This window comes from Sciurus vulgaris, assembly GCF_902686455.1.
Source record: "Sciurus vulgaris genome assembly, chromosome: 7".
Lineage (NCBI taxonomy): Eukaryota > Metazoa > Chordata > Mammalia > Rodentia > Sciuridae > Sciurus > Sciurus vulgaris.
This window is the reverse complement of record NC_136467.1, coordinates 83027886-83172064: the sequence shown is the minus strand read 5'-3', so window position 1 is coordinate 83172064 and position 144179 is coordinate 83027886. Positions and strand designations below refer to the sequence as shown.

At 38.5% G+C, this 144179-nt stretch overlaps 1 protein-coding gene and 1 long non-coding RNA gene across 2 annotated transcripts; both read left to right on the top strand.

Annotated features, from left to right (window-relative positions):
* The first annotated feature begins 38270 nt into the window (after window positions 1-38270).
* LOC306665846 lies at window positions 38271-38455 on the top strand. The gene is made up of 2 exons (XR_013765123.1): window positions 38271-38361; window positions 38393-38455. It is a non-coding gene; the product is annotated as an uncharacterized lncRNA (long non-coding RNA).
* Window positions 38456-44731: 6276 nt separating this feature from the next.
* On the top strand, window positions 44732-113456 carry SH3BGRL2 (SH3 domain binding glutamate rich protein like 2). Its single transcript, XM_079146340.1, has 4 exons — window positions 44732-45409; window positions 86896-87081; window positions 106829-106909; window positions 110398-113456. Exons 1-4 carry the CDS (start codon window positions 45365-45367, stop codon window positions 110407-110409), a joined length of 324 nt encoding a protein of 107 aa, XP_079002466.1. The 5' UTR covers window positions 44732-45364; the 3' UTR covers window positions 110410-113456.
* Window positions 113457-144179: the final 30723 nt, after the last annotated feature.

Here is a 144179-nt window from a genome sequence, read left to right as displayed (position 1 = left end):
GGCAGGAATTCCCAAGTACACTTGATAATGTGTGATAAATCAGAGTGGATCATTTTACAGTACTCAGTGTAGTCAAATCATTTAAAAGGAAAAATCATTAATGTTTCTAAAATTTCAAAAATGTATATTTATTATGATTGACAAGTACAGTGGGTTTTTCTTGTGTGTGTGTGTGTGTGTGTGTGTGTGTGTGTGTATGATACTAAGGATTGAATCAGGGGTGCTTTACAACTGAGCCACATTCCCCAGTTTTTATTTTGAGACAGGGAGGGTTTGTTTTAATATGTTTGCTAAATTAAGGGCATTGGGTCCTCAGAGAAAGAGAGCCTAAGGTCACAGAAACCCCAAAATGACCATGCTAGGTTCAATACTATTCAGTGCCTTTACTATGAAAAATATAATTACATGTATTAAAGAGTAAAAAAGGAAACCAAGACCATAGAGTACTTTAATTTGTACTTATATTTTTTGACAGTGCTAGGGATTAAAGCCAGGGCTTCACACATGTGAGGCAAGTTTTATACCACTGCCCTTTTTATTTTATTTTGAGACAGGGTCTCATCAAGTTGCCCAGACTAGCATTGAACTTGCGATTTCCCCTGTCACAACTTCCCAAGTAGCTGGGATTGCAGGTGTGCACCACTGTACCTGGCTAGAATAACATTTGTTCATAATACGAAAGTAACAGTTGTTCACCGTAGGCTGTTTTTATATAAACATTTATAACCCTTTGCAGAGATTTCTACTGCAGACATTAAGTGTATCTTTTTTTTTTTTTTAATTGTTTCCACAATCCTAAAGCATTTCAAAGTTTTAGCTATTTTTAAAAAGTTGTTGGCAATGGGGATTGAACCCAGAAGTGCTTTTACCATTGAACTACATCCTTGGCCCTTTTTAAAAACTTTATTTTTATTTTGAGACAGGGTCTCACTAAGTTGCCCAAGCTGGCCTTCAACTTGTGATCCTCCTGCCTCAGCCTCTCGAGGAGCTGGGTTTACAGGTATGTACCACTGTGCCCAGCTCTACTTCTTAATAACAACATTTGGATGCCAGTTTTTGCTTTGTGTTATCCTTACGGCCTAATTTTAATGAATAGTAAATGAGTCAATATTAAAGTTAGAATTGTATTTAGTATTTTGTACATCAAATTGTAAAGATAGCGTTAGATATTTAGTCTCATATGTGTTGCTGATTTCAACAGCTTGGATTTCTTATTTGTAGTCTAAAAAACTAAACTACACTGTAAGATAAGTACATTCAGGAGATTTTATAAGAGTCAAAATATCTTTTCACTTTTCAGTGTATTGGTAGTTATCAGTAATTTTTTGGTTTATATAATGTTAGGCTATTGCTAAATCTTTTTAAACGCCAAAACATCCTTTCCACATTTTCCCGTTCTCCTACTTTCTTTTCCTATTATTCAAATTGTATTCTGAATGAGATGGTTAAAGTTGGAAAATTCATTTATTTAATGTATGGTTCATTTTAGTAAAGAGCTATGCTCAGAATGCCAACTCAAAATCACCAGCAACCATAATAACAATACAACTAAACATCCTGCTTAAAAAAATACTGTTCTTAGAATGGAGAAAATCTTTGCTAGTTCCTGTCCTACACAGGATTAATACCTACAATACATAAAGAACTCAAAAAAACTTTACACCAAAAAATCAAATAACCCAATTAATAAATGGGAAAATAAATTAAACATATACTTCTTAAAAGAAGAAATACAAATGGCCAACAAATACATGAAAAAATGTTCAACATCATTGGCATTTAGGCAAATGCAAATCAAAACTACACTGAGATTTCATCTCATACCAGTCAGAATGGCGGTCATCAAGAATACAAATAATAATAAATGCTGGAGAGGATGTGGAGGAAAAGGAACACTTTTAAACTGTTGATGTAGGAAAGTACAACCACTATGGAAATCAATATGGAGGTTCCTCAAAAGACTAGGCATGGAGCTAGCATATGACCTAGCTATAGTATTCCTTGGTATTTATCCGAAAGAATTAAAGTCATCATACTACAGTGGTACTTGCATACTTATGTTTATAGCAGCACAATTCACAATAGCCAAACTATGGAACCAAGCCTAGGTGTCCATTAGTAAATAAATGAATAAAGAAAATGTGACATATATATATACACACACACACAATGGACTTTTATTCAGCCATAAAGAAAGATGAAATTTTGTCATTAGCAGGAAAACAAATAGATCTAGAGACCATTATGGTAAGTGAAATGTCAAACTCAGGTTTGTATGTTTTCTCTCATATGTGGAGGTTAGCGAGGAAAAAAGAAAAGAGAGGGATGTGTTGGTGGGGGGGTGGATCTCATGAAATCAAAAGACAATAAGTAGAGGAAACTGACTAGAGGGAGGGAGGTGGGGAGGGAGGAGGAAGTGCTGAATTAATTGTTATATTATGTGCATGTATGAATGTGTAATAACAAATCTATCATATAAAACTATAATGCACCAATAAAAATATGTGGAAAAAATACTGTTCTTAAACTGGTATTATTACATAATGATGATGTTGGCAGGATTTTAAAAATGGACTTTTAAGAGTCAAACTCATCACCTCATAGATCTTTTACATCCTTGTTTCCCGCTCAGCCTGAGAAAGTGCTGTCTCTCAGAGGTGAAGATGACATCATTGACTCAACTTTATTACTTTGGTTATTTCTTAGATGAATTATGAAAATATGAATGTTAAAAGTTAACACAACTCTATATGTATGTATAAGTACATGAAGGGTGTGAATCTACAGCAAGTACAACCATAGAAATGAAAAGTTGTCCCCTTTTTGTGTAATGAATCAAAATGCATTCTGTAAAAATAAAAATAAAGAAAAAAATAGTTAATACAATCTTGGCATACATACAGTCATAAATATGATCACCTCAAGAGGCCCTTTATGCCAAAAGGTCATATCTAATTATTGTGTTCTATTCTGATATTACACTCCAAAAGAAGTGTTGAAATGTAGCATGATATCATAACAGTTCCATTTATGTGAATTGATTACCCAAATATTTATTGAGGCCTCCTTTGTGTTAGTTACATAAGGATGAACAAGACAGAGAGAACTTCTGGTCTCAGAGTGTGGTCAGCATCATGAAGTTAGCACAGGAGCTCACAGGAAGGGGATTTATCCTAGGAGGTACCTGTAAGGAATTAAAGTTAAATTGAGGTTTAAAGTATGAATAGATATTGTCAAGGGTGGGAGGCAGTATTCTAAGTGTGTATAAATACAGTGAAGGAGTTAAAATTTAAGTGCCCATAATTAAAGCACAGAATCTGTAGTCTAGCAAATGAACTTAGGAAAAGAAACAAAGAGGCACAGGCCTGAGGCCTGAACATACCTAAACAAGCCTAAAATAAGACTGCCAAAACATCCAAATCTAACTGGCCATGGAGGATAAACAATCTCCACAAGGCCATGGACCATCTGGTGTCACCCACTTTCCCCCTTCTTCCCTTTTCTTTAAGGTTAACTTGACCCCTGCTAACCAAAATAAACTGCCCTACCACATTGCTGGAATGTCAATTTGCACGTACTACTTGCTGATGTAATCAATGGAGTCATGTGCCCGCTTATGTTTGAATCAGCCAATTATGTGTACCCACGCCAAACTCCCTAACTTTTCCTATATAAACCCCTGACTTCTGAGCCTCGTGGTCAACTCCTCTAACTCCTGCGTGAGATACGTGTTGGCCCGGAGCTCCGTTATTAAAGTGCCTCGTGCTTTTGCATCAAGCCGGTCTCTCGTGTTTCCTGGAGCGCGCCATCCTGAGACTCGTGTAAGGGTCTTCCTTTTGGGGGGGTCCTACAACAGAAGTCAAGATAAAAATGGGAATATGTCTCATCAGCTGGAGCACTGAATAAAAGGAAGAGGATGGAAATGAGGCTGAAGAATTGGCAGGATTGTGGAAACTGGAGTCTGAGGAAACTCAGAACAGCTGGCAGCATAGTAGATGAACAGCAGCTGCAGTAGCCATGGGGTCATTAGGAGGTCCCCCAGAGCCACTGGCCAAGGACCCTGAGGAAGGTGAGTCTGAGTGAATCGGAGGAGCTGCATTAACTCTGTCCAAAATAATTGGATAGTCATATGGAATAACATGACATAACTGAATGGCAAAACTTTCTAGGATAATATAGGATAATAAACTTACCTCTAGAAGACAAGGATTTCTTCCACAGGTACAAACCACAAGTAAAGATTTTTAAATTGTAAAAATTTTCACATTTAAATTGTAAAGCATTGGCTTTAAGAACCTACTGTTCATCAGAAGACCTCGTAGAGAAAGTAAAAAGACAAACTTCAAATCTGGAGAAAATATTTGCTACACATATAACTGATAAATATAGTTATGTAAGAAATTATTACAAATCAGTAAGAAAAGGACAATGAATCCATCCAGTATAAAAATGGGCAAATGATATAAATAATACTTTACAGAAGACAAAAGACCTGTGAATGTATTTTCAAATGCTCAAACTTAACATCTGAAAATGATTAGGTATAATACGCAATGTAATATTATAAAAAAGACAAAGATCATATGATCATCTCAATAGACACATTAAAATCATTAGACAAAAATGATGAAAAAATTTCAATAAATTAGAAATAGAAGGGAAATTACACAATTTGATTAGGGACATCTATGAAAAACCCATTGTCATCATACTTAATAGTGATACACACTGGATGCTTTCTTCTTACCAGGAATAAGAAAAGGATTTCTACTTTTGTCATTCTCTTCAACATTATACTGAATCATTTCACCAGGGCAACTAGGCAAGAAAAAAAACAAGACACCCAGATTCTAAAGAAGGAAGTAAAATGATCCCTATTTGTAGATTACACAATCTTGTATTTAGAAAACCCCAAGAATTCCCCTACAAACAAAACAAAACCCCTATTAAGACTAATAAGTGAGTTCAACTGGGTTGTAGGACACTGGATCAATATACAAAAATCAGTTGTATTTTTGCACAGTAACAATCAACAAGCAAAATACAATTAAGAAAACAATGTCATTTATAATAGCATCTTAAAAGAAAAAAATATTTATGAATAAATTTATAGAAGTCTGAAATTTATGCTCTGAAAATTACAAAACCTTTCTGCAGAAAATTAAAGGAAACCCAAATAAATGGAAAAATATTCTGTGTTCACAGGTTGGAAGACAGCATTGTAAGATGGCAGGTAGTACTCCCCAAACTTATCTACAGATTTAATGCAATTCCTATCAAAATCCCAGCTGCCTTTAGAGAAATTGACAAACTAAACCTAAACTTAAATTTACATGGAAATCCAAGGGACTGTGGATAGTCAAAACAATCCTGAAAAAAAAAAAAAAAAAAAAAAGAATTGGAGAACTCCCACTTTCAAATCACAACATACTACAATACTGCAGTAATCTTGAAACTGTGGTAGTGGCATAGTGAAACACATGTGCAGATCATTGGAACAGAACTGAGTCCAGTCCTTCAATTTAGGGTCAATTGACTTTTTTTTTTAATATATATGTTTTTATTTGTTGATGGACCTTCATTTTATTTATTTATATGTGGTGCTGAGAATTGAACCCAGTGCCTCATACATGCTAGGCAAGCGCTCTACCACCAAACCACAAACCCAGCCCCTTAACTGATTTTTGTTAAGGCTGCCAAGACAATTTAATGAGGAAAAAGTCTTTTCAAGAAAATGCTGCAACTGGGCATGGTGGTGCATACCTGTAAACCCAGCAGCTTGGGAGGCTGAGACACAGGATTGCAAGTTCAGAGCCAGCTTCAGAAACTTAGTGAGACCCTAAGCAACTCAGCAAGACAGCCTACCTCTAAATAAAATATAAAAACAGGCAAGGGATGTGGCCCAGTGGTCAGCACCCCTGGGCACATGCAAAACAGTGAAATCAGACCCCTGCCTTACACCACCATACAATTATTAACTCAAATGAATCAATCTAATGTGAAAACTGAACCCGTGGAGCCCTTAGAAGAAAACCGGCACGTCTTCACTTCCTTGAACTATGCAACGACTTCTCTGATGTGATACAAAAGCATATGCCACAGAATAAAAAACATTAACTCGACATCATCAAAATTTAGAACTTTTGTGTTTCAAAAGGGGTCATTAAAAAGGAAAAGACAACCAAATGGTAGAAAATTTTTACAAATTCTATATCTGATAAAAGATTTGGATGCAGAATACATAACAAACTCTTACAATTGAATAATAAAAAGACAAATAACCCAATTTAAAAATAGGCAAAATAACAGAAAGACAAGAGGATTTGTGTATGTCTCCAAAGACACATGAATGACCCATACACACATGAAAAGATGCCCAATATCACCAGTCACCAGGGAAATGCAAATAAAGACCACAGAAATACTATTTCACATCTACGGGGATGACTATCATCAAAAGACAGACAGTAAGTCAGTGAAAAGGTGGTGAAATGGAAGCCTTCAAACATTATGGAAACTTAGGAAAACAATGTAGCAGTTTCTTTAAAATGTTAAACATAGAGTTACCACAAGACTTAGCAATTCCACTCCTAGAGATGCCCAAGAAGTAAAATATATGTTCACAGAAAAAATGTGTACATGAATGTTCATAGCAGCTTTATGCATAAATCCAAGGATGGAAATAACCCAGATGACCATTAGCAGATGAATGGACAAATAAAATGTGGCATATCCATAAAATGGAAGATTGCATATTCAGCAATAAAAGGAATAAAGTATTTATACAAGCTACCTTAAGAGCATTATGCTAAATGGTAGAAGCCAGTCACATAGGACTACATATTATATGATTCCATTTATACAAAATATCCAGAGTACATAATCTATTAAGACATAAAGTCATCAGGGCTGAGGGGTGGGAGAAGCTGATTAAGAACTGATGCTAAGGGGTGTAAGGTTTCTTTGTGGAGGTGAAGAAAATATTTAAAAATTGATTATGGTGATGGTTGCACAACTGTGCATAAACTAAAAATGAATTGTACATTTTAAATGAGTGAAATGTAAGGTATGTGAATTAAATATGAAAGTTGTTATAAAAAATTTAAAAGCATTCAACCTCATTCAACATCAGATGGATCGCAAATTAAGTCACAAATGATATATTATTTTACTATAGACAGTTGGGAAAAATTTAAATTTTGGAAAATGCCAAGTATTAGTGTGACCACAGAACAATAAGAACAATAAGAACTCTCATCCACTGCTCAGGGAAGTGCAAATCGGAAGTGCTCCTTTGGAAAGCACTTCAGCAATAACTCATACATACTCACCCACAAACCCTCTCTCCTGCATTAAACAGCAGACACATGTAATAATGTTTATGACAGCTCTTTTCACAACAGCCAAAGACCTGGTGCAACCCAAATGTTCATCAATTGTGGAATGGATTTGGTTGACAGAGCAGACACCTAATCGTTCCATCGAAATTGCCCCTGGGCTGGGAAGATAGCTCAGTTGGGTTCGATCCCCAGTACTGCAAAATAAGCTGCCCCTCGTGGAGAAGAGGATGTCTATGAATGGGAATGAGGTATTATTAGGAAAGGAGAAGGGCCAAAAACCACCACCATCACTACAAAGCAAATACCCTCTATACACAGTTTTTGTTTGTTTTTACTCACTTGGTTTAGAACTCACAGGCAATATAATATGGGTGGGATTACCTAAGTCTCTTAAACTCCTAAAAAGCAATGCATCCTCTTATTAGCCTATCAAAAAAGCCCAGATTCATAGAAAGGATGTGACAATACAGAAAATGAGGGCTTGGTGAATGGACGTTTTCCAGGGTAGAGGATGGGACTTCGTGGGATGAAGAATTCTGCCCTTTGCTATGCACAGAGGAAAATTAACAGTAGGTTCAAGGCAGCTCACTCTCCATTTATCCCCTGGTCACAATCTCTTGTCCTAGAGACTCAAGAAAAGGACCAGAGGAAGTCGCTGGAGTCTCCATTCCCAAGTTGTTTCAGAACCTGTTAATGTGGATTAACCACTCCTCCATTCTCCATTCCCTCACTGAGAGACTGGGTTGAAAATCAAACTCTTCCTCCTTCCTCTAATTTTTTCTGTCCTTAGGCATAGAAAGTAGAACTTGTCTATTTTCCTTTCTGCAGGAAAAAGTACTTTTCTTTCATCTGAACTGGGTTTCCAGCTTCTCTTGCCACTAAATTATTCATTTTCTAAGTGTGACATTTTTCCAGTTATCCTTTTCTTTAATAAATCCTTACGTGCCTCACCATCTTCCTAGGTGACACTGATGTCATCGATTTGCTCCCTCACTATAACTTCCTCTTCTGGCCTTGATACTTTAAATCATCTCCGGAGTCCCTTCTAAAGTTCTCCCTCCTCCCCACAATCAACTGTAAACAAATCTCAGTGTCAGTTGAAGGATTTCAAGTCCTGCAAACCTGGCTCATCCAGCAACAGCATTTACTTAAAGGGGTAAAACCCAGGAATCATGGTTTTTATACAATGTTTTCCTTATAAAAAGGCAACAAGGAATTCTGTAGGCCACAGAGAGAAGGGGTTTTAAGTGAGCCTGCAAAAATATTAGGAAAAAAAATGTGGTAAAGAAATACTTAAGCAATTCAAGTGAATTTTACCTTTAAAATAAAGTTCAACCATTTTGCTGATAAATGTGACCAGTTTTATACATAAAGCTTACTTATTCTCACTCAATACCTTATCACATAGCTGAAGAGTAAAAAATGCCCTTTAAACTTTTGACTATCAATTTTTAACAGAGTTAACCTTTTACAGTACACAACATCTCTCTGAGGAATTCCTGAAATTTTATTTCACTGTGGAGGATCTTATATTTATTTTATTTATTATATTGTGTTGCTTGTTTTTGTTACTGAAAGCTTGGTCCTTGTCCCCGTTGCTAATTTAATAAGGAGGACACAGTTTTGAGAGAAAGGAAAAAGGTTCATTGTTTTACTAGCAAAGGAGAAGCACAGGGGACTCCTGTCCTAGAGGCTGCGATTCTATTAGGGAGAACAGAGGGCTTTTAAAAAAGTTCTTCAAAGGCAACATTCTAGGGGCGCCCTGATGGTGTGTTGAAATTCACTTGTTAATTTGGAAGATAGTCACTTCCTAGATCTTCCAGTGACTTCTCCTTCCTGTGGCAGGTGTGTGCTCAAGGACAGATAACTCAGCCTAGCATGGAAAAGGATAACCTTGTTCCCCACTCCCAGGTTAGGAAGGGGAAAAGGGGGAAGAGGGGGAAAAAAAAGTGCCTTTAAAACAGGCCTCAGAGCAGCAAGGGCTGTATTCAAAAAGTTTAGTGGACTACAGTCTTTGAGGTGGCTTAAAATAAAACGAATACAAGCTGGATGTGGTGGTGCATGCTTGTAAACCCAGAGGCTTGGGAGACTGAGGCAGGAGGATCGTGAGTTCAAAGCCAGCCTAGCAACTCAGTAAGACCCTGTCTCTAAATAAAATACAAATAGGGCTGGGGATGTGGCTCAGTGGTCGAGTGTCCCTGAGTTCAATTCCTGGTACCAAAAAAAGAAAATATTAAAATTTTAAAAATTAATAAAAAGAATACAGAAATAATGCAACTGTAACAGTGGTCTACTTTCTGCTTTGACTATAGGTAGCTCTTGCTGCTCTGTCACTGCAACTAATTTTTTAAATGGACTTGTTTCTTTCTCTTCCCGTCTCCCTGCTCCTCCCTAATCTCAGGGGAAACAGTGTAATATAATATAAAGCTGCTCCCCTGCCCTTTACGCTGCAGTCATTTCCCCACCTCCCAACTTCTTGTCAGTCTGTGAACATCCTAGCTAGCTATTGGTTCATCGGTCAGCTTGCAAGTATCCTTCTCCATTATTGGTCCCATTAACCGCGAAATCTGACTGCTTGAGGATAGCTCCCCACCATTTTCTCTCTCTCTTCTTACATTCATGCTTTCTCTCTCCTACTCACTTTCTTTCTCTCTCCTCCTCGCTTTTCACACTCTCTCTTGCACGTGCTCTCTCTCTTTTCCTCTCATTTTCTCTCTTACCCTGCAGGGAGACACTCTGTTTGCTTAATAAACCCTCTTATGTGAGTTCCCATGTCCGGAATGGTTTCTGGGTTCTTAAAACAGGATTACCCTTCTACCCCGTTTTAGGCAGATTTATTCATCCATGAGTGCATACCCACCATAGAAAAGAAATAATTTAGACTTTGGGATGGTACCAGAAGATCTCAGAAATGACCCTTTCCCAAATTAACAAGTGAATTACAACTCCAGACATGTGGAATGTAGCCTTTGAGTCACCTCTTTAAAAGTTCCCTGTTCCTGCTGATGGGCAGAATCACAACCCTTGGGACAGGAGTACCCTGTGTTTCTTCTTTGCTAGCAAAGCAATAGACCTTTTTTTTTTTTTTTTCCTTTTTCTCAAAACTGTGACCTTGTTATTGGATTGGCATTGGGGACAAGAACTGAGCTTTCACCAATACAACTATAATAATAAAAAGAAAAACACAAAACAAAACAAAAAATGCTAGTTTAGTAGGAACAACACTGACCATTAACTTGAGCTCTGAGCTTCATAATAGCCAAAGTGAAAGGGGAAACAAAACATACCAATAATTCTAATTAGAAAACCAAGTTTTGTCTGTTTTCTTTTGAAACCAAATTCTAAAAGTTTATCAAAAAGAAAATTTTCATTTTGTTTTATTGAATAAAAAGCATTTATTCAATACTTACAGTGAGTCAAATCATGCATAAGATACGAAGTTTACAATGTTAAACATTTGAAAATGGTCTTTGCCCTCATAGAGACTGGAGTCTGTTAGGACGGACAAGAATGAATGAATGGGGGCTGGGGTAGAGCACTCTCCAGGAACATGTGAGGTATTGGGTTCAATCTTCAGCACCACATAAAAAATAAAATATAATAAAGGTATTGTGTTCACCTACAGTTAAAAAAAATATATGTATATATTTAAAGAAAGAATGAATGAATACATACATAAACAAATAAATACAAATTATAATTGAAGAAGTACACAACAAACTAGGAGATTAACCAAGACACAGGAACTCCTCCCTAAAGAGATTACATTTAGAAAACAGGCATGAGATAAAACGTAGTCTCTGTACATATGATTCAGGGGAGATTAGGGCCTGGAAATGCTTCTACAGATTAGATTTTGAAGAGCAGAGATCAGAAATGCATCTTTCAGATATCTTTCTCAATTATGTAACAAAAGGGCAAATTGGAACATGGCATTCAAATTTGAAATGAATATGCCTAAGTATGAGTCCTGCGGACAGAGCTGAGGAGGGACTTTAATGTGAGAGTGACTGTAAGTTAGATTCTCCTGAAGCAGCAGAATCTGCTCTAAGAGTCCTTAAGGGTGTGTGTCGTCTACTTGAGCCCATTCCAAAGTCTCGCTTGAGTGAAACTTTGGTGTTATAATTGCCTCCATACCTCCTATTTGAGTGAAAGAGAGACAAGTAAGAGAGACAAGTTTTGTGATAGAAACTGTTCAAAATCATATTTAAGGTTTGCATAATTTAGAGATTGAAACCCCAGAAAAAAAAAAGTTATTGGAAATCTTTGTTTCTTTGTTCTTTAGTGTGCTGGGAGAGAGAGATCAGAAGGGAAAATCACAAAGGGAGAGATGGAAAAGGTTGGGGGGGGGGGGGGCAGTGTGAGCCTGCTTCTGCATTAAAAGGAATATGATGTTGAAAAAAATTGACAAGCAGAAACAAGCTTAAATGCTGTTGCTATGGAAACACTGTACCATCTGTGTTCTTACCTAACCTACATTAAAGGGTTATATAACCCAGTAACCAGCTAAATATTAAAGTGGACCTAACAGTGAAACCAGTTATTGTTATTACTTTTAAAAATGGTGACTCTAAGTAAAATTAAACACTGCACAACCACTCTTCATAACTACCTCCAAGACAGCACTCTGGGGAAGCAATGACATTTTCCCTTAAGGCATCAAGACATGCCCCCAAGTTCTGCAATGGCCCTGGTTTTCTATCCTTGAGAGTTTATTATTTTTATTTAATTTATAGCTAGGCAGTGTCATAATGCTTGAAATTTGTACATTGCTTCAATTGCAATTGACTTACAATTAAACCAAAGGTAGTCTAAAACACAAAAACTGTCCTTTACAAGAAAAAGTCACTCTCCATTGATCAAAGGTAAATCCAATTTTCCTCATATTTATGAATGTGCAAAGAATACACTGTTTCTAGCACAGAGACTATTCTAAATCCACATCCCTCACTAGAGATGGAGCTTTCTTGGGCAAGGAATTAGGCAAGAATTACGGCATCACAACTGGCATAAAAATCAGCCCTGAACCATCCCACCTACCCATGGCTTACAACAGGATGTATTAGAAACGCCAGGACACAGATAAGCAGCTTCCAACCATGATGAGCCACATTGGAGCAGGCTTTGGTTTTGCCAGTTTTCATCCCCAGATCACTTCTCAATCTCTCTAGAAGAACTATTTTTATGGTCCCCTGAGTGCCAGTCTTAGTTCTAAGTCTGTATTTCCAGTCCTCAGTTCTTTCCCACAGATACCCTTCAGTCACCTCCAAGTTCATCAAGTTTAAAGATGAATTTAACTTTTTCACAGCTTTTTACATGGTCTTGCTTTCTCTATACCAGTTGCTATTCAAGCTCAGAAGTTCAAAGCTAACCTCACTCTGCCCATGGACCCTAGGTGGGTTATCTCAACTAGAATGTCTTAGCCTAGGTTTTCCTCAGTGCCCAAACAGACACCTTTCTAAAGTTTGTGAAGGTTAAGTGAGAAAGTGCATGAAGCATGCTCAGAATAGTACCGGGCACTAGAAAATGCTCAGGAAATGGTGGCAGTTTCATGAGCATCCCTTTGCTAGAAGACTTTGTGTTTTGGTCGACTTTTTCACTGCTGTAATTAAAGGATCTAACCAGCACTATTGTAGAGGAGGAAAAGTTTATTTAAGGGCTCATGGTTTCAAAGGTCTCCATCTATAGACAGGTGGCTCCATTCCTTGGGACCCGAGGTGAGGCAGAACATCATGGCAGAAGAGTATGGCAGAATGAAGCAGCTCACATCTCACATGTTGATCAGGAAGCAGAGAGATGAAGAGAGAGAGGAGAGAGAGAGGAGAGAGAGGAGGAGAGGAGGAGAAGAGGAGAGAAAGAGAGAAAGAGAGAGAAAGAGAGAGAGAGACTCCATGCTCCAGATATAAAATATATACCCCACAGTCATGACCCAATGAGTCACTTCTTCCAGTCACATCTCACCTGTCTCCAGTTACCACCCAGTTAATCCCATCAGGGATCAATTCACTGATTAGGTTAAGGCTATGACCCAATCACTTCTCCTCTAAACCTTCTTGCATTGTCTCACACGTGAGCTTTTGGGGACACCTCACATCCAAACCATAACACTTTCCAAGTTCCTAACCCATATTCCTGAGAACAGTACTCTCCATCTTTCCCATGATTGTTCTCTGCTCCCTTCATGGCTCTGATTTTACAGAGTATATAATCATTTGTCCATAGAAGTTTTCCTGTCCTTGCCTTACCATTGTGTCCTGTGTGGGGGAAGCAAATAACTTGCCTTTTGAGGTCACAGGCTTCCACATAGAAAGAAGGCACACTCAATTAGTATACACAAGCAACACAGGGAACACTTCGTTTGCACCTGATTGAGATGGCTAGACCCCAGACTTGGACCAGATGCCCTAACAGGATGAGCCATGGAGGGAGGTGGTGATTAGTGTAGTTTCATGTGGGAGGAATGGGAATTATTTTAGCTAGGAGGCGGAGTGCAGTTGATGGTTTCCAAAAATGGCTGCATTGTTATTTCACATTCCATAAGCATTTACAATGTGACTCTGACACTTTTCTCCTTAAGAAATGGAGTCTATTTTCTGTCTCCTTGAATCTGGGCTGACTTTGTGAGTTGCTCAGATGAATAAAATGTGGCATAAGAAATATTTCTCTTACAGCCTCTATATAAAATATTTTTAAGCTCCAATTTTACACTCTGGGAATGCTTTTCCTAAGAACTCTGCCTTGAGACCACCAAACTAAGAAAGCCCAGGCTGGCTATTTGGGGTAGCCTAGCCACATGCTGTAAGATCAGTATGCCATGGCTGACAGCTCTAGCCAATCTGCTACATGGGTGCGACCACATGAGTGGTACGGAGAAAGATCAGGAATTGCCAGGCAACACATGCAATCGTGAGCAAAAAATAAACTGCAGAACTATTAATCATATAAATGAATACCTTCATAATCACGTTCCAATCTTTCATTGCAGCTCAACTTCCCACGCTCTGTCCTTGAAGTTACATCAGGAAATATTGAGACAAATGTTAAAAAGATCATAATTTTGTTCATAGAGTATTATCCAAGTCATCTTGAATTTACAAAGTCGCAATAAATCTGTAATATTTATAATAAATTTTAAAATGGGAGTAATTGATTTAATAAAACTAGATTCAAACCTAGATGCAAATTTTAAGTGCTAACAGGAAGTTTGTGGCTTGGAAATTCAAGCAGCTGAATGAGCATGTTTATGATCCAGCAACTGTTGGTGCAGTGTTCAGCACATGAGAGTCAAAGTGTGAGTTTTGCAAAGACTTTGAACGCATGTCTTTACTCTAGTCAGTTTGATTAAACAAATTCACAAGATAAATTATTCTCACTGAGTGAATCAGGACACAGAAACAAAAGACTGAATGCTTCATGGCCACATTAGTCACCAAGAAGCATTTGGAAATGGAATCTTGGTGAAATTTTTAAATTTGGTTATTTCTTTCTGGACATTTACTTATAAACTTAATATTTTAAACCCCCAGTAGAAAGAATCTAGAGGTTTCTAATTTAGAATAAACAACAACATAATGAAAATTTGCAGACTTCTAAAGATCAATGAAAGATTGGCAGACTTTGCAAGTTGGGAAACATGCTAAAGTGTAGAAGGGGTCTTTCCAGAATTGGAAGACAGTAGGATGGAACAGCTGGCTAAGGATGCACTAAAAACAACCTGTCCTATGTCCTCCTGATTTGGGGAATGGATGGAGGATTACAAAGCTAATTTTTTTTTTTTTTGAAGGAAAGGAAAAGTTGTCCCTGCTTACAATTCTGGTGATGCCTAAAGTCTCAGGAAAATCCTTACACAAGATCTTAATGTTTTGGGTGGTAAAAAATGTTTTTGAACTTCCTTATTCTTTTTAGTACTACATATACCTATATCTATCTTCTTTTGTATTATCAGGCCTCTGAAAATTTTATTTTCTTTGTACTGCAAATTTGGATTTTTCCGTTGTCACAATTATGCTTTGACTACATTTCTTCTATTATGATAAACACTGCTAGGTAGTGATACAGGGCCTGATACTGGTTCCTCACAGGAAAGTAGTCTGGCCCTTGGTGCCTGCCTGACTGGCTGGCAGACCCTTTAGAAACCATTCGCTCTTTGGTTAAAATGTTATGGGTTACTGTGTCAAGGAAATTTGATCTTTAGCTTTTTAGAAACCAGAAACCCACATTCTTCTTTTCTTTTTAACTCCATAACTTTTTTTTTTTTTTTTTTTTTTTTTTTTTTGTCATTTAAGCTCAGAATAATCTCCTTTTCCAGATGAGTTTGTATAAATTGATAACTTTTGTCATTTATTTACATGCTGAAATCTGGGTGAAAAGTTCTTCTAATATATACATTGCATGAGTAACATTGTTACTTACAAAGGTATACTTTTTGTTTTCTTTTAAACAAAACTATTAAAATTTTGGATGTGCCTTATTTTTTTTTTCTTATTTTCATAATTAAACATTATATTCCAGTTTTGAGATAGACGTAAACATTTATTCCTGGTTGATTAAAATGAAAACACATTTTGCTTCTATATTAGAATAGAAACAAATACCCCTCCCAGCATATTAAGAAATTCTTCAGACTTTTACAAGGGACACACAGCTGACTTAGCTACCAGAACCCTATCCATCTCCTACCCCATCCCCGACCCCCACCTATGCTGGTTTTGTAAGAATGTAAACAACTTGTTTCACACCATAGTCTTTTGCACATAGACCTGATTGCTCCTGGATGGTTGTGATCTCAGGGTGATGCAATTTGGTTCAGCTGGTCTTAAAATTTTCTGCAGTTTGGATTTTCCTATCCCTAGCTGATGCCTGTGACTTCCAAGTCTCAGGAGTGGAAGTCTAGCCTTGCTGTGAAACATGGATGCATAAGAAAATCAGCAGTCTGAATAACAGATCCACGGATGGAAGCAGAGTACTGGAATATTAGGCTCAAAATACATAGGTGGGCAAACCACATGTGCTGAGCTTCCAGCTTACCAGGCAGAATGCTCTTTTTACTTGAAATAAAAGTGGTTCCTTTCATTCTTCCTTCCATCTCCATTTTCACTCCCATCCTCTTTCTTAAAACTCACAGTTCTGTTGAGTATTTACCCCTCGGCTCTATGGCCTCCTTGGATGCTCCAACTTTTCTTCAGTTCCCCTCCCCACTGCATCAGCTTAACTCCATGGAGACAGCTGTACCCTGTACAGATCCACTGCACCTTTGCGTGTTTCTTCTTCAGTCACTGGGAAGAGTGGTAGCAAGAGAGGCCTCCATGGCCTCCTAGGAGGACAGTTACCAATAGCACCTGGACCAAAATGTACCAGGATCATTGCTTCAGTACCTGTAGCTCTTTTCGTTTCTAGATTATTAGCTGATCATTCATGTCTGAGAGTCTTATTTTCATAGTTTGAATTTACTGTTAGTTTCCTGTGGACAGAAAACATGTTTAACGCAACATATTGCCCAGAGGGCTTGGCACATAGGACTTAATTCTTAGAAGTTCTGATTTAATAGGATCCAGAACTTCCCCCAAAATGGTTGCAATTCAAAGTGAAGGCATTGACATGGGGCATTATAGCAACAGTCTTATAAAGATTCCTAGAATGCCTCAGTAATTACTATGCAGGGGGCGATTTCTGACATACAAAATTGTGTGTGTGTGTGTGTGTGTGTGTGTGTTTGTGTGTGTGTGTGTGTGTGTGTGTGTGTGTGTGTGTGTGTGTGTGAGAGAGAGAGAGAGAGAAAGAGAGAGAGAGAGAGAGAGAGGAAATCCAACCACCCAGGAAGCTGGGAGTGCTCACTGACACTGCAAATGTTTCACCTTGCCCATTCCCCTCATCACCAGTTTTGGCTCCTAAGATATAGGATACAGGTGGAAACTGCTTAAGTCACCCAGGTGATTGTCTCATGTCTGGCAAGGTCTAGCTAAACACACTGCCTCCAGAGAATGCTGAAACACAGAGCCCTGAGTTAAGAAAGTGACAAGACTAATTCTACCCTGAAAAATTGCTGGGGAGGCAGAAGGTGTAGAACTTCATGCTTAACACTTTGCTTCCTATCAGGGTTTGAAACAGGAGCGGGGGAGATTCAAGTTGATCATTTACACACACTAGAGGTGTCTCCTTGTTGGCAAGCAACAGAATTCCCCTTGCGAGATAAGCTCCTTTCTATTCAGGACATTGGAATATGTATTTGAGGCTGGAATGCGGATAGTGAAAGTAATTAGGTAGCATTGACTGCATGTTGGAAGTTGTATGAGAGGAAAATAAAAGGATATGTAAAGGGAAAGAAGTCTATAATATTTGGAAAGTTTCTGTCTGCCTACTAAGGACACTGCTAAGGCACATTCAGGAGAGTTTGAATAGAAGAAGAGGAATGTCCAGACCTAATACTGTGTTTGCTTCAAGAATGTGCCCTGCCTTTCCATAGCTGGGGTCCAGCCCTGCCCTCTCCCCCACTAGCAGGGCCTCTCCCAAGCAGCAGAGGGTTTTCTATTATTCCTCTGTTCCTCATATGTATGTCCAGCCTCATTGACTCCCAGTCCTACAGCATGGTTAAGTCAACAAAACTGAGTTGGCACAATCTTTTTTCTATGGCATTTATTAATGGTTCATTCATCACAGTGAATCTAATAGTCATATTGATCCAAGCAGTCACACAGCTATATTCCCATTAACTGTCAGAATTCTAAACACTAAATCAGTGGTATCTCATCCTGGCTGCCTTTATTACAAAGACAATCTTACTTTCTACTAATGCAGTAAATAAGTTTGTGGACACAGTTACAAGGGGCTGGCTAAAGCTTATCCATTTATTTGACTAAAGAAGGCAGGTCGCTCAGGTATCATTTCTCATATCCCAGCAAATAGAAATATTATTGCATTTCTGCAAATGGAAAAGCACATTTCTAATGTCAGATTAGTGAATTTTAGAAATACAATCATTGTTCAATCTATTCTAGAGATATGCTGCTGGAGATAATGACTGCTTTTCCACACACTAATTTTACATTGGCTTCTTCAAAGATTGCAAGACATTTTGCTGATATTCATATTCCAGAGTGAAGGAAGGCACAATATTACTAACCTTTTTGATAGTGGTGAAAGATTCCAAGGAGGCACGCTGTGACAATGAAATCGAAATTGGATGAAAGCTTCAAGTTCAAGATTGCTGGTAGTTAAATAACTTAGGATACTCACTTAACCCATTAAGCTCACTTTTCTCAGCCATGCATTTTTTTCATTCAACATACATTTCTTGAAATATGTGCAAATGTTTAGAGCCAGAAAAGTCTCAAAAATAAAGCACTAACCTTAACTGTGTTAAAATAAATCATTCTAGGGTTCGGGGAGGAACAAATCAAAAGACTTTGCCTTCATTTCATTCAAGACAAGTCAATTCCAAAGTAATTCAGAATATTTTTGACTTTCCAGATTAGGATCAAATTATACTTGCTGCTCCAGTTCTGGCCTCTCCCCTCTGGCTTCAGGACAGACTGAACATTTTCCTTATAACTGCAGTCAGTCCCATGACTTAGGTCTTGTGTCCTGATTGCATGCTCCCTACCCATTTCCTGCCATCTGCACAAGGTCAAAGAAAAAAATTGGGGATCTGGGAGAGACAATACCTGGCCATGCATGGTACATATTAGGTACCCAAGTCAAATTGATTAGTTGAACTGAGTCTGTACTCTAGTTTGGATTTACAACCAACTGGATAATATGTGATTTTAGAGGGCAAGGTCCTAAACCAAAATTTCCCCACATTTCAAAGTAGGAGATTTAGACGAGGTCATTTTGACTGCCCTTTCTACTCTAAAATTCTATGATTTTATTATTTTATATCATAGCTTTACTCTTGACTTGGACCTTCCAGTGTAGTGCCCAATACCCACTGAACTGCTCTGTAAAAGATGGTAGATAACCTCTGAGTCTGTGGTTCTTACCTAAGAAGGTGAAAACAGCTGTCTTGTATATGACGTAAAATAAGCACATGAGTTGCCTAGAAACATTCCTGACAAACAGAAGGCAACCAAAAACTGATAGTTGTTGTTATTTTTATATTAAATTATAGTTTTCACTCTATTCTTTAAGCTAATTGATTGGGCTTGTAGTAGCTATAACATATAAATTCTCTAGTTTGAAAATCTTCAATCATGGTAGTCAACAATTGAGCAAATTCAGAGTCCAATAATGCTGTCACTTACTGGTTGTATAAACTTGGATGGCTCACTCAGAACTTCAGCATCCTCATCTGTAAAATATGGATAATTATGCCTCTCTTACTGGTTTTCTGTGAAGATTAATTATATGTGAATAATCTGACATAGAAATCTTATTAAATATTAATATAATCATACATTTGTGGTGTTAGGCAAGGATGAACCCTGGGTTTTATAACTTCATCCATGGAGGAGACCAGGTACTCATAGTCTATTCAATTCTATTTTCCCAGCTGAAGTCTATAGTGATTATTGACACCTTTCACCAAAGGGTTTTTATTTCCCCACCTCATCTTTATCTGGAAACTCCCAGATTATTAGAGATTTGTTAAAAAATGGGTGGGAAACAGGTTCTAAGAATAAGAATCGTTAACTGCAACCCATTCCCAGTTCCAGTGCTGCCAAGAGCAGGTGGGGAACACCCATGCAAAGCAAGTCAGTGGTCATTCAAAAGTCATTTGGATTTGACTTTGAAATGAAGCTTGAGCTGTTTTGGCAACAAACTTCCTCTCTAATTAAGTTCTGTCTGGGATAAAAATCAACTCCTGTTTCCTGAGCTCACATCAACTGAGAGCAGAAAGAGGCAGCTCTGAAACCTACCTGGTTTCAAAGAAGCCCACTTTGCTACAGAAAACCCTTAGTGATCCCCCAATTGCACAGGACAAGAATTCATTTATTCATTAAATGGGAAATGTTGAGAGAATATTGATTCTATGAATTTGGCAGGCATTAGCCAGTCCCACTCACATGCAACTGTGTCCTTCCTGGCCACCTATGAGTCTGGTAGCAGCTGTTGGGGACATTCTATTGCTGACCTTGTTGTCACTGTTTCTTGTGCTCGGCAGCTTTCTATTACTATATCAAATACTTGAGATAATTAATGTATAAAGAGAAAAAGTTTGCCTGGGGATATAGCTCAGTGGTAGTGATTGCCTAGCATGCATAAAGGTCCTGGGCTCAAACCCCAGTACTGCAAAAAAAAAAACCATAATATGAGAGGGAGGGAGTGGGGGGAGAAAGAGAAAGAGACAGACAGGCAGACACGCAAACACACACACACACACGCAAACACACACACACACACATACACACACACATACACTGGCCGGGAATGGGGAGAGAAAGAGGGAGAGAGTTTTAGATGTTTCAGTTGATGATAGCTGTTGACCTTATTGCTTTTGGTGAGGTAGCTCATCCAGGCAGAGCTGAACTGCTTACATCATTATGGCCAGGAAGTGAAGACAAGAAAGAAGAAGAAGCCAGGGCCCCATTATACCCCTCAAGGATATACCCTCAATGACTTAAGATCTCCCACTGGGCCTCCCTCTTTAAGTTTCCACCACCTCCCAAAAGTGCCAAGCTGGGGACCAAGCCTTTCATACTTGGGCTTTGTGGGGATATTTAAGATATAAACTGTACAGTTGTTGAAGGAAGCCTGTCCAGGGGGCCCAGACCCCTTCCTGAAGAAGGCCAGTCTTGCTGGGACTTTTGTTACCTGAGAGTTGAGGATACCTTAGCCCCAGTGGAAAGCAGCACTGTTTAGACCATAGCTTAAAAAAAGACCCAACTTTTAGAGGCTGTCCCTTTTAGAACCAGAAAAGGGGAAAAAAGAAAGAAAGAAAGAAAAAAAGAAAAAAAAAAAAAGAAAGAAAGAAATCTGCAGCTCAAAAGGAAGAATGTTTTGAAAGGCATCTCACTTCATTCTTATTCCAACTTCAAAACCAACATCAAAACCCATCAGTTCAAATGCCTGAGATGTCTGAAATAGGTCAGTACTGACCCAGTGAAGCAAAGAACTGTCTTTACTTTTAGGTGGGTGAGATAGACTCATTTTTAAAAATATTTCATTATAGTTTATAATAAACACACACACACACACACACACACACACACACACACACACACACACACACGATAGTCCTTAATCCTGGGAACATTTCAGGGAAGTTATGTAAAAAATGAGTCAAACTACTCTTTCTCTACATCTGCCAGTACTTGTACTCCAGTGATAAGACTTTTAGGAACAATATTTGGTGACCTTTGGAACCACCACCTGCAGTTTTACCACTGAAAAGCAAAAGTTTTTTGATTTGACTTTCTTTGAAGGAAGGTAAGTATGGGGCATTAAGTGATGTGAAGCCTTTGTTCCAGAGTGGGCTGGGAAGAGGAACAGGGACACAACAGTGAGAGGGGAGAAGCCATGCCTACCCCAAGTGTTGAAAAGATACTGTGTGCATGTATGTTGTGGCCAGACGACAATGGAACCATTCACTTGTTCTTTCTCTCTGAACAGTCTCTGCTCCCCACCCGCTCACTTCTCACCATTCTTGTTTCATTACCTCAGGGAGGTATAAGGCGAGATGGGAAGCAAAAGAGCTGTAGGTCATTCTGCATTTGTTTTCCAGAATCCTAACCTGCTACAAGAAGACCAGGCAGAGCCCTGGGGGATGTGGGAGGGAGAGAAGTCCTCCCTCTGGATTAGGAAAAAAAAAAAAAAAAATTCCTCAGGTGTCTATTAAGGGGGCGGGGGGAGTGCACTGTAGGTCTCTGCTGACTTCTGTACAGGACTAGAGGGCCCAAGCCTCAGGCACATGACTTCAGAGGGTTCCTAATGAGGACACACCTAGGCCCAGAGTGCACAGCTTGGGTGATAGATGGCAGATCCAGGACCACCAACTCTCCTATTGAGGGGTTCCCATAGTATTAGGAACTAAATATTTATGTTCTCTCAAAATTCATATATTGAAGCCCTAATCCCAATGGATGGTATTAGGAAGATTGTCTCGTTTGTTTGTTATTTCCACAGTCCCTGAGTGCTGGGACTCGAGCCCAGGCCTCCAGCATGAGAGTCAGGAACTCTACAAGATGAATTAAATGGCCTGCACTCCAATGGAAATAATTATACTTAATTATTGGGAAATAATTATACTTAAAATAGATATGAGGGTTAAGATCCTCATGATGGGATAAGCACCCTTATAAGAGAGTAAACCACGAGTGTTGTCTGCGCGTACACACGCACTGAGTGAAGATCATCTGTGTTAGTCGGTTTTTCATTGTTGTGACCAAAAGACCTGACAAGAAAGAACAACTTAGAGGAGAAAAAGTTTATTTTGGGCTCACAGTTTCAGAGGTTCAGGCTATGGTGGCTGGCTCCATTGCTCTTGGTCCAAGGCAAGGTAGAGCATCATGCCTAAAGGGCAGGGCAGAAGAAAGTTACTCATCTAATGGTGGCTGGGTAAACAGAGAGAGAGAGAGAGAGAGAGAGAGAGAGAGAGAGAGAAGGGGAAGGGGTCACAGGGAAAATAGACACTTTCAGGGAATGCCCCCAAATCCCCTTCCTTCCAGTCTTGCCCCCACCTGCCTACATTTACCACCCAGTTAGTCCATTCACACTAGGATGGACTGGTTAGATTATTGCTCTCATATCCTAATAATTTCACCTCTGAGTATTCCTGCATTAACAGAGTAGATTTGGGAGAATATCTCATATACAAACCATAACATTCTGTTCCAGCACCCCCAAAATTCATGTCTATCTAACAAGGCAAAATACATTTAGACCATCTGCAAGTTCCCATAGATTTAACTTTTCAGCATTGCCCAAAAGTCTAAGTCCAAAGTCTCTTTGAAACTCAAGACAAACTCTTGGCTATAAGCCCCTGTAAAAATCAAAAGCAAGTTACACATATACAATATACAATGGCACAGAGTAAACATTTCCATTCCCAAAAGATCCAAAGTGCAAGTTTTTAGAATCTTTGGGCTCTATTATCAGTTCTCATTTCGCACAGTACTGGCTAAAAAGTGCTGGCAAAATCCATGCCACTGTTTGAATACTATGTTGCCTGGAAATTTTCTCAGATGGATTAATTAGTACATGTCCTTTAAATTTGTCTTCAAACAAAGTCTCAGGACATGGACAAAATGTAGACAAGTTCTTTGCCAAAATATGACATAAATGGTCTCTAGTCCAATCTCCAAAACAATTTTCATTCCCCTCTGAAACCTCATGAGCACAGTCTTTACTGTTCACATTCCTAAAAACATTCTGGTCTTTTGAGCTCCCACCAGAATTGCCCATTAAGCTCTGTTTACAGCATTCTAAAGCTTCTCCAGCCTGAATCTCCAAACTTTTCCTAGCACCTCCATGAACCAGTTCCAAAAACTTATGAACCACATGGTCTAGTCATAGCAACAACCCCACTTATTGGTACCAATTTCTGTGTTAGCTTTTTGTTGCTACGACCAAAATACTTGAAGAGAACAACACAGTAAAGTTAGAGCTCATGGTTTCAGAGGTTCAGTCCATAGTCATCCCACTAGGCCCAAAATGGGGCAGAACATCATGGCAACAGTAGAGGAAAGCTGCTTATCTCATGGTGACTGAGAGGGAGAGAAAGAGAGAGAAGAAGAAGGAAGAGGAGGAAGAGGAGGAGGAGGATCAGGAGGAGGGAGAGGAGAAAGGAGGGGTTTTCATCGAAGATGAACCACTTTAGGGCACATTCCCCTGATACATCTCCCCTAGCCACACCCTACCTCCCTATGATTATTATCCAGTTAGTCCATTTAAATTAGGATATACTGATTAGGTTATGGCTCTTATCTACTACTCATTAGCCTCTGAATAATCCTGAATCAACAAAGGAGCTTTTAGGGGACACCTCATATCCAAACCATAACACCATAGGAAAACATAGCAGAAGCCAAGGTTGGAAGGCAGCAATCCAGGAAGTGGGCTCACATCTGAAACAAATCTACTGGCACCTTGATCTTTGTATCAGAGAAGGAAAAGCAGACTTATGAGTGGCATTCAAAAACACACTGAAGGATGGGCAAGCTGTGATCACCAGAGCTGGAATTGAATTTGTGATTTCCATGAGTACCAAAATCAGGACCTTAACAAAATCCCAGGCTCTGACACCTCATTTTAGGGCACTTTTGTATGTTGCATTATTATTTTATAATTATCAAGATAGGTAGGTTAATCATTCACACACATCACTAGGTTGGTAATAGTGGAATTTTGTATATCAAGGAGGGAAAAGCTTCATGTCATAGTATGATTTGGGAGAAGGAAATATTAATTTCTCTTCCTCCTCCTCTTCATCCCTTTTTGCCTCCCCCTTCCTCCTTCTCTTCCTTTGGTAGATGTGCTATGTTCAATATGCAGCCAAACAGAAAAATTGACACTGAAGGGCCTAAAGGGATTCTTCCTATACCTCCAAGCATGAAATGTTGAGCTAGATACTGTGTCATCCTGGAAGTATGGCACCTGTCATTGCACTGTCATGAACAATTATTGAATTGAAGCCGCATAGGATAACTGCTTTATCAGCAGAATCTGAAGTTGCTGGTTGTTGGCACAAGTAGTTCTTCCTTAAAAATGCGTTTTTCTATTCATTTCTATCCTGAAAGCTGCAAGGAAAAGTTGGAAATATGCTATATATCTTGAATTTTAGAGCTGGAAGGAATCTAAAGAGTAGTGCTTTTTCATCTTTTTTGATGATAATTCACAGTAAGAAATAGATTTACATAGGAACCCCCATATACACATGTTCCAATATCTAATATCTGTCATATTATCACTTATTGTTTATTGTACTTCATATTTTCATGTTTGTTTTGACCCATTAAATTGTTTTGATCTACTAATGAGTTCTGACTTAAAGTTTAAAAAATACTGTTTGAATTACAGATCAAGGTGAAATGACTTACTGAGGGTCATATAAAAAATAGTTATGGAGAGTTAGTGACAGGGAACAAGAATGGAACTCAGGTTTTCATTTCATTGGCTCTTATGCTCTATTTGACTACTGAATTCATAGATAAACCATTATGTTTCGTTTTGCAATAAATAATTTTTGATGAAGCCAAACCAGCTACTCAGTAGGATTGTGACCATTGTTCTTAGTTAACCAAAGCATTACCAGTAGTGATTGTTCATTCTCCAGCTCATGCCATTGGAAGGTAGAAGAACCCACATGGCCTTCATCCTCCATATCTATTCATTCATCCACTTGACAAAACTAATGTTTCAGAGGAATGATGTTGGAGATACAAACATGATGGGTTCCAACTTCTGCCCTCAAGGAGGTCACAGTCCAATAATTTATAATGTAAGACACACTGCCACATAGTCAGCATTGGCTCTTGGGGCAGCATGAATCAAATTGCATGATCCCTGGGTGGGGTTCGTGGTTCAGTGGTAGTGCACTCACCTAGAACATATGAGGCCCTGGGTTGGATCCTCAGCACCACATAAAAATAAAATAAAGGTATTTGTGTCCACTTACAACTAAAAATTATATATAAATAAAAAAGTTTTTTTAAAAATTGCGTGATTCAGAAAGACTTCCTAGAGTGACAGTTCAGTTAAGTATTGAAGAGAGACTTGACTGGCTAGATGAAGATTGAATAAAGCCATAAAAATAGAGCAAACAGGAAATTTGAAGGCAAGGAGGAAACAGGATGCAGTGGAGAGAGGCGGAGACAGGGGAATGGAGGGTAGTGAGGTCAGTAGAGCCCAAACACAAACTTCTATGTGCCAACACACACATTTACACACACAAACACTTTGCAATCTTTGGGAGCCAAGGAAGAAGCTAACTGTCCAAGTGTATGTTCTTAACTCTCTGGTGACCAGAGCAGTGAGGCTGTAATAGAGGTGGAGATCAGGGGAGAGGCCATCTCTCCCTTTCTCAATGTCACACATTCCTCCTTGGTAACAACATCTTCCAGCCCTTGCATATAAACCCCATTAATGGAAAGATCTCATTCCTGGGACTTTCTATTTTCCTAAGACATCCCTGCACTTCCTGGTACAATCTTGTGGATTTAAACCCACTTGGATGATCCCACTAATATCAGGTTTTATAGGTCTATGACTTCCTAGATTCTGGTAACCTCCGTTCTACCTTCATTACCAGAAATAAGATCATATTTTAGGTCACACCAGCCCTGAAACTGTTCTCAGGTCTTATCCTGTGAAACGGCTCATATTCATTTTACTTTACCCCACTTCCCACCTCTGGTATTATTGATTGCTACCATGTGCTAGAAAATGCATTTGGAGAGGAGGATACCAAGTTTAAAATGCACAATTCTTGTGCTTTGGAAGATCCTAGTCATGGATTAGACAAGTAAAGAATTACAATCCACAGTGACATATGCTATGCTGCCACCGGAGGCACTAATGGTAGCAGTAAAAATTAGTATCTGATGCTTTCTATAACTAGGCACTCTTCCATATGTTTTATGCATATGAACTCAGTCCTCTTAGTAGGTAAATGTTATTTATCTGGAAGGTGGTGGGGCCAGAATTCACAGCCAGACAATCTGGCTCCAGAAGTCATGCCTGTAACGACCATCCCATACCATCAATTATAAGGGGAGACACATTTTGCTGTGGAAGTCCATTAGAGGACATCTCCTGGAGGAGATGACCCTTGCCATGAGTCTTGAAAGGTAATGTAGGTTTAATCAGCTGGACCTAGTAGGTTGAAGGTGGTCCATGTTGAAAGAATATAAAGTTGGAGGTAGAGAACATTATGGGTAAAGCAAATGATTTGCCCTGGCTGGAAGATAGAATGAATACATAGGAATAGCAAGAGAGCTGGGCACCAGAGAGGGCATTTATTTGGTATTATTCTTACAGCATTTGCATTGAGCTTCACACTGGAACATCTGTTAGTTTTATCCTTTGACAGATTTTAAGCATCTCTTCCAGAACCTATAGTAGAGATTTTCACATAGTAACCACTCATTGATTTAATTACCCAACTAGTTCTGGGAAGGTATTAGGGCAGATTACAAGTGTATACTTGGAAAATTATGCAGAAAAGTCTCATATTCAACCTCAAACAAATGCTGAGTCAAGTCTATGGACGGGAACAATGTATACATTTGTGAGTCATGGAGGCCACAGAGAGGAAGAGGGTAGTTATAGGCAGGACTGGAATTGCATCCCAGGACAGACAGCAAGAAACCAGGTACATGCTGAAGAGGAGGACTGAAAGTCACTTTCTGATTAGGGAGCAGAAATAGAAAGAACTGCAGAAGTGACCCCAAGTGACCTGAGAATTTATTCCCAGGCAAGGCATTCTGCTCCAGGTAAGCATTTCTGGGTCTGCCGAGATGGCTTGCACAGGATACTGACCCAGACAATAGGCAGAGGCAGCCAGAAAACTCATTGCAAACATTTGCAGTGAGCAATGCCCTGGATACCAGCACTCAAGCACTCTTGGATTGGTTGGGGACCACCCTCTGGCTCACAAGCCTCATGGTTGCTTTAGTTTTGTGAGACTACAGCAGGGATCACATCTTTTTAGAGTGACAGCAAGGAATTCAAATGGAGCTTGGTTTCAGCCAAGCAGCAAGTGGGGTTGGGTTAAGACACGAAATTACCTGGACTGTACTTCCAGGATGACGTTCTGAAAAAAAAAAAAAAAAAAAAAAAAAAAAAAATCAGCATCCAGCTGGACCGCTGGACCCTTTGCACAGCTGGCCCCTGTGAAGTTTCTTCTGGGCAGGATATCTCTACAGCCTGTGAATGTTACCAGCGGGATCCAGATACAATGTGGTTCTGCACTTTATTAGATCAATCACTTTCTAGACAAATCTCTCTGAACCTCAGTGTTCTCATCTGTAAAAGGGGAATATCTCCTCCAAAGAGCTGCTATCAGAATTAAATGTGATCACACTTATAAAATGTCTACAGTGGTACATGATACATACTAAACATTCCACAAATTATTATTTTTTACTTTAAAAGCCTTTGACTTTTCCTGTGTATGAGTTGTAGCACACAACAAACTAAATGTCAAGTAATTTCTGGATTTATGTTTTCCTAATATTTTGCATTTGTTTAAAATAATTTGTCTTTAAATCTTCACTGATTTCTTCAGTGTTTTTATTTTGTAACAATGTGGGTGAAACCACCTTCTTCTGTCATGTTTGGGAGGCAGCAAGGCCCAGAGCAGCTGTTGATGACGCTGTCTCAGCAGAACGGCACAGCATGGCTCACATCAGATGGCAGGGCAAGAACACCCACAAGGAGACACAGGGGCCTATTTGCATTATAATTCTGCACATGGCATTTCTCATGATACCCAAGTGAGATAAATGCAGAAAGGGTGACTGCAAGAAAAGCAGAAGGAGAAAAATAACAGGAGGGTGGTAAGGACCTGGAGGCTGGGAATAGAAGCCGGCATTGACTTGGATTCTTGGCTATGTGGAATTTCTGTTCTAAGCACTTCTTTCACTTTTTTCTCACTTTGCCCTTAGAATAACCATGTGAGACATGGCTTATTATTTTTGTTTACTGATGAGGAACGTGCATCTCAGTGACTTTAAGTGTCTGGCCCAAGACCACATAGGCAGATTTTGCATTCATATCTTTCTGATTCCAGAGCTTATTCTCTTACTGGGAAGAACAACAAAGTTGCAAGGAGACTGGGCCTGAATCTGCACCAGACAGTGTTCAGGAACCGGATCTCATCCTCCTAAGGCGACATTCAGAGGTTAGACAGGATGACCCTATGGTTCTTCCACCCCCATACGATGCAGCTCTTATCACTTTGGGAACCTCTACTCAATGATTCAGGGAAGCAACAAGAAAATGTATGGGGTTGTTAGTAGCTACTTACTAGACACCAGATATTATCTCTTACTATATATATGTAATTCACATATGAATTTTCACCAAATTTTCAATTATGAAAAATATCACTTTGATTCAATAATTATTAAGTTAGTTAGATTTGATTCTTCTGTGTCTATGTGTCTATCCATCTAACTGCATTTTTTTAAGGAGAGAAGACATCTTGAAACTTCACCCCTAAATATTTTACCTTGCATTTCCTAAAAGTAAGTCCATTCTCTTATATAATCCTTATACTATCGTTATACGCAAGAAAATTAACATAACTCCCTATTGATAACCAACTTTAATATCCCGTTGGGATTAAAATTTCCTTGTCTCCAAAAGGCCTTTCACAGCTTTTGTTTTTTGAGTGAAGACTCAAACAAGTTTCACGCATTGTATTTGGTTAAGCAAGTTAAACAAGAACAGTCCCTCAATCAAGTTAAACAAGAACAGTCTTTTGATCTTTGGCTTGTTTGTTTTGTTTCAACATTGACCTTTAGAAGAGTCCAGGCCATAGTTTGTGAATTAACCTACCTTCTTGATTTGTCTGATTGTTTCCTCAGGGTGTTAGTTCACTCTCCCCACCTTCCTGTGAATGGGAAATTGAATCCAAAAGCTGGATTGAAGTTATATTAAACATTGTGGCAGGGATATTTCTAAAAAGGTAGGGTCAATAATTTTCTTTCTCTATGTTAATTTGCAGAATTAGCAATTTCAAGGGTAAAACAGTTTTCTGTCTTTCTTTGAACAATCTTATGGACTATCAAATTTTACTTAATTTTTATAATAACTTGCAGTCATTTCTTTTGGTTTTCAGGTTACTCCACAATTGGCTAAATGGAGCTCCTTTTCAAAAACTGACTAGTTCCTGTGTCCTTTTGGGATGTTCCTATCATTCTGTTGGGCACTTCTTAGTTTGGGGTAGAAGAAAACACCTGGGTTCATTTTGGGCTTTTCCTGTATCAAACTCAGAACCAGACGTTTCTCCAAGGAACCCCAGGATCTTGTATTGGAGATTAGTATTTTAAAACTGAGATCAACGTACTCAGTGAGTTCTTTGCCACTAGCATGCCATTGCCTCTAAGTTCCTTCGGTGCCAGTGTTAGCCAATATAATTATTTAAATCCTGAGTTCAGGGACTGAGGAGTAGCTCTGTGGTAGAGTACTTGTCTAGCACACATGAGGCCTTGAGATCAATCCCCAGCACCGCAACAAACAAACAAAAATAAAACAAACCACAACAACATGAATTTGTACCGAAATTTCTAAATAAAATTTAATATTGTGGAATTTTTTTAACTTTAAAAATTTTGTATTTGTACCTCTTTCTTCTTAAATAGAAAATTTCAGGTCCTAATAACATTAACATATTTACTTTTGCCATGGTCTACAATACTTGTGAAGTAGATTTAAAATTGAAATAGCAGATTTAAAATTGAAATTTAAAAATAGATTTAAAATTGAAATCTTTGGCATTTTTTTTTGTTCTTAGAATATATTTCATTGAGGATGAATAGTTAAGAGTCTGTGTTTCAAAGTCATTTGACAGAATTATATTCTATATATATTATGTTGCTTGTGATACACAGGGCAATTTGATTCAGCTTGATTTCATATATAGTTTGCCTTTATTTCTAATTAAATTTTATATTTGAACAGGTAAGACATATTTGAGTCATTATTGACTCATATTCAAAATTATAAAAAATATAGTCAGAAAAACTGCCTATATTCACCCATGTTCCCTCTACCTTACCTCACCTCCTTTCCACCTCCTGATCCCTCTAAAAAAACAATTATTTTTATCTTTTACTGGATATTTTATTGTATCTCTGTACTCCCCCCTCTTACACAAAAGATAATAAACAATATTCATTTTTCAGTTCCTCACTTTTTTCCTCCTGAATGGTATATGCATGATCTACATAATAGTACATACGTATCATCCTTGTTCTTTTTCATTATTACCTACTTGAGTCTGCAATCCTATACTGTTGTTACTATTTAGTTTTAAAACAGGAAGTTTAGCTTCTATCATTTTACTCATGGCCCTTTTTGCATTTAAGGTTTTGACTCCTGCTGGGGCTTTTCGGATGTGCAGAGGGAGGAAATGTCAGGTACAACTGACTTCTAAAGGTTTCATCCAGTCATCTCCTCTTGCCTCTGGAGGACATAAGGGAAAATCTGAATATTCCTCTGCTGCTGTTCACCCTCAGCTTTTTCTCCTTCAGATGGAAAACAGGGCAGGAAGGCAGGAGGAAAGAGGTATGGTTTCAATGCAGCCTGGCCTTAACTTCTGTATCTATTCCCTTTCCTCTCTAGTAGGCACAAGTGGGAAACATTTCCCTCTGGGGATAATTTAAGAAAAAGTAAAAGGACTAAAGGATTTACTAAATTTCAGAAGTCACACCATTTGGTTTTAATAGAAAGCAAAGAAAGATTTTATTGCACAAGGAAGCTGAAACTTCCATTTTCAAAAAGAAATGTTTCAGTTTTCTCACAATAACTTAAATATATATAAATGAATTCTCTGTGCTTTTCCCCTGCTCATCTCCAAAGCTTGTAGCATATACACGCCCTAGTTTTCTTTCCTCCTTTCATTACTCATAGGAGTTTGGTGCTGCCTCCTTCTTTAGTGGGTAAATACAGCTTTTTTGTTTTATTACAGGTAAAGAGATTAATGTTTGATGAGAACAACTTTTCTAAGGTTAAGCTGCTTGTAACCAGAGTATTTGCAAATGATAACAAGCAAGGTAATGAAGACAGTCAGATTCCAGAGTCCATGCTGTTAAACACTATATACTATAGTAACCACACTACCTGTCTGTGCTGTAGTTTGGGTGTATCTGACTCTCAAGGACACAGGTGTCGGAGGCTTGATTTTCAGTGTGGTGGTGCTGAGGTGGTGGACTTCTAGGAGCTGGAGACTGGGCTGGTCGTTTAGTTCAGTGGTTGAGTATTGAGGCCATGGATTCAATCCCTAGCACCACCATGACCACACACACACACACACACACACACACACACACACACACGCACGCACGCACAAAGTGTTGGAGACTACGGGAGGCCCTCAGGTTATTAAGGGAGTGTCCTCAGAAAGGACTCTTGCTCCTGCCATGGCAGTGCCATCTGTCCTCACTAAGTTCTTCTACTGGTGCCATGTCCTGAAATCTCCAAATCTGTGAGTTAAATACACCTCTTTTCTTTATAAAGTTACACAGTCTTGGGTATTTCATTATAGTAACAGAATATGGACTAATACAATCTCAGTCCATAGAACTATTTATCTTAAACACTCACTGTTATGGGTGGTTATGATTTGGATCTAGAATGTTCCATGCAAAACTCATGTTTTGAAAGCATTGTGCCCAATGCAGCAAGATTAAAAAGGTGGGGTTTTAGACTATGATTAGATCTCTGACCCATTTGCTGGATTAATCCACTCATATTGAATGGTCTACTGGGTGGTAACTGTAGGTAAATTTGCATGACTAGAGGAGAAACATCCTTGGAGACATGCCTTGGGCTATATCTTTCCTTGACCCCTTAGGAGCTCTCTGTGCTTTCCCAGCTGCCATGTGCTGAGATTTTCTCTGCATGCCTTTCTACCATGATGTTTCTATTTGGAGTTGACTGACCATGGACTGACTCCTCTGAAACTATGAGCCAAAAAAACTCTTTTCTCCTGAGTTGTTCTTGTCAGATATTGTTATCATAGCAACATAAAGCTAACTACTGCAAGGGCTGAATTGTGTCCTTCCAAAATTTATATGTTGAAGCTCCCAGTATCTCAGAATGGGGTACCAACTGATATCCCTAGAAGATGAAGAAATTTGAACACACAGAAGAGACAGCAGCGAAGCATGACAGTGAAAAGACTAAGTGAGAACACAACAAGAACACTTCAATTGCAAACTAAGGAGAGAGGTATCAGAAGAAATAAAATCCTCTAACACCTAGACCATGGAATTTTAGCCTCCGAAACTATGAGAATATAAATTTCTGCTATGTAAGTCAGTCTATGACATTTTATTATTGCAGCTGTGGCAAATAATTCACTCACCATATGTATTGACACAGCAAAATACACACTGCACAGAGGTATGGACACAGGTAGTTGAGAACTTAGTCTTACACAGGTTGCTTTCCCTTTAAGTAAGCATTTTATCAAACTTATGAACCTGTTGTAGAGTAGCGTCAAGGAGAAACGGAACCAGATATTTGCCAAAAGTAGCAAGACAGATTTTATTTTGGCTTCGACAGTATAATATAAAAGAAAAAAGTGCTAAAAGAAAAGTGGTTCTTCCTTTTTTGAAATGATAAACAAATGTTCTTTCTTTTGCAAATCTATCTTTGAAGCTCATTTTGTAGGTTGTGTCTCCTATTTCTACCCCAATCTTTAAAAAATGATGAATAAAATAACTTGGTTAAATGTAAAGCTATTTTTGTTTGTTGTTTGTTTGCCTTTATCTAAGTTGATCTCCTTCTTTCTTCTTAGGAGGTTGTGCCACAAAGAAAGCATTCATGAGTGTGTACATCAGACAACCAATGAACACTGACTATTGCCTGGATTTTAAATTCCTTATGTTCTAATGCATGCAGAATAAATTAACCAAGCTGTCAATATGCCACCTATTAGTCCTTGGAGGATAACATTTCATAGAAATCAGAAGAGTTCTGTATGAGGGTCAAAATCTTTTTTTTAAATTAAAATCTTTTTTTATTTTTACAGACTGCATTTTGATTCATTGTACACAAATCAGTTACAACTTTTCATTTCTATGGTTGTACACAATGTAGATTCACAACATTCATGTAATCATACATATACATAGGGTAATACTGTCTGTTTCATTCTACTATCTTCCTGTCCCCCACCCACTCCCACCCCATTTTCCTCTACACCATCCAAAGTTCCTTCATTCTTCTCTTCTCCCCACCACTCCCCCTCATTATATATTGTCATGCACTTATCATGAGAAAACATTCAACCTTTGGTTTTTTGGGCTTGACCTATTTCACTTAGCATGATATTTTCCAACTTCATCCATTTACCAGCAAATGCCATCATTTTATTCTTCTTTATGGCTGAGTAATACTCCATTGTGTATATATACACAATGGATAATTTCTTTATCCATTTGTCAGTTGAAGGGTATCTAGATTGGTTCCACAATCTGGCTATTGTGAATTGGGCTGCTATGAACATTGATGTGGCTGCATCACTGTAGTATGCTGATTTTAAGTCCTTTGGGTATAAAACAAGGAGGGGGATAGCTAGGTCAAATGGTGGGTCCATTCCAAGTTTTCTGAGGGATCTCCATACTGCTTTCCAGAGTGGCTGCACCAATTTGCAACTCCACCAGCAATGTATGAATGTTCCTTTTTCCCCGCATCCACACCAACATTTATTATTGCTTGTGTTCTTGATAATAGTCAATCTAATTGGAGTTAGATGAAATCTTAGGGTGGTTTGATTTGCATTTCTCTAATTACTAGGGATGATGAACACGTTTTCATATATTGGGTCAAAACCTTTTTAAACCTTAAAGTCAGGAACACGGTGTAGTTATGATAATTTCCTGGCCTGAAAGAAAGGGGAAGGTGTCTTGAAAGAGAATGGTAAAAGAAAATGCAGAGGCAAATGAAAGGAAGCCAGAGGAGGGAAGTGAGGGACAGTGCAGGGAAGAGTAGAGAGGGTCTGATCTAGATCACAGACATAGGACTGGTAGGAAGAACTCACTGCTGAGAGTTGGAAGGCATGCTTTCCAGTTCTGCCTTCCGCACAGGTGCTATCCAGAGAATCTGGGGAATCTGGTTGTTAAGTCAAGCACTTTGGAAAATACAGTGCCTCTTTTTAATAGTAGGTATAGAGTAGTGGCATACCATGTGTCAGGCACTTATTCAAGCACTTGCATTAGTTATGTCATTTCATTCTCACACGAAGTCTAGAAATTAATTTTTATCATTATGTGCATCTTACTGATGTGGAAATGGAGGCACAGATGGACTGATGTCTGAGTGTCTCCCCCAAATGTATTTTAAAGTCCAGTGTGATGGCAATGAGTCTGGGCTTTTTAAGATATAGACTGTGCCATGAGGGAATGACCCTCATTGTTTTAGTCAGCTATTATTCCTCCTGTGACTAAAAGACCTGATAAAAACAATTTTAGAGAGGAAAAGTTTGTTTGATGCTCACGGTTTCAGAGGTCTCAGTCCATAGATGTGTCAGGTTTGGTGCAAGTTGCAGCTGCATATTTATCAACTGACATGGAGCAGATGTGGATTTTGGAAATAGGAAGCCTTTTTTTAGATTGATAGGTTGTTATCAGGTTCTATAGAATTCCATTCAGCACTTCCCACCTTCCAGCCTTGACTCCACATATATACTTGTTATTCTTAACAAAGAAACAAAGGCAAAATGTAGCAAATAGTAGGAAAATAGACTATGATGACTTTTTAATTATCTAAATCATTACTTTTCTGTTTTACTAAGAACAGAACAATAATAATGCATATTGCAAATAAACTTTTGAGCATACTACAAAGAATTCTTTGGAAAGACCCCTATTCCATGTCATTCTGCATGGTTTTTACACAATCACTCCCTCACTGATCTTTGTGCTTCTACCCAGGTCTTTAGTTTGTGATAAAACGTTTTCACTTCATCTATAACATGCACCCTCCATTTTATTAATCTTTGTATTTCTCACATCTTGGTACAGGATCTAGTGCATAGTAGGATCTTGATAAATGCTTCTGGTGAGGAATTAAATTTGCATAATATCCCCCCTATTGAAGTTACCAAAATTACAGTCTTCTTAGAAATTATAAGGACATATTAACACTTTTGCTCTTGAAAGATGACTTCTTGGGCCTGGGGTTGTAGCTCAGTGGTAGAGGGCTTGTCAAGCATGTGTGAGGCACTGGATTCAATCCTCAGCACTACATAATAATAAATAAATAACGGGGTACTGTATGCATCTACAACTCATATATATTTAAAAAAGAAAGATGACTTCTTAAGAGTTATTAAAATTTTAAAGAAATGCAAATTGATGAAGAAAGGTTGACTATGTTATTGATAGGGTGCAGGTACTCAACAAATGAGTTGAACTTTTAAAATGTTATATGTTCCAGGCAAATGTTAACTATGATTAAAGTGATAAGGCATTTTACTAAGTTGTTCTTGGGGTAAAAAGAATTTAATGAACTTTTAAAATATGTCTGATTTACAACCAGGGCGCAATTAACACAGGAAGGATTAAATTCCATTACCGAATGTTTTATTTTGTCATAAACTCAGAGATATCGGGGTCAGATCAGGGATCCTGAGCACAGCTAAGTTGCATTCACAGGAAAGTCTTGCTCTCTGACATCACTGTTAAATGGAATTCCACTTAATTCAGAAATGCTTCCCCCATGAAAGATGTTCCTGTGTGGTGTAGACAGTGCTGTGCAGTGTGGTGTGATATCTGCAATTTAAGTTGACTGCATGTAGCAGGGAGAGGTGGATGCAAAGGATAGAAGGAAAAAAGTGATAACCTAATGTTAAGGTGCTCTATTTTTTTTTTTTTTTTTCATCCTTTTGATTTTACTTTAGGAAAGAGTTGAGGAATTTAAAGGTAAAGACTCCTTGTTCTTTTAAAAAAACTTATAACTCACCATACTAAAAAGCATTAAAAACATCATTTCCATTCAGTAGGCCTTTGAAAATCAGAGAAAACAATGATAAATATATTGCTTCAACAATAGTAACACGATTTTTTTAACCCGACTTTTCCATTTTCTCTAATTGTGTCTGTCTATAAACATTTTCTTATACTTCTTATGCTTTAGTGCAATTATTCTAAATGGCCTTTATGTCTAGCATAATGAGAAATTATAATGAATTCTAAAAACTCATTAGCATTGTATTTATGAGGAATCAAAATAGTTTCTGAATTCAACACTAACCTAAATGCAAATTTTATGTCTACCATAACATGGGAGTTATTTACAAAGCAGTCAACTAGTACACAAAATGTAGAGTATTAGAAATTCCTAAAACCTATGTTGCCTAGATCTAGTCAAGCAAAATCAATTTTGAATCTTAATTTTGTTGTAATGATTAAAGAATATGTCCTAAAATGTTATGTATATATATTGACTAGGAGAGTCCTACATAATTAAAAAACAAAAGTAAAGCCCAGAAAAAATTATCTATTTTTTTCCTTTAAGCACTGAAAACATTTATAATAATATGTTCAATTTCCATCTTCCCCAAATAGGCCATAATCTCCATGAAGCTAGAGACAGTGTTTGATAGACTGTTGAATCCCCAGCAACTGGTATAGCATTTGATGCCAACTGAATGAATATAGCTACAAGAAATAAACTACACACAGGTGGTTGGTTCTTCCCATGGTCACCCAGCCAGCAGATCTAGGTCCTCCTGTTACAGTTCCAAAATGGTGCCTACCATTCTCATCCTGTCTCATGCCTTTTTACAGTTGCTGGGGTTTCCAGTGGGAATAAGTCATCAGGGAAATGAAAGATTTTTTTTTTTTTTTCCTTTCGGAGAGGAAAGAGAATGCTATTGGTTGGGAAGAATGTTAACTATTTCAAGACCATGCCCTGAAATGTTGGTTTCACACCTAATTTCTTACTTTATGATTTGCCTCCATTTTATTAGATTAACAATAGACAGAATCTGCCTGACAAAGCAACATAAAGCAGTGAATGAATTCTCTTCTTACGAAATTCAAGCTGCATTATTTAACTTTATTGCTGTTCCATTTGGCTAATACCCCTTTTATCTTAAGCATGGCCTCTAAACTTCATTAACATCAAAAAGATTTTGTTAAGTACTTTAAGGGAACATGGCACTGTACAAAGAGGCTTATACAAACCAAATCCCTGTAACTTTGAAAGTTAAAACTACAGACATGATACAAATATTTTTAGGATTTGTATGCTTTATGCCGATGCACGCTTTTTTCCTGTTTTTTTTTTTTTTTTTCAGATGATTAGTAACAGCTATTGAGCGGATGTTGTGGCACATACCTGTAGTCGCAGCTACCTGGGAAGCTGAGTCATTGAGTCCATGAGTTCAAGGTCAACCTGGGCAACATAGACTGTCTTAAAACAACAAAACAAGCAATAGCTAGTGCTTATTGAGTCCTAACTATGTGCCAAAAACCGAGTTAAAAAAAAAAAAAAAAAAAAAAACACTACATACATCATCTTTGTTGATCCCTTTAATAATGAGGAAAGTGTGGGCGGGGGAGGCGGAGTTACGCCGGGTGATTGACACTGAGGCCCAACCAGGGAGAGGCGGGGCCAAGGCCTGCCTAAACCTGGAGACTCGGTGGTTGAGGGGCTCCATCGCAAATGAACAGCGGAGAGTCGCTGGCAGCGCGGATCTCACCGCCGCTCAGGGTTTTTTAGAACTTCAGCTATCAAAATGGGCAGAATTTTCCTTCATCATATTGGTCGTTTTAGTCAGTTTTCTTGTGCAAACTGTGACACATCCTGACTAACCACTCACAACTCTTCTTCGCTGGGTTCACAGATCCTTTCTTTTTAACAAGGTGGTTAACCTGCAGTACAGGGAAGTTCATACTCACTGGCCGCCACATGGTTCTGGGTGTGAGCTTGCAAAAACTGCAATAGCAAATTGGATCTATGAGTTTGCCACTGACGACAGACAGCATTATAAGGCCATGTGTTCCTGGAACATGTTCTAGTTGGAGAGAGCGGGTACTATCTGATAACTCTTGAATAAAAAAGAGAGAAATCAACATTTTCCCAGGTCTCCTTCACTGAAAACAAAAATCTACTTACATACACTGTTATCTTAGTGTCAGAATCGGATTCATGAACTGTGGAACAAGAGATTGTGAGAATCTAGAATCTAAGATGGAACCTTCCTTCTTTTCTTCCTTTCTTTTCTTTTTCTTTTTTTTTTTTTTTCTTTTCTTTCTTTTCTTTCTTTCTATCTTTCTTTCTTTCTTTCTTTCTTTCTTTCTTTCTTTCTTTCTTTCTTTCTTTCTTTCTTTCTTTTTTTTGTGTAGAAAGAATATTATGTAGTTGCTTTTATTTTTTTCCCCCCCATATTTACATCTTGAGGCCGAAGTGTCTACAGCTATATGGTGGGCTATGTGAGGGAAAAAATCTGGGCTATTAGAGTAAAACAAAGTGTGTTTTATGTAAATTTTGAATGGAGAATATGTCAAGAGAATGGTTTTAAAATTTATTTGGGCTTCATTTTAGAACTTTTTTTTTTTTAAACCCAGTTATTTCACTTGATTTGCTAACTTCAGAGAAGAGATCCAAATCTGTGCCCAGCACTAAAGGCTCAGTGATAGCATGGCTTGTACTGGCCTATATGCCATATTCTCCTTGGAGATGAACTGTAGGGCCAGAGCCCAAAGATGTCACCATTACTTGTCACCACATAAATGGTGTTGATTGGAAACTTTTTCTGGAATGGGGCAAAACTGCTTCGTTGTCTTTTTCCACATAACTTAAGCATAGTAATATAAAGTAGTTAGAAAAAAAAAAGAGAGAGAGAAAGGTGAGATATTTGGCAAGTTGAGTAAATTGCCTGAGATCATACAGCTCTGACATTTCTCCAGGTTTGTCTCTGGACTATTCCTTAACCTTTCTGACCTACCCTTTTTCACCCACAAATCTATCAAAGCCACTGACTCTACTCAGAGGAGCAATCACTTGGAGAAAGGAGATTGTGACAGGCATGATGTGCCTGTGAGGCTCCTTAAAGAGTCAAATCCTTCAGAATCTAGACAGTATTGTTTTAAGTGCTGTTAAGAATAGGGCTTCCCTGATGAAACAGAGTATCAATCAGATTCAATTCCATTCTAAAAATAAAATCGGGACAGCCGAGACTCCAGACTATTTATAGAACTTTATTTCATCAGCAGATAGACCTAAATGAAGGACATTTAGCTTCCTAACTTCTGCCCTTGTTCTCATCTCATCTCATCATTGCTCAATTCCCAAATGAGAGACAAAGTTTGTCATTGCCTCTGCTCCCTCACTGGTTCTTGGTCCTCAAGCCGCTGCTGTTTGGCTTCTGCCTCCTCCCCTCTGCTGGAAGTGTTCTCATAAAGGTCAATGATGATAAGAAACCATCACTGTATCACTAGTGCTTCTTAATGGGTGACAAACCCTGAGCTCAGTACTTGACATTGGAGGGAGAAACCTGGAGAAACCATAGGGCCACACAGGACCTGCAGTTGGTTTTGGCTTAGTGGATTCAGTATTTGAAAATTGAGACTGAAAAGTCAAATATTTCAGACAAAAATGTGAATGAGATGTGCCATTCTGTTTGGTACAGTCCTCAAAGTGCCCCCACACCTCATATGATGTGGCCCTTCCTCACCTCCTTTGTTTATGTCACCTGCCTGACCCCTAAGGGAGCATAACTTACTATTTGTGCTTTCCATGGGTATTCTTTCAGGATTTTATAGCTTCTAGGAAAAGAGACCCACTTAAACTAGATTAAGATTAAAGGAGGAGAGGGGCTCTTACGGATAGCAACTCAAAGGCAGAACTATGGCAGATTTGGATCCATGGAAGCTGAGCCTAGAAGACGGCACTGGCCTGCTAGGCTCTGCTTCGTACTGCACAGTGGCTCCATTCTCCTTTTGTCACAGACCAGCTTCCTTTCACTTAGCTCCCTCCTTGCCCCAATTTGTTCAAAGCTCCTTATCCCCTCCTCACCCTGCCTCAGCATCTTCCTTTTTATTCCTACTACCAACTACCTTAGTCATCAATTTGCCAACTGTAAGCTCTTGAAAGAGGAACTCGATGGGCTAGCATGTATTTTCAAGCCTGGTCATATATATCACACATCACTTTCAAGCTGCACTAGGTCAGTCAGGGGCAAGTACACAGATGTCCAAACATCTGTGACCAGATGGACTGGGAATTTCCTTTAGTTATTAGCTATTCTCTACTTTGTTTCCTTTAGCTGTTAAGCTATTCCTTAGCTGTTGTCTACTTTCTAAAACTTGAAACTCTTGGGTTCTGTGCTACTGAATACTTTCGCATTTTGTACCATTCTGGTTGCTCTTCCTACCTTTTTAATTTTGGTTTTACTTTCAATTCTCTTGTTTTTTTTTTTTTTTTTCTATACATTCCTCTTATACAAAATCAGAGTTCTACAAATTTGATACAGACTCCATGATTTCTTAACCTGGGCTTCTTGGACCTCTTCCCAGCCAAGCCTAGAGACTTCTGGAAGGAATTAAAAGGGCTCATGAACTTGAAGGAGAAAAAAAAAATCACATCTTTATATTTTCACTAAATGCTAACCAAAATTTACCAATTCCTTCAATTATGAATGTAGGCAATAAACCACAACAAGAGCAACACTTCTGATTTTATTACCAATAGAAATCATAGGTACTTTTGTTTTCTAATTGTTGTAAATATCAAAAAATTTTGTTTTCCCATGCTACTTCAGAATCAGGGTAGCTAGTTCATCTACTACTAGACCTTTATGCATTAATATTCATATACTATATAAAATCTGTTTAATATTTTGATAACTCTTCTGCAATGTAATTAGTTTCCTTGGCAATCCTTTTATTTTCTATGCAGTATTGGAAACAAAAATACTTTTGAGAAAGGGTCCATGGACTTCATTAGCATGCTAAAGGTCCCTAGTGTTCTCCCCTCCCCTCTACACACGAAAGGTTAAGGATGCCTATTTTAAAGCAGTCTTGCCAGATAGTGATTTGTACGTGGGACAAGTCCTAGCAACTTTTCGAAAGCCTAATGATCTAATCAGTTTTCTGAGCCATGACTTCAAGTTTTAGCTGCCTACTCTATCTGAAGACTTTACTCATCTGATTGGTATCTAATCTGCTCCATGATATGATACCTTGGTTTTGGAATTGAACCTGTAGCTTATATCCCTGGTTACTTTCAATCCTCAATCACTCTTCACCTTTGTTTACTAACTCCAGGTCCCAACTCTATACTTACCTGGTTCCTGCACTTCATTGTGCATGTAAACTGTAGAGATTAACTGCTTCAAACAGAGTGGGAAAAAATAGTTATTACCAGAGTAATTTTCAAGTACAGATCATTGGAATGCTTATAAAAATTAATGCAAAATTCTCAGGGCACTTTGGTTTGTACTTTTGTTTGTGGTGGCTTTAACAAAACTAGGAACACAGGATATGGATACTGCCCTCAATGAAGGGTTATAAGAACAGGTTAAACCAGAAACTGGGATTGGTAAACTTTTTCTGAAGGGGTCAGATAGTAAAGGCATTAGGTTTTGTGGATTATATGGTCTCTATTGCTCTGCTATAGATAATATGAAAAGGAATGTGTTCCAACAGAACTTTATTTACAAAACAGTGCTGTCCAAATTCAACACACAGGTTGTAGTTTGAGGATGCTGTAGATTAAAGCACTGTCAGGACTCTGAAGTTTCTGTCACCCCTCACATGGCTGTTTTATTGTCCTCTTCTACTGACTAGCTTTTTTGGTTCTCATGTTGGAACATGGTTTCTATTAATGGTTTGAATATTAAATGTCCCCCCAAAACTCATGTTTTAAAGGCTTGGTCACTGGTCTGTGGCACTACGGGGACATGGTGAAACTTTTAGGAGGTGGGGTCTAAGGGAAAGAAGTTACATCCCTAAGGATGTGCCTTTGAAGGGGATATTGGACCTGGTCACCTCCTCTTTCTCTCTTTGCTTTCTGAATGTCATTTGGTGAATAGTCTCTTCTACTACATACTCCTATCATGATGATCTACCTCTCCACAGGTCCAAAAACAATGGAGCCAAGTAACCATGGTCTGAAGTCTCTGAAACCATGAGCCAGAATAAATATTTCTTCCTTTAAGTTGTTTATACCGGATATTTGTTTCAACAATGGAAAACTGAGTAACAGCTCCTGAAAACTTTGAGCTTCTAGGTCATAAATTCAAGCTTTCATAGTATCACAGTCCCAGTTCCAAAACCTTAGGACAGGGATGTGGTCTGGCCTTGCTTGATTCAGGCGCTTACCCTTGGATCAATCAGCTATGGCCATAGGACTGGTGCTTGTTGTATGAACAGGGCTTTGGTGGTGGTGGTAGTGGGGGGTTTTCCACATCTATCACTCTAGGATCAGAGCTGAGAAATGGATCCCAGAAAAGTGAAATGATATGGGCTGATAAGCCAGTTAAGAATCCTTTGTTGTATCCATTCATATCCTCTTTATGAATGTTTTCTCCCACTAGCCTCCTCCTGACCCTTCTGAAGGTATACCAGCTCTTTGCTGTTTTCCTCATACACTGAATACTACCCTGCATCTTTCCTATCTGCAAGCTGACATTGTATTCATCTTTAAAGTCCCGTCTACAAAAGGTCAGTGGCACAACATTCTATTAGTACAGTGTGCCTCTTCTGTTGCTATTTTTGTACCCATCTTTTTGTTTCACAGAAAATAGGTGCTCTGCTGAAGAAATGACTTGCTTAACTTTTTATACATTCTGGTACCTTTCACAGAGTAGGCTGAGTTAAAATTTGTTGAGTTTATATCTTCACAGCTAAACAATTTCAAAATGAAGAAAATGTTGACTTTTGTAAAGGCTTGCATTTACACAGGAAATGTATCTATTTTATGAGAATTATATTTTACAAACATTTATGTCCACATTTAAAGTAACAAATTAAAGTATATTTGCAGATTCATATTAGCTACAGCAAAACTTAAATTTTTCAACAGTAAGAAGAAATAAATTCCCACCAGGATTGTATATTCTTTTACTATACTAATAAAAAAGGAATACTACAGGAATGGCTTGCTTAAGATAAGCAATGGGAAAGGTTAGGAATTGAAAGGTTCAAAATTGCTCTAAAATACACACCTGAATGATTTAAGCAAGAAATTTACCAAAGTCAGAGAGCTCATCATCTAATTTCTTTTTTCTAGACCTATTAATTAACTTTGTTCCCAGAACTCTGCTAAACTCCCCTGCTGAAACAAAGAAAGTAAATACAGTATTGCGGGAAAACAGATCGATTTCCACCAAACTGTGAGAGGCTTGAGCTTTTGTCAAACAGAAAACACTTGCTAAAGAAGTATTCCTAAACTACTAGTAACTACATAAAAGCTTTCTATTTAACGGCATCCTCCAGGGAGACTGCGCAGGAATGTGCAGCAGTTTTGAAAAAGGCACAGATTTGGCTCAACTCTAAATATTAGGTGCACAGAGGCAGAGCCATTGTGTAGGGTAGGGGGTGGGGCGGGTGGGGTCCTGATTCCCAATGTTGATAGAAGGATTCTAATTTCGCTTGGTATTTACTTTTTTCTACTACAATTACAGTTTTGTTAAGAAAAATAAAATATCGGTTATACCCTCATCTAGGTTTCTAATTTTCAGCGTCTACAGGAAAAAATCAAACAAACAAACAAACAAACAAACAACAAAAAAAAAAAAACAAAAAAGAAAAACACCTCTTATTTACCTAAAAGAATTGCCTTTCTACAATCTCCAGAGATGCTGGAAAAACAGGCGAGCCCAGCCCCACAGACACTACGTCTTGAGAACCTGGCCCGCCCCATCCTGTCAGCCTCAGGTCGCTGGGGTCAGTCCTGTGGGTTTCCGTGGCACGATCACGTTCATAGGCGTTTCTGGGTGGGGATGCTCCAGAACCAGTAAACCACAATGCAGAACCTAAGCTCGGACTTTGAACCAAGCTCTTTTGCCTGGTTTGCTTTTTCTTTGTATCACTGGGTTCCTTACCACCACAACTCACTGTTTCTCCAGGGCCGCTGTGTGCCCTCCAGCCACCTGCGCGCCTAGGGCATCTGAGCGCAGGAGGAGAGGGCTGGAAACAGCGGTCCACCGGGCACACAGGGGAGAGACGGAAACTACAACTCCCATCACGCCCCGCAGCCGCTCCCGCCTCCCCTCCACCCCTCAGCCTGCGGCCGGGCGGCGTTGGGCTTTCATCTGCGGACCAGCGGGAGGGAGCCAGATCTCGGCGATCTTCCCCGACGGCGGAGACTTGGTTGACGGCGGCGGCAGCTTAAGCCTGCTTTAGCCTCCGCGTCTGTTCAGCCCCGAGCCCGCGGCGCACAGGGTCCGTCCCGCGCGCGCCTAGAGGATGGTCATCCGCGTGTTCATCGCCTCTTCCTCGGGCTTCGTGGCGGTGAGTGCGGCGGAGACGACGGCGGGCTGGGGTCGTGGGGCGCTGGGCGGGGATCCTGCGGTAGGCGTGCTGCGCTCGCCCCTGCGCGTCCCGGCGCGTCCTCCTGCAGAGCCGGCACCGGGCAGGTGATCCATCACACTTGGACAACAATGAAAAGGGCGGGGAAGAAAGGTGGGTGGGGGACCCCGGGCTCACCTTTTTGCCCACCCAGCGCTGCCTGCTAGAGAGGCGGCGCGGCGGGAAAATGGAGTCGGAGGGGAGCCCCCTGCTCCTCTAGTACGACTCGGGAATTTGGGGAAGGGGTGGTTCGAGAGCTTCGTGGGTCCCCCTTCCCTTAGTTTAGTTCTTCCGGATTTGGGACGTTCAGTCTGCTTTTATTTTATACTAGGGCTTTTTTGGGCTACTTTGGTTTGCTAACCTGACTCCTGAGTGAGGCAAGTTTAGATGGGAATTGCTCTCCACCCTTCTACCTGCGACCATGTACCTTTCTTTACTTTTATACCTGAGCAAAGAGAACAGTAAACCAGGTTTGTCCTGTTGTGCTAGGGTTGTTTGATCACTTTTTTGCCCAGGGTACTATAAATATTTTTACATTTTTATGTAAACGTGTGTATTCTTTCTCCTCATAATGCTGTGGTTTCATCTTGGGGATCTGTAAATTGTGGTCTGTAGTTACTTTTAGATGTTGTTTGGTGGATGATGAATTTCTTTAAGAAGATTGTTTATTTTTAATTTTAAGAAAAAGTTAAATAACCAAAGATGTCAGACTTTAAGGAAAAATTCAGTAGTATAGTTGACAGCCCTCTAAGACATATGGCAGGTGTGTTTTACATGTTTATTGAAACTTGGTTTCCCTAGCTAAGAATTAAGCTATAGATTCAAAAGACTCCCAAAATACATAATCAGATACATTTAAAAGTGCAATGTTGATTGTTTAAAGTTTGCCTGCCCAGTAGCTCAACCAGATTGTCCCAAAATTTGTTTAAGTGGGTGGAACAGAAGATGGAATAAGATATCTTTTGAATAGCCTTATAAATTACTGAAGCTTTTTATTTAAAAATAAATCTACATAGTACAAAGCTCTCCATTTGCACTAGAAACAATATATGGGAAACTCCGTCTTATCTTTATGTGCAGGCATGTTCTGGTTCTCAAACTCCTGACAGTTTCTGGTGCTTCTAATTATTTGTGGTTGCTTAGTCATACCTGCCTTTTATAGATTTTCCTCATTGAAACTGCACTTCATGTGTCTGGAAACCTGTACTTCTTGCTAAAGATGCTATAAAGCTTTTAGTTTCACCACAGAATTGCCTGCTTTGATAATTGTTCCAGTGGCATTTTATTGCTTGTGGATAGAATGCCTTATAGTATTGAGCCTAGGCTACTTCAGGCAAGCCCAGGTCAAATTCCAGGTACTTAATTGGCTTATTCTGTCAATAGTTCTAGAACCCTGCTTCCCTGTTTCACCAATCCCATGAACAAATGCTAATCCCTGCTTGCTGTATGCCTTTTAATTTTTAAATTTAATCATATGTGTTTGCATATGGAACAAGATTAAGAAACTTAAGTTTTAGTGTGTATGTTGGCTAATAGTGTAAGTTTGAATTAGGTACTCTTTCTCTGCCTGAGATTTTCTTCTATAAAATGAAGGATTTTGATGAATAACTCAGAATTGCACTCTTAACTTTCAAATGCTTTGACTTCATCAGTTGAGTAAATGTGACAGACGATTTATAAAAGCTTTTTTTACTTAGACAATATACCTGTTAGCTTTACAGTGAGTTTATTCTTTTCCTTGGATGTTTCACTGTGTTGTCTCAGGTCTCATCATTGTACTGTCTGGTAGCATGTGTTCTGGAATGGTTTCATTTGATCCGAAGGTTACCACATAACCCATAAACACTAATTATCCATTTTAATGATCTGGTGTGTGAAGACCCAGGATTTTCAGGTCTCAGACCAATCCCCATTCATTGAGTGTTCCCAATTATAATACTGTCTCCGATATCAGTATATAATTTTTCTGTAATACAGATACTTTTGGTAATATAAAGTTTATGCTCATTTGCAAGAATAATGATTTCTTGGAAATAATGAAGTTTTGAGGTCAGCTCCTGGGTTGGAGAGGCTAATGTTACTTACAGTATTAAACTCTGCTAAGCTTTCCTGGGAAAGCTGTTTTCATCCCAGCAGTGTTGGGCTTGCTGTTGTTGGGGTTTTATTCAATACTGCAGTATGACCAGAAAGTGCATGGGAGAACAAATAATTTGATTCCCAAGTCAGTTTGGTTTTAGTTGAAGTTTATTAAACTACAAGGAAGGAATGCGACTAGAATTAGACTTAGCTAAGTCCCAGAGATTTGCAAAAAGATAATTTGCTGCAGTTAGCAATATGCTTAAATCAACTATTTAGAGAAAATCTTATTCTGATTCCTCTGAGTTCAGAAGCTTCAACAGTTGGAATAACTAATGTAGTAGGGGGATTGCCCTGTCATCTTCCCCAGCTCAAGGTCGAATCTGCTTCTACTAGGAAAATGAAAGTGATGCCACATTATTATGTTGTGGATACCCCCAAATCAGATCTCTTATACAACTGATAATGTTGATGTCATTCATGTTATAGTGAAGGGATGTTTTATTTCCATTCTAAGAAAAGGCATAATCATAGAAATTTCATTTTAAAATTTAATTTATTCTAAATATATACCCAAAAGGGGAGGACTTAGTATCCTTGTCCAGGAAATAAGTTAATATGGCCTTTTAACTTAAAACCATTAAAATCAATTATTTCATGCATGTATTCATTCACTGTATTTTCTAAGCATTTGCAGCCTTCCTAGCTCTGTCCTTGGTCTTGTGGGGAACTAGAGAATAGAGGGTGTGGTCTCTGTTCTGAAGGAATTCACAGACCAGGTGAGGAGATAAGATAGGGAAGGTGAAACCAACATAATAAAATACAGCCCCCCCAAACAGGTTCCTCATTCAGGAACATTCTTATCAGAGATAGAAATCATATAGGATGCAGAGTGCTGCATTGCTGGCTGTCAGATAAGGAGGAAATATGCCCGAAATTGCAAAATATGCATGTGGGAGCCTTATGCAGATGGCAGGAAGAAGAACTGAGTTAGATTTGGAGCCTGGGAGACAGTTCATTTGTCCATCTTCCTCAGGCTGGAAAGGGAGGAGCTTAAGGGGGTGGGGTAGATGGGCAGGAGAAGTCCCTATAGTCCTCTTTTCAGGACAAGATGAACTCAACTTCCTGAGAGAAACCCATGATAACAAAATCCACAGTGCTCAGCATCTCAGAGATGTCTAAAGTATCTGTTCTTATCTGTTTCCTGGAGCCTTTTGTCCCTTATGGAATAAGGTGCTGTATGGCAGGGAGGAAACCGCCTCCCTCATGTGATTTCAGAAGACTCTACCTTCCCACTGCCTTGACTAAAATTTCTCAAAAAGCAAATAAAGAATTTTACACTTGATTAAAGTCTCTTGGCTGAGTTAGAATTAGAGGGAAACCTAAAGAGATTTTTTAGTGAAGTCCACCTACCTAATTTTATAGAAAAGGAAATTTGGGCATAGAGCTTAAGTGGCTTGTCCTAAGATCATTTTTACTGGTCATTATAGAGCTGGGATATAATTGGAGCCAGATTTCTGATTCTTGAATGCATTCATTTATGAGTTCACTCATCCATGCTTTGGTTCACATGTTAAACTTCACCTTGCTCCACCCCCATGCTGGAGGTTGAAATCAGGCCGTGTACATGCTAAGTAAGTCCACTACCACTGAGCTACATCCCCAGGCCTGTATTGATTAAATCGTATGTTTGTCAAGCAAACATTGAAAACTGAGTAGCAGGCTCTGTGCTAGGGAAACAAACATGGCACAAATCAGTGCCTGTCTCCGTGAGGCTCAGAGATTTAGCATGTAAACTACTTAATCAAGAGGGATGAAGGAGATTCTGGTTTGAGAGATGTTTTGATGGGGGAGGGTGAAATGAACTAAACAGCAGTATATCCCTGGGTGTTGTAGAGTCACTATCACTGAGAGCAAAAGAGACAAAGAAATTCGAAGCAAAGTTGGAAAATATGGAGCTTTGTCCAGGGCGAGGACACTGTTTTCAAGTGAGGGCGAGTTCAAAGGGAGAACACACAGAAACTGCTCAGAGTTGCCTTGTTCTTTGCAACTGTAAAATATATACCTACTATTTTGCATGATTGCTTATTATTTTAAACATATAATTATCATGTACCAGTCATGCTGTTGCATCCCTATAGAGAGTATTCAATGAAGCTGCATTGTGTAAGAATTTCTAAGCTGCCTTAGAAAAGAGTTCTGAAGCAGTTAAAGTTAGAATGTGACTATGTAGAATAGACAGTGTTATTTTCTAAGTTAGTCTAATGCTCCAGTGAACCAGTGAAAGTCTGGGTTTTTTAGATCTTTTAGCTCATTGGATTGTCACTGTCACATGACAAGGTAGTTATTTATTACAGTTTTACAGATGAAGAAGGTAGGGCCCCTGAGTCAAATCCTGGCAGGCAACTGACTCCAAAGCTTCTGGAGTAGTAGTGGTCTTCTGGTCTTTGTCCCACCCTGGGGGAATGAGAGTATCAGGAATGCATGACAGCCTGCATTGTGCAGGACAGTCCCACTCAGAGAGAATTGCCCCACCCAAAGTGCCAGTGGTACCTCCTGATCAGAAACAGCGCTGAAGGTCATGGCAGGGGGAAAGAGTGGAGCAAGATTAAAAATGAAATTATTCAAGAAGTGATCAGGAGAGGCAGAGACAAGTTAGGGGTCCAAGGACAAGGATGTAGTTATAATAGAAGGTCAGGCTGAGAAGGTTTTTACTGGTTTTCTAGGGCCACCATCAACAAAGCATCTAAAGCTGTGGTGCTTAAATAATAGAAATATGTCTCAACCATTTTCAAAGATAGAAGTCCAAGATCAAGGTGTTGGCAAAGTTGCTTCCTTCTGGGTACTAGGAGGGAGAATCCGTTCCATATTTATTTCCTAGTTTCTGGTGATTGGCTGGCAACCTTTAGCATCCTTGACATAGATGTATCACCCTGATATCGCTTTTATTTTATTTTATTTTTGTGTGCTGGGGATTGAACCCAGGGCCTTGTGCTTACAAGGCAAGCACTCTACCCACTGAGCTATATACCCAGCCCAATATTTGCCTTTATGTTTGTGGCCTTCTCCCTGTGTGCATGTCTGTCTATTCCTCCTGTATCCAGGTTAACCCTTTTATGAGGATGTAGTCATTGAAGTAGAGCCTACCCTAATGATCTCATCTTAATCTGCAACATTACAGATTCACAGGCCACATTCACAGGTTTTGGGAATTAGTACTTGAACATCTTTTGAGGGAACTTATTAAACCTGTTAATAGCATGTAATATGAAGGTTGAAGTAAAAAGACTGATGGAATTTCCACCTGGAAAAACTATAGGCAAATTTCTTTAATTTTTTTTTTTGGGGGGGTGGGGGAGCAGGGATTTAACCCAGGGCCTCACACATTCTAGACAAGTGTTCTACCACTGAGCCATGTCCCTAGCCGAAGTTCCTTAATCTTAAAGTCAGCAGCTGGATATCAAATTATATGGAATTATAGTCTGTATATAAGGTCTATTTATAGTAAGGGGGATTTAGAAAGGGAAGAACTGACCTCAGTTTTTCTAGTACATTTTAATATTTCCCAATTTGAATGTTTTTTCCATTTTACAATAATAAAAATTCTGTAATACTGATAGATATAATTTATAAGTTATTAAATTCTATAATAACAAATATAAGGGCATAGATTACGTTATGAAATTGGGGTCTTTTTATCCAATTGCATTTGGACATGTTAAATAAGCATTTCAATCCATTTGGGGGAACTAAATTTTGACAGGTATTTATAATGTGAAGTACAAGGTGGTTTTCACGTTGCAGGCACGAATATAATATGTGTTCTTTTCTGTTTTTCAATTTATTGTTATTTTTTAATGAAATAGAAAAGGAGAACAACTATTATAAAAGACTCAAGAGTTCAGCAGGAAGCACTGTGGGCTACTTACTAAAGAATATTTTTCTTTAGGTTTTCTCTGTGTATAATTTATTTAAAAATTCTGAAATGAATTGTGTTTTTCTTAGTCAAGTTAGAAATGAGTGACAGAAAGTCTAGATTTATAGTGAATGCTTCACTCTTTAAAATAAAAATTGGCACGATTTTCTGATCATTACATCTGTTAAAAATTAAAGTACTTGTTTTATTCAGCTTTTCTTTGCTGTTACCAAAATACCTGACAAGAACAACTTGAAGGAGGGAAAGTTTATTTTTGCTCACAGTTTCAGAGATTTAGTTCATAGTTGGTGGAGTCCATTGCTCTAGGCCCAAGGTGAGGCAGAACATCATGGCAGAAAGGTGTGGTGGAGGAGTGCTACTTCATTCATGGTGGCTTGCAAGTAGAGAGATGCAAAAGGACTGCAGGGAAGATGAATGTTTCCAGGGCATGGCCCCAGTGACCCACCTCCTCCACCCATCCCCACCTGCCTACAGAAACCACCCATTCAAACTGGGATGGACTGATCATGTTATAGCTCTGATAATCTTAATCATGTCACCTCTGAATATTCCTGTATTAACACAGAAGCTTTTGGGAGACACCTCATAACCAAATCATAATAATCTGCCCCTGCCCCCTCAAAGCTCAAGTCCTTCTTGTACAAAATGCATGAAATCCATATCCACGATTCCATAGTGTTAACAATTCCACCATTGTCCAAAGTCCAAGTCCAAAGTTTTCTCTGAGACTCAGGGCAAACTCCTGATTATGAGCCCCTGTGAAAATCAAAAGCAAGTTGCAGATGCACAATATATAGTTTCACAGAGTAAACATTTCCATTCCAAAAGGGAGGAACAGGGACATAAAAAGAAGGGATGGGACCAAAGCAAGGCTGAAACTCAGCTGGACAAACAGTTTTTGTAGATCCATCTGTGGCATCTGGGGCACATGGTAGTAAGATGTGACTTCCAAAGGGCTTGGGCACTCCTGCCCCATTTGTCTCACTCTTAGCCTGACTGTCTCTGTAGCCTGTAGCTTTTCTTGGTATAATCCATGTTACTGGCATCTCTTAATTTTTTCATTCAAGCTTTGGCTTCACCTGCACAGCTTCATGCATTACCCTCCCAAGGGCTGCCCACCCTCTCATGGGCTGCCTATAGGGATTTTCACCTTGCTACACTTTGCCTGGCCTCCTAGGCCTTCCTTTGAAATCTCAATGGAAACCTCCATGACCTCTTAACTCCAGCATCCTGCATTCCTGCAGAACCAGCACCCTTTGGATGATTCAAGGTTTGTCATCAGGTTACTGAAAAACTAGGCCCCCTGAAACCATGACTGCTGTGGTTTCTGAATGTCTAGGTGGCTGAGCACTGTGAAAAAACTTCCTAAGCCTCCCTGTTTGGGCAGGGTGACCCCATAATCTCTTCTGAAAGGAATTTTCTTTCCTAGACCCTTGAGCTTGCAATGAATATGGTCTTGCAAATTCCTGAGATGCCCTTAGCCATCTTTCCTTTAGTCTCTGCAAAGTACTTAGCATATATTTAGTGACTATAATCTCCTCAACAATCATACTTTCCTTGACCCCAGTTTTATATGCACTTTTCTGGCCAAACAGCAAAATTTGAAAATTATTCAACTTTTCTGTTGGTTCCCATTTCTCACAATACACCTGGCTAAAGCCAATAGCATTATTCATATCACTGCTGTGCTGCCTTGAAATTTCCTCCACCAGATTAATTAATCCATCACCTTTAAATTCTGCCTCACCGAAAGCTTTAGGATGTTGGGGTCTTAAGCCCCCGTGCTCTGCTCGACCAGCGGCAAGGGAAGGGGACACTCCCCAACAAGGTCAGACCGGGATAGGTAAGGCCGGCTGACCGCCCGCTTCCAGCCCTCTATGCAGAGGACAATCAGACGCGTCAGGGAGACCCGTCATAGCAGGAACTAGTTTATTGAGGAAATCACACAGCTTTTATGTAGGGTGGGGGCTAGGCGGGAACCAATCAGCTTAAAGGTCAGCAAGGCATGGGGTGTTCACGCAGGCAAGAGTCCCATAAGACTATATGGCAAGCACGAGCTGATCACGTTCGCGCAACTATTGTTAACCAATCCCTGACGATGGTCCAATTCATGGTCATTAACTATTGAAACCGCCTTTGAGGCCTTGATCTTGCTCACTCACCAGGAAGTAAGGAGTCAGCCTGAGTTAGTTAACGTGTCATTAGTCCCAACATTAGGACATGGGAAAAATGTAGGCAAATTCTTTGCCAGAATATAACATGATTGGCCTCTAAATCCAATTACCAATAGAATCATTTTTCTCCTCTGAAATCTCATAAGCACAGTCTTTACTGTTTGCATTCTGGTATGCTTACAGCCTTTTAAGGTTCTCTACTGCATCTCCAGACTTTTCTGAACTCTTCCTGCAAACCATTTTTCAAGGCTTCCGAGCATGGTTAGGTTAGTAACAGCAATGATCCCTCTTCTTGGTATCAGTCCCTGTTAGTCAGCTTTTCTTTGCTGAGACTGAAATACTTGACAAGAACAACTTAGAGGAGGGAATGTTTATTTCGGTGCATATTTCAGGTATTTAGTCCGTGGTCTGCTGAGTCCATTGCTCTAGTCCCAATGTTAGGCAGGAAATCAATGGCAGAAGGGCATGGAGGAGGAAAGCTTCTCCATTTATGTTGGCCAGGGCACAGAGAGAAGGGAAAAGGGGCTTCAGGAAAGATAAACCTCTTCAGGGCATACCTCCAGTGACACACCTCCTTCACTCATGCCCCACCTGCCTACACTTACTACTATCAGCCAATTCAAATTAGGATGGACTGATTAGCTTATAGCTCTTATAATTGAATCATTTCACCTCTGACTATTCCTGCATGATCACAGGAGCTTTTGGGGGACACCTCATATCCAAAACGTAATAGTACTTTATTTTGAAATGTAGATTTAAAAAAATGAGATCAAGAAATTATTCACCTGCTAAATATCAGTTATTTAAAAAGTCAGCCTGCAAGCTCTAAACTCAGGAGACCCTTTCAGACTTTAGCAGCCCTTCAGCAAGAACTGCTTTATTGGGTGTTACTGTAGCTGCAGGGTTAGAAACTTAAAGTATTCTGATTTCAGTCACATTGCATATTCATTATTTTCTGTGATTAATTTTAAGTTATGCTGTTTGTCCAGAGTATAAAACAGCTTTCCAAATTAGAAATTTAGTGAAGAATTTCTTTTTTCTGTTGTTGTGGTTTGGCTGTGGTTTGTTTCCCAAAGGTCATGTGTTACCATTGGAAAGTTAGTTCCCAGTATGGTGATGCTAAGAGGTGGTGGAAACTTTATGAGGTGGGGCTGTGGAGGGGTTAACTCACTGGGAATGCTGCCCTCAAAAGGAATTAAGGTAGTCCTCTGACCCATTAGCTCCTGAGAGAGGGGTCATTTATAAAAGACCCAACTAGGCTTGGTGGCACGTCCCTATAATCCCAGTCACTCTGGAGGCTAAGGCAGGAGCTGACAAGTTTAAGGCCAGCGTCAGTAACTTAAGCCATAAGCAACCTTGTCTGAAAATAAAAAAATAAAGAAGGCTACAGATATAGATCAGTGGTAAAGCACCCCTAGATTCAATCCTTAGCACCATAATAAATGAACAAATAAATAAATAAATAAAATCCCAAGCTTGACTCCTCCCTGCTGTCTGGCTTCCTGTTTTACCATGTGTTATCTCTCTCTCGTGTGTGCTTCTGCCATGAAACTATCAGTTATGATGTGACACAGCTGATGGAGCCTCACTGGAGGCTGAACTCAGGGGGCTGCCTGGGTTGGGCTTTCAATATCCAAACCTATGTGCTAAATAAATCGTTCTCCTTACATATTACCCAGCCTTGGATATTTTTTGTAGCATGGAAAATGGACTAACAGATATGTGAAATGGCAAATTAACATGTGATGGAAGTTTTCTACTTCAGATTGTGTACAACCTTCACTTTTGGGTCCCTCAGCTTTTCTGTTTAGGGTTGTTTTAGAGAGTGACTAACATGTACCATTGCCTGTTTTTTTGGGAAGGGGTCGGGGAGGAAGGAAGGAGTTGGAAGATGAAATTCCGAATCATCTAGAAACTGAGCAATCTAGTTTAAGGCAGTGCAACCTCCCTTCTGTCTCCCTCTTTTAATAGCCTTATCTGGTTTTATCTGCCAGCGCTGGCTAGTTACTCAGGAACTGGACTGTGATAATTTGCAGGATTAGTATTGTTATCTCTTACATATTTGGTTGGGTTTCCCCCCAAAATCTAAAAAAGAAATCAACCTAGGAAAAGCATTTAATTGATTCTGGATGCGTGACAGAAAACTGTTCCTATGTGCCAGTGTATAGGCCAATGGAGGCCCACCTACCTACAAACCTAGGTACTTTGAGGCTTGTGCAGCTTGTGGGAGACTCTGTTACAATTTAGTTGGTTCCTCTATTTCTCTTCATCACCATTGAGAGCTTATTCCTGAGGGGATCTGATTGGAGCTGGCTCAGTATCTGGCAGAACCGAATGGGGGTGCGTTTCCTGGAAGAGGATGAGGTGTACATCAGGATGTGTCTGCTTTGTTGTGGACCTTTGAGAATCCTCTTCCAGCAGAGCTTCAGAGCTTCTGAAGCAGAAGTGGAATGTTGGCTGTGACTGAAGACAGAGGGTTCTAATTACTTCAGGATGTGTTTTCCATTTCTCTGGGTAATAGCCCAAATCTGGATCTAGTGGCTTCTAGTAGGGCTGAGAGTAAGAGACCAATTAGATAACTTGCTTGACAGGTCAGTTCAGTGGTATTTGGTAAATGCAGTAATATAAGTCAGCAGCTATTGCTACATACCAATCTGATATTGAAAACAAAACAAAGCAAAACAAAAAGCCCAAAGCAACAATAACCAGCATAGCTTTTGACTTAGTTTGTTTTCCTTCTGTGGGTTGCACAAGGAGTGGGAGTGTGGTCTTCCTCATTCCTGACATTCCCACGTGGATTGGAGCTCATTGGTTCTCTGCTTTCCCTTGTATAGCTTCTTCAAGTGGAAATTGGCTACCTCCAATTGACCCAGACCCCCAGTGGACAGGAACTTTGAGTTACACTTCCCTTTTGTGATAAATAAACTACTTACTAGCCAGAACAGGTGTTTGGGTTGAGTATTTGCTGATTTATTTGATTCTGGAGGTTTCTGTTCAACCCAAGCCCCTACTTATGAGATCCCATCTATGAGATTGCTGTTATTGGAGGGCAGTGCACATCATGATTAAGGCAGGAGCTCAGTTGAAATCCTAACTCTGCCGCTGATGAAGGGCACGACCTTAGGCAAGTAACCAGCCACTTCATTTGTGAAAGTGGGATAGGAATGTACCTTAAGCATAGGGTTGCTGTGAGACTGGAGTGAATGAATGGTGCCATGTAGGCATTTAGAGTGCCAGGTACACAGGGAGTGCTCAGTGCAAGTCACCTGTTATTCCTGTTACATCATCATTGTCCTCAGCAGTGGTAGTAATAGCAGTAAATTGAAATCAAGACCTTGAACTGTGTAAGAGCTTTAAACATCCAAAACATGATGTATACTACATAGTACTTGCTAAGCTGCAGATGCATTCTGGTCTAATTTTAGGGGAGTTTTTAGTAAATTTTAAATGTAAATGGTTTTCTACTTAAACTTGAATTAATAAAAAATTACAACTTGAGCATGTCATTTCCCAAACATACCACTTAGAGATACCTGTCATTTTCGAGCATTCTGTGTGTACACAGCCTGCTGTGCGTGAGTCGTCAAGATTTACTGCCTGCAGTGTGCTTACTACTATGCTGATGGTCACTATCTTGCTGTGTGTTGTACCTGGTTTTAGAGTTTTGGCTTGATTTAAGGTTTTCCAAACGTGGTAAGTAGATTTCATCCCAAATGATAGCTTTGACTGATGGGCCGTAGCTGCCTGCAGAGCTGGGAGGGTGTGTTAGAACTTTGTCTGAGATCAGAAGGAAAATGCTGTGATTGATGGTTGGTGCCTGCTCTGGCACCAGAGGAAGCAGGATCAGGGCTATACCGCATACAAGCCATCCCTGTTGTAGACTGTGCATTTGGACTCTCTTTTAAATTTATGTAATGAATGTAGAATATTTTGAGTCCCTGAACAACAGGGAAGAGGAATATGAGATACTAAGTTGAATTGATGGATAATATCCTTTGCAAATATTCTTTCTTGTCTCACACTTCAAATTGGCGATGTGGGATAGCATAAAAGGACCAGGTTTTCTGTATTTAATGAAGATGAGTGGTACTTACCAGAATCCTCATGGTGAAGTTAAACACTGAGTTTTGAATGCTTGTGGAATGAAGGGTAGGCATGTTCACATCTGGCTATGAGCAGATGGCTGATGGTAAAAAAGGTAAGGGGCCTTGTGAGAAAATGTGGTGGAGACAGGAGAGGGAGAAAACACCTGGAGTCTGCCTGGAGTAGACTCACTGTGTTGAGCCTTGGAGCATTGAAAGGGCAGGTAAATAATTATTCTTTACTTATATTGAGCAGTGTGGTTAGATTTTTGCTGATGGTTATTTAACCCTTAAATTGCCCTGTAGTTATACCCATTTTACAGATGAGAATATTAAGGCACAGGGTGCTTACATATAATGCCAGGATCATTCTGCTCTGTGGACTAGCTTTAACACTTGCCTTCTAATTTTGTGTCCTGTACTTTTTCCATTACCCCACCTTGTTTAGCAGAAGAGCTCCTGACCAGAGATCCGAGAGAACTTGGGTTGTGCTGACCTGTGAGGATGGAATGATAGTGTATGAGCTCATGCTAAAAAATGGGGATGGGGCAGGATTTCTGAAGGAGCAGTTCCAGGAGTCCCCTTGGGCTTTTGAGCTGTAGGTAATGTCCTTCAGGCAGGTGAAAGCAATGGCTTTGCTCCTGCAGAAACTGAGAAAAGCCAAAAGGAATATGATTTGAAATGAAAAGCTAATATTTCACAATATAGGAAGTGCTAGGGGACTTTGTTATTTATATTCCTTAAAGTAACTAAATATAGTAGTCATTCATATTTCTTCTTTGTCACAGAGTAGGAAACCAAACCTTCAGATAACTTGCCTTGTCACAGGTCCCAGAAAGTCCAGTGCCACCCTCTTCTTATCAGCCCTGTCTCAGAGAAAGAAATCAGAGATTAGAAGGAAATGAGATTGGGCAGTGCTCTCAAGGGACTATTTAATATTTTGTTGGGTGACTTGAAACTAAATGTATGATGTGCTGAAATGTAATTCTCCTTTTATTTTTGATAAATTTGCATAGAACTGACTCAATGTGTTAAATTGGAATGAATGGAATGGGATGAGAGGGGAGTAGGGTAATTTGGGAGAGGAAAGGTTGGCCAGGTGGCTGAAACTCAGAGATGAGGTTGAGGCAGAAGAATGTAGTACGCTGGGACTTTTGGAATAACGTGAGATCTGCTGGGACAGTTGGAGACTTGTGTCGTCATCCTTTCCATGTTAGACTCGGGGTCCCTGAGACAAAGAGCTGGTCTTCACAGGCTGATCATTCCTTATTTTTTACTCTGTGTAACAAGTATTTTTGTGGGTGAACAGAGTTTATCAGTATGTTCCAGCCTACAGTGGAAGTTCAGTGTGAGAGGGAGAGAGTAGAAAGTGGGAGGCCAGAGTTCAGACCTTGGTGACTGGAGGGCCTAGCAGAGTGCAGACGGCCTCCAAGGGTAACACTCTCTCTCTCTCTCTCTCTCTCTCTCTCTCTCTCTCTCTCTCACACACACACACACACACACACACACACACACACACACACACACGAAGGCAGGAACTCTGCAGGAGTGGTGGTGAAGCTGCTGTCATAGACTTCATCTGTCTAGTTTAATTGTTCCAAGATTCTTGTGTTTTGTTTTTTGTCAACCATTTCTCTATGATCAGATTCTTTATGTGTAATTTACTCTCAGAGCCTCATAAACGTGGGAGACAAGGAGTTTGTGTTACAAGTACATGGAAAGAATGTGAACTTCAGTAGCAGAGAGAACTGGGTTTGAATTATGGCTCTGCTCCCCTAATGAGCAAGGAGGCTGAGCAAGTTCTTTCACTTCTCAGCATCTCATAATTACTATTTGTAGTAGCATTGTTAAAGCTTGATGAAATGACAACCATTGTTATTATGAGTGTTGTTTAAATTTAATACACCAGTCATTCTCTATTTTTTGTGAATTTTCAATTTTAAATGAGCTGTTAAGATTGAATTAAGAAGAAAATTGTTCTTATAATCAGATAATAGTTCCTGAGTTAGACAGAATATAGGCTTAGGAAGACCCTAAACTGACATTGTTTATTAAGGTGAGTGTAGAATTGAAGTTACAATCTGATTGTAGAGTCTAAAAACCTCTCGTGTGAATTAACACAGGATTTTGAAATTTTTGAGCAAATGTATTTTAAATGCTGGAGGGTATCTGTCTCTCACACAAACATGACCTGGATGTTCCACTGAGATTGTCTGGAGATCTCATGATTTGACCACAAGGGATTTGCCTATTCTGGATATTTCATATAAATGAAATCAGACAACTGAGATCCTTTATGTCTGGCTTTCTTTCACTTAGTATGTTTTTAAGGTTCATTCATGTTGTGGAATGTATCAACATTTCATTCTTGTTATGACTGATATTCTGTTGTATGAATATACCACAATTTATTTATTCATTCATTAATTGATGAATAATTTGGGTTGTTTCCACTTTTTGACTATTGTGAACAATGCTGCTGTGAACATTTGTACATAGTTTCTGTGTGAACATGTTTCTACTTTTCTTATTTAGGAGTAAAATTGATAGGTCATATGTTAAATCTATGTTTTATGGCTTTGAGGAACTGCCAAATGGTCTTCCAAAGTGGCTGTTCCATTTTACACTTGCATAGCAATGTACAAGGGTTCCAATTTCTCAACAGCACTTGTTCTTGTCTGTCTTTTTGTTAATGGACAAGTATTGGGATTTCAGTGTGATTCTGATTTTTATCTCTGTAATGACCAATAATATTGACATTGTTTTTTAAGGCTGGTTATGATTATTATTGCTTTTTAAACACATATCATGTAGCTCTGAATTTTAAGTTTTTTCTTCCATTCCACACACAAATACTAATAACACATAACTAAGTCTTTAGGGTTATATATTTTGAAAATTAATTGAGTTAATCAGTTGCTGTGTATTTATGAGTACCTTCTAATTCCCAGTGTTCAGCCATGTTCAGTATGCAGAACAAGTATTCGATATGACCTTTTCCCTATAACTCATAATTTGATGAGGAGAAAAGATAAACAGAAAATGGACAATGACTTAGGGCCATAGGGAATGTACTCCTGAAATTACCTATTCTATAGGTTTGTCACAAGGGCAGATTAATTTGTTTGAATGAGAGCAGAAAAAGTCATATACATAGCTTAGACAGAAAAATAGCATTTGCTGAGCTGGGAAAGTGGCCATTTTTAAGATTCTAGAAAATTTTACTTCAATATTTCCAGTGGGAAACAAAAAGACTTTCAAAATATTTAGTATGAGATTGTGAACTGCAACAGGTATTTTCCATGGTTTTTCGTTTTTTGTTTTTTTTTGGTCAGTGGAATGAATTTGGTTTGTTTATTCATGCTGCCCTTTGTTTTAAACTTGAGACTCCTTTTTTCATTTGTGTTTTTTTTAGTAGTTTAAGAGCAAGACAAATGGGTACTGCATGGTTAGTTTCACACTGATGTTTTAATAGTGAGCTTGGTTCTAAGAGATAATTAACAAGGATGAGATGATTAATAATTTATATTTTAGATTCCTTTTCCATAAAAATAAAATTTAAAAAAGACATCATCCTGTTAACAAGATTAAGTCTCTGTGTTAGGTTCAAATAAAGTTGGAAAAACCTCATTGAACCTACAGAGCTTATGGCTTCCAGGCCTCACTGTTTGACCTGGCACTGTGGACCCTCTGATCTGCTTCTGACTTTACCTTTGCAACATTTTCAGTCTCTTCCTTAGGCTGCTCTGTAAATGCACCTGTTTCCCCCACTTCTCTATGTTAGGAGCTGTTCCATTTACCTTGATATTCCCCCAAGTTTCCTATAAGAAAACTTGGCATGTAATGTTTTATTGAATAATTGCAAGAGAAATATTGTTTCTGTAGTTCCCATATCACAGGAGTGAGGGAGGGGTTGAGAGTAGAATGGAGAAACTTTAGATTATGTAGAGGGAAATAAGAGGGAGGGGAGTACAAAAAATGGTGAACTGAGACAGATATCGTTACCCTACGTACATGTATGATTACATGAATGGTATGAATCTACATTGGGCACAACCATAGAAACGAAATGATGTACCCCATTTGTGTACAATGAATCAAAATGGAATCTGTAAAAAATAAAAAATAAATTAAAAGTTTATGATCACACCACAAAGGAACAGGAATGGAGTTTATTGATAGAAGTCTGCTTTGAAAAACATCAAGACTGTGAGGGACATGATTTGTTTTACAGATTCTTAAAATAAGTGGCATGAAGTTATGAGAATAATTTTATTGTATTATTGCTTCTGTTTAGATATCAGACTTCTAGAACCCCCATGTGGAATGAAGCAGGAAGAGGCAATTGTATATTCAGAGGACATCCTGCAGGGCAGGGGCTCCCTTGAGGGGAGCCCTCACCAAGACTTTCCAGGAAGCAGGTGAAGTTGGCAGAGCCCCAGGGATGGAGTCAGGGGGGAAGAGCACAGAAGTGACAGCTGCCTTGTGATGGCAGACCTGAAGAACTCCAGGTTTGGGCTCTATTTGAATAGATGTTTACACTTAAATGGACTCTGAGAATGTCAGTGCACCACATCAGAGTGCAAACACGGAATGTCATGATGATTCTTGGTCCAGAAAAGATTAAATCAAGTTTGGCTTAAATGGGTTTGATGTACTCTGCTTAACAATGTAGAACAAATGGGGTACATTTTAGAAAGATTTCTCAACTAAAAATGGTTTAAAATAAAATGTAGCAATAAATTTGTGTCTTAAGGGGTGAGCTTCCACTGTACAAAAAGCCGTCACCTCTGGTTACAGGAGAAGGTAGTTCATTTGCTCTAATTTTGCCCCTGATGTTGCAACTCCTTTTCTGCCTTCCATTATTGCTCTTTCCACCTTCTGAATACCTTCCACGTTCTTCCTGTCATTCACTCTGTGCTGCTTCTCTTGACATTTCTGGTGCTGTGCTTTTGTTCTTTGCTCACACATCACTGCAGCTTTGCTGTCCCCCACGTGCCTTCCCTGCAGGGTACCTGCCTCTGACTGACCTGGTCCTACAGGCTGTCCTCTGTTAGAGCCAGTTTCATATTGAAGTCACTTATTGGCGGGCAGCGCATCAAATTAGAGGCCTTATTTGTCACCTGTGTTCCTTTATTTCCTGGGCAGCATTTAGTATGTCATAGGTCTTGTAAACAGCTGTTGAGAAAATGGTCTCTGTCTTTTGAAGAGATTTTATTTTTTCTTTCTGCTGGCCCTTTCTCTGTTAGTTTTAATTTCTCCACTTTTTGTTTTGAGTCAAGGTGAAGAGGAGAACTATATGGCTGATGATACAGAGAAATTTGAGGTAGAGACCAGAGTTTGGAAGCACTCTTCAGGTTGTAGGTTATCTTATCTGGAATGCAGGAGTTAGGGTCATCTGCAAGAAGGGCAAGTGTCCATAGGGATATGAGAAGGCTCCCAGCTGCATTTTATAAAGTTGGAAACAACACTGAGTATCCAACTGAAGTTAGCTAGTTGTAATTTTTGTGGACAGGACACACTAGCATTGCAGAGTAGCTCAAGGAGAAAGAAAGAACTGGTGATATGACCAACCCAAGACAGGAGGCAGGGCCATAGAATGCACGTAAGAGCCTTCAGACTTTGTCTAAAGTTTGTTGTCTTATGCCTACTTTGGAAATGTGAACCAGTTATATAATTACACATTATATAAAATGTAATTAAAAATGATCTGCTGTTCCCCAAATTGTTTTTCAGATGTAAGTAGAAGTAGTTGTTAAATCATCTCTGGAGTCACTTTTTGTACAGTTGAGGTCTGACTGATACAGAAAGGGGAACGACGTATTCCCAAACACAGTGTTGCAGAGCACTGCCTCTGGACATTGATAAAGGCACCGCCTTTGGCTGAAGTCCTGTAATTTGTGTCCATGGAAAATACTGTGCTCAGCAGGATTTCCTCCTTACTGCAGGGATTTTGACTATTATAGCAAATTTTGCTGGAACAGCTCTTCTACAAAGTATCCTCTAATTAACAGGAAGCACATGTATGAGGAGTTGTATATAATTTTGAGAGAGAATCTTGCCAAATAGTGGCATCGTAAATTCATATTTTATGCTTGACTGACTTTTTTCTTTAGGAAATAAATGTGTAATCTTCACAGAAAATGTAAAAACAATAAAAATCCAGCACCCATTATCTTTCATTTCATGTTTCTGCTAATGTTTTGTTATGGTTTCACATCACCAAGTAATGCAAGTTTTTAAAAAAGAGTAGACTAAAGTAGATTGTTCATATACCTGTTGATGGAGAAACTTGTTAGAGCCATTATATTACATCAGACAGGTGGGAAAGGAGATAATCATCTGCTGGTATGTGATGAGGAGCTCCTCCAAAGCCACACTACTATGGAGACCCATAGGGGTCCCCATGGGATGCTCATGTTATTTTATCCTCCAGAGGAATTTATGGCTAAGTTGGGGGATGAAGCACAGACCTATGTGACTATTATTTTGTTTTCTAAACTTTTTGATACGAGGGATTAAATGCAGCGGGACTCTACCACTGAGCTATATCCCTAGCTCTATTTATTTATTTATTTATTTTTATTTTGAGATGGTTTTGCTAAGTTACCCATACTGGTCTTGAATTTGTGAGCCTCCTGCCTCAGCCTCCTGAGTAGCTGGGATTATAGGTGTGTGCCACTGTGCCTAGCCACAGTTGTTATTAAACAGTGTGAGATTATCTATCATTAAATCCTAGGTTCCTGGTGACCATGGAGATCGATCTCTTTATCTATCTATCTATCTATACATACACACACACACACACACACACACACACACACACACACACACACAATAGGAGTTGGTGAAGGATGTGATCCTTGAGGGCAGTGGGTAGTAGTGTTGTGTATGTGTGTCGGAGTGGGCATACTGAACCTTGAACTCAGGGTATTCTACCACTTTTTAAAAAAATATTTTTATTAGTTATAGATGGACACAATACCTTTATTTATTTTTTTATGTGGTGCTGAGAATCGAACCTAGTGCCTAACATGTGCTAGGCAAGCACTCTACCACTGAGCCACAATCCCAGTCCCCACTTTTATTATTATTATTATTTTTTTCATATTGAGACAGGATCTTGCTAAGTTGCCCAGGCTCGCCTTAAACTTGTGATCCTCATGCCTCAGCTTCCCAAGTTGCTTGACAGGTGTGTATGACTCTGCCAGGCTAGCCTTGTCATTATTGACATTTTGAGCTAGGTAACTCCTGTGAAGGGTTACCTTGTATATCATATGATGTTTAGCAGCGTTGCTTCTGTCCACCAGGTACCTGTAGCAGTGTGGTAATAGTCAAAAATGTCTATATCTTTGCCAAGTATCTCCTGGGAGAGCAGAATCACCCCCAGTTGAGAACCACTGGGATTGCTTCCTGGAGCACAGTTGAGTGAGTCAACTGCCTTGGAGAATAAATAGAACTTGAATAGGAAGGTGAGCAATATGGAGGTTACGTTAGTTGAGAAGAACCATTCAAGTGAAGACCCAGAAGAATATCTAGAGGAGTGCCACTCAAAATGTGGCCTGTGGATGAAACTGTAAGTATGTCAATTGCGGATAATCACTTGGAAACTCTTATAGCATCTTTACAGAGTAATTTTATGTCTATCAACTACAAAAGACTTATATTTTGTATATCTGTATTATTTTGTATTTCTAGAGATTCTTTTTCTTGTTTTATAAAACTATCTTTGGAATATTTAAATAAGAACACACCAAACTAGTCCTTTATCACTGAGACCAGGTTGAATGTCAGGTGCACTAGGGAAATAAGATATGCTAGTTATTGTCCAGATGGAGCATGACGTCAGAGTGGTTTCTAAGATCTTCCAAGTGCCTGACACATCTTGGGCCTGGTATTCAATAAATATTTTTAGGACGAATAAATGTCTGAAAAACCTCCAAGCAGAGGAGAAAGGACCTAGGAGTAAGGAAATAGCAGGCAGTAGCTGTTGTGGAGATGGGAGTGACTTTTAGGAGTATGTTAATTACTGTCTCTGTGGTTTTAGTCTGCCAGTCGCCTGATTATTTCTATTTAGAAGCATTTTCTAGTTGCTTGCCCTTGGGCTATAATCCTGAATTGATAATGGCCCATTTGATGCTATAATTTATGCATTTAGGACCTCATGTGTCAAATTATATATGTCCTTGACTCTTGAGATTGTAAATACTTTTTAATGTCTTTGGCACAAAGCGTTTCTTGTGATTATTTGATGTTGCTTATAGCTGTCCCTTAAATAAATAAAGGAAAATGCATTTTGGTTCATTTGCCTTCTCTTAGAGTTGGAAAGGGTCTGTGCCCTTGGCATTGTTTGGTGTGGGTGGATCTATGCATCTCTACCTAGTTGACCAGTGAATGAGCAGTGGTGCGAGATTGGGAGGACTGACTGCTTAGCCTGTAGCCATGGCCCTGTGCCCACATCTGCTTTAGAATCTTTAGAGAGTTTGAGTTTGCTGAGACTCCATCTGTTACCTACGCACCTACCTCCTTTCCTTTTCCCCTTTCTTTTTCTTTCTCTCTCCTCCCTCCCCCCTGCCTCCTCTTGCCCCACCCCCCACACTAATTTAATTGTCTGATGGAACAAAATCCAATTCTCTGCAGAGAAAGATAGTCAAGTTTTGTACTGGAAGCCAATGGACAAATACCTCAATATATAGGATGAATACTTCAGAAACAAACTCAGATATACATATTACATTAAGTAATACCTAGATTCAGTGGCATTTAAAAGGGAAACATAGAACACCTTAAGATAATAGACTTAAAAGACTTTAAATAGACTTTAAATATACTTAAAGCTTTATGTATCATCTTCAGTGTTTAGTATACAATAAAACCTTTCTAGACATAAGAAGCAAGAACGTGTGACTCATAATCAAGAGAAAAATATTAATAGAAACAGCAACAGATCACCCAGATGATAAAGTTGACAGGGACTTTATTTATTATTGTTATTTTAAACTGTATTCATTTATTGACCCATAAAAATTATGCATATTTATGGAGTATCGTGATGTTTCAGTACATGTATACACTGTGAAATGTTCAGGGTAAATCTCTCTCCTTAAGTGTTTATCCATTTTATAAAATAATTTTTGTATCGTAAATGAACACAATACTTTTATTTTATTTTTTTATTTTTATGTGGTGCTAAGGATTAAACCTTGTGCCTCATATGTGCTAGGCAAGTGCTCTAACACTGAGCTACAACCCAAGCCCTTAAGTATTTATCCTTTATGTGTGGTGAAAAAATTCTGAATTGTTTAGCTTTTTTGAACATATAGTACATTATCATTGTCTATAATCACCACTGTGTGATATAACAACAGAACTTGTTCCTCCCAACCAACTGTAAACCCATTGATCAATCTTGCTCCATGCTTCCCTTCTCACTGATCTTCTTAGCCTCTGGTAACTACCTTCTACTCTCAACATCTGTGTGACCAACTCTTTTAGATTGCACATATAAGGGAGATTGTGTAGTATTTATCTTTCTGTGCTTGGATTATGACTTAACATAATGAGCTCTAGTTCCATCCATGTTGTAGCAAAAAACAGGATTTCATTCTTTTTTATGGCTGAATAGTGTTTCATTGTGTATATGTACATTTTCTTTATTCATTTATCAGTTGATGCACATTTCTTACTATTGTGAATAGTGCTGCAGTAAACATGGGCGTGCAGATGTCTCTCTGACATACTGATTTAATTTCCTTTGGATATGTACGCGGCAGTGGCACTGTTGGATCATATGGTCATTCTATTGTAATTTTGGGGGGAACCTCCATTTTGTTTTCCATAATGACTGTACTAATTTACATTCCCACCTCATTGTTTAAGAGTTATCGATTTTCCACATCTTTATCAGCACTCGTTATCTTTCATTTTGAAAATAACTATTCTAACAGGAGTGAGTGATATCTGTCTCATTGTGGTTTTGAGTTGGGTTTTTCCAATGATTGTTGAGCATTTTTTCATTTACCTGGTGGACATTTGTATATCTTTTTTTGAGAAATAATCTTTTAAGGTTTATTGCCTGTTTTAAATCAGATTATTTGCAGGTTTTTTTGCTTTAGAATTGTTTGAATTCCTCATATTCTCTAGATATTAACCCCCTGTCAGATTTTCTCCCATTCTGTGGGTCGTCTCTTCACTCTGTTGATTATTTCCTTTGCTGTGCACAAGTTTCTTAGTTTGATTTGTAGCAACTTTTTTTTTTTTTTTTTTTTTTTTTTTGCGTGAGCAGTACTGAGAATTGAACTCAGGGGCACTTGAGCACTGAGCCACATCCCCAACCCTATTTTATATTTCATTCAGAGACAGGGTCTCACTGAGTTGCTTAGCACCTCACTTTTGCTGAGGCTGGCTTTGAACTTACGACCCTCCTGCCTCAGCCTCCCAAGCTGCTGGAATTACTGGTGTGCACCACTGCACCCGGCTTGATTTGTAGAAACTTTTTAGTTTATAATCCCATTTGTCTATTTTTACTTTTGTTTTCTATGCTTTGGGGGACTTTCCTAAAATATCCTTTCCATTCCAATATCCTGAGGCATTTTCTCTACATTTTCTTCTAGTGATTGTATAGTTTTAGTACTTCAGGTCTTTAATCCATACGGAATTGATTTTTGTATACAGTGAGCCATATAGTTTAGTTTCATTCTTATGTGGGTGTTCAGTTTCTCCAGCACCAATTTTTGAAGAGACTGCCTTTCTCCAGTGCATGTTCTTAGCACCTGTTTTGACGATCAGTTGACTGTAGATAAAACACTTTATTCTGTTCCATTGGTCTATGTGTCTGTTTCCTTGTCCAAACCAGGCTGTTTTGATGACTATGTCTTTGTAGCATATTTTGAAGACAGATAGTATGATGCTTCCTGCTTTATTCTTTTTACCCAAGATGGCTTTGGCTATTGTTTTGTTTTTGTTTTTGTGGTTCCGTATAAATTCTAGGATTGTTTTTTTCTAGTTTCATGAAGAATGTCTTTGGTATTTTGATAATGATTGCATGGTAGCATTAAATCTGTTGGTTTCTTTAGGCAGTTTGGAAATTTAACAATGTAGATACTACAAGTCCATGAGTATGGGATAGATTTCATTGACCAAATCAAACATACAGGTTTTATATCCTATGTCTGATCATTTCAATCTGAAGTGCTTGTGAGATTTTTTTTGTCCCCTTCCTCCTGTTTTTTTTTTTTTTTTGCAACTCTGGCTCATGGGATGCAATGTGTTATTTCTTGGAGTGATTAATTTTTGAATATTCTTCCTACTTTCCCAAAATTAATTGCTTGAAATAATATGTGAAGCTTTAGGCTTTGTATTTTCATTTGTCATGAAATGTATGAAATTCATACCATTCATTAGAATGGGGAAGTAGATATTGGATTGCTTCTTAGAAGATCTGGGTTCCAGTTTTGACAGCTACCACTTACATACTGAATTGTTTGTGGTACATTACTAACCTCTCTGCATCTGTTGTATTATCTTGTCACATAATAGGTTGTTAGGTCATTAAATAGCTGTGGGATGAATGAATGATTTCAGAACCATGGTCTAGGCATTGGCAACTTCATATCCACTGTTTCTGCAACTTCATCATCTACAGAGGTACTGTGCAAATTACCTTAAAATTAAAGAGACATAGCACATATTACCTCCTGTCCAGAATTTAAAATTACTCATCTATATAAGACCCAGTAACTCTTAGACAGTAATAGAATGAATATAGGTAGCATGTTCTTTGGTAGTTGAGAGGAAGTGAAGAATATTCTGGACTGGGGTGGTATTATGTGAGAGGTAGGCTCTAAGTTGGGTGTTATAGGGTGAGTAGGACTTAAGAAGGCAAGAGGCATTTGAGGCAAGGTGAATGGAGAAAACCAATGAAGATTTCCAGGGCACAGTCACTGTAATGAGGAAGTAGGTATAGGGAAGGGAGAAGTGGGAGGACATTAGATGGATAAATCAGTTGGAACTGTGCTGTGATAAGCCTCAAGTGCCAGGCTCAGAGTGAGAACTTTATTCTATAGTCAGAATAAGGTTTTTAGGAGGGTTTTTAGGCCAATCAAATGATATGTAAATGAAATTTCAAGATATTCACCAATATAGAATAAACAGGAATGGTATATTATTTGGGTCCTATCAAGAAAGTGGTATCATAGAGATGGCATATGCAAAAGAGCAAATGAGTAGAACTTAAGAAAGAATAGACATGGAATCAACAAAGATTTGGAAAGCATGCCAGGGGTAGCAGCTGCAAGTTGAGGAGGGGGGTCTGACTGTTGGCCAGGATGACAGGGGTGACTGAGCCATGTATGCTTTATAGTCCAGTGGGCTAGTTCAGGCTTCTTCACTTGGTGGTAGTGTCACAGTCCTTATTGCAGCAATAGTGCAAGCCCTAAGTGGTTTACAGGACACTGCTTACATCAGACTTGGGAATACCCCATTGAGGAAAGAAAGTCACATGACATTTCAGACTCTAGGGGTGGAGAAATAGACTCTCTTAGTGGGAGGAGTGGCAGGATCTCGTTTAAACTTAAACACAGTGTATGAAAGAAGAAATAATGTTTTCACTGATCTTCAAAATTAAAAAAAAATTTCAATTGCTACTTATTTTTAACATGGTTGATATGAAGTTCTGTGGGTCAAAATTTGTGTTTTATTCACTTTGTGAAAAGTGAGTGTACTCAGTGGAAAACAACTTACCTTTTGAAATGGAAAAGTAAGAATACTTGGTGTGGTATGAGCACACAGTGATATATTTTTATTAAAAATCAAGTGAATTCCCCAGTTCTTTACAGTGAATAAGTGGATGGAATTTGTGTGGGGTTTTGTTTAACAGTATGTCTATTGTGGTTTAAGGGTCATGGTGTTAAAGTTCACCTTTACTTCCATTCATTTTTGGTGCTGGGATCTACTGAGATTCTGTCGTGGCTTGCCCTTGTGATTCATCTGAAAAGAGGGCAGACATTCCTTCTATCTAACCTAGTTCACATTGTAGTAGAAGAGATAAAATTTAATGAACCATATTACTTAATTCATTAAAAGTGTAATTAGTGGTACAAGAAAGAATTAAGAGCACAGTGAAAATGTGTACAAAGGAAGACCTTACCTAACCTGGGTGCTTTTGTCAGGAAAGATTTACTTGAGAAGGGCTGGTAAGACTGAGGCCATAAGAAAGCAGATTGAGTTAGCTAGGTGAGGGTGAATGGAGGGGGAAGAGATTTCATAGATTGTTGATCATTTTATGTCTGATGCAGAAAGAATGGAATAATTGAGGGGAGACCTGGGTAGTGTTTTAGAGCCGTAGCCCTTTAATCTATGAATTACCTGGGAACTTATAAGAAATGCAAATTATGGACTTTAAAAAACAGCCGTATTGAGATACAATGAACATACCATACACTTCACCCCTTTAAAGTATACAATTCATTGACTTTCAGGACATTTAGAGTTTAGAACATTACTCTGTAATGTTCAACTATTTTTTTAGAACTTTTTTGTTACCCTACAAAGAAATCTCAAAACCACCCTTAGCCATCATACCTGAGTCTTTCCACACTCCTCTCTCTAGCCCTAAGCAGGCACTAGTGTGCTCTAGATTTACTTGATCTGGACATATCGTCTCGATGGAATCATACACGATGTGGTCCATTGGGGCTGGCTTTTTTCACTTAGCATTATGTTTTCGGTTTATCCATGTTGCAGCATGTCTCAGTACTTCATTTATTTTCATGGCCAAATAATGTTCCATTATTTAAAAATGTAAAATGCAACTTCTTGAGTCCCACCTTAATCTTACTGAGTCAGAAATTCTAGGGGATACTGTCCTGTAATCTGTTTGAATAAGTCCTTCGGATGAACCCAGATTTACTTATTGGTCAAGAGATACCGTTTCCAGGTGGCTGGGAGAAGGGTGATGTGAAGCTGGAGAGCTGAGTGGTTTTATTACTGCTGGTCCTTGGTGTTTACTCTCATATTAAGAATGCTGGGAAGTTATTGAAAGGTTTTAAAGCAGAGCTGTGAAATCATCCGGTTGATGTTTTTAAAACAATTCATTTTAGCTTTTTTAGTAAAGATGGAGAAATATGGATGGGAAAGTTTTAAGTGCAGAAAAGCCATGACTTGTTGGGTTTTTTGTGTCATCAGGGAGAACCAAGGTGAAATCCAGGTTTCTAGGTTGGGCAGATCAATGGGTGGTGACATCATCACTAAGGTCTTCTGAATTTTCTGTCATGTACTTAAATCTTGGTCACTCATTCCTCCCTCTAGAATCTGTTCTTTTAGACAGCCCCAGAGAAAATATATCAGATGGCATTTCAACATGGACCATGTGGAAAATACTCTTGAGAAGACACACTACAGCACCTCTGGATTCATGTAATGTAAATATCAGTGTGTATGCACACACTCAGCCTGCAGTAACTGTACAAAATGAAGAATATAAATGTCTGAGAAGGTGGAAAATAAAGATGTCATCAAAGTGTTTAGATCTAGGTTTGTGTGTAGAAGTCTTTCCAAGCAAAGTGCATTTGCATGATTCAGAGGGAAAAGATGGGAGTGTTTTGATGAGAAAGAAGAAGAGATTTGCGTTTTCAGCCACTTCGAAAAGCAGCACCTGTCAAGATTTCAGGATTCTGAAGGTGAGATAGAGTCCAGGGTGTCTGGTGAGAGACCTGGAAATGTAGGACCAGAAGGCTGTGGAACTTTTTTTTTTTCTTTTTTTCTTAAAGCAAGAACCAGTAAGAAATTATAGAACTCTGAAAGGCAGCGACATGTGCTCAAGAAGAGCACTCTTGTGTACTTTTTGATGAAAGTGGGTAGGACAATAGATTTTTAGAGGTGTAGATAGCAGCCAGATAGGGACTGTAAACTCAGGAGTAGTGGAATTTCCAGGATTTGGCAGCTAAAGGAAAGAGCAAAGAAGGAAGGAAAGGAGATGATGAGAGGTCATTAGGAAACTGGAAGAGGATGTGACTGTTGTAGCTAGTGGTGGAGGAATTGTGGAGGAGAGAGCTGTGGAAGACCCTGGTTTTAGTCTTCATGATTAAGTACATGGAATTAAACATTTTAGTATAATTTCGAAAAAATTTCAAAAAAATATTAGTTTGAGGTAATAGATTATATAGATCTGTTGATCTTTTAAAATTTTAACTTAGTTTAGTATTGTTCTACTTAAATATTTTTAAATTACACAAAGAATTAGGAGAAATTATTGCTTTAGTAATGTATAATCTGGAATGTGAAAGGAACTGACTAAGGTATTTTGACAATACTATCCAATCAGAAAATACAGGTGATATTTTCATCGATGATAGATGTGATGGTCAGTTTTTTGTTGCTGTGACACAATACCTGAGGAAATCATCTTAAAGGAGAAAAGATTTATTTGGGCTCATGGTCTCAGAAATTTCAGTTCCTGATCTCCTACCCATTGCTCTGGGCCTGTGGTGCGGCAAAAAATGATAGCCAGGAACGTGTAGCAGAACAGAGTTGCTCCACATTGTGTCAGTTCAAAAGCAGAGAGAGGTAAGAGAGGCCAGGGACAAGATTTACCCTTTAAGGCACGCTCCCAGTGACCTACTTTCTCCAACTAGGCCCCATCTCTTGAAGTTTTTACTACCTCCCAATAGTGCTACCAGCTGGGAACCACACCTTCAACACATGAGTCTTTGGGGAACATTCCATATTCAAATCATGAGTGGATTAGGGGTCACAGGAGGAAGCATTCAGCCACTAACAGGGCAATGTTAACTCCTTGATCTATTCAAATATATTCCTTTCAACTCATAATAGCAGACCATATGCAAGTTTCAGTTAGGAAACTAATGAAGTGATTGGATTTAATTACATATTAACTTCTTTTTTGTTTCTTTTTAATTTTTTTTAGATTGTTTTAGATGTTGTTAGACCTTTATTTTATTCATTTATTTATATGTGGTTCTGAGAATCGAACCCAGTGCCTCACACATGCTAGGCAAGCACTCTACCACTGAGCCTCAGCCCCAGCCCCTAATTACATGTTAACTTCTTGAGTTTAATATGTAATTCTGAAAGAAAAACAGAATGGGGTATTGACTAAAAATAAAAGGTGTTTAAGTTCATGCAAAGTGTCAGTTTTTTTTTTTTTTTTTTTTTTGCGGTACTGGGGATAGAACTCAGGGCCTTGTGCTTGCAAGCTGAGCTATCTACCAGCTGAGCTATCTCCCCAGCCCCAAAGTTTCAGTTTTAAAACAGATCAGGAAAGATGTTTCAAGTCCCCAGGGGACCACAGTGGGAACATTTGTTAATTCCTCTTTACCTGGCCAAAGTCTCTTGTTCTCCCTCTTCTACTCTCATTTTAACTTGAATTTCCTTTTCTCAGTTGCTATGTGCATCAAAGATGAGAGAATTAAAAAGTTCAGTCTCTTGAACACACACGAATAAGTAGTGCCTTTTTGTTCCTAAGTTTGACTAGTGTGAACAGACTAGTTGAATTCTATTCTGCTAATGATGAGTCTTCCACAAGGTGGTTAGAGCTACACATGAGGAGCCCCTTTTTTCTGTTCTGATCACTTCCATTCTGCCTTAACCTGCTGCTGGGGTTGGATGGGTGTTTGACTGGTTAGCATAAGCCTGGGTGGAAGGTATAAATCTCAGAGAACATGTTCTGCTAGATAGCACTGTGCTCATATTTAAAAAGGAAACTGATTCTTACCAAAGCATATGCTCCCAGAGGGTGGATCCTCTGTTTAAATATGGTTTTATAGTTTAGGCACTATCAGTGTTTGAAAACTGATTCCCAGTTGTAACTCATAGCTCTCTGGGGGTGCACTGGGACAAAGCAGAGGCAGTTGTATGCCCACCCCATGCCTTGACCAGTGCCAGGCGCTTGCTAGAATATACTTGTAGAGTGAACAAATGAGTCAATCAATAGATGAATGGAGGAGAAGCCAATTGGCCATGGAATTGTACTGATGTCACCAGCGAGTAGCATGGATTCCACTTGCTGAAGAACAGAATTGTTCATGAGGTTTATGACCTTAGAATAAAAACTATAAACATAATAAGTAATGTCTGGTGAACTCTTGTTTGACATGCTGGGCACTCCACTGAGAACTCTACAAGCCTATTGCGATTTAGTTGTCATTGCCACTCTCTGAACTGAGTTGCTACCTATGTTTTACAGATGAGGAGACCAAGGCTTTGGTAGAATTAGTAACTTGCCCAAGGGGACAAAGGTGCATCCTTTCTGACTGTTTTGGACTAGCAAGGTTCATGACTAGAATGTAACTGCAAGCTAAAAGATGAGGATCTGGCCACATCATTTTCAGACCACAGGGCCACCTGTTCATAGATCGACCAGGTCCCTCACAGACCTCAGCATCTTGCCCGTCCCATTCACACTAACCTCCCTACCTTCTCTAGACCATTCCTGTGTTACTGCTGCCAAATTGACATGGTGTGTGTGTGTGTGTGTGTGTGTGTGTGTGTGTGTGTGTGAGAATTTTCATCTTGTGAGGGTTATTTTTGTAGCAGTGTTAAGTTTTGCACTTTTAGGCAGTTCTGTTGTCATGCTGAGTGGCCAACAAAGCGGTGGTGTTATTGATAATAGAAACAGAAGGGGGAGGAGGAAGAGGCAGATGGATGGGTTGATGTGTGACAACAAGGGTTTTTGGTGTTCTCTTTTACCAATGAAATTGAGGTGGTGATGGGACTTTTGAACATAAATTTTTCAGAAAGGCATTGGAGCTGTGGTGTTGGCCTTTGTGAAAGAGGTCAGTTTCAAGATGCAAATTTTAGATATATCTTTATAGAGGTGACAGCTGAAGTTGTGGGAGTATGTGATATCACCAAGCGTAAAAGTATCAGTGTGAAGGGAAAACAGATTCTGAAGGATTTTTTGAGGGTTTATGTCTTCATTTTGCCCGATTCAAGTGTGTCAGTATGCACTACATTCTTGTCCTTTCTGCTTGTGGGTTATTACCATGTCTCATATATATTAGCAGTCATAGTATCTATCTGTCTGTCTATAACGGTACTGGGGATTTAAAGTATACTTCTCTACATAGTATACTTAGTATACTTCTACATAGTATTCTTCTGTATTTATACTGAAATTCTAGTTAATTTTCTAGTACTTTTAGTTTGATATTTTTTTCTCATCATAGATGTGCTAGAATGTTTATAGGCAAAGAATATGGGGACACAAGCCATGCTTTTTGAAAATATAATGTGAGGTTTTTTTCTTCTGTTTTTAAAGTTTTACATAATAGTAATTTATAAACTGTACTTTTAAATAAATTTTGTGCATATATTACTATTCTAATGAACTATGTACATTATAAAATGTTCACAAAATAATAATTAAAATGATGAGATACAGTTAACATTATCTTTAATTTTATTTTTTTAATGATTAAGTATATTCCTTTTTTTCCCTCACCAGTTTTTACTAGTGAGAACAATGTGAGCTAATAATAAATATTATAATTTGAAGATTTGCTTTTAACAGTTGTCATTGCTCAAAAAGAAAATCCACAAAACATGTATATGTGAAGGAAGGATGAATGTCATTAGAATTAAAGAACAATGGTGATCATTTTCTGATTCCATTCTAGTCATGCAAAGGTTGTTAAAATTTTGATACTTAAAATGATACTGTATTCTCAAATATCCGTCTGTTATTCCAGAAAATCAACTTGAAAGACGGTACATTTTTACATTTAAAAAACTCATTAAAGCTTTCATTTGAAAGACTTTCAGGAAAGTAGAAAAATCTGTCTAGGTATTCTTAGTGACAGTTTTTATAGTTGATAGTGTTGTTTTCAGTAACAAAATAGCAGTATCAGACATTTCTTAAAGGGGCTGGAGATTGAACACAGGGGTGCTCTGCCACTGAACTACATCCCCCGCTCTTTTCACTTTTTGAGACAAGAGTCTTGCTGAGTTGCCTATGCTGTCCTTGAACTTGTTATCCTCCTCCCTTAGCCTCCTGCGTCACTGGGGTTATAGATGTGTGCCACCACACCTGGCTTCTGTGTGTGTCTTAATAACTGCTAGGTAGCCTACTCTGACAACCGTTTGTTATCATGAAAAGAACCAGCAAATTTGAAAAACTTGTTTTTTATATGACAGAAAAAATCTTTAAAACAATGAATTTCCAATGTTAGCATAATGTTTTAATATAGTAGTATTAAGTACTGAATAGAGTTTTTTTTTGCATAGATTATGATAACTATGAAGATTATAGAAACAGAAAAGTTTGTAATGCAACTGAAACATCTTTACCTCAAACACATGTATTATTACGGAAGCTCTGTAAGGTAAATGCTGAGTACCTGGAAGGGAGTATGGAAAATAAATACTTTAGGATGATGAGATTTTTTGACGTTAAAACTTCTCAAATGAAAACGATGATTTAGCATTATAAACATGGAGAAAAGAAATCAGTGCAAGTTGTTCAAGAAAATAGGACCAAAAATGTTGACTGGTTAAAAAGAAAAACACGTTAAGATTATTTATTCAATCAAGCTCATTAATATTTATTTGTTGAATAGAAATATGTCTACTAAGTATTAAGAACTGTTCTAATGACACATAGATGGAAAAAACATAGCCTTTGCATTATTAAAATTGTATTGTTTTAATTTGCAGCATACAATAATGGTTCTTTCAAAAATTGCCCTGTGTTTTACAACCCATCTTTCTGACATTCTGATTCTCTGAAATCCAAGCTTCGATTTCTTGCAAGACAGCCTCTTTGTCACCTTTGACTTAATAACCTGGCATTTTCTTTCTAGTAAGATAAACTGAAATAGAAACTAGAGGCACATGTAATCTCATTTTTAAGCATTGTTGGGATGTTGACAGCCGATGACTTGTTAGGGCTTGTTCTACGCTTATTCTGCTATCCTCCCCAACAGTGAAACATCGGTGAGTGGCTCAATTAGAAAGTGTTTACCTGCAGGTAATATAGAACCGGACCAACTTGAGCTTAAACAGAGGTATTATGGTGTCTCCTGGGAAGTCTGGAGGCTAAACTTTGTTCAGGGCCTGTATTACTGGGATTCTCTTGTCCTTTACCTGTTGCTTGTTCCCTCAAGGGGGAAAGGCTGACCTCCGCCATCTCTAGGCTCACACCTGGGTTCCAATGAAGAAGAACAGGAGGGACAGGGCCAAAGGCCCGGGCATCTTAATCTATCTGCTGCCCCAGGAGGGCTCACACCTCACTGGCCTGATCTGTGTCATGTGGTGGTGTCAAACAGAAGAACGACGGGGAAACTAGAACTTTGTTTTTTTTAGCTTTCACAGGAGAGGTATGGAATGGCTTTGGGGTAATATGTGCAGGGTCTACCATGGTACTTCCTGCCATTTGTATCCGCTTTATTTTTTTCCCACATTTTTTTAAAATTGGTGCATTATAATTGTACATATTGGTGGGATTTGTTGTTACATATTTGTACATGCACACAATTTAACAATATAATTTGGCCAGTATCACTCCCCAGTACTCCCCATCCCCCCACCCCTTGATCCCTTTCCTCTACTGACCTCCCTTTGTTTTTCATGAGATTACCCCCACCTGTTTTCCTTTTTCCTCTGTAGCTTCCACATATGAGAGAAAATACACCACCTTTAACCTGCATTTGAATTATTTTGCTTAACATGATGGTCTCTAGTTCCATCCACTTTCCTGCAAGTGCCATAATTTCATTTTTATTTATGGTTGAATAAACAGCCATTGTATATTTATACCACATTTTCTTTATCCATTCATTCATTGTTGGACACTTAGGCTGGTTCCATAGTTTGGCTATGCTCTTGTGAATTGTGCTACGGGTAAACATTGGTATGCTTGTATCACTGTAATAAGATGACTAATTCTTCAGTGTAGATACCAAGGAGTGGTGTAGCTAGGTCATACTGCATCCCTTTATGACAAGGTAATGCCCAGTGAGTCTAAGAGTCAAATGTTATTTAAAGAATTTTCCATGAAATCACATATCTATGAGTTATCTGCCCAATTGCTGAAAAGTTCCTGGGGTCTTTGACAGGGAAAAGAACTATCCCATCCTCCCTTTTTAGTTGAAAGGAGGAGTTGTCTTGGAGCCTTCTCCCTCCCCTAGCCAGTCCAGCCTCTCCTTTGCTAATTTTGTCAAGTTTTAAGAACATTCCTCTTTCTCATCTCTTTCCTCTTTCTGCCTTTTGACTTTTTTCCATTTGAAATACATAAAAAGCCCTAATCATGAGATACATAAAAAGCCTTATATCTACCTTATATCATAAAAAAGGAAGCTGTGTATTTGAAGTATGAAGGTAGGTGAAATAAAAACCTGTTGCCTTTGAAAGCACTTAGACATCGTTTTATACTTTTTACAGAAGGTCACATCGAGGGCAAAGAGAAAAAGGCTAATATGTTTAAATGAGCAGTTGAGCAAGTGTCTGTTACTGCTTAGCTCTTATTTAATTCTCCACTAGACATATTGAAAAAAGAAAGCTACTTGTTTCATTTCATGGATTTAGAAACTGAGGCTGGGAGAGAAGCTAAGTAATTTCTCTATTAGGACTACCCAAATGACAGAACACTGGTTATAACCAAAACAATCTTATCTCTGAAGTACATGGGTTCTCTCTCTTTTCTTTTCCTTCCTTCCTTCCTTATCCTCTTTGTCCTCTATCTATGTCTCATTTGTCTATAATTAAACTTGTTTTCCCACAGTATTCATATTCAATCTCAATTAAAAAAATAAACCCATCTTATCAAATTGATTTTGCCTCCTTATTTACTAGTGTATACGAAGGTCCTCAGCTGTGCACACTTGGAATTTAAACATGATGAGACATGTCTGGAAGTCTCTGGAAGGAATTTGCAAAGGCTGCCTAATTATATAAGTTAACTGGCAGCCTCCTGGGAAAGTACTAATCCTACAAAAGGGAGTAAAGGCATGCAAGTTTACTTAGAGGTCATTGCCACAGAGTAGGGGGTAAGTCTGAGACAATTGCAATGTAATTTATTTAGCCTGTCTTCTGATCTACTCCCTAGGGACTCTTGGGGCCAGGAGGTTGTCAGTGAAAGCTCCATCGTCTTCACAAAGATTTATTTCCACGGGTCGTTGAGTGTCCATGCCGTGTCAGCAAAATCTGCAGCACAGCCTGGATAGCTTCCCACGGCCTATGGCGGTGATTCACGAGGGCTTGGATGAGGCATTAGGGCCCTCAGTGGATCCTAGAGTTGAAAGGGTAAAGATTTATCTGTGACATGGCCAAGAAGACTGCTTGAAGCACATCTGAGGATCTTCTTCCAGAGCTCTTGGAAATATTTGGGGGAAATGGTTCAGGATGTTAAGAGTCCTATGATAGCAATTAGAGGCAGAATGAGGGAAATACCAGCATTTTTGCTTAATTCTCAATTACCATCAATTTGCAAATGTAATAACAATTTAAAATCATTTAAGTGAAGCACTATGTTATGTTCTTGCAATTTTAAAAATTAACTAATAGAATTTAAACTTAGTCTTATAACTTCAAACCTCGTCAAATTTAGAAGTAAACATTCAGGATCTAGAGATTCTTCTGAATTATTTTGGTTATTTACAGTTAGATATAAAATCCTAGATACTCATTTTTTAAATTCATGCAGCTTGAGAACTGAGAAATACTGATGTTTGATCCATGTTTCTGTTAGGCTAAACCTCAGTTACATTTGTTCCTGAGTTAAATTACCAAGTCAGTTTGAAAAGCTTTTCTTTAATTTCACCTAGAAATCTCTGATGTTCCTTGCTGAAGTGATAATCATCTATTCAGTTAATATTTATTGAAGACCACCCGAGTGTGCTGGTCCCTGTTCTTACAGAAGTGGCATTAAGGAGGAAGATGTGAGGGAAAGAAAAAAAGGGAGATGGATAAGTAAATAAAATATTAATAAATACAGGTAATAAAACATTAGCAGAGTGGTTAGAGAGAGGACTGTCTAAGACCCAAGGAAAAGAGCACTGACAGAGTGGCTTACTGCCCTTCAAGCGCTTGTGAACATTTTGTGTACTCATTAACAAGTGTGTATTGTCATGTGCCAGTTGCCATTGGTGATACAGCAGTAGACAAAACAGACAAAACCCTTGCCCTCAGGGAGTTTATATTCTAGTAGGGGGAGATGGTCAGACAAATGAGTATGTTCATGCTAAATGCTATGGTGAAAAAGCATTGGCAGGGTGGAGAGGGTTCTGCCATGGCTGGTTAAAATGTAAAATCTGGTGGGCAGTGGATGGCTCACTGAGAAAGTGAACTTTGAACCGTAAATTAAGAGTGAAGATCTAAAATCCAACCCAACAGGTAGATGAGCTTTTCCTGCACAGGATACTTAGTAATTAGTTTAGACTTTGGGGACCACAATTTGTCTGTTGCAACTCCTCAGCTCTGCCATTATAGAGCAAATGCAACCGCAGACAACGTGTAAATGAATGAGTGTTGCTTTATTTATGGCACTAATAAACACTTTATTTTTGGCACGAAAATTTGCATTTCATATAACTTTTATATGTCATGAAATATTATTTTGATTTTCTCCCAACCATCTAAACATATAAAGGTCATTTTTAGCCTCAGGCCATACAAAAATAGTCAGTGATATTTTGCCTACTTCCAATCCAACCTGAGAGATTGGGCAGTATCTCTTCCCTGTAATTGCTCTGTATGGTATGTTATGGCATATGTTTAAATGGTAAAGTGAATGCAGTTTTCATCCTTTTGTAAATGTCTTCTTGTTTTAGGTCCAACACCCTGGTTGTTGTTTTACGAAGAGAGTAGTAAAAATTCATCAGTTTGTCCAAATATTCACTTACTTATACTTGATTTATGTCTTGCAGCTTTTGTTCCTAGGTTCTACTGTTTGGTAATAGCTTTTATTGAGAAACCCTCCTGATAATATTTCTAAAGACATTTGAAGCAGCAGTTAAGAATTTTATCAGGTGGTATTGCACTTGGGTGCAAACTGTAAGAAATTGGATAAAGAGTGGCTTACTTGGTTCGGGTTTTGTTTGATACAGAAATGTTTAGAGTAGACCGTGCAAGAAGAGACTGGGCTGGCAACTGTAAAATGTCATCACAGACACAGGCTCTTGCTTTCTGCTTAACCTTGGTGTTCGTTTTCACCTTGTGAAATGGTTTCTGTACCTCCAGGTACCATGTCTTCCTTTCCTATTTCCCTAACCCTTTTTGTGAATTTCTTTCATGACCTTCAAGAATTTTAAAAAATATAAACATAAACAGTTGTAAATGTACTCCAGATTTTCTCCATTTATTTGAAAGAGAAAGGTAAAGGCAAAAGGGGACTTTGTCTTTTATTTATTTATATATATTTTAATGAACACAATATCTTTTTTTTAATGGTTTGGTTTTTTTAGTTGTAATTGGACACAATACCTTTATTTTATTTATTTATGTGGTGCAGAGGATCAAACCCAGTGCCTCACATGCACTCTGCTACTGAGCTGCAGTCCTAGCCCAGGACTTTGTCTTTTCATTCATGAAGTGGAGCCTTCCCAAGGACCATCTACCTCACGTCTCTTTGGCCAGAACTATCGTGTGATCACCTTGAGCTACCAAAGCATTCCAGTAAACAAGTTTTTGTAGCTGAGCTCATTGCTCTCCTAAACAAAAGAGACTTCTTTTATTAAGAAAAGGAAATTGGTTTCTGGGTAAATAGCAGTTGTCTGCTTTGGCTAATAAGTGTATTTAAATGAAAACAAACACGGGAGTTACAGGTACCTTCCACCCATGGATAAGTTGACACAGATGAATCAGAGACTGTTGTCCCACAATTTACTCCTCCTTCATTTGCTCAACAGATTTTTAAAATATTGATTGTAAGATGCATTACATTTCAAGAAAAGCTGAAATGTGGAGAGAATAGAACTCACTGTGTGAAGGAAGTGATTGTGCATGGTATTGTTGTTTGGACTCTGGGATCATGCCCAGCACATGAGGTGCCCCTGGTGGCTTCCTGTTGCTGTGTGGGAAACCTTTCTGTTACCTGGGGCCCACCCTGCAGGCCATGAGCTGTAAACTGTCTCTGCCTGGAAAGCCTGGGCCCCAATGTTCTAGGCCACAGTCACCTCCGCAGATCTTAAAAACAACTCGTGATGGTGTGACTCATATTCCTTCCTGATGCTAAGGTCACAAACATCCACTAGGAAACTTCCTTCTCTAGGTTAAATTTCTCCCAATTTGTGTAGTGGGTGATTTGCTATAGTATTAGCTACCTTCTATGGTGCTACTTTTTTTCTTTTTTCTTCCATTTCTTCGTTTTACTCAATTAGGTTTTTCATATAAGTATAAGGAATCATGGAGACCAGTGGCTAACAAAAGGCTTCAGGTTGTGCCTCATATTACAACCTGAGCACTTGGTTTATAGGAAACACAGCATCTCTGGGCCATGGACCACTCCCCTCCTGGCTGTTCTTCACATGGAGCTAGGATACTGGTGGCCCATATGTCTGTCTCTGCCTTTCAGGATACATTACTTCTATTAAATCTTTTGAATATTAGCACATTTTATAATGTCAAAAAATTTTAAATAAAACTCTTGCTCCCATTTTGTCTCCTCCTCTTGCCAGTTCCTATTTCTCTGTCCCTATTCATTAACAAGACTTTTTAAAAATGTAAATATAAGCAATTATAAATGTATTTCCAGTTTTTTCTGTACAGTGAGTCTAATCTACAGACAGCTCTCCCCATTTTCTTTTTTTACCTACTGATACATCTTGCAGATCTTTTCCTAACAGTGTTAACAAATACATACAGAGCTTCTCCCTTTTTCTTTTTAAGCAGCATTGTATTAAAATAATGTCTTTGAAATAAAAACCCAGGCATGTCTCTCCTGCTTCCCTCTTTTAAAATAGAGACATTATTACATACATTTTACTATTTGTAGCACTCTTGTCAGTCATCACTATTGTTAGTAGGGAAGTGTGCTTCTTTCTGAACATGTTAGTGTTAAGGGTGTATTTTAATTTTAATATTCTAGGATTAATTTTCACATACAGTTTTAAGATACTGACCACAAGAAGGGAGAGGTGTTGAGACATGGACACTTTTAGACATCACTAATGGAGGTGTAAATTGATGTGGCCTTGTTCAGAGACCTGCATGGGGTTGTTAGGAACCTGAAAAATGTCTGTTCTTGGACACCTGTGTTTCTTGCATAGGCTTTGACCTTAACTAGTGTTGAGAGAGTCAAATTTATAAAGATGTTGCTATGGTCTGTTTGTGTCCCCCCAGAATTCATATGTTGAAACCTAAGCTCCAATGTGATTACATTAGGAGGTGCACTGCTGGACAGGGATTAGACTTCAGAAAACCAACTTGTCCTTTTCACTATGTGAGGACATGGCAGGAAGGTTCCATCTGAGAATCAGGAAATGGGCCCTCACCAGACTCCAATTCTGGAGCACCTTGATCTTGGACCTCTAGGCCTTCAGAACTGTGAAGAATAAATTTGTGTACCATACAGTCTGGTATTTCCTTAAAACAACTCGAATAGACTAAGACGTCCACTATATAAGTTACAACTATACTAACTATCCAATAACAGAGTAGTAGTTAGCTGTATATGTACATGGTGGAATTTTCAGGCAGATACTGAAATTCATGCTTTTGAAAAATGTCAAAAGTCTGGAGACAGTATTTATGATGCATTGTTAAATGAAAGGGGCAAGACACAGTCCATTCTATCAAGTGTGATCCTACGAAAGGAAAGACCAGTTGTCATAGGGATTGCAGCAATCAGCGTGTGTGGTGTGTGCCAAATGTGTATCAGCGTATGTAGGATGGGGGTGGGAAAGCAAAGAAGCTGTGTTGTCTTTGCTGTGTGTCCTAGTAATGAGCAATATGAGTTTTAAAGTAGCCACAGTTTGGGGTAAAGGCAATGAGATAAATGTGTGTGTGTGTGTGTGTGTGTGTGTGTACTTGTATATATATATATACACATACATACATACATACATACATATAAATACTTTATTTGGAAAACCAAGGTTTTATTATGTATCTTAGAGTTCTCAGGGGCAGAAAGTTGAAGTTCATTCCTCTGAATTTTGACAATGGTTGCCTAGTAGTAGCATTATAGGTCACTGTTGTATGTTTTCCTGACTTTTACAAATGCAAATAAGTTGCTTTTATAATCAAACTATATCATGAAGGATATCAGATATCATAATATGCTAAGGAGGAATTGTTATGGTTTGGATCTGGAATGTCTCCTGAAAGCTGCGTGTTGAAGGCCTGGTCCCCAATGCAACTGCATTCGGGGGTGGGCTTTGGAGAAGTGATTGGATCATGAGGGCTCTGACCTCATCAGTGGATTAATCCCTTGATAACCGAATGGACTGTGATGAAACCTACAGGCAGGGGGGACATGGTTGGAAGAAGTAAGTCATGGTGGGGATGCACTTGGAACTGTATCTTGTCTCTGGTTCCTCCCTCTTTCTGTCTGCTTCCTGGCTCCATGATCTGAGTAGCTTTCCTTTGCCATGCCCTTCTGCCATGATATTCTGCCTCACCTCAGGCCCAAAGAAATGAAGCCAGTCAACTATGGAGTGAAATAACTGAAATTGTGAGCCAAAATAAGTCTTTTCTCTTCCAAGTTGTTTTTGTTGGGTGCTTTAGTCCCAGTGATGAAACACTGATGGGTTAACACAGAATTTATGTACCCAAAGATATTGGTATTTTAAGCAGGAAAATGACATGATTGTTTTCATGAGAACATATTCTACTGTTGATTAAAATAAATAACCACTTTCAACTTCAGTTTCCTCATCTATATAACAGGAACAATAAAATCTACCTACTAGACTTTTAAGGGGAAATTAGGTAGGAATGAATGATGCTTTTAGGTGTTGAAGTTTCAAAATAATATAACCACATTTCCAAAACTCTATCAGTGAGGGGGAAAGTTAGCTTTTTCAGAAATGAGAAAAGTCTATATTCAAGAAATTCAGATAATGCTTTTATCAATTTGTATTTATAAACATGACGTTATTCTCTCATCTTACAATATCACTGAACTTGAAGTTGATCTATTTTTCCAGCATTTTATTTGTGTCCATACTAACCACACAATCATGTTAGTCATTCATGAACTTCATCCCAGTGAACACATGTTCCTTGCTCATAGCATATAACATTTTTAGGGGCATTTGGGTGGAATGGAGATAATTGTTGGTAAGAGTTTATTTTCTAAGCTTTTTATTTCCTTGGATGAGAGGTCTTTCTGACTGCTTGATCTCTCAAAATGATTCTTTGCCTGGGTTATTGTAAAATTTCCTTCACCCTTAAGTTTGTTTTTCATGCAGATTCCCCATAATCACTTAGAAAAGGCAAGCTTGTCTTACATTTTACATGCTGGTTTAAGACATTGAATATTGTCATCCCATCTATATTAGTTAATATAGACCCTTAGATTTAGAAGGTGGATTAACATTTGGCATACCTGCAGATGTGTCCACAGCTCCTCAGGAGTGCACCTGACCCCTAGTGACTGAAGAAGGAAAGGAGAAGGATCAGAGGAATGAGAGGGTTAAGAACTGTTCACAGGAAGATGGTTCTCATGTTTACTCTCACCTTAGAAGTGGAGAACATTTTTCTCTCGTGAATTGATGAAAGAATTCTTTCATGTCAGTGGTTATAGCTGTGGAATATCTGAAAGAAGCTGCTGAGGGGAATAAAATGCTGCTGCTCTCATGAATTAATGAAATCTCAGCTTCTCAGGTACAATGCCCATGGTTTTCAAATGGTTGGGCAAAGGGAGCTTTTGTGACTATAAATGTCAACTTCTTGTGGGTTGGGGGTGGGATGGGGATGATTGTGGTCCATGGAGAACTGTGGCTCTTGCCCCTCGAGTCTGTTCCAGGCAATCTGAGTGGAGCCTCAGCGTTCTGGGAAGACCAGGTGGAGGAGTCTCTGTGTTAGGACTTGCTTAGTCCAGCACTGGATGTCCAAAGTGCCAACAGTGCAGGACACTTTTGTCAACTACTTCTCTTTTGCATCAGTTACCTCTGACAATGAGAAACTGAATCTAGTTCAGTTTGGAAACTTATTTATTGTTTCAGATGAGCATTTCTCCTTTTTTGTTTGTCTTCTCTCTAGATAAAGAAGAAGCAGCAGGATGTGGTCAGATTTCTGGAAGCCAACAAGATAGAGTTTGAGGAGGTGGATATCACGATGTCAGAAGAACAGAGGCAATGGATGTACAAAAACATCCCCCCAGAGAAGAAGCCTGCTCAGGGCAACCCACTGCCACCTCAAATATTTAATGGCGACCGATACTGTGGAGTAAGTGGCTGGATTGTTACTACACTATTTTCTTTTCTTACTCATAGCATGTCAGCTAGAGTGCAGTTGAGTTTTTTTACAGTGAAGACTGTGACCCCTTCACTCAGGGCCTGTCTCAAGGTCACAAGTCCAACAGAGGTAAAGTTGGAGGGCATTCGAATCCAGCGTCACAGTTAGTGTGTGCACGTGACTGGTTGTGTGGTATGTGAGTGTGAATCCATGTGTGTCTATTGGTTTTCCTGTTTCTCTCTGCTTTGAAAGAGGGGATAGGAGGGACACTATGTATTTGTTATGTTCTAAATGAAACTTATCTTTCAATTAATACAGTTGGTGGGGCAGAGTAGAAGAGGGAATTATTCTTGAATCTTTATCCCTGTGTGGCTTAAATAACTACTAAAAACTGATTATAAACCAGAGTTCCATATTTTATGATTATGAACCAAGAGGGATCACTATGAGCATCTAAATCTATTAGGTGTCTTTCTGCTTTATGTACTATTTAAGAAGGTGAAGATAATTTTTTTCTAATTATCTACCTACCTTCTTATTCCTTCAGTTAAGAAAAAAAAAAAGAGTTTTCTTTCTAATGAGTAGGTTAAGATTTGCCATTTGCTGTAACTCTAAGTACAGAGTCAGTATTTTGGGACCACAGTTCTTTCAACAATGGCCTGGAGAAGGAGCTACAGTGCTGAGGCACTTGAGGCAGTAAAGAGCTGGGTTGTCTTTAGGGTTGGGTAAGGGATAATAGTGTGTTTTTAGTGGCTTCAGAGGAAGCAGTTGCCTTTCCCCAGGGCATATAAGAGAATAAGAGTTGGAAAGTACAGCCATGAATAGGCTTCACAGCTTTCTTACCTGTAGACTTGTGAGGAGAATCCTAAACACAGACAAGGCATAACTGAGTCCTGGTACTGCCTTCGTTAGTCGAGATACCTCTGGAAATTTATGTATCTCTTTAAGCCTCAATTTCTCATCTTTAAACAAAGGATAATAGTATTTGTCTCATTTCCCAGGATATTTTGTCACTGTTTCTAAGGCACTTCTTAAATATATTACGATATAAAAATAAAGGTGATTATTTTGTGGGGTTTTTAATATCATGATCTCATACTTTACTGAGGGAAGTGTATTATAACCAAGGTGTGTACTATGCATAACTACAGAAGATAGAGTTACTACTGAGCATGTAGATCAAAATGAGATAATAGCCGAAAATGTTTGTAAGCTAAACAGTTGAAAATAAAGCTAAAAATTAAATAGTGCTAGAAAGCTTAAAGCAAAAATCCAGCAGTTTTCTTTCCCAAGCTAGGACTTTGCAGGTGTGAAAATGCCATTGTGGCTTTTGTAGTGTGGGGCTGCTTTCTGGGTATAGGATTCTAAGTTGAAAGAATTTGAATACCATTGCTTCATTATCATCTGATTTCCAGAACTGCAAGTGAAATGTCTAATGCTATTTTCCTTGATCTTTTCTGTGTTTGTGTCAGTTTCTTCCATGTAAAATTTTAAGGTCTCTTATTCACATTCGTATTCTAGATTTTTTGGTAAATTACTGTCATATAAACTATTTTGCATTCATTGTGGTGAGTGTGCCTTCATAATCTAAGAAATGGTATGATTATATTTGTTCTTATATTGTTTTCTCTGAAACAGTTCTCACTGCTTTTTCCCTGTTGCCTTTGTCTTGAGTGCTGTTTAATTTGGGCATTAGATTTTTCACATCAGTTTTCTAATTTCTAAATCTTTTTTTCCCCCCATTACTTCCCTCTTTGATTTTTTGTTCTTTCTGGGATATTTCTTTAACTCTTAATTCTTTCATTTAATTTTTATGTTATTTCTCCCCCTTTCTTGCTCTAGGATTTTTCCTTTTTAATAATGTTATGTTTTTATGATGTGAATGCAAGCTCTTAATTCAATGAAGATATTAACTATAATGTCTTCGGCATATTATTCTTTTACTAGTGTTGTCTCTGTTTCCACTGATTTCTTTTTTTGGGGTTTCAGTTTTTATTGGGGATGAGGGTATTGGTGATTGGGCCCAGGGCCTTGCATGCCATGCGTGTGTCAAGGGTGGTGAGCTTGTCTTAGATGTCTGGATGATGTGTATCCTGTTAGCATGCTCGTTGCAGGTACTGATAGTAGTATCTGTAGGACTTTTTTCAGATGATGGCCTGTTGCTTGCAGCGTGACAGGTTTCTGCAGATTAACCAACCAGATGAGACAGTGCATAAACCATCCCTGAGTAAAGCCAGGTATGCAGGAGCAGGTGGATGGATGAGGCCGAGAGTTAGTTGCCCTCTAATGCTTTTCTCAGTCTCTTGCTTTGGGAATAACATCCTGGCTATTGGAGTGGTGGACCTGTCAGGTGAGGAACTGGAGGGTGGCCCTCTGTCATATCTCTTCATATCCCTGTTTCCACCCACTCTCTTCAGTACCTGTGTTTTTAAGTGTTTGACTTCCCTGAAGGCATATCTGTTATTCTAGTCCCTTCTTGCTTCTTCTAAGAAATTAAGGAGTCCTTGGAGTCCAACTGCTGCCCGTATAGACTTTCAAATAGTCATTCTATTTTCTGCCTTTGCCCCTTTACTTTACCCTCCCAGTAGCTGGTGCCTCCAATTCCTGAGCTTGACTGGGACCCTGCAGCTCGCTTCTTGTTGGGTTGCCTCTGCAGACTCTGAGGTTTCACCATCTTCTGTTCTCTAACATCCCCTCACCCTCTGTCCACCCACTACCCACGTATGTCATGGATCAGGGCAGTAGATGTCTCCAGTTTTATCCAAAAAATGAAATTTCTATTTTTAAAATCCCTCGTTATGTTGATTGTTTGAAAGAAAGGCAGTTGAGACGTCCTTGCTGAAAGCGTAAAAGCCTTCAAAGCCCCTTGAACAGGGAAATGTATTGAATGAATGAAAGGGTGTAATGTTGTGAAGTAGTTAGCTTCATTCCCCCTATTTTTACTTGTTTACGACTTCTGAATCTCTTTGATCTTGCCCTGTGGAGTCCGTGGAGGTCATTTTAGGTAGACCGTCTGGGAGCAGGCAAAAGGCTATCTATTGATTAAACTGCTGGATAAATGGCATCTTCTGTGCTCCAGCAGTTTTGCTCCCAGGTAGTGAAGACAGCAGCTGCGAGTATATGTCCTGTCATTATAGTCTGTTCTGGCAGGTGTGTTGAAGACAATGTCTGCTTTTATCCGCATCAAGTAAATATGACCCTGACAAAAGCATTAGAGGGCAACCAACTCTAGACCTCATTCATCCACCTGCTCCTGGGTACCTTGCTTTACCCAAGGATGATTTTATGAGTGGTCTCATCTTTTTGGTTAACCTGTAGAAACTTATCACATTCCAAGTGACAGAGAGCCTGCCCATTCTTCTAAACCCTGAATTGGCTACAGATGTATTACCATATTTCCAACTGAATGAACTAAGCATGTGGGACATGGAGTAAGTGTAACCAATGTGATCAGTGGCCTTCTCTCTCAAATTTAGCATTAGAATATCCCGCCTGTTGGGAGGAATTTGAATTGTTTGGAATTCCCTGGCTTGACTATCAGTTCCTCTCACCCAGATTTTGAACAATCAGAGGATGATGAAGAAACAAGTTCAGTTGGAGTCTGTGGCAGTGAGTGTCCGGGGTGATGGGCCAGGCCGTAGCTGTGTCAGGTGTCTTTACACAGCAGAAACTGGGTGTGTTCTTGACTGCTCAGACAATGAAATTCTTCCTGTTTTCTAAACTGGTTCCCCAGCTTTAAGTGGATTCTGTCAGTTCCCCACTATACCTCCATAAATTCCTTTCCCCTAAAGTTGCCAGTGACCTTTCTAGTTTGCATTCAAGAACCAGAACTGGGGACTGGGGTATGGCTCAGTGGTGGAGCGCTTGTCTAGCACGCGGGAGGCCCTGGATTGGATCCTCAGCACCACATATAAATAAACAAATAAAATAAAGGTATTGTGTGTGGCACAGCCATGTTATTCTTGCTGATTCCCTGGAGTGTTCTGCTGTGAGCAGGATTCTTCTCTGCAAATCTGGCTGATGGGTTCTAAAAGGAAACATCCCAACAGCTAGACTTTTCTGATGAGTTTTAATGTCTGATTTGGATTTTAGAAAGCTGGGGTCCTCATGTTCAAGGTTTTAATTCTTTGTTCTTTCTGTAGAACTGGCATGTGTGGAGTGTACTAGAAATGAAATCATATATCCAAAGGGAAAATATTTACTCTCCTTTTATTCCTTTTCTTTCTGTTTAGCAAGCAGATGATTTGGATTTTTTTAAATTAATTTTTATTTTATTTTTTGGATTTTTAAATATGTTTTTCTTATTTTATTATTTGAAATCTTTATTGTGGTAAAAAATGTATCATAAAATTTACCATCTTAGCCATTTTAAGTGTATAGTTCAGTAGTATTAAATTGATTTACACTGGTATAAAACAAACCCCTAGAACTTTTTATCTTGCATAATTGAAACTCTATGTCCATTAAATAACTCCCCTCTGCTTCCTTCCCAGCCGCTGGCCATCATCATTCTTCCTATTTCTAAGAATTTGACTACTCTAGATACCTCATATAAGTTGAATTGCACACAGTGTTTGTCCCTTCCTGACTGGCTTCTTTTTACTTAGTATAATATTCTTAAGGTTCATCCATGTCATAACTTGTGACAAGACTTACTTCCTTTTAAGGCTGCATACTGTTTCATTTTGGGTACACACCATATTTTGTTTATCCATTTATCCATCAGCAGACATTTGGGTTGCTTCCATCTCCTGGCAGTTATGAATAGTGCTGCTATGAACATGGGTTTACAAATTTTAAATTCCTTTTGATCTATACCTAGGAGCAGGGTTGCTAGATCATATGGTAAGTTCTACTTTTAATTTCATTAAAAACAGCCAAACCATTTTCCATAGCTCTTGCGTCATTTTATAGTCCTATCAGCAGTGCACTGAAGTTCCAGCTTCTCCGTCCTCACTCACACCTATTATTTTCTGCTTTGTTTTGTTTAGTTCTAATGGTAGTCATTCTTGTGGGAGTAAAGTTTCATTGTGGTTTTGATTTGCATATCTCTGATGATTAGTGATATTGAATATCTTTTTAATATGTTTGTTAGTCATTTGTATTTTATCTTTGGGAAAATGTTCAAGTCCTGTTTCCTTATTTTAGTCAAGTTATTTGACTTTTTTGTTGCTGAGTTATAGAAATTCTTTTATATTCTTGTCAGATAGTAATCCCTTTTTAGTTATCTGACTTGCAAATACTTTCTTTTATTCCAGAACTTGTGTTTTTTACTTTGTGGACTATGTCCTTTGATGAACAAAAGTGTTTTCAAGTCTTATATTTTTCCATTTATCTATTTTTGTTTTTGTTGCCTGTACTTTTGGTATCATATGCCATATCCAATGTCATGAAGCTTTTCCCATGTGCGGTCTTCTAAAAGTTTTGAAGTTTCAGGTCATAGGTTTAGGTCTTTAACACATTTTAAATTTAGTGTAAAATTGAAGTCCAGCTTCATTCTTTTGTGTGTGAATATTCACTTTTCCATTATTATTTAAGATACTTTTACTTTTCCCATTGAGTGGTCTTGACATGCTTGTCTATCATTTGACCATATACACAAAGGTTTATTTTGGGCCCCACTATTCTATACTATTAGTTTATATCTTTGTCTTTTTGTCAGTGTCACACTACTTTGATTACTTATAGCATTGTAATGTATTTCAATATCCAGAAGTATGAGCTCTTCTACTTTGTACTTTTTCAAAATGTTTTGGCTATTTGGAGTTCCTTGACCTTCTATAAGAATTTCAGGACTTTGTTTGATTTCTGCAAATAAATGCCCTTGGGATTTTAATAGTGATTACATTGAATCAGGAGATTGCTATGGGTGATGTTGACATTTTAACAGTATTGAATGTTTCATTGGATGTGATGGGACATGGCTATGTTCATAGCTATTTCGGAGGCTGAGGTGAGAGGATCTCTTGAGCCCATGAGTTTGAAACCAACCTGGGCAACATAGTGAGATGCCATCTCAAATGCAAACAAACGAAAAACCCAAAAGCATTATTAAGTTTAGTTTATAAAAATGAGTATCCATTTATTATGTCTTCTTTAATTTCTTTTAGTGTGTTTTATAGTTTTTAGTGTATAAATCTTTCATCAATCTTTTTGTTATTATAAGTAACTTTTAAAATTTTCCTTTTCTAGTTGTTCATTATTAGTGTATAGAAACCCAACTGATTTTTCTTTTTTTTTAGTTTATTTTGTGTCCTGTAGCTTTTTTTCTCACAAGCCAAACTGCATCCAGTTTTATTAAAAACAGTTTTCATAAACAATCATGGTATTTCAGGCAGGACATGGGCTGACAATAGTACAATTTTCAAACTCCTTTCTTGGGTGGACTACCAAAATCAGAAAGCCACTATAAATCCAATGAAGTCTTCTTGTGATGCTTGAGTAGGGCAAGTTTAGAGAGTCAGTTGATATTTTACGTTTAGCATGTTGTTTAACAACTTTTCACGAGCCAACCCTGACTTTCGGGAAATGAAATAAAAATGGCAGAATTATCAGTCTGAAGATCCACAATCTAGAAAAGGATCTGCTCCTCTTTTGAGGGACACTGTCTCCAGATTGCCTGACACACTGTGAAACCAATTGTTGGGAGTCAGGTCCCAAGAGGTCTCTGGGTTTAGGGAAGTTAAGTATATGCCTATGGCAGAGAAGGAGAGGAATATGTAACGATGAATTTAGGTTTTCTACACCCATAGGGCTTTTGTGCCAAGGTGGCTGTGTGTGCCTGGGAACCAAGAAAAAAGAACAGTGTAAGGTGTTCCCCCCACAGCAATCCAGCTCTGGAGATATTCTAATACTGACATATGCTCCTTCCCTCCAAAACAACAATGAAGTATTCTCTAACAACATAGCTTTAAAAAAAAAAATTCTGCATTTTTATGAAACTTGATTAAAAGTAGTATTTCAAAGCATACAGTCACCAGAAATACACTGTTTTAGTCAGCTTTTTCACCACCGTGACCAAAAAGACCCGACAATTTCAGAGGAGGAAAAATTTATTTAGGGGCTTCCAGTTTCAGAGGTCTTAGTCCATAGAAGGCTAACTCCATTCCTCAAGACTCCAGATAAGGCAGACCATCATAACAGAACGGTATAGCGGTGAAAAGAAGCTTAGGATATCATAGGAGAAACAAAGAGAGAGAGAGAGAGAGAGAGAGAGAGAGAGAGAGAGAGAGAGACAGAGAGAGACAGAGAGAGACAGAGAGAGAAAGAGACAAAGACAAACTTCATTCCCCAGGATAAAATATAAATCCCAAAGGCATTTCCCGGAACCCACCTCTTCCAGCCATACCCAGCCTGCCTACAGTCACCAGCCAGTAATCCCATCAGGGGATTGGTTCACTGATTAGGTTAAGGTTCTCAGACATTTCACCTCTAAACCTTCTTGCACTGACTCACACATGAGTTTTGGGAGATACCCAATATTGAAACCATTACATACACAGTTGTAAAAAACACACACACACATCCCTTGGCATCTGTGGTACCTTCAGCTTTCTGTGCCTGGCCAGTTTGGCATCTCCATTTTCTCAGGGTTCTTCGCATCCCTGTCAGGGGCATATTTCCCCTTCTTCCCCTTAGATACTGTCTCTTCCTTCTTTGGTGGCAATGATGGCAATGGTGGCAGGACACAGGCACTGGACACAGGGCTGCAGTGGTGTGCAGGTTTGGTTGATTCGGGGGTTGTTTTTACCTCTCCTCCTTTGTGTCCTACAGCTTTGCTGAATTCAGTTTTTAGGTTTTTTTTTTTTTTTTTTTTTTTTTTTTTAACAAGGTACTTAAAAATGGAAACTCAGTGAAGTTTCATGGATTCACTGATTCATGGATTACCTATCAAGGGGGGAAAAGCAGTGGCTGTTCAGCTAGTCAAGTCGGTATAGGTTTGACTGAGGATGCCAGCACTCAGTCAGGCTTAGGGCAACACGGAGGAGACATGGAGCGGGATTAGATGTAGTTAGAGTTTGTTGTGAAAATACTGTCTTATAATGAGAAAGGACAGTTTATCTGAAAGACAAATGGACAATTTTATATAATGATAACCTTTTGACCATTTCCATTAGGCAACTTTTAAGAATGTTTTAAAATTATTGATTTTTTTTACACTTTCAAATGGTATTTAAGTGAATTCAGAATGTTAAATTTGTGTTTAATCATTGGATGTATTGCTAATGCAAATCAGAAGACATTGTTGGCTGGTTGTTTTTATGTGGTGATTTGGGGCTAACTATGCCTGCCTTACCACATACTAGCTGAATTGAGACCTGAAAGTAGACTAGAGATAGGTTAACCTAATTTTCAGCAGGAGCAGAAAGGGCGAATGACCAGCAGTAGGTTTTTATGTCACTCCTTCACCTCTCCCATGTAAGAAGACAAGGAAAAGTGCCTTGGCAGAGACTTAGGACCTCGCCCCAAGCACACCTAAGTATATGCAGCCACAGTTATCCCAGGTACAGTGCTTATGTGAGATTTTTGAGAAGATTGTCTTGGGATCATGTATTTTAAGTGTATTTGGGAACTTATTTTTGAATCCTGAACAACCTGCTCCTATAATTATGTTTTACAAATCTGTGATTTGGATGTAAGATTTCATTTTGAAAAGGTTTACTACTGTTCTGTGTGTGTGTGTGTGTGTGTGTGTGTGTGTGTTTAAATGCCCACATATGAACATAAGAAATGATCTTCAACCATGGTCTCACCAAGAAGGTGTTGGGAAGAGATACTTAAAATGTTTACATATTGAAGTAATTGGTTTTCTAGCATTATTGTTATTAGTGTTTCTGATTTTTCAACACTAAAATGAATATGCAAGTAGAGATAATTTGAAAAATGAGAATGGTAAAGTAGGGGCAGCAGTCAGTTTTACCTTTCTAATAATACTGCAAACCTCTGTTCTCTATACTTTCTCTTTTCTTAAAATAGTTTTAAACTTTTAAAATCACACTGTTGAACATACTGCATGTCTTCATTTTGTGCCCTGCTTTATTCTCTAACAAAAATAGTTCCTATGCCCTTGTAAATTTATTTTTTTTCTTTTTTTTTTAATTCATTTTTATTGTAAACAAATGGGATACATCTTGTTTCTCTGTACATGAAGTAGAGGCATACTGTTTTTGTAATCATACATTTACCTAGGGTAATAGTTTTTGATTCATTCTGTTATTTCCCCCCCCACCCCTCTTATTCCTCTATACAGTACCTCCTTCCTCCATTCTTGCCCCCCTCCCACACCCCAAACTTATTTTTTAGAAGTTGCATACTATTCCTGTGGGTGGATTATTATAATTAACTTAATCATTCCCCTACTGGGCTATTTAGTTTGTTTTCAGTCACTTGAAATGGCAGTTAATTACTGACAAGCTGTTCTGAAGGGCAGTAAATTTAAAGCTATTTTAGAAAATACATTCTCATTTTAGGCTTTTCCATTCTCAGTCCTTTTTCTTTTGAGACAGTGCCTTGTTAAGTTGCTGAAGCTGACCTTCTACTTGGATCCTCCTGTCTCAGTCTTCTGAGTCACTGGGAATACAGGCATGCACCAACATGCCCAGCTAGGCTATTCTATTCTTTCTGTCCTCAAAGTCTCTGTCAAGCAACAGCAATGTTTGTGATATATGGTTATCAATATGAGCCAAGTTATTATTAGTTCTAGAATCTGGTTTCAAGATCAAGAAAAAGTCATTTGATGAAATAAAGTAAGAAAATTTAAAACTAGATGATTATTGTATACATTGCTGGCATAACCAGAGGAGTTTCTTGTTGCCCACAGATGCCCAATATCATAGAATAAAGTCTATCTACTCAAAACATCCATTTGACTTGGCGATTGGGCACATTGCAAAACATACATTTTAAACAGCAAAATAAACACTGACAATTTATAGGGCAGGATGTCCCAATTTCATGAATTTTTAGGATTAAGCTAAGCTTCACAGGAATTTCGCATTGGCAGGGACTGCTTCAAAATTATCTTCCAGTTCTCTAGATCAGGGATCAGGTGATCAATAAATATTTATTTATAGGTTTCGAGAGCCACATAGTTTTCTGCTGCATATTTTGTTTTCTTTTGATTTTTGTCTGGTTTTATTTTGTTTCCCAACCGCTTACAAAATGTTAACACTGTTCAGTGCTCATGGCACCTTCTGTAGTTTACCCTTCTCAGGATGGGTCACTCACCCTTCTCTCAGGTTCCCAGAGTTCTTCCATGGTCACATTTGAGAAGCCCTTAATTGGCTGTTTCCCCAGTCCGTTCGTGGCATTTAAGTCTATCCTCTGACAGTGGAGCAGACTAGAACATAATGAGAGGAAGAAATTTGCACCTGTTTCATAGCCTGTCTCTAGTAACTATGTGCCAACAGAACTCTATTTTAAGAGTTAATAGGGGGAAAAATAAGGGAAACTAAAGTCCCAGATTTTCCTCCTCATCCCCAGGAGGCTGTGCTCTAAGGTGTAGATATTATTGAAGAGTTAATGGTGCATCATCTGTATGATACTTGGAGTAGAGCCCTGAAAATCCTCACACCCTTTTCTTCACTTCATACATCCAGCGTACCAAATCCCAATCATTCTGTCTTGTTTCACTTTCAAAACTCAATTCAGATGTGCCTATTATTATACTTCTAATTAACTGGGACTTTGGTTATTACTTCCCCTTATTCCCAGCAACTCTGGACTTTTTACTGCTATTGACTTTTTATTGCTATTGACTTTTATCTCAAAAATTTTCTTGATGTCTTTGCCTTCAATTGGTCCCTAAGTTCCTTGTGCCCATTCACCCTCATCATGTTATGTGGCCTGCTTATCTTATAATCTGTTACTCGTTAAAATGCTAGGAACGTGGGACATACTTTACAAACATCAGTCCTGTTGGGTCTCCTCATCAAGGACTGAGCCTTTGCGGTGTACGATTTGAAGTCTCTTAGGCCAGACTGTAGCATTCCCATTTTATTAATAAAGGTCAAAGCCAAATTTGTCAAAAACAAATCCAGTGAACCTTCTTGTAGACTTTTACAATGAAAATTGTTTGGGAAAGCACCTCTTTTAGAACCTCGTCTATTCCACACGTAGAATTTTCTTAGGAATCTTTTTTTCTGAAATTGAAAATCTGTATTCCAAGCCCTTCTGTCTAAAACATCAGTTATCTAATCAAGGAGAATCTTCTCCATCATGTGTTTTACTGTAAATATTCTTATGTGGTGTAATCCCAGATACTAGGAAGGGGAAACTCAAGTGGTGGGGAGCAGGTGATAGAAATTCTTCTTTGTCGCTGATTAGTGATCAGCCGTATGCCCAGAAGCAAAACAGTTGAGTTAGATAATCTTTGCAGTTCTCTTTCCTATAACTGTAATTTTTATTCTTCCATCTATAAATGTTTAATCTTCCATTTTCACCTTACCAAGATGTTTTTGTGCCTCGGATATTCTACAGTGATGAATTCCTGGGATGTGACTTTCATAAAAATGATGACTTGTGCTGTGAATATTGAAAGCTTTCATCCAGACAGTCTGAGGCCACCTCAGGTGCATGTTTAGCAGTATATGTGAACTAACATCCAAACTGTTAGATTTTTTTCTGTTTAACATTTTTCTTCCTTAGCTATATACAATTAAATTAAAGATAATGAAGAAAGGGCAAAATGGTTAAGACAGTAAGGGCATGTTGATATCAATGTCAGTTCAGCAAAGTTTGTTTTCCAAAAGGCAGGGATGAAAACGAAATGATGTGCCCCATTTGTGTGCAAAAGAATCAAAACACAGTCAGTAAAAAATAAAAAAAATTTAAAAATAATTTTTAAAAAGGCAGGAATGGAAAGCAGACTTCCTTTGCTTTCTTTGTAGGTGACCCCCTCCATTTTCCCAAAATGGACCCTCTTCATGTAAGTCCTGCCTTGTTTGCTAAGTTCTTTCCCCTCTCTGAATAATTTATTAATATCTGTATTCCTTGATTTAAATTTTGAAGTGTTAGCTTTGTTCTTTGATAGATGAAGGAAGGTAGCTTCTGTCAGGTCGCCCCCATTTTGATCAAATACACATATGTACATAATATTGACTGTGATAATCATTTATATAAATATATTGGTGTGATTCTGTAAATACTGCTCCCTACAAAACTGTTCAGTAGGGTGAGCAGCCACAGAGGGTATATAACCTTTTCAGTCCCTGGCTTAGAGGAGAATGACACAAACATCAGTATCCAAGGGACTCTCCTCACAAAGTTCAGCAGTTTCACTCACTCCAGCACATACTTGTCTGGGAATACGTGAAGAGACATACCTTTTCTCTTACATTGCTTTTTGTTTGCTTAGACTAACTTCTGAAAAAATACTTTGTTAACATGGTGTCTCTACCTGGTAAACTTTCTAATTTTTTTAAAAATTCTTCATTTGATTTTCATTTTTAGTAGATAATATTGTTGGGTCTAAAGTTCTAGAATTAAAGTCATATTCCCTTAGGAAGTATTACTTCATTTTCTGTATTTATGATATTTTCTGGAAGACTTCACATCTGCTAGATTAGATTCTTAGAAGTAGATTTTTTTTACTTTTCTTTCTGGAAGGTTTTAAGCTTGTGTGTGTGTGTGTGTGTGTGTGTTTCAGTTCTGGAGTGTGTGTGTGTGTGTGTGTGTGTGCGTGTGTGTTTTAAATTTACTATGCACAGCAATTGTTGGAAGTTTTAATCTGAAAACTTCTCTTTCACTTTGGAAAAGTCCTGTGGTTTGACTTTTCCCTCCCCTCCGTTGTCCTTCTTCTTCCCCTGCAGGATTTGTTGTTTTGGGGACCTTTTACCCTTCATACCATCAATACTCTTAACCTGATTAATAATTTCATCTCTTAGTCTTAATGCTGTACACTTTGAGAGACACTCTTACATTTTATTTTCTAGATCACTAGCTTGATTTTTAGTACTGTATCATTCTGTTATTTAATGTATTTATCAATTTTTTAATTTAGCAATCAAATTTAATTATCAGGAGCCCTTTTGTTGCTGTTTTCTTATTATTCCTTTAAAAATATTGGCTTGTTCTGGTTTGTTGATGTGGTATTTTCTTTAATTGCTCCAAAAACATTAGTTAGAAGCATTTTTTTTCTTGTGTTCTCTAAGCTGTCTCTATGTTCTCCAGGATTACTTCTGGTTTCTGACTTCTGTCTTTCTCTTTTAAGAGCTGGTATGACTTCTCCCCAAACTTGCACAGGCCTTTTCCCTTTGGTAGGAGGACTAAGACTGTACAAGGCTGGGTGGCAGCAGAGAAGCAGGCTGGACCCCTCACATGTTAGAGCAAGAGCGTTACAAAGGCAGTGGAGGACAGTGTCCTTCTAGGACACACCTCCTTTCCATTGCTTTCTGTCTGATTTGGAGCCCAGATTGACCACAGACACAGGAGTTTGCATCAGGTCGCAATCAGTGTTGTCCTGAGAGTACTTCTTGAGAGCTCTGGCTACACTGTGCCAAGGATTGCCTCTGCGATATCTCACACACACACACACACCCCTTTGTGCTTTGGTGTTTGCCCAGCACAGACTTCTCCAGATCATTGTAGTCATTGTCTCAGGCTTTTAGTTTCTGTGGGAGTTCCTTGGGAAGGATTACTCTTTGTTGTTTTGGGCCATGATTTCCTCTGCTGTTTTTTCTACCAGTCCAGTTGTATTTGCTTTATATATTCTAGGCATTTCTTTCCTTCCTTCCTTCCTTCCTTCCTTCGGGAGGGTACCAAGGATTGAACTCAGGGGCACTCGGCCACTGAGCCACATTCCCAGCCCTATTTTATTTAGAAGCAGGGTCTCACTGAGTTGCTGAGGCTAGCTTTGAACCCAAGATCCTCCTGCTTCAGCCTCCCAAGCTGCTGGGATTACCAGTGTGCCACTGCACCCAGCTATTCCAGGCATTTCTTAAAATTTTATCGCTGGATCCCTTTCCTAGGTTTAGCACGAAGATTTTTTCCCCTCCCACTTCAGTGGCACTTGGATAAGAGAAGAGATGGATGCATGTGCTTACACTGCCATCTTGAACCAGTATGGTCACAAATATTAAACACGAATTAAGAATTTGAAAGCCTCAGCTTTGGGCTTGTGCTTATTTCGGTGTTTGGCATAGAAATCGCTGAGTGAAGCCATGTTAGATAACTGCATCTCACCTATCCTACCTGAACTGGAACTGCCAACTGCTTTTTTCTTTGTACATCAAAATTTCATAACACAGAGTGTATCATCAAAGATCATTATCCACTAAATCAAGAAATTTGCTCAGAGGCTACCTTTTAGGCCTGAAAGAACTTAAGCAGAAGGAATCTTTCCCCATTTTAAACAGCAGCAGTAACAGCAGCAGCAGTTGTGGTAGCAACTCTGATAGTCTTAAAAAAAAATTCCCTATAAGTTTTTTTTGGGTAGACCAGATTTCCTCTTGACTCATGTAAACTGATTGCTGCCACCATTTCCTTGTTGGCCGTGTGTTGCTTTTGTTCCCTGCAGCCTCCTATTTGCTTGTGCCCCTGGCATGTAGAAATAATATGGTTCTGTCACTTAATTGTCATTGAGCCGTGGGAAGCAATACAGCTTTTCAGAGCCCGCTGCTGTGGGCTTTCCTAACTGTTCTCTTAGGGAACACTGAAAGGGCAAAGAACTTTAAGATCTTTGTCTCAAATGCTTGCTTAGTCTGTAATGGTCTAATTGGGGTGTACAGATAATGTCCTTATGTGAGCTCCTGGAAGAATGAGACTATTGTTAACTCTACCTGTTGTAGATTTTATCTTGAGCTTTGAAATGTCTCTCACATTGGTTTTCACTTGAACCCCAAACAGAAGTATAGGTGGGGGGAGATTTTTCTTTTCCTTTTCCTTTTTTTTTAAAACTCTTTAGCTTGCTTTTTTCCTTCTTAAAATTGTAGCTTTTAAATAAAAATTAACCCTAGTGAATAGGAATGCTGAGTTATGCTATTATCTATACAGTTCAAATTTTTTTCTTTTTCTAAGCAACAGCATTAGAAATAGTTTTTATCCTTTGTCTTCAATGTAATGAAAATGTAGTGGCTTCTGAAACTGGGTGCTCTAATCTTGCATGTGATTTGTGTGTTTGTATCCTCTGCAAAGTCAGTATTAACTGATATTTATATCGCAGAATGCTGATTGTCCTGAAATTTGCAATCTGCAGACACATATTTACAAACACTTCTGGGAAAGTGCCTTTAAAACTCTATGGAATTCAGTGAGTCCGTTTAGAAACCTTATGTGAATTTTAAACTCTATAATGCTTTTAACCTTTGTAGTAGTAACTAATATTTAAAAAAAAAATCATCTTGACAAGTGAAGCAAATTTGGTAACAAAGCAGAATTTTTTGTTTTATTACAGAGTATTATGGCCCAAGGCCATAATATAAAAAGTTATAATGTAATAGGAAGTGATATTTGAATTCCTAAAGCTATGTTCCTCCTAAAGGGTTTCACATCATAAAATTTAACTCTGAAAGGAGGCATTAACTATTAAGAGACTTTAGAAGTTAAATTATCATTCATCTACTCTTTGTCCAAACATGACTAAGAAAATAGTTTAACTTCTTGCACACTTTAGGATTTATCAAAACACTAAAAGACTTTTGAATGTCGGATAGTAAAATTTTTATACTGTTTTTAAAACTGGTAAATAATAGAGTAGGAATAGGATTTACTCAAACCATATTACTAGCAGGATGTTACCTAAGGCATGACACATTGGTCATTTATTTACAAACACAACTCATCTGTCCTTATGACACAGATTGTGTTAGTAACCTGATATATGTCATGTACTAGTCTGTTTGATTTTTAAAAATAATTTTCTGTGAATTATTTTGCTTTTAAAGTTAATTAGCAGACTTTGTACTTGTTACTTTCATACCTTAAATGAAATTTCCTAAACTCTTCAGTGAATCTAATTCAGTGTTTGGGCAAGAAGCCACTGAGCCTTAGTGATATGGTATTGAGTTAAAAGTTCATAAAATAAAAATAATATTTATGATTTTTATGACACAAATACTGTTTAAGAGAAAATTTTAATAAATTAGAAATGTCATTTTGAGATTTTTAAATATCTGACTTTTGCTAGTGATGAAAACTTATAAGAGCAGTTTAATGTGGAGAAGTGATTTGTTGATCATGTTACATGTTTTCTCTACCTGCATTTATATGTATGTTTTTAGATGTTGTTTTTATGTATATGAAACTTAGATGCAAGCTTACCTGATTTCCAGTTTGTGATTTGAGGAATTGTGATCATTTTGATATTTTAAATATAAACACTAAAACCTGAAGTATAATTATTATTTCATTGCAACTTGCTTTTTATTCATCTATATGCAGATATTTTAATGTTACTATTATAATCATTTGAAAGTAAAATTCACACATTTATAGAAATTGAGTCATCATTTCTCATTTTCAAATTTCTTACATTGTTAATTTCACACTACTGAATTTCACAATGACATCAGAGCTTTTTAGTCAAATAGAAGCCTTTTAAACTCAAGAGCAGGAACAGCATTTTGATGACTAAGTTACTGGCCCTCGGTCTTTTCTATTCAGTTAAATACAAGAGGAACAAGTTTTTAATTTGCTCTCTCCAGTAATAGGAATATATAGCTTGGATTTTGTGCTTAGATATAACTTACGGTCCACTGAAGAGCAGCTTTACTGGATGCTACATTATTTCTGAGAAGTCTGGAATTATCTATCAGGTTATCAATAAAATCTGGAGTCGGTGGGACTCATAGTATCTGACACACCTGGGCAGAAAGTCTGAGGAGGTGAAATGATCAGGTCCTATAACTCACATTGTACACTGGTGGGTGTTAAAACCACAGATCCACAGATGCTGATGCTTGAGCATATTCCCCATTCAGTGTCCCAGAAATGTAATTTGTGAAGCAGACCGTGGTTAGTGCATTCGTCTTCTCAAAACTGAGGAGTTAGGCAGAACCCGATTATATAGGGCCTTTTGTTGTTGTTGTTCTCTTTTACCATATCAAAGATTTTAGTCCATATCACATGAGCAGGGAGACCTCTTGAAGCAAAGGGATTAAGTGCAGGGTACTAGGGTGCCAGTTTCTCAGAGGTCCTTATTGTGGAGTGGAAGATCATGCATTGTGGTTTAGACTCTTTTGTTTAAGAGTCTATGAACAGTTTTTTGCTTATGTGGAACCTGAGCTTAAAGGAGAGTTCAGATCTAGAACATATGAACTTAATTAGAATGGATTTCCTAGGAAAAGAATTTAGATCCAAGAGAAGTAGAATATGCTATAAAGAGGAACAAGTAACTGAATTTATATAGTGCATATCTAAAAGGATGGAATAAATCTAGCCCGTAATTTAGCTCTCTTCCTTCTCTTACCATATTTTACTCTAAGCAAAAAAAAAATTGTTAAAGAGATATCTATGGAACAGGATTATTTCTTGAATCCAGATCAGTGAAATGTCACTGGACTTTTTGAAAATGACTTTGTGATAAAGAATGTAATATTTTTAGTTCAGGGAATGTTGCCTACATTATATATCAAACTTAGACTATTTGTGTTATCATTAGAATCATATTTGTCCTATAAAATTATAAATTTTCTTATAAATTCCATGAAATCTTTTGTATGCAAAGCAACCTTCTACTGCCTCAATATCTTCTTTGCTTGAGCATCTTATATAATTTCTGAAATTTAACATGTTCAACTCCAACTTTGGCTTAAACCTTTTCTCAAATCTTTTTCCATCAAGTCAGAAAGCTCAGAGCCCCTTTATTCTCACTTTTTCCTCATCTCCACATCTGATCCACAGCCAAGGATCAATTCTTCTAAAAGTTTCTCTGTTCTGTCTAGGTCACTATCTACACTGCCATCATTCTGCTGCAAGCTGTCACTGACATCTCTTACCTGAATTATCATGGTGTTTTCCTCACTTTTCTCTCTGGTTTCCTTCTTGCTGCCCCCTCTCTGAGCCATTATTCATATGGCTATTTAGGTATTTCCTGAAAGGAAAGTGAATCAGTTTGCTCCCTTGCTGAAAACCTTTACATGATTTCCTTTGGTATTTAAATTAAATTCATATTCTTTCCTGGTTTACAAAGTCAGCATATGCAGATCCCAGTCAACCCTGCCCTTTACTGTGCTGTTCCCTGCTCTGGATGACCCTGTCCCGACACTTCCTGTGCTAATTCTGCTTCTTCATATGCAAAGCCTGAGGCAAAAATGACCATGAATTAAAATTGCTTAACTTCAAAATCATGAGACTCGGCTTGATAAAGATTTTGGACAAGAGGATCTGTCCACAGAACCAAACAATTCAAAGATTTTTCATCAAATGAGACAGCTTTGCAAGAAGCAAACCTCTATACTACAAGTTGCCAACTCATTTAGATTTCTAGACCAATTTCAAAAGTACTTATAATGCCATTGGCTCTGCTCAGCAAGAGATTCCTTAGGGCTCAGTGACTGCAGCATACAGGGTACCCTGTGCCTGGTTCCTCTTGGGCAGAATGCATCATAGAATAACTGTTTCAACACCAGTTAAAGATGGCCCCATATCTCAGCTTTCCCACTTGGTGGTCAAACTTGGGCACCATATTGCTTCTCTTGGAGCCAGTCTCCAATTTGGTGAACTGTGGTGAAGATTAAATGATGTATGATTTTAAGGCACCTAGCACAAAACAAAGGCCTGCAAATGACTCTAATTATTATCTACTTACAGTATTTATCCTTAGGATAAAATTATTAAAGTAGCCAATTTTAAAACTGATTTACATCAGTTTGGAAACTTGGTAGTGTGATACATGCAAACTTTGGCAAGGAAAGAATTAATACACTGACTAGAATTTCTCCATTAGCCTCTCTTGTGAAAGTAGCAAGAGAAAAATGGTTCTGTGTCTAAAGCAAAGATGAATGTTATAGAGAATATAGTTTCTTTTGGTCTTTATTTGATCTTTTTATTCTCTCTGAAGACATAGTCTGAAAGAATGGAAACTTCAAAAGCAGAATAGAAGCACTATCATTGACACATGGAGACCTTTGTGGCTTTATGTTTACCCACTGATTTTTTTTTTTTAAGCCATAGATAGCAAAATATCAAGAGCGTAATTGGGAGGCATCCTTCCATGTTGAAGCCTCAAGTAAAACCTTAGGTCAATGTGACTCACACAGACAGGTGTTAGTTTGGCACATGAGGAAAAAGGCATGTATCCCTATTTCATTTCTGTTGTCAAACGTTGTACATTTTAATCCTGTCACAGATTCTGAATTAAAAACTTGTTATATTCATCATCATACTCAAGGAAATTTTTAGACCCTAATAGATTAAATCTAGTAGGTATGTGTCATTCCTCTCTGGCCTGGACAGAGCAATGATACACTGTCTACTTCCATAAAGAATTTATCAGCCAGGCATGGTAGCACATACCTGTAATCTCAGCAACTTGGGAGACTGAGGCAGGAATATCTCGAGTCCAAAGCCAGCCTCAGCAACTTAGCGAGGCCCTAAGCAACTCAGCAAGACACTGTCTCTAAATAAAATGTTAAAAAGGGTTGGGGATGTGGCCTAGTTGTTAAATGCCCCTGGGTTCAAGCCCAATACCAGAAAAAAAAAAAAAAAAAAAAAAGAAAGAAAGAAAAAGAATTTGTCAAAAGCACCAACCATACTGTTTGCTTTTGTTTATTAGTTTTACTTTCCTCTCCTTTTTTCCTAGGATTATGACAGTTTTTTTGAATCAAAGGAAAGCAACACTGTCTTTTCATTCTTAGGCCTGAAACCACGATTGGCATCAAAGGTAGGTTAATTTTTTCTTCTTTTTGCTTTAAAATTCATCCTTTTCGTTCTCAGGGATAGAGGTTGAAAGTGTTAAAGAGATGCACAGGTAGTCCCTATGCATAATTCTAGATTATCCAGTTCTAAGACACACAAAGAAGCCTAGTTTTTTTCTTTCCAATTTTCAGTCATTGCCATAAATTGGAATGCTGATTTATTTATAATTTAGACTCCTTTCTTCCAGGAAGAATTTAAGGTAGCACAAGGTAGTAGCTGCTTTCTATTTTAAATTGCAAATTTATATCGTAGTTCACCCTCTGCATTGGTGGGTTGAAATGTGGATCAAGAATATTTGAAAAGAAAATTGCCTTTGCATTGAACACGCACCGCTATTTCTTCTTGTCATTATTTCCTAAATAACATAGTATAATACCTGTTTATCTCATGTTGGATATTATAAGTGATCTAGAGCTGATCTGAAGTATATAGGTAGATTGGCCTACATTGTGTGCAAATATTTTCTCTAAGGAACTTGAGCATCTGCAGATCCAAAGGGGGTCCCAAAACCAAACACCCACAGATATTGAGGGACAACTCTACTTTAAATTTTTTGAGACAGCAAAATTAAAGCCATATTTGAAAAGTCTTTTGCACATTTAACTTATTTACAGTGAAGAAAGGGTGCTCTATAATAAGTGGTCAGCCTTGGGAAATATATTCTTAACCCAATCAAAATATTTTTAAAGACTCTTTAGTAAGTCATATGTCTTTTGGAAAACATAAAGGACCCCAATTGTCTTATGTTTAGACCTAAAAATGATACATGTTTTCACATTGGATTTGATAAATTACTTTCAAAATTAAAAAGGTATTTATTAAGTCAGATAATATTTTGATTGATTTTTATAAAAAATACTTTTTTCTGATTATAAAAATAGCCTAGACTCATTTAGAAAATTTGGAAACATGAAGAAAGTATAAAGTAAAACATAAAAATCACTACCCCAAGCCATCCACATTGATATTTTTGTGGGTTTCCTTGTAATCTTTATATACAGAAGTTGAGGTTTTGACTGTATTTACAAATAAAATTTGAAAATGTGTGTGTGTGTGTGTGTGTGTGTGTTTTAAAAAAAAATAATAATTGAAATGGAAGTACATTACTGGGAATTCTATTGTCTATAAGTAATAGGTCTTTTGAGACTACCCAGGATCTATCCCATCTCTGAAACACCTGTGGGAGGAAGGCAGCGGCCATCAGTAATGTAAATTATACACTAGCACCTGCAGTGCATAGCCAGTGTGAAATCTTGCTTTGTTTTTACATCAGCAAGTCAACAGATGGTTGTGGGTGGTTTCCATGCACATGTTTTAAGCAGAGGCAAAACCGACACATAAAGTATTTACAGGTTCTTAAAAAGTATTTTTATGAAGATATAACATTTGAATACTTGTTAGGAAAATTAGAGTATTTTTATAACATGTTTCATCCCAACATATTAAACAATATAGATTTATCTTCAAAAAACTAGAAAAACGAGAGTAGGGATAATCTAATGAATGTATAAACCCAGTGGACACCATTGTCTATGTAAAAGCCTTTTAAAAAATTCTGTGTGCTTGCCATCTTTGTTATCATTTTCCCCAAAGATGTAGATTCCTTAGGCACTCTGCAGACTGACTTTTTTACTCTTTAAGCCATTTAGGCCTGGGGGTATACAGCTCAGTGGTAGAGTACTTACGTAGCCTGCATGAAGCCTTGGGTTCCATGCCCATCCCCTTTGCCCCCCAAAAGAGTAGCAAAACAAAATTTATTCTCTCTAGAACGTCTCAAAAAAATCTATTATCTGTAAAATACACATTCTAACATGGCTTTTGGCCATGATGTTAAAGTTGGTGTTCATGCCATTGCAGTTGACTTGATTTCAGTACACCAGTCCAAAAATAGTAAGGGCTTTGGGCAACTCCACCCATTCAGCCAATCATTTGGAGCACTTGGGATCAGAGCAGATGTCCATAGTGCAGTGTCTGTGTTGCTTGCTGTCACAAACATTCTGGAGCTTAGCGTTAGTAGCAGCTCAGACTTGATCTTTATATGGCAGGAGTGAAATGATAGGAGCAAAATGTAGACTTTCCCCCCATTTTAGTCACTTGCTTTCCACTTTGGAAAACATTGATTATATGGTCTTCAGATTAAGGCTCTGACAGTGTGTTACAGAGTTGATATACTGAAGGATGAAGCCCCATTTTTCATCTCCTTTCTTACTTCTACTGCAGTACACACACGTGGAAAGACAGGAAAGCCAACAAGGAAACATAAGGAGGCTGTTAGCATCTGTAATTGCTCCACATGTGGGAAAAGAGCGTTCGTGGGCCCCACAGGCACAGGTGCAGTGTAGATTCCGAGTGAGCCGCTCTCAAAGGCAAGCAGAGCAGAGGAAAGTTGGAAATCATCAAATGGTGGCCCACAGGCCACGTGAGCTCTGGATATGTTATTTGTCCAGTGCAGAATTTTTGAAAGTAAAAAGTAAATGGGTTAATATTTATTTAATTTTTAAATTTTTTAAATTTGTTCTTATTAGTCATACATGATAGTAGAATGTATGTTGACATATTATACACATATGGAGTGCGACTTCTCATTCTTCTGGTTGTACATGATATAGAATTCATTGGTCATGTAATTGTGTAAGCTGCTAATATTTAAAATACAGATTTTTATCTTTCTTGAAGTTGAAAGATATAGAAATCAGGGTGAGGGAGCACTCTTCCCTGTGAGTGGCTGGAGCCAGCAGTGGCCGGCCCACCATGGTACCTGTGTGACCTCAGGAAACGGAGGCCTTCTGACTAATAACTTTCAGTTGAAACTCATCAAGTTTGTTATTTTAATAGACCCTAAGCAGAGCCTGTTATGGAAGTTTCCGCTTCCTGATCTCTGCCATTCAGGGGTGATATTTAGAATATGTAACAGCAGGGAAAAGCTGCCAGAGCTGGAGGCCATGGAGGTCTCCTGTGCCAGGCGACAGCTGTTTAGCAGTTGGATCATGGGAGAGAGGTGGAGTGGCACTTGGGTGATTGGAGCAGCAACTATTTACCAGCAGTTACGGCCATACTAGTGCTGCTCTTCACATAGGGTCATCATAAACCAGGGCCTCTGCATGCCCCCTGGGTGAGATAATGCCCACCCACCTGTGAACTAGAAGAAAGGTACCTTTAAGAGGAGACTCAGTGGGATGTTGCTTTCTATTTTTGGTATTTGACAGGTTGACTGAGTGTGATTTAAATCTGGGCTCTGATTCCAAAACCCAGGATTTGCTCTTATCAATCACTTGGGGGTAATGTATTGTGACTTCCAACATCTCTATTCCTGACATTAAAAAAAAAACAAAAACAAAAAACCAACCAAAAACAGATTTTCTTCTCAATATAATGCAGTACCGTAACTGGTTTTTTTTGTGTGTGTGTGTGTGTGTTTTTTTTTTTTTTTTTTTTTGGTTTGTTTTTTAACAGGCAGAACCTTAGAGAGGCAGAGTGGAAGATGACGGAGATGCATTTTGGAGCACCCCTTGGTACTCAGCGCACACCTGCTTACCTAATGCATCACTGTGACAAAAGCCACATGCATCAGTAACTTTGCTTGCCATGGAAAGGGTGTTTTTGGAAGATGTGGGTATAATGGGGATTGCATGATTGCTTTAAACCAAATCAGGATGGTGGTGGATTTTTTTCTTCCCAATTTGCCTGCAGTTGCCTCACTTACCTGAAAGTACTGTCTCCTGTTACGGGTGTGCTTCCTTAATAAACAGTTGACAAGTGGGTGGCACCATTAGAGAGAAATGTTGGGTCTGCCCTAGGATATAATAGATGCCAGTATTGCATAAACCTGCTTCTCTTTAAGCTGCCTGGATTGCATCCTTGAAATTAGCCTGCCAGGCTGTTAGAGTCTTTGAATCGGAAAGGAAAAAGCAATGCTGATTGACAAAAGGCATTGAAGGTTTTTGCTACAGAATCATAAACATCACTATTCCAGTTCTTTGTAATAACACCTGTTGAAAATGTTAGATGTTCTAGACTCCTTTTTATAATGGAAACTCTTAACCCTCACAAATCCTCTAAGCTCCTGCAGATATTTCCAGAAATTACTGGTGCAATGTTGCATGATCACAACCAAGTTACAGGGATGAAGATAATTACTATTTTGGAAAATATATGCTTCTTTATCTCTTGCAAGGGGAAAGTTTCACCTAAATGCACAAGACTGCTTGAAAGATATATTTTAAGAAGTGCACTAATTAGTCAGTCAATTTATAGGAAAATTGTCTGATTAGTATCTGAAGGCATTTTCAGCTCTAGCAATTTATATATACATAAGTGCACATATATTTTTAAATTCAGCTCCCCAACAGCTGCTTATTCTATTTTGTGAAAGGATTATATTTTTTTGAGAAGGAAGATCTCAATTAGATATATTTTGTGGACCCTTGATGAGGCATATTAAAAGATACCAATATTGCTGTAGAATTAATTTTTTTCCCATATTACTTTTCATCATTCTAGTTTTTTCATGTTTCTAGCCACTGCACAGCCTCAGACTTTTCAGAGTAAAACTAATACACATTCTTATTCCATATATGAGCACAAGTGAGTTTCAGAGCAACATATATGAGAAAGGGGCTGTCTAAAGAGAAATTCTGAGTTGTACTTGGCAAACAGATCTCCTACTGGAGTGGATGCTGATAAACACTGAACATGTTACTTCATTAAAACAGAGGTGACTTTTCTGTATCCTTATATATCTTAAAAGTTTTGAATTGCCAAACATGGGAACAGCCTTGAATGTGATAAACTCGGAGAGGGTTGACTAAAATACTCATCCTAAAGCTGGTCCTTTCATTATGATTCTGAGAAGGAAATTTATAAGAAATTGAAGCAGCAAATGAATTGAAGCTCCACACACCCTGTCCCCATATCTTGCTAAATGTGGACTATTTTAAAGCACTTTTTGAATGCTGAAGCTGAAATTCCAGCCTGAGATTTGCAGTCCAGGACTACAGTCGAAGGAAAGCATGACAGAGTTCTTGACTGGAAGATATATGATCTGCAACTTTCTCTCCAAGGAAAACTGTTGTCAAATCATGGGTATTACTGGTTAGTTGATATTAAACAAGATCCAGGTCATTTTCCACTTGATATATCCCAGGGACTATCTAGGAATGTTTATTCCTAACTGAATATTGTGTTTAAGTTTGTTAGTATGTGAGTTTTCTGCTAAGACTTAGTTTTTTATGTTGTTGTTTTGTTTTGTATGAACCCAGGGGCGCTTTACCACTCAGCTGCTTATCTCCCCATCCCCTCTGTCTTATATTATTTTGAGAAAATGTCTTGCTAAATTGCTCAGGCTGGCTTTGAACTTTCCATCCTCATGCCTCAGCCTCCTGAGACACTGGGATTACAGGCATGCACCACCATGCCCAGGTAGAATTTCTTTTTTAAGATAACAGCAAATTTTTAAGTTGTTATGTTGTGATTATCCAGCTTATATTTAGTCTATTCTTTCAAGTGAGTGCTGAGAACCAACTTAGTAAGGTTGAGGCTTTGCAAATTCTAGGGTTGTAGTATTAATACTATGCTTGCTAACCAGGGAAAGCCATCCAAATTTTTCTGATAACTTTCAAATTAACTCTGATATACTTAGTGTGATTATATTAAACATAGTGCTAAATTACTAACAGGTACAAATCATCTTTTTATGATGATTTGGGGCGGGGGTGTCAGTATAGAAGCACAATGCATGGCATCTACCCTAGTATCCAGGATCCACAGAGTACTGAAGTATTGTCCTCCAGCACCACTGTTTACAGAGAATATAGTGTTCTTAATTATACTCTTACCAGCTGAATTCCAAGCATAAAGAAATGATGTTCTTATTTCCTTTAATTAGCTGCCTTTAGATTTTGATAATCCTAGTCTTTAAAACCTAGGAAAGAAGTGGATTTGCAGGCATAGATTTAATATCAAGAAGGGTGTTTCAAGGCAGAAATTTAATTACCTGTAATAGGCTTCTTGTACTGCTAAAATCAATATGCCATTTTAAAATTACATAAACTATAGAGTGCCAACTTGCAAGGTGTATGCAGACCAGAAGAAAATTTAATTGGGGAAATACTTGTTTTTCCAAATTTTGGTGTTTTATTAAAATCAAAGAAGAGAAAAGGAAGGTATTTTGCCCTCAGACTCTAATATATTTGAAATTTTTTTCTGTTTTATAGATTAATTTGACACACATAGATGTTTTTGTAGTACATGAATTTAATAATGAACTGAACTTATTTTTATCTTTTATTATTGAAAGGTACCAAAGGTTCTTTCTGTTTTGTTTTATTATCTGATTTTATTGTGGGACTTTGCTTTTTCTAGACATACTTTTCATTTAACAGCTTTTCTTAAGTGTCAGGATCCACTTCAGTGTACTTAATTATTGTGTTTAGATTTCCGTTTGTATGTGTTTGTCTCTCAAGGCATTGATATTTATATTCAGCATTAAAGAAAAATAAATTCCAGAAAACAAGCATTTTGAAGATGGAGTCTTCTTGTTTCTTCCCATTTCTCATACTTTCTAATTTTAGTTCTGGGTTTAACTGAATCCTTTCTGTTTAGTTAGTAAGATTTGTTTCTACTCCCCTCCAAGAACCTGTGCATGAAAGCTGCAGATTGGGTTGTAAAAAAAGAAACAATGCAGATAGGTCATGTGATCATTTGAGGAGTCATGCAGATTGCCCTGCCTGAGTATGTTGGGAGGGGTACACAGGATCATCTCAGACAGTAATCAGGGCCAAGGACAGAGTTAATCACTTGGCCATGGCCTTGGTTAGTTCCATATGTGGTCTCAAATGAAGCCACAGCTAATGGACATGGCCCCTATTGGTTGCAGAATACAAGGACAGGGTAGCCACTACTTCTGCCAGGGTCCCTTTGAGGCAGCCAGCCAGAAAAAAGAAGAAGAAAAGCAGAAGAAAACACCGCGAATGCAGTAGCTGAGGTTGCTCTCATCACTAAACTATGTCAAACCTTAAACACCAGGAGAGAGGGAGGGAAGAGGGAGGGACCAAAGGGAACAAGCTGTAAGTTTGCAGAAATGTGCTAAATCATGAAACTAAAAAGCAAAGTGACCACTACCTGCTTGTGGTCCAGATCTGCAGTTTTCCTACTTCTAGAAATGCAATTGGCTGTCCTTTTGTCAGCATATATTGAGCCCTTAAAATGTGATGGGTTTCGTCTAAGCAGGACAGTAGTCTCCACCCTCAAAGATGAGGCAGAAATAAAAACAGCAGTTACATCTGGTGGTAAATGATAGAGTTGAGTAAGTTCTTAGCACTCTAGGCCATCTGTGGTTCATCTGAAAAATTACATGTAATCCTTTTCTTTGTTAAAACCATCCCAACTTTTAAAATTTCATACTTGCAGTGGAATGCACACAGACGCCTACATACACATATATTAAAGATAAAGCATAATAATAATAATAAATCCCTGTGTGCCTGCCACCTACCTTACTGTCTTCCTTTGAAGCACTGTGTGTTCTTCCCTCAACCTGTCCTCCTCCCTGTCTGATAAAAGGAGCCCTATTCTGCATTCATGCTGATTATAACCTTCCTATTCTTTATCATTTTGCTTTCATGTATGTATCCTTAAAGAATAATAAATGGAATTAAGCTGGACATATTCTTCTGTCATTTCCTTTTTACATTTATTGCAATTGGAGTTTTTACTGCTAAATACTGCATTGAATGAAAATATTCCAAATTTTCCCTTCTCTAGCTGCTGCTTAGTGAACTGCATCTTTGAAATAGAAAAGGAAATGTTGCTATGAACATTCTTTTATGTGTCTTGTGGTGCACATTCATGAGAGTGGACATATACCTTGAATAGAATTGCTGGATTGAACAATAAAAACACATCATCAACTTTAATTGATGGGTCAAATTGCTTTTTAAAATAATGGTACCAACTTAATGCTCCCACCAGAATATTAAATTTTCAGGACTGCAGATCCTGGCCTACCTTTGGAAGAATCAAATTTTTGCCAAGTTGGATATCTCATAAAGTGGTATCTATTGTGGTCTCACTTGGCATATTTTCTCTTATTACTAATTTGAATGTGTTTATTATAGAAATTTGTTTCTTCTTCTAGAAAATACCTCTTAATGTCTTTTGCCTTTTTTCCTATTCAGTTGTTTGTTTGCTATTAATTTAAAATTTTTCTTTATACTTTCCTTTTATTAGTCAATACTGATTTACCTTTTGGTTGTTTGTGATGCCAGGTCCTTGCACGTTCTAGGCAAATGCTCTACCATGATTTAACTATTAAAGGGAAGACAAACCAGATAAAGAGTAGAAAAATCTTCTAAAGCAATTTCCAGAAATATGAAACGCATGTGAATCTTTATTTGGAGAAAATAAAGTTCAGTGCATATATTACATGCTTCTGCATGTTGATTTTCAGCCTGTCAGCATATCAGCCAAGAGATACTTTGGGCACCTTTCTTTGCTGTAGGAGGGTTCCTTCTGTGAAGCTATTTTAAGGCTTATCAGTTCCAGTTATTTGACAGGAAATTAACATCATTAGTGTTATGGTTTAGTTTTCTGCTACAGGATTTCACCAAAAGGAAATCTTTCTATAGACTTGATGTTTGTATATACTTTTTTCTTCAGTATGTTAAAATGCAATGGGCCTGTAGCAATAAGTCACAATGATATTATACTTAAAAACATTAAAATTATTTCTCTAAGTCATAGGAGATTGTATTGAACCTCTACTTATCATTACTGAACCTGAATGAGATAGATCAGTGTCACACTGAATATAACCCCAAGTACTGTGCTGGCAGCATGTTTACATGTGCAGGGACTGATTGGCACACAGAGGAACAAAAGACTGGAGTGCAGTCTCATCTTCTGAGACTCCTGCTAACTTGGGGCATTTTTAATAGACTGAGGACACTGGAATTTGAAAATGTAGTAACTGAAAATTTAGTATTTTTGTAATGAATGGAACAATGATTTGAGCCTTTTTATGTGACAGGACTACCCTGTTGTAAGATACATCATTTTTGGCCCTGTAATAATAAAATGCACTATAACCAAAGCTTTCACTAAAAAGCTCTATGAAAAGTCTCTGTCTGCACCAATGTTGCAGAAACAAAGTTCCAGGGTACAGAACAGTGCTGCCCAAAATGGTACCAACAAACCACATAAGCTGTTGAGCTCTTAAAATGTGCCTAGTTGTATTTCACAGAAGAAGAAATACAATAGGTCAACAAACATATGAAAAAAATATTCAACATCTCTAGCAATTAGAGAAATGCAAATTAAAACCACACTGAGATTTCATCTCATTCCAGTCAGAATGACAATTATCAAGAATACAATAAATGTTGGCAAGAATGTGGGGGAAAAGAAAAACTGACATATTTCTGGTGGAACTCCAAATAGATTCCTCAGAAACCTTGGAATGGACCCTCCATTTGACACAGCTATCCCACTCCTCAGTTTATACCCAAAGGACTTAAAATCAGCATACTATAGTGATATGGCCACATCAATGTTTATAGCAGCTCAGTTCACAGTAGCTAAGCTATGGAACCAACCTAGGTATCCTTCAACAGATTAATGAATTAAGAAAAAGTATATATACACCATGAAATATTACTCAGCCATAAAGAATGAAAAATGGCATTTGCCAATAAATGGCTGGAACTGGAGAATGTCATGCTAAGTGAAATAAGCTGATCCCTCCAAACCAAATGCCGAATGTTGTCTCTGATATGTGGATGCTAACACATAATAAGGGTAAGGGGAAAGAAAAATAGAAGTTCAGTGGATTAGACGAAGGAGAATGAAGGGAAGGGAGGGAGGATGGGAGGAAAGACAGTAGAATGAATTAGACATTTTCTGGGTTCATATATGAATACACAACCAGTGTAACTCCACATCATGTACAACCAGAAGAATGGGAAGTTATACTCCCATGTATGTATGATACATCAAAATACATTCTACTGTCATGTATATCAAAAAAGAACAAATTTTTTAAAATGTGCCTAAGTTGAATTTGTGACACATTGAGTATAAATATATTTCAGATTTTGCAGACTTTGGTGTAAAGAGTAAAATATCACATTGATTTTACATTGATTTTATATTCAGATGATAATTTTTGGATATATTGAGTTAAATATTAAAATTACTTTTACCTTTTTACTTTTTAAAAAGGTAGTCACTAGAAAATTTTAAATTATATATATGACTTTCATTGTATTTCTCCAGGACTGCACTGTTCTATACCAACATTTTTACCCCAAATTACAATAGAGAAACAAATACTTCTAAAAATGTTTTTCAGTTTTGGCAAAATATCTCCTTCATTTGTAATAATGAAAGGATGTGTGAATGTCTTTGGGGACATAATTTTCTAATAATGCTGTCAAAAAAAGGCTTTTCTCATTTTGCTTTTTGTCCCTCTAACTTGAAGCATTTCCTGGCAAAAGAAAAGGTGATTTTTTTATTTGCATTGTGTTTTGTAAGGTTTTTTGTTTGTTTTTTTTGCCTGGAATAACAGTTAAAAGTAATGTTATGGATTATTATAACGTGACATCTCTCTCTGTCCAGTCTCTTGTTATTTTGCCATCTTATAAAGTCTATGCTTCCTGTTGAATTGGATTATGTTTGAACTAAGTCACAGTGTTATTTTTTGTATTTTTTTTCTTTTTTTGAAAAGGGGATTTAATGAACCACACAGATAACCATCTTTAATCTTCAGAACACTGATGAATATTAATAGGATTTAGTCCCAGATTTCTCTATATCTTTAAAACTTATTTGAGCTCATAAGAATATATGGATAATCTTCCTCGATCTCATTGCCAAAGATTAAAACAGAATGTTGTATTATGGGAAAATTATTTCTTTCTCTTTCCAAGTATTTTTGTTTTTGATTTCGATTTTTGGTACCAGGGATTGAATCCAGGGTGCTTAACCACTTAGCCACATCCCCATCCCTATTTTGTATTTTATTTAGAGACAGGGTCTCACTGAGTTGCTTAGCGCATCACCTTTGCTGAGGCTGGCTTTGAACTCATGATCCTCCTACCTCAGCCTTCCGAGCCTCTGGGGTTATAGGTGTGCACCATTGTGCTTGGCTCTGTCCAGATTTTTAACATTTTCTTTGGGCTATTCTATTAGAAAAAAAATATTTTTCAGGGAGGGGACCTGTATTTTTATTATTAAAATAACTGACAGTTTTCATTAAGGGGGGTAATTTCCTTTTTTCCTTTTTTATTTTTTTGGTATGATTTTGTTTGGAATTCTTCCCTGAAATAAGAGAGCGATTGAATTATAGCCCTTGCACATTTAAGATATGCCAAGTACTGTGTTTCATGTAGCTAGTAATGCTGTGCTTTAGGCTTCCTTATTGGTCATTCTAATGAACTGCCATACCTATGAAGGATCAAACTTTTGGAGATGGTATTGAACAACTTGTCCAAGGTAAATATAGACAAATATTCTTCGTGCTAATTTGATTTAGTTTTTTTGGTATTATCCCATTTAAGTTCTCTCATTTTTATCCCAACCAATCTAGTTCATATCACAAACTAATACATGACTAGGTATGAATACAGATTTAGGGTCTGGGAGGGCCCACAGTTTGACTCGAAGACTAAGACCAATTCAGGACTGACTGACCCTAGCCCAGTCCTAACTTTTCCTCCCTCTCTTGCTGTCTTTGTGGTAAACCACTTAAACAATATGCTCCAAGCCATGTCCCAACTAAATAGTAAGTGTAACAGAAATGATGACAACAGTATTTTTACATACCCCCCCGCCAAGACTGGGAATCAGAAGGATGACTGCCGCAGCTTCCCTTACTGCATGTCCCATTTCACATGCCTGATAAATGCTTATTATTATACTGGGATATTGCAATAAAAATAAACTGAATGCTGACAGATTTTTTAGCCATCATAAGGTGGCTCTGCAAACAGAATTTTAGCAGTTGGTATTTCACAGCTACAGTGACTACAGCATTCAGACTGGGGGACAGCTACATACAACACAAGAGACCCCTTCCCTGTCATGACTCGTTGAGGGTGCCTGACTGCCTCTCAGGGAAACTGCTCCAGAGTGAGCCAGTTCTCTGGGGGCAGCTTTACCAGAACCCTGAACACGTAAACACGGATTCCGTCGTTGAGGAGAGACAGATCTGCTCGAATCGAATGCAAGCAAAATGATCCATTGGCGGGAGAGGAACTGTCTCTCAGTGCAGCATTTTAGCCAAACATGGATTTTAGGTGTTGGTGGAGATCTGTTTTCTCCATTGTTCTCCCTTTAACTGAAAACTGTTTATTAGTCATGCTTATGCAAATGGCCCTTTATTGGGTAGAATTTTCAATATATTATAATTTATATTCTACTTTTTTGCTGATTGAATTTGCATCACGTGGTGATTTGTGCCTTGTGTCTTTTACTTGGTGAATATCTGAGGGAGTGGAAAATAAATCTTTTCCTATTTCATTAAGGGCATAATCACCAGTTTAAACCCAAATATATTGTTATAAAAAAACTGATTTGTCCTTTCTTGTCTCGTAGTAAGATCATCTTACGGAGTTTTTTGATACCAAGTGTTGTAGTTATGTTGCCTGATATTGCTGAAGTATGGTATTTGTAATTTAACAGTGTGAATATTTACTATTTATTATTTCAGAAGCTGCTTTTTTTTTTTTTTAAGGTGTATTTAATTTTATTTGGTTTGGACCAGCTTTGTCCTAAGAGAGCAGTTAATTGTATGTTCTCTTTTTACTGTTATACAATAAATTTGTCATAAAAGCTGATTCTACAGTCAAATGAAATACATGGTTTATTAGAATGTGTTCAACAGTCTATTTGATATTTAAACATGTGGCCATGTACTGAAAAGTTTAGTTTTTTCTTATTGTATCACTAGAACTTTGATTCCTTTTACCTTCTTTCCTGCTAACAATTACCAGTTAGTAAGTTTGAAATATGTTGTGTCATTCTAAGACCAGTCAGGAAATAAACACAGGGAGATTTAAACAGGGAAGTCAAACATAATAACCGATAAACTCTGATTAAAGAGTAGCTATCAGATATAAGGAAACTCTGCATTTTACCCTAGAGATTCTACCGTAGAGGTAAGGGAGGATGTCCAAGGAAGGACAAACTTGAAGGGAGGCTGGCCCCCAGACCTTGAAGTCATAGTTTTAACTCCTGGATGGCAGGGAAGTTCTCTGAGGAAGCAGGAAGCAGTCCTCTGAGCACAGACAGGGCCAGGTGAGCCACAGTCAGTGGCTGAGCACGTGTGCTCAGGGAGGAGTGGCAGTGCAGACTGGTCTAGAGCACACATGTCCATGTCGCAAGGACCTTGGGAAATTATTGTCAAGGCCAGGCCAAGGCGGCAAGGTCCTCAGGGACCACATTATCTGGAAACTTGAGTTGAGCTAATCACACCGCTGTCCCACTGTGCAGCAGCTGGACTCTACAGGAAAATCCCTTCCTCCTCTGGTATCCCTCCAACACACTACTCAGAAAGTAAATGTCATGCTCACTGTGGAAGAGCACTCTGCCCACTACCACAGAGCCTCACTTGAAGAGTGGATTTGGAAAGGAGATTCCATAAATGGATGACAAGCACATTTCATAAAAGGATTCTGTGAAAGGATTGTCTTAGGGGCTTCTCATCTGGAATTAGTCCCGTTCATCAAGAGCAAAAGGATTGTCAGCAATTTGTAAAGTATAGGTAATTTAAGTGAAAATCTCTATTACTAGCAATATTGATGCCTTGCTACCAAGTATTTGGAGGTTTACTATGGGAAGCAAGTGACTCAGTGACAAAGGTGATGAATGTCTTATCACAAATACAGATGTTATAGAAAGAAACAAAGTCAGATTACAAATCTTCTAGTCTTCCTTACTTTGTGATTCTAAACCCAATTTCATAAACACATTGAAATTTTAATTTCAAGGAAAAAGCATGGTGCTGAAGTCTGTTTTACAACTTATAAACATGACTCCTCATGTGATCAGTTATTCAGTGAAATGCACTAACCTACTTTTAGAACATTGTTCTACAGCCCTGTAATCCCTCTGTAATTCCAAAACAATAAATATGAAGAACCCAATAGTTGTATAAAGGACATAGCTATTGGCTCTCTTTTTGTTCTTAATTTTCTCCTGTGGCAAATGGGGACTGAAAAAAGTTTCTATGATATATGACCCATTCATTCACCCTGAAAGATCTTACCTGGTATAGAAAACAAAGCAGAGGACTATTTGGAAATGGTAGACACCAGATCCAACTAAATCCAACAATAGTGTGCATGCCCCAATTCTTAGTCCAGAGATACTAGCACTTAAGTGGCTGGGTAGACAGGGATCCTGCTATATGCCTTTTATTAACTCTGTGCAAAACTGAAGTCAAGGAAGAACTCATTTCACTGAGAAAATAACTGACTTTGAAAGATGGCTGGTTCAGGAAGGACATGCCGTTCCTTATCAGTGCAGCTCTCACCTTGGTGCTTGAACCCTGAAGCACCTGTTTTCTGTTTTGATTTTTCTCATCAGTACCTTGGGGGCTGGGTGCCATCCAGACATGCTGATGGAGTACCAGTACCATTCTGGACCTTGTTGGGAATATGAGACTAACTTCTAATGTGGCTTTATCATCTTAGGAGCTTGTCGTGCAGTCGCGACACCAGTATGGTGTGGTTAAGCCACCTGTAGAAAGGATGCTGTGTTTGTAAGGAGGCAGCCCTGGACACCTCTGGAGCCTTTTAATTCTGTGGAATGGATTTTTACAGATATCTCCAAGTCAGTGCCTAACATTGGTGTTAGTTCCAGGTGTTAATTCACTCACCCCATAAACCTAGAATTTGCCAGGCATTTATATGCGTACTAGGGACAAATAGGGAGATTTGGGACTATTTATAATTTTGGCAAAATATTAGTTAACAAATTTCTCCAAATGGAAGGGTTACTACTGGGTTACAATGAAAACAGACCAACCTGACCTTTTCACTTAGGTTGATATTGTTTTATTTGCATGCACATTTTTTTAAAACCCTGAACTAGCACAGTCAATTTACTCACTAACAACCTTTGGATTATTTCACTGATTGAGAAGAAATTCTGCCCTTCTTGGGCTTCTTATTAATTTTAGCTGTAATGTCAAAAATCAATACAAACTGCTTATAAAAGCCTGACAGAAGTCTGACAGTTTAGCAGTTACTAGATATAGTCCTTAATATGAGCTAACTGCTGTTCAGTGTTTTTCTTGAGTAGAGCAAGTGGGTGGATGATAAAAACAGCCATGTTCTCTTGTCTTACAATAACCTTGATTATAGGCGAAGTTCTTTGCCTAACAAAAACTGGTTATATTTAAAGCTGTTGGAGAATGACTGCATAAATATTAAAAGTAAGATTGAGAAATCTCTCATTTTTTATGTGTGTGCACATGTTGTATATATGCATACATACATATATATCTTAGTGGACATTTGTCTCAATATTTATTTCTACTAAATCTGAGAGAGAGAGAGAATTTTAAAACAGAATATTCTTTCCAGGTATTCGACTTTAAGTCTTAGCCTTAGCTATGAAATGTGACCTACAGCAACCATCAGGTGTAAAATGCAGCAATTACAAAATCAGTAACAGGAACAATCATTGGGAGAGAATCGGAGGCAGAATTGCAGAAGTGGTTAACAATACTTGGAAATAAGGACACAAGAACAAAAGAGGCAATTCTAGCATAAAAAGGAAAAGTGAACTGACAACTTTTGCAAAACAAAAACGAAAACAAAAAAACAATCGTCACGTTTTAAAATCAAGAGAGGCAAGTCTTCTGAATTTGCAACATGGAGAAATACTATTCATAAAATCAGAAAGGGTGGGATTGGGAAGTAGGTTTTTCACCTTTTCTATAAATCCTAAATTCTCCCACCTAGTATACTTAGTTTGAGCATGGGAAAGGAGCAAGTGTTAGTGACTGACAGTGAGCTTTCAGAGTTTACTTCCAGCACTTTAATTCATCTGTCCTTCACTGCTTGCTGCCTTCCATCTGTTTTGAAGACCAAATGTCTTAGAATTACTTCCAAAAATGCAAACAAATCTAATGGAAGGAAAAGTACAAAAACAGTGTTGTATAAAGAAAACAACTTTTGTGCATCCACAGAACTGGATTCACCTTTAATCAATACGCAATACGCAGATTAAAAAAAAAAATCTGGATGTTCTGTTGCTAAAATAGACAAAACAAAAGAATAAAACAAGTAACCAGGCACATCATATTCTCTTAGTTTGAATTTTACACAGAAAACTGGAGCTAGGATGGGACCGAAGAAAATGGCAATGTTCTATGATGAATATATATAGATATATTTGCTGGATAATACCATTTTGAAAAAAAAAAATTGAATATGTGGCATATGTACAGAGTCAGGTGCCCTTTCATGTCAGAACTTGGGTCATGGCGACACCTAGAGGCCTGATAGCTGAGTACAAGTTACAGGCTGAGCTTTGTGTTAAATTTTCACTATTTTTTTTTTTTTTTTTTTTTTAATTTTTTTTTTTTCTTTTATTGTAAACAAATGGGATACATGTTGTTTCTCTGTTTGTACATGGCGTAAAGGCATACCATTTGTGTAATCATAAATTTACATAGAGCAATGTTGTTTGATTCATTCTGTTATTTTTTTCCCTTCCCCCCACCCCTCCCACCCCTCTTTACCCTCTATACAGTAGTTCCTTCCTCTATACTTGTCCCCCTCCCTAACCCTAACTCTAACCCTTCCCTCCCCCCCATTATGTGTCAACCTCCACTTATTAGCGATATCATTCGTCCTTTGGCTTTTTGAGATTGGCTTATCTCACTTAGCATGATATTCTCCAATTTCATCCATTTGCCTGCAAATGTCATAATTTTATCATTCTTTATGGCTGAGTAATATTCCATAGTATATATATACCACAGTTTCTTTATCCACTCATCAATTGAAGGGCATCTAGGTTGGTTCCACAGTCTGGCTATTGTGAATTGAGCAGCTATGAACATTGATGTGGCTGTATTTCTGTAGTATGCAGATTTTAAGTCCTTTGGGTATAGGCCAAGGAGTGGGATAGCTGGGTCAAATGGTGGTTCCATTCCAAGTTTTCTAAGGAATCTCCACACTGCTTTCCATAGCGGCTGCACTAATTTGCAGCCCCACCAGCAGTGTATGAGTGTACCTTTCTCCCCACATCCTCGCCAACACCTGTTGTTGCTCGTATTCTTGATAATCGCCATTCTAATTGGGGTGAGATGGAACCTTAGGGTGGTTTTGATTTGCATTTCTCTTATTACTAGAGATGTTGAACATTTTTCCATATGTTTGTTGATTGCTTGTAGATCTTCTTCTGTGAAGTGTCTATTCATTTCCTTAGCCCATTTGTTGACTGGACTGTTTGAATTCTTGGAGTAGAGTTTTTTGAGTTCTTTATAGATTCTGGAGATTAGTGCTCTATCTGAAGTATGATTGGCAAAGATATTCTCCCACTCTGTAGGCTCTTTCTTCGCATTGCTGATAGTTTCCTTTGCTGAGAGAAAGCTTTTTAGTTTGAATCTATCCCAGTGGTTGATTCTAGCTTTTATTTCTTGTGCTATGGGAGTCCTGTTAAGGAAGTCTGGTCCTAGACCAACAAGATGAAGATTTGGACCTACTTTTTCTTCTATAATCTGCAGGGTCTCTGGTCTGATTCCGAGGTCCTTAATCCATTTTGAGTTTAGTTTCGTGCATGGTGAGAGATATGGGTTTAGTTTCATTCTGTTGCATATGGATTTCCAATTCTCCCAGCACCATTTGTTGAAGAGGCTATCTTTTCTCCATTGCATATTTTTGGCCCCTTTGTCTAGTATGAGAAAATTGTGTTTATTTGGGTTTGTGTCCGTGTCCTCTATTCTGTACCATTGATCTACCTTTCTATTTTGGTACCAATACCATGCCGTTTTTGTTACTATTGCTTTGTAGTAGAGTTGAAGATCTGGTATTGCAATACCCCCTGTTTCACTCTTCCTGCTAAGGATTGCTTTAGCTATTCTGGGTTTCTTATTCTTCCAGATGAATTTCATAATTGCCTGCTCTATTTCTGTAAGGTACGTCATTGGGATTTTAATTGGAATTGCATTGAATTTGTATAGCACTTTAGGTAGTATGGCCATTTTGACAATATTAATTCTTCCTATCCAAGAACATGGAAGATCTTTCCATCTTCTAAGGTGTTCTTTAATTTCTTTCTTTAGTGTTGTATAGTTCTCATTGTAGAGGTCTTTCACCTCTTTTGTGAGATTGATTCCCAAGTATTTTATTTTTTTCGAGGCTATTGTGAATGGGGTAGTTTTCCTAATTTCTCTTTCTGAAGATTCATCACTTATGTATAAAAATGCGTTGGATTTATGGGCATTGATCTTGTAACCTGCTACTTTACTGAAATCACTTATGAGTTCTAAGAGTTTTCTGGTGGAATTTCCAGGTTCCTCTAAATATATAATCATGTCATCAGCGAACAGGGATAGTTTGAGTTCTTCTTTTCCAATTCGTATCCCTTTAATTTCTTTGGTTTGTCTAATTGCTCTGGCCAGAGTCTCAAGAACGATGTTGAATAGAAGTGGTGAAAGAGGGCATCCCTGCCTTGTTCCAGTTTTTAGGGGGAATGCTTTCAGCTTTTCACCATTTAGAATGATATTAGCCATGGGCTTAGCATAAATGGCCTTTACAATATTAAGGAATGTTCCCACTATCCCTATTTGTTCTAGTGTTTTGAGCATGAAGGGGTGCTGTATTTTATCAAATGCTTTTTCTGCGTCTATTGAAATAATCATGTGATTCTTGACTTTAAGTCTATTAATATGGTGAATTACGTTTATTGATTTCCTGATGTTGAACCAACCTTGCATCCCTGGGATGAAACCCACTTGATCATGGTGCAGTATCTTTTTAATATGTTTTTGTATGCGATTTGCTAAAATTTTGTTGAGAATTTTTGCGTCGATGTTCATTAAGGATATTGGTCTGAAATTTTCTTTCCTTGATGAGTCTCTGTCTGGTTTAGGTATCAGTGTGATATTGGCTTCATAGAATGAGTTTGGGAGGGTTCCCTCCTCTTCTATTTTATGGAATACTTTGAGAAGTATTGGAATGAGCTCTTCCTTAAAGGTTTTGTAGAACTCGGCTGAGAACCCATCTGGTCCCGGACTTTTCTTTGTTGGTAGGCTTTTGATGACTTCTTCTATTTCAGTACTTGAAATTGGTCTATTTAAATTGTTTATGTCCTCCTCATTCAGTTTAGGCAATTCATATGTCTCTAGAAACCTGTTGATGTCTTCGAAATTTTCTATTTTGTTGGAGTATAGATTTTCAAAATAGCTTCTAATTATGTTTTGTATTTCCATCCTGTCTGTAGTGATATTTCCTTGTTCATTCCGAATTTTAGTGATTTGGGTTTTCTCTCGTCTTCTCTTTGTTAGTGTGGCTAAAGGTTTATCAATTTTGTTTATTTTTTCGAAGAACCAACTATTTATTTTGTCAATTTTTTGTATTGTTTCTTTTGTTTCAATTTCATTGATTTCAGCTCTGAGTTTAACAATTTCCTGTCTTCTACTACTTTTGGTGCTGTTCTGTTCTTCTTTTTCTAAGGCTTTGAGCTGTAGTGTTAGGTTGTTTATTTGTTGAGTTTTACTTCTTTTATTAAATGCGCTCCATGAAATAAATTTCCCTCTAAGTACTGCTTTCATAGTGTCCCAGAGGTTTTGATATGATGTTTCTTTGTTCTCATTTACCTCTAAGAATTTTTTAATTTCCTTCTTAATATCTTCTGTTATCCATTCATCATATAATAGCATATTGTTTAACCTCCAGATGTTGGAATAGTTTCTGTGTTTTACTCTTTCATTTATTTCTAACTTCAATCCATTATGATCTGATAGAATACATGCTAGTGTCTCTATCTTCTTGTATTTGCTGACATTAGCTTTGTGGCATAATATATGGTCTATTTTAGAGAAGGATCCATGTGCTGCTGAGAAGAAAGTGTATTCACTCTTGGTTGGATGGAATATTCTATAAATGTCCGTTAAGTCTAAATTATTGATTGTGTTGTTGAGATCTATGGTTTCTTTGCTCAATTTTTGTCTGGAAGATCTGTCCAGTGGTGAGAGCGGCGTGTTAAAATCACCTAGTATTATTGTGTTGTGGTCTATTTGGTTTCTGAAATTGAGAAGGATTTGTTTGACATACATAGATGAGCCACTGTTTGGGGCATAGATGTTTATGATTGTTATATCTTGCTGATTTATGCTTCCCTTAAGCAGTATGAAATAACCTTCTTTATCCCTTCTGACTAACTTTGGCTTGAAGTCCACATTATCGGAAATGAGGATGGATACTCCAGCTTTTTTGCTGAGTCCATGTGCATGGTATGTTTTTCCCCATCCTTTCACCTTTAATCTATGGGTATCTTTTTCTATGAGGTGAGTCTCTTGCAGGCAACATATTGTTGGATCTTTCTTTTTAATCCAGTCTGCCAGTCTATGTCTTTTGATTGATGAATTCAGGCCATTAACGTTCAGGTTTATTATAGAGAAATGATTTGGTTTCCCGGTCATTTGGTTCATTTTTAAAATTTTGTTTATTTATTTGTTTGACACAACTTGTTTCCTCCTTTATTTGACAATTCCTTTAGGATAATTCCTCCCTTTGCTGATTTGCTTCTTTGTTTTTCATCTCTTCCTCATGGAATATTTTGTTGAGAATGTTCTGTAATGCTGGCTTTCTTTTTGTAAATTCTTTTAGCTTTTGTTTATCATGGAAGGATTTTATTTCATCGTCAAATTTGAAGGTAAGTTTTGCTGGGTATAAGATTCTTGGTTGGCATCCATTTTCTTTCAGGGCTTGAAAAATGTTGTTCCAGGACCTTCTAGCTTTTAGGGTCTGGATTGAAAAATCTGCTGATATGCGTATTGGTTTCCCCCTGAATGTAATTTGGTTCTTTTCTCTCACAGCCTTTAAAATTCTGTCTTTATTTTGTATGTTAGGTATTTTCATTATAATGTGCCTTGGTGTGGGTCTGTTGTAATTTTGTGTATTTGGAGTCCTGTAAGCCTCTTGAACTTGATTTTCCATTTCATTCTTCAGATTTGGGAAATTTTCTGATATTATTTCATTGAATAGGTTGTTCATTCCTTTGGCTTGTTTCTCTAGGCCTTCCTCAATCCCAATAATTCTTAAATTTGGCCTTTTCATGATATCCCATAGTTCTTGTAGATTCTGTTCATGATTTCTTACCATCTTCTCTGTTTGTTCAGCTTTGTTTTCAAGGTTAAATATTTTGTCTTCAATGTCTGAGGTTCTGTCTTCCAAGTGTTCTATCCTATTGGATATGCTTTCTATGGAGTTCTTAATTTGGTTTATTGTTTCCTTCATGTCAAGGATTTCTGTTTGGTTTTTTTTCAATATCTCTAACTCTTTATTGAAATGATCTTTTGCTTCCTGTATTTGCTCTTTTAACTGTCGATTGGTGCGATCAATCAATGCTTGCATTTGCTCTTTCATCTCATCATTCAATGCTTGCATTTGCTCTTTCATCTCCTCGTTTGCTTCTCTGATCATTTTAATTATGTACATTCTGAACTCCTTTTCTGTCATTTCTTCTGCCATGCTGTCATTGGGTTTTATTGATGTAACATCTAGATTTGTTTGCAGCATTTTCTTTCCTTGTTTTCTCATGTTGTTCAGATATCAGTGGACCGCTGAGATATTGCAGATTTCCTCTGTTGATTTACAATGACCCTGAAGATTTCTATATATATCCCCTCTTAGCCTTCAGTAGGCTGAAGTCTTGGAGGAGGTTGATAATGCGGTGCTCCACAAGGAAGCTGCCTCTCTAGGAGTGGTGGCCTTCAGGTGGGGTATATTCCCTGCTAGTGGGCAGAGGTGCCTCCACTTGTTGACCAATGGTCATCCAAAGGGGACCTAGGCTGTGGGCTGAGGCAAGGCCTGTTTGGGCCTGAGCCTCTGGTTTTACCGTCCTTGTGGGAAACCTCACCCAGCAGGGAAGACTCACCCGGTGGGGAGGTCTCGCTGGTCAGTTTCCTCCTAGAGGTCCCCCTCAATTTACATCTACTGCCTGGGCTGGGCTGCCTTCCTCTGCAAAGTTTCCAGGGGCCCGGCCCTACCTCCTGGGCCTGGGAGCCTCACCCTTCGCAGATGAATCTCCTTAGGCTGCCCCTCCTCAGAGAATTTGCCCATAGGCCTGGAACCTTCGCTCCGCCCTAAGCCTGTCTCTGTGCGGCTCTTCCACCCAGAAGCCTCCTAGATCCTGGGACCCTGTTCTGCACCTAATCGCCTGGCTGCGTGGCCCCTCCTCTGAGCAGCCACCTGTGGCCCCGAACAATCGCTCTGAGTCCCAGAGACCCGCCACAGGCCTCTTCCTCCAGACAGCCGCCCAGTATTCCGGTGCGGTCACTAGGAGTCCAAGAAACTCACTTCGTGCCTCCTCCTCCCACCAACCACCCGTAGCCCGGGGCAATCAATCACTCCGAGTCGAAGTGACCCTGCCCGTTCCTCCTCCTTCTCCAGATAACCCCCCGGGTGTTCAGGAGCAGTCCCTCTGAGTGGCTCTGAATCCACGTGACCCGCTGCACGGGTCCTCTGGGTCACCGCCCGGAGCTCTGGTGTGGTCCCTCAAGACCAAGCGTCCCACCACGCTTCTCCTCCAGGCAGCCCCCCTGTATTCAGGAGCTGTCACTTTAAGACCAAATAACTCACCACTCGCCTTCTCCTCTGAGCAGCCGCCTGGAGCGCTAATGCAGTCACTGCGAGTCCAAAGGACCCGCCGCGCTCCTTCTCCTCCTTCTCCTACTCCTCCGGGCAGGCCCCGGGGTTCAGAAGTGGTCAGGGTCCAAACAACTCGCCACGCAGCCCCTTCTCTGGCAACCGCCTGTAGTTCCCGTATAGTCACCCGAATCCAAGCGGCTGCTCCTCTTCCTCCTCGTCCTCAGGGCAGGCCCCGGGGTTCAGAAGCGTCGTTCTGATTCCAAACAGCTCGCCGCGCGGCTTCTCCTCTGGCAACCGCCTGCAGCTCTGGCGCAGTCTCTCCGAATCCAAGTGGCCACGCTCCTCTCCTCCTCCTCAGGGCAGGCCCCGGTGTCCTGAGTCCACACAGTTCTCCCCGCCTCTCCTCCCCCGGGCAGCCGCCGGAGCCCCAGTGGCTGCTTCGAGTCCCAGCGCTGTGCCGACCGGCCTCCTCTATGGCGCTCCAGCGGGGGGAGGGGCGTCTCGCCGGCAGTTCTACTTCACAAAGTTTCCTGCGTTCCGGGACCCCCGTCCCATCCGGGATGCCCCCCCAGGGGGTGAGAGTCACCCGGCTACTTTGAGTTGGTCCCAAGCGTCTCAATATCTCCTCTCTTGAATCCTGAGTTCTGGAGCAACACGTAATGCAGCCACCCTCTAGGCCGCCATCTTGAAAACCTCTTAAATTTTCACTATTAACCAAGGCAAAAAAAAAAAAAAAAAGTGCAAACATAGCTAGGAAAACGAAACCTACCTTTCAAAAAGTCTTTAGTATATAATGTTTACTTAAGTTAAAAATGAAGGGTTAGGGAAGGGGAAGTTTTGCAGTGTTTCAGAAAGTTACCTGTTTCTGAAGGGAGGTGGATGTGCCTATTCTCTTGCAGGGGCCTCAGGGGTAGAGAGACCAGAGACCTGGGAGAGGGCAAGAGCCCAGGACCAGAAGCATTATGCTTTACTACAGTGCTTATTCTTAAGGAGTTCTAGAGACTTTAAAACTAAATCACATCATCACTCTATGTACATGTATGATTACATGAATGATATGAATCTACATGGTGCACAACCATAGAAACGAAATGATGTACCCCATCTGTGTAAAATGAATTAAAATGCAGTCTGTAAAAAATTTTAAAAAATTAAAAATAATTAAAAGAAAACTAAATCATAGACCAACTAAGATTTCCCACAGCACCAGTCATAGGATCTTGCATCAGTGGGCAATAGAAAATATTTCAATAAGCTTGACTTTGTGTTTGGTGAAGTGATACGGTGAGGCACTCTACAGAATGCTGGGGCAGAATACCCATGGGTGCAAAAGATACCTTGGTCAGGCCCCAGAGTTCTCACCTACAGCTTCCCTTGCTGCTCAGGGAGAGAGGAGATAGAATGAATAAAGGATGTAGCAGATGAGACTGGGGTAGCTTTCTATTCATACATTCTGTACAAGAACATTAATTCAGCAGCGTATTGGATTCCTGTTGCTGCTGCAAGAAACTAACCAAACTTAATGGCTTAAAACAACACAGAGACATCATAGAATTTGGAAGATCAGAAGTCCAAGGTGGATCTCACAGGATACAATCAAGATGCTGGTAGGATGCTCTCCTTTCCACTGGCTGCAGAAGAGAATCCACTTCCTTGCCTTTTCAAGCTTCTGGAAGCTGCCTGCATTCTGTGGCTCAAAGCCACATCACTTGCCCTGCTGCTTACATCTCACCTCCCCTCTCTCTGACTGAGGCACTCCTACCTCCCTCTTGAAAAGACTCTTGTGACTATTACATTGGACCCACTGATGTAATAATGTGGCATAAACACATCTTTAGAATCCGCCTGCAAAGTCACCTCTGTCATGGTGAGGCAAACACACTTGCAGGTGCCAAGGATTAGGACATGGACATCTTTGGTAGGGAAGGACATAATTTTGCCTACCAAAGCAACATATCAGCCAACCCTGTGAACCAGGCACTAGGATATATAAAGTCCCTACCTCTAATGGAGCGAGATTAGGATCATTCAGGTAAATCAGATTTTCCAACAGGGCCAGGTTGTAATTATAGGTAACTTAGTAACAGACTAGCTCAGATGAGGTAATCAGTTCAGATGTCTGGGCAGGTGACATTTGACCTAGCTCTGACCAATCAGGAAGAGATAGCCAGATGGGTAATATAGGTAATTTTAAGCAGAGTAAATAGTGTATGTAAAGGCCCAGAAATGTAGAAAATAGTTCATAGTCTCCATGATTAATAAGATGTTGGGTTGTGTTGCTGAAAGTGGTAGGAAATCAGGCTATCTCTAAATGACTTAGCTATGTTAAGAGGAACTGGCCTTTTTACAGTACAGCTGTTCTGGGTTTGAAAAAAAAAGAAAAAGAAAAGAAAAGAGGTGGATCTGTTATATAAACACTGCTTCCCAGTTGTGCATGGTATAGGAAATTGTGTCCAACTCCTGTCAAACAGTCAAATTCATTTTAATCTACCTTTTTATTAGCCACTTCTACTGATAAAAAAAAAAAAAAAAAAAAAACTACAATGCTGGAATGGAGATATGCATTTGATGATCCAATGAAATTATTAAAAGACAATTCTAGAGAAGGATGTATAATATATTTTTCATAAGACTCTTAATATAGTTTTGTTCTCTCACCACTAGCCTCATGAAAATTTTAGTGAGATTTTCATTAAGAAGAAAAAGATCTCCGTGGTAAAGACCCAAAGGTGAATTGTTAAGAAATGTGAAACAAATGTGATATTATTGAACCATTTTACACTAAAGAGCTTGTAAAACATCTATTTCCCTGCTATTATGGAAATTTTATTTGATTTTTTATCTTTTGAATATGAACTAATCCAATAGCTGGTGCCTATTTCACTGACTGACATCAGATAGGAGAAGTGTAGCTAAAGACCTTGAGGGCCACTGAATTGAGTCTCCAAACCTATGCAGATCCTTTGTCTGAAAAGCTTGTGGACTGGAAGGTTTTGATAAGAAGAGCATGAAGATTAACAAGAAGCTGCAAACACACTATGTGCTAGACCTGCAAGACAAAAGAGTTCCCTTCAGGGAAAAACAGCCCAGCTGCATAACAAAGGTGGACAGCCAAGGGTAAACAGATCAGTCATTTTATGCGTTAGATGATTTATTTGTAAGATAACCACAATGAAAGTGCTACCAAGACATGGTGGAAAGTCATGTAACTTAATTTGGTCTTGAAGAGTCTGCCAGAAAGGTCTCGTTAGGTCTCGTTTAAGCTGAAACCATAAATAAGTGAATAAATGAATGATCAATCAATAGAAAGGGATTTCCTGGGGAGGGAACCTGAAAGGAGAGAGCCTCAGTCAGAGATAATGGCATGTCTGAGGGTACTGAGATAGAATAAAGGTTTGGAATGATGGAGGTATATGGACTAGATTGTTAATAGGCCTGGTGTTCCATGCTATGAGATTCAAACATTATAAACTTTTACTACTCAAAGTGTGGTCCACGGACCAGCAGCATCATGTGGAGCTTATTAGATGCCACTCCAGTTAGAAATTGCATTTTAACAAGATCCTCGGGTGATTCAGTCACATCTGTATTTGTGAAACACTGCTATAGAGAGAAAAAAAAAATTGAAGGATTTAAAGTAAGTATATCTGTCTTAGTCAGCTTTGTGTCACTGTGATCAAAAGAGCTGACTGAGAACAATGCAAAAGAGGAAATGTTTATTTTGGCTCACAGTTTCAGAGGTTCAGTCCATGGTCCACTGACTCCATACCAATGGGCTGGAGATGAGGCCAAACTTCATGGCAGAAGAGGAAAGCAGCTGAGAACATGGAAACAAGGAAGCAGAGAGCACTGCTCATCAGGGACAATATATAAACCCTAAAATCATGCACCTAGTGATCTACTTCCTCCAGCCACACTCCTACCCGCCTATAGTTTCCACCCAGTTAATCTGTATAAGTGGATTGGTTACAACTCTCACATCTAATCATTTTACCTTGGAAACTTCTTGCATTGTCTCATACATGAACTTTTAGAGGACACTTCATAGCTAAACCTAAAGAACAGAAAACAAGGGTTGCCTCCAAAATTGAGAAAAACAATAGAAAGTATTTTATGAAAAGTCAAGGGAGAGAAGGATCTCAGAAAGGTCAGGTCAAACAAACACTAGGGCACATCCTTTGGATTTGGTTTTGGATCTGAGTTTTGGATAAAATCCTTAATTATTTATATGCCAAAAAATATAGAAACAGTTGCTGAAATGGAACAATAGTGAAAAGAAATGGAATAGAGCCAGTGATGCCTACAGAAAATTACTAAAGAAAAAACTTAAGTTGGGGCAAGAAAATTCTAGTAGCAGGTGTGCTGTTAAGGACTCTCCTGGAAGCAGGCAAGCATTAAAAAAGGAGGACGCTTCAGCAAAATCTTAGGAGAACCAACAAAACATTGGGAGCCCAGAAATGAGAAGGTGAAGACTGAGAAAATGGAGGTCAGAAATGCTAACGACTCTATGAGGATTTTTACGAAATAAATCAGAGAAGGAAGTTAAAAATATGTAATGTGAGGGCGGGGCAACTCACTATTTTAAAGTGTGGTCATTAAGAGTGTTTTAAGTTTTGCACTGTCTCATTAATAGCAGGAAGGGTAAGCCTTCCTATTGTCTAACCTAAATAATAGCTTCTCGGTTGGTTGGTCACGCTACATAATATGTTGGAGACTCTCTGTAATAGGGCTATTCCTCTTGGCATGTCACTCCTTTGTGTAATTCTTAGTGCATTAGAAACTGGGTGGGCTTCATCATGTTCTTAATTTAAGTACTGTCTTAATTCAACTTATTCTCTGCAATACAACAAGCTTTTTGTCATTTATTTTTAATATTTATCTTACTTATGGTTTTTTATTTATCTACTTATTATCATTTACTTTTGTAATTTATCTAGCATTTATAACTAATTTTTATTTATTTATTTATCTTCTTTAGTTTTTTTAGTGTCTTGAAAAAAGTGTGTGCTTCCAGGCATCAGTTCTACTCAGGAAGCAAAGCCTAGGCAGTCTACTATGTGGAAGAGTAGCAAAACCACGCAGACACTTCAGTACCTAGTTGTGTCTTATCTCTACCTTTGGCCATTCTAGAATAATGCACCAAACTTTGATATGAAGATGTCCTTTTTGTTCCCATTATTTTTGTCCCCTTTTTTAAAAAATAATACAATTAAAAATGAGAGACTAATTGCTATACTTGTTGGAATATTTATTTTTACTCAGTCAATATATATAATAATTTTCTCCTTTAAATAAATCATAATGAATCTGAAAGATTTTTAAATTGCCTATTAATTAGTTTAGTTCAGTCACCCGCCCTGCAGGGAGGCCTCCCGCAGATGATCTTCATTCCTTTAATGCTATGTGCTTACTGTCATCATTCCCAGTTACACGCGTCCTTTCCTGCTGCATAGTGTGCATAATAGAATTCACCTGGTATTGAATCCCACTTCCAGCCTCTCTCCTAAGCCTCCCCTACCTTCCATGCCAGGGCTCTTCTCTGGAAAGTCCGTAAAACACTGTTTTAGTTAGTCAACACTGTTCTAGTCAAAACAGTATGTCTCTTCAAATCATTTACTTTTCAGCTTAGGGGTTGGTATGCTTTTTCTATAAGGGACCAGTTAGTAAATATTTTAAGTTTTGTGGGCCACATATGATCTCTATCATATGCTCCTCTTTGTTTTTTAAAATAATCCTTTAAAAATATATAATCACTCTTAGCTTGCACATAAACAGACTTGATTTAGTGTGTGGGCTGGTAGTCTAGCTGATTGCCCACTTGGCAGGCACTTCCCTCAAGCCTTATAGAAGAGCACACCTCATTAAGATAATCTAATTCCTCTGTTCTGATTCTTTTTTTTTTTTTTTTTTTTTTTTTTTTTTAGCAACTTAGAAAGAATGTGCTGACCAGAAAACATAGGTATTCTGGAGTACTTACTAGTAGTTTCTAATTTCAAACTTAATAAATCAGCAAACCATCACAACCCTTGTAAGTGTGTGCGCATGCATATGTTGTTTATTTCTAAATGAATCAACTCTGCTTGTACTGAAAAAATTCTTTTGGAGGACTGTACCACTGAAGGCTGGACTGTGGAACCTGGCTACCCCAATTTGTTCCCCCTAGACTGGGCGGCCCAGTCTAGGCAAGCAGGCAGCCTCCTTTTGAAGCCAGCCTTCTCAGTTTTCCATAGGGGCAAGTAACTGAATAGAGAGGGAGAGGGGCTGGAGTCTGACAGGTGGAGACGGTGGGTTCCTGGTGCCGAAAGAGTGAAAACCTGAGTTCCACTCCACCACTACCTTATTGTCCTTTCAGGAGTCCTTTTACTTCTCTACCCACCTCTTTGCACATAGACTGTCTGAAGATGATTGCCATCACACTGCCCCATTCCTGAACTCACAGACCACATCGCCGTCAAGAGGATGTCCATCTCCCATTCTTGTGAATCTTGCCTGGCTTAGTGACTTACTTTGACCAGTACAATGTGGTGAAAGTGACACTACTAATTTTAAACCTCTGTTTTGTGAGCTTTTGCTTTTACTCTCTTGATCTCTTGATCAAGAAGGAAGGAAGCTCAACTACCCAATAATGACAGACCATGTGGTAAGAGATGGTCAGTGCACACTGAACTAGACTGAACACAACCACACGTGAAATCCCAACCAGCATCCTGTGGAGAAGAACTGCCCAGCCAGGCCCATCTATTCGACAGAATCACAAGAAATAATAAGGTGTTGCAAGTCAAGTTTCAGGTCCTTTGTTTCACTACAACAGATAACTGAACCACACAATCAGCCAGGTGTTCTCTCTGCTTAGGCCTCCTCCCAGCAGGAGGCACATTGTGCTGGAGCACAGCAGGTGGAGGAGGAGATAACTCAGCAGAGCTCCACACAGAGTCCTGATACCACCCTCTCTCAGTTAAGGTCAGTGAGTTGCAACCAGTGGTTGAAACCCAGTTACGATGGATTAAGCTCCATGGAAGTTTATTTATCTGTCATAAAAAATTAAATGTATGGTGAGAAGTAACTGGTCAGAAACAGCATAGAGTGCCAGGATTTTCCACTTTAAATAAGAATATGCTTTTTCCAACATAGTAATTATATAGCTTTTTTATGCCCTCAAATTGGAACACTATTTCAAATGACTAAAATGCTGCTTAACTGTTTCAGAGTTGCCCACACTAATTCTTAATATAAGTGATTGATTTTAGCTCAGAATGCCTTGGGAGAAGCTCTTCACATTTAGTTATAACATCTAGTCTCAATTTCACTATCTCCAGCTTAAAGAAAGACCAAATAGTAAGTGTCTTTTTGGAAAAACCAAGAAGTCTATGGTTGAATTAATAACTGAAAGAGGTGAATTTAGTTATAATCATTAAGCTTCAGGGCCCCTGATTTGCAGTTGCCTTTCAAGGCTATGGAAGGAGCCCTAGCAATGTGCTCATATCATCATATATTTGTGCAAAATCATCCATAAAACCAGCTAAGACTATCTCTTTGCACACACTGTATCACCACTTCTCTTGAGTCAGAGTATTGGATTGACTGTTAGTCAAAGGGGAGTCGAATTGGGGATACATTAGGTTTGAGAAATATTTGTATGTTCTGTAGTCACTTTTTCTATGGGGAAGTTATTACCAGGTGTGGCATGAGCTCCAGGAATCCTCCCCTTGCCCCCATGCTGACTCATGGTACCATGGCACAATGACAAAGGGCCAGGAATAGAAACGTACCATAACCATGTCCAACAGCAACTTCCATTGAAGAAAACAGGCATAGAAAAAAAATAAGGTTTATAATGTACAGAGCCATAAGCTAGTCTGCGAAAGATCCTTCCATTAATCAGTGTGTACAGTTATTCTTCCTGTTTCCTTGTCAAAAACAAAGTTCTCCCTGGTCAGGAGTACAGGATGTAAGTGGCATACATAATTATAAAAGCAATATGCAATTTTGTTTTGTTTTATGGGAATTGTACAGAATTCCAATAAAATTTATTGGAATTTCTGTTTGGAATCACAAACGTATAGCATATCAGTGAGTGTGTATGCGATGTCACTTATTTTATGCATCACAACGCATTGCATTGATCTCAGCAATCCTGACACATGCTGCCCTGACACAGTCTGGTGGTTCCAGACAGAATGACCCACAAAACTGAATTCATAGAATACTTAAGATTAGTCACTGCATAAAAAACTTGAAATGCCCTGAAATCTTATAACACCTATGTAACATGAACTTTATAGATGCTTCCTAAAAACATACATATCATTCCCAATGATGAATTGGGGCAATTTTTCTATGCTACCAATATTTTTTAAAAGTTCAATCAAATATGCTAGAAGAGAAAACGAATTAAATTTTTTCTACAATTTGGATTACTAAATAATTTTCCTATGAAGAGATGATCAAAGAACATATAATAAAAATGTAGGAAATGGTATTACAGAGATGTGCTAGATATTTAATGATCAAAACATAATCTTTCTGAATTTGGTAATGTTATCAGTTTTTAAATGTATAATTGATGTGATATCCTTTCTTATTTTATAAGCATTTTAAGTATGATTTTGAGTATAAATACTTATAAGTGTGATTTTATATTCTAATTTTGGATAATCTCAAGTTTTATAAAATTTGAATCCACCCTGAACACTGGAAGATCTTGATCAGTTCAGTCAAATAAGAATAGTCTGTTTTCTCAAAAGAGCAAGACGTTTTATTATGGTGTCTAACTGTGATGCTGGCATTCAAAGATGGCACTTAATGAACCTGCAGATGCTTCTCTCAGAGCCATAGGACATGGGCTTCTAGGCTGCAGGGCAAGTGTGTCTTAGGATGCTCTGATAGTAAAAGGCACCATTTTGTTAATATTCTAGGGATTTTTCTAGTCTCTAATAGGGACAGTTCTGATCCCTGTTGATTTCCATATTCTGTCAGAGTGAACAGAGCTTCCCTAACACAAGAGCACTGTAAACCATCTCAGTGGCCTGCACCTTCTTGCTGGCCAAAGAGACGTATTCCCCACCCTGAAGTAAGTTATGTTGGGTACTTGTGGCATGTGCCCTGACTTCAACCTCTGAACTTCTAGTTTGTGTTCAATACAATTGTTAATTGAAAAAGGATGGTTCTTCCCCTGCCCCCCTCCCTGTTTTTGTTGAGGCAAAAGTGAGTCGTAAATACATTTAAGTTTAAATTTCACCTACGAGCATATCTTTATATCATAACTGTGAGTTTTGCTATACCTACTTCATTTCCCTAACTTACTGTTTTAAAAATAAACATTTCCCTCAGAGCAATTCAATTTTCAGAAGAGAGAGATGTTTAATAATCAAGAATAACGATTACCCAAAATATATTCTCCTCTTCGTTTGAGGACATATTCCCTGGACCATATCCCAACTCCAAATAGGTTGGTTAGCAAGAAAATGTTTTATGCATTGCTCTCTAATTAGGATTCAGGAAATGGAGTTCCCAAAAGATGAGTAAATATATTCCTTTATTTTCACATTGTACCATTGTTGAATTTATGGTGTTGGAGATAGTACCAGAATAGTTATTCACAATTTTTTAGGATTCGCTGCAAGAACTGACCTGAACTTCATGATAAAATAGACTTCTTAAATACCTAAGCATTTAAATGTGCTTTACTTTCAGTGAAACATGCACATATAATTTTTCCAAGATAACATTTGTCTTTTAAAGTTCATCTTTACTTTTGGAAGCATTTTCTAGAATTCTTATAATCTAATTCTAATTATAATCATTCCAGTGCAATAGGAAGTATTTAACCTAAAAGTTCTAGTTTTAAATGGAAAAGCTTTTAGATATAGTTTCTCTAACAACCCAGTGTATTTTATTATTATGTTTAAACATTCCCCCTCTCTGCTGGCAAAATAAGTCATTGATATTATATTATAACACACTTTCTTTCACCATAGAATTTAATTCATCCCTATTCTATAAAAATTAGTCTAGAACCATGTTTCAATTTTAGTGCTGTCAATATCTGTTTATTCAAGTTACTCATGTGATTGTGGATTGATAAATAAGATTAAGTGTTTGGACTATCTTAAACATAAAACTGTGAAGTTCATGTCTTCTCACCATTCACACTAAATCTTATACATGGATATAATGAAAATGAGTTCTGTTTACCAAGTGTGTTAGTCATCTTCCCATCACTGAAACAAATACCTGAAATAAACAACTTTAAAGGAGGAAAGATCTATTTTTTACAGTTTCAGACATTTCAGTCCATGTTCTGTTGATTCCATTGCTTTTAGGCCTGTGGCAAGGCGGAACATCACGGCAGGGAGCATATGGTGTAGCGAAACTCAACTCATGGCTTCTGAAGAGCAAAAAAATAAGCTTACTTTTACACAAAAGAAAATGCCCCTCTCCCCAAACCCATTAAGCTATGAATCCATAAGTGGATTAATCCCCTCATGAGGTCAGTGCCCTCATGATCCAATCACCTTACAAAGATCCCCATCTCTTAACATTGCTGCACTGGCAATCAAGTGGAAATTCTCTAAAACCCCACATCTCTCAAATTCTTTGTGCCTACAAAACCAGCATCATGTGAACAGTGCCAAGGTCTCCCACCAGCAATAGCCAGGTCTGCTTGAACCACGACTGCAGTGGCCTCTAATTGCCTGTAAGACTAACCTGCCACATCAATGACCCCTGAGTTGAGTAAGTCATACTTGTTTGGAATGAATGTTCCAAAAGTCATCTTTATCTTATGTGAAAGATCCTGTCAATACTGATCATAAATATACTTATTGTTCCTATGAGAACAAAGTAACTGCTGAAAAAATAAAAACTATTCCTTGATTAAGAAGGCTCCTGTAGGTATGAAATAGAAGATAATCAATTGACAGATGGATCTTGTGTGATTAGGGAAACAGCTTTGTTATGAAACAAAAAAAGTTGATAAACATTTTACACCAGGGCTGGGGATGTAACTCAGTGATACAGTACTTGCTTAGCATGCAAAAAGGCCACGGGTTCGATCCTCAAGACCATACACAAGAAAACTTCCAAGTAGGCTGATGTGCTTGGTATGTATGAGGCCCTATGTTCAATCCCCAGCACCACACACATACACACATGCACACATGTGTACACACATACACAAAACAAACAAAACAACTTTAAGCCACTATTTCTTGGTGTAATGCTTTGGATCCAGAGTGTTCTTCAAAGTCTCATGTGTTGAAGGCTTGGTCATTGGTGCAGCAATGTTTAGAGGTGGGGCCTTTGGAAGGTGATTCAACCATAAGGGCACTGACCTCACGAGTAGATTAACCCATTTATGGATTCATGGCTTAATGGGTTTGGGGGAAGGGACTTCATTATAAAAGTAAGCTATTCTTGCTTCCCAGCCACCATGGAGTGAGCAGCTTTGTCCATCACATGCTCCAATATCACCATGTTTACTTGACACAGGCCCAAAATAATGGTGCCAGATGATGATGGACTGAAACCATGGACAAAAATATTTTTTCCTCCTTTTATGTTGATTTTCTCAGGTATTTTGTTCACAGTGATGCAAAGCTGACTAATATGGAAAATTAGGTCTGAGAAGTGGGGTCCTTCCTGTGACTATACCTGACAATGTGGGTCAGAAGTCTTTGGAATTGGTTTGCAGGAGGAATTTGGAAAAGTTTGGAGAAGCAGACTAGAAAATTCTTAGAAGCTGTGAGTGGAGCTTAATGAATGATTTTGGTGGGAGCTCAGAAGACCAGAATCCTAACAGGAATGCTAATAATTAAGGCTGTGCTCATGAGATTCCAGATGGAAATAAAGAGTGTGTTGGGAATTGGACTATAGGCCCTTGTGTTACATTCTGGCAAAGAACTTGTCTACATCCTGTGCATGCCCTCAGACCTCGAGCAAGACTGAGGTTAAAGGTAATTAGTTCGGTGGAAGACATTTCAAGGCAATACAGCATTTACGTAGTCTGGGTATTTCTGGCCACTTTTAGCCAGACTTATAGTGAGAATCAATAATAAAAAATGGAGCAGAAAGTTTTGAAAAACCTGCAGTTTTCCGAGCAAAGAATTGTGTTCAAAGTCACAACCAAGGAGGGTATGCTTGTTAAAGAGATCAGTGTCTTTAAAAAGCCAGTACTTTGCACTGGGACGTTAGGAAAGATGTCTTGGGGTAGCTCAGGAATCAGCAAGATCCTCCCACTTTAGGCTCAAAGACCTTAGTTTGAGAAGAGAGCCCCAAGGCAGCTGTTGCACAGGGTTGCCTGAGGAGCTATTTCCCCATCATTCATTTCCCCATATTCAGTCACCCATGCAATCACAGGCCATAATACTCAAGCTGGTGGGAGACTTTGGTATTATCCACAAGATGCTGATTTTGTAGGCATGCAGAATACAAGAGTTGTGGAGTCTTAAAGAGTTCCACTAACATCTCAAAGAATGAGGCAGGATCGGAGTCCCTGCAGCATTCCCTGAGAGGATCACCATGACTGCATTACCACTGGGACTCAGAGACTCCTAAGAAAACCATATCCAATGCTAGACCTACTGGCAAACTAACAACATTTTTCTTCTTTGATTTATTTAAAAGATAATTTTGTTTTATTGTATGAACCAAATTTTTAGGGTTGGCCGCTAACCTGGAGTGGAAAAAGTCTTGGATCTCAAGGACAGCATAAAAATATTATCATCTACTATTAACCATTTTAGTGAACTTTCTTCAGTGGCAGTTCCTAGACTCCTTATCATCTTGGATAGGTAGTCATGGACTTTTATATATCTTTGTGCTCCAAGCTTCTCTTATAATGGTCTTCTCCAAGCTTAATGGCTCTGAGTACTGTTTTTCGGTATTACCAGTGGGGACGTGGTCACCTATCAGTCTCTGAGGTCAGTGTTTTTGCCATTACTTCATTCTGATTGTTACCACACTGAGAAGAGAAACACCTCCTTATGTCAGCAAAGAAGGTGGAAAAAAAAAAGTGTTCATCAGCTTCTGTCATAGTAAACTATTTTGTCTGGTTCACTCTCAAGCATTACACTTCCTTCACCCTCCTCTCCAAGAATTCGGAGGGAAGCTCTGTAAACACTATGTCAAGGAATAATAAGAAAGTCGCCCAGGGATCCACTCAGAATGACTCCTCCTCCCTCACTGAGGTTGATGGCTTAGTCTATGCACATCTCTAAAACATAACTCAGACTGGTAGCTTATAAACAGCAGAATATTATTTCTCACAGTTCTGGAGGCTGGGAAGTCAAGATCACAAGGCACTGGCAGATTTGGTTTCTGACAAGGGCCCATTTCCCCACATGGTAGAATAGGCAAAGGTGCTCCAAGGGGTGTGTTTCTAAAGGCACCAATCCCCTCCCCAAAGGTTCACCCTCATGATCTACTATGCCCCCAAAGTCCCCATTCCTATACTATCATCGTGTTGTTAAAGTTTCAAAACGTGCACTTTGAGGGTCACAAGAATTCAGATCACATCAATAGCCTCGGCAAGTGTCCTCTGAATCTCACTCCTTGAATTCTAATCCTTTGTGTTTGGTAGGGTAAGCGATATCTGTGGTCCTCCAGTTCTTTAGGATGCTTTTCTTGGAAGTGAGTCTATTCCAATGCTTCCACTCATGTTTTCAAAGAGGTTCATCAGTTTTGGTGTGTAAATGAAGTCACTGGCCATGTGGCCTGCAGTTGGTCATCCCCATGATATGCCCGATTTCACAGTACAGCAATTTCTACCTTTGCTCTTAGACCCTTGTTATATTTTATCCTCAGGAATTCTATATGATGTGTCTATTAGAACTGTATCCTTTCTGTGTCTTGTAAGGACTAAGGTGTATAGTCTATTTAAAGCATCTCATCTCTTTCTGACCAAATATCATAATTTTCTGTTTCCTTTCTGTTTACATAGCTCTTCTCCGTGTTATTGCTTTGATGGCTATCAAGTTCTTATCTTTCTGCATAACCATTCAGTTTCTCCATTGTCAAATGAAAAAATCTTTCATCCTGCCTTGCAAAAACCTTCCAAAACCCTCATTCCTGTCCTACCCGACTCCATCTCCAGCTTCCCATCATACCCACCTTCAGCCTGGTTGGGCTCTTCTTTTTTGGATTGTACCTTTTTCTCACCCTGTGCCAAACCACCATCAGGGATGGCTTTTCCGCTCCGCTTGCTCCCATCAGTCCAGGGTGTCAGTCCAAGGCTGTCCTTCCTTCTCTATAGGTGCTTTCCTGACTACTTTTTCTGAGTTTAAGCTCATTCTTTTCTGAAAGATATTGCAACTTGTTTCCCAAGTTTCTCTTTTGCCTCATAATTGTCAACCTAATCTGATTTTCTTATCTATCCAAGATGATTACAGCTGTTGAAGAATAGGTACTATAATT

Coding starts and splice junctions, on each gene's coding strand:
- SH3BGRL2 (XM_079146340.1), top strand. CDS start 45,365: ATGGTCATCCGCGTGTTCATCGCCTCTTCCTCGGGCTTCGTGGCG. Junction 45,410..86,895: donor CTTCCTCGGGCTTCGTGGCG/GTGAGTGCGGCG, acceptor TCTTCTCTCTAG/ATAAAGAAGAAGCAGCAGGA. Junction 87,082..106,828: donor ATGGCGACCGATACTGTGGA/GTAAGTGGCTGG, acceptor CTTTTTTCCTAG/GATTATGACAGTTTTTTTGA.